Source organism: Cupressus sempervirens, chromosome 5, assembly GCF_028749045.1.
Source record: "Cupressus sempervirens isolate cs-2001-9-10 chromosome 5, ASM2874904v1, whole genome shotgun sequence".
In the NCBI taxonomy this organism is placed as follows: Eukaryota; Viridiplantae; Streptophyta; class Pinopsida; order Cupressales; family Cupressaceae; genus Cupressus; species Cupressus sempervirens.
Genome location: NC_143122.1, coordinates 302,267,687 through 302,411,865, shown reverse-complemented (window position 1 = coordinate 302,411,865; position 144,179 = coordinate 302,267,687). Strand labels below are relative to the sequence as shown.

Here is a 144,179-nt window from a genome sequence, read left to right as displayed (position 1 = left end):
TACCTTGCTAATCATAGTCTCATCACTAATTTTTTCATCCTCTAATACCATTCACAACTTCTTTGATTCTTCCAACATATTGAGCAATTTTCTCACCTTCTACCATCTTTATTGTTGACCCTATGGCAAGACATATTATCAATTAGTGCCAAAACACTTAGTCATCATGAGAAGTCAATATAGCCCAAGCTACCAAATAGAAGAATGTTAACTGACCTCATGTATGAACCTAGCTAATACTAGCAATCGAGATCTAGTGTAAATTGAGTTAGTCAAGAATTCATGTTTTAGAATAGGAACAGAGTAGGTAGAGTAGTTTGAACCAAGCCAACTAAGTTTTTTGAGTGATCAATGTAAATCAAGCATCTAGATTCAACCGAGTCCCAAAGTTATCTGAGTTGATAGTGTTTCTCGAGTTTCTCAATACCTTGTTGATCACAGTCTCATCACTGATCTTTCCATCAACTCCTCTAATACCATTCATAACTTTTTGTATTCCTCCAACATACAGAGCAATGTTCTCACCTTATACCATATTTATTGTTGACCCTATGGCAAGACATATTATCAATTAGTGCCAAAACACTTAGTCATCATGAGAAGTCAATATAGTCCAAGCTAACAAATAGAAGAATGTTAACTGAGCTCATGTATGAATTGAGCTAATAGTGGCAATTAAGCTCTAGTGTAACTTGAGTTAGTCAATAATTTCACTTTCAAAATGAGAACTGAGTAGGTAGAGTGGTGTGAGCCAAGCTAGCTGAGTTTTTTGAGTGATCAGTGTAAATAGAACATCTAGATTCAACTGAGTCCAAAAGTTAGTTGAGTTGACAATGTTGCCTAATTATCTACATATCACTCGAGTAAGCCATTGGACCCGAGTATTAGCATTGAGCCAACTTGGTAATTTTTTTTAAAACTATTGAATTACTATTGTAGCCAACCTAATGTAGAGTAACTATTTTGATTGATACCTATGGAAGTTATCTTATCTCATCCAAATCATATCATGGAGTTACATTATTCATTATCATAAGCAAATGAGGACAATGGAAGAGTGGATTGATCAGGAGGCTACCAAGAAATACCAAGGCAAAGTAAAGACTCATCCATCATAGTCAAGTGATCAATATATTATTCAAAGGATCTTAATGAACAAAAAAAGTTGCAAAACAGAGATCAACTTCCTGATTTATTTTAACATGTGTATCAATCTCAAATCCTCTAACTAGGTGGACCTAAAAGTCCTTGCAAAATCTCTTAACTAAGTGCATACTTCATTGTATTGTATAAATCCATTCACAAGGTGGATCTAGTAGTCCTACTTATTCTTAACCAAGTACATCACCAGAAGTGATCAATTTGTTGCCCAAGTTTCAGTTCATATCTTTTTTCTCTAAGGGTTTTGAGTCAAGTCGAGTGTCAATGTCTTGAGCCTATGTCTAGATTACCCTTAAGCAACTTATCCCCTCATCTATCTCTTTGTGTGTACTTAGGTGAGCATTCAAAGAATATAATGCATTTGTTCATATGAGGTGATTAGGAAAGGAAGGGTACGTGTGTGCATTATTTAGATGAGAGGGAAGTTGTTCAAAAACCTCAACTCTATGATTAAGTGTTTCATTGAAGGCATAATACAGGTAGAATGGAGAGACTATAGGAATATTCAGAGAAAATGGTAGTAAATAATATAAGAACTGAGGCTAAAAGATGATATGCAGATCATAGGAACATCATGAAAAATTGGAGAAATTGGATTGAATGCAGGAGAAGTAGATAAATCCTTAGAAATAGTGAAAGAACCCGGTCAAAGGTGGTATGACTTTTTTTGAAATTAAATTGAAAGCTCATATTTGATTTGAATGTCTACATTGCAAGGTTGATAGGTCAAATGGCTCGAAGATTAAGTCTAGATTGTTAGATGGAGATTAGATCAATGGATAGTATTTTAAGATGGAATTATAACTAACCTTAGAGATGTATCTTCCTAATCATCAAATCAAAAGAAGATCTACACTTTTTATTATGTTACTTTCCAAAGTTGCATGAAGAATAATCGTGGAGACATAGTGATGAGTCAACACCTATCTGTAGGACCCAATTGAGCATAAGATCTTGAAGAAATCATCACCGTAGATCAAGCATGAAATTAGTAGTTGTTGCAATGTCTCTGTGGAGAGTTTCATGAATAATAACCAAAGTGACATAACAATAGCATCACACATGGAGATAGTGATACCTAACTTAGCTACAGGTCATACAAAGAATGTGCTAGATTAAGTTGTCTAGGTGGCACACTCAGGTTGGTTAGAATATTTGACTATCAAAAAAGGTTACCTCTTTATGAACTGTAAGATCAAAAGAAGATCCATGACTATCGTTATGTCACTTTTGAAGTTGCTTGATTGTTAATTATGGAAATATAGTGATAGAACGACATGTTTCCTTGTGGGCCATTCCCTTTTGTGGCTAATACCATTGTTAGACAATCGCCAAGTGTTTGCATTTGATTGGTTTGATACAAAATGGAGCCAAATTCTTAGGAAAGTCTTTTCACCATTGACCTTCAAACTAATCGATGGTTGTCACTCTGTCACTATAAAAAGTTGTATGATTGATAATCATGGAAGCATAGTGATAAAGCAACATGTGTCCTACTAGGCCCATGACATTCCATGAGACATAGTTAAAACCTAGTAACGAAGTGCTACAAAGAAAAGCAATTCATGTCAAATTCTCCAAAAAAAATGGAATAGTGCCACCTATTTGCCACGATGTGCATAGCTAGAAAGTGGACCCGCATCGCAAAGTAAACAAAGGGTTAAGATTTTTTATTGCCATCATCAAATCAAAAATAGATCAATGCTCATCATTATGTCGCTATGGAAAATTTCCCAAAAATTAATCATAGTGACATAATGACATGTGTACACGAAGGGACCTACAAAGGAAGTCATAAAGGAAAGTTTCTATGTTTTAACCATGATCATTGGTTTAAGATCAATGGCCATAATCCAAACCTACTGTGACCATTATAATATGAATCATATGGACTTGGTGCTCAACAATAAAATTAGAAGAATTGAAGATTTCTATAGGATTTTCTAAAATTGCGGGAATATAAATAGTCATCGTGTGTTTTTAGAAGTACCATGGATTCATAATCATCAACAGAAAACATGCCACATGTTCATATCATTGGATAATTTCATATTTTATTCTTTTTCTTTTTTGTGACTATTGCTCTAATGAACTAAGGGATGATAGAAAATTATAAATGTAACCTTATTTGACAATACTATGATTAGCAAACTTGATGGTAAATTGGTATGTAATTCCATTTACCCTATTTGCTTGTCATGTTTTATTGCCCATGCATAAATAGGTTTTGCATTAATATTTGAAAGACAATCATGTATGATTTTTTGAATAATCAGATGAATTCCATTTCACTTTGATGTTTGCAATATAGTGATTCCATTTACTTTCTTCATATATGGCTATGTTTCTTCTCTTGTTGGTTTCATAACATGTTAGATAGTTTCATTGGGAAATGAAAGATAAATTTGTATGAATCTATTAGTTATTGGTTGGATTCCATTTCATTCAAGACTAATAGTGAAAGCAATTCCATTTTCCCTCATATGCATATCTCCTTCATTCCTCTTATGCATTTAGATGGTTAACTTGCATTTAGAGTAGAAATAAGGGTTATAAATATCAAGATAATCTACTACAGCCATTCCATTGAGTGTGATAGGTTATTCAATTCATCTTGCATGAATTTTTTGTGCCTACAAACAATTTGGTTATCCTTTATTGCTCTTAGGTTAAGAGCTTATAATATCAAAACTTTTGATCTCATAAAAACAAATTCATTGCATATCATTGAAAATCATAGGGAGTTGTACCTAATAATTCAGAGGGTAGTAATAGAATACATACACTAACCCATTTTTTGGTAAAAATCCTTTTGTCTCTCCAAAATATTGGGTATCAAAGAGTCAGGTTATAAAATCTAATAGGAGGACAAACTGTTAACCAAAAGTTTTTGGTGACTCCACTAGGGAGATTTAAATGAAATCTCTAAAGAATTTTCCTTCATATTAATTTGTAATCTAATTCCATATATTTGAGTTCTAAGGAAGGACTTGTGGTAGTCAGGTGTTTTCCATAAGAACTTGATACCAATTTTACAACCTCAACCTACTGAAGAAAAGAAGCAAATTGAAAATTGAAAATAGGTAAGGTAAATTCAAAACACCATTTTTTTGAATGTTGATACACCCTGGATAAACTCATAAAAATAATACCTGCTACAAGTGCACCTAAAAATGATAATAAGAAGACTTTCTACATTAGCTTTATGCCTCTTGATTTGGAATATCATATTAGAAGAGCAAATGTAACAACCTTGCAAGTTGCTCAGACACTAGTTGTGGAAATGGAGAATGGCATAATAGCCTCTGGTAAATGGAAAAAGAGAATTCCAATCTAGAACTATGGATAATATAACTATTACTTCTAATAATATAGAGGCTATGCTTCAAAAATTGTCTAATGAGCTCATTTCATTGAAGAAACAAATCGATAGGCCTGCTCATTCTTTTCATCAACCTCATCAAGAAAGTTATAGAAACCCAAATGGAGGTAAAGAATTGCAAATACCACCTATTCAACAGAGATTAGCAATTGAAGGTGCCCCAAGAAGATAAAATATGTGTGCTTTTCATTTAAGGGAAGATCATGATGGAGATACTTGTGTTGAGATGATCAGATATAGGTAGATGGTGGATAAAAGTGAGGATGATCATGCTCCTTGTGGTGACTCTAAAAATTATTTCTTAGAGTATGAATCAGATTTAGAAGCAAGAGGTGACTATTTTACAACTATAGAGGGACCTTAGTTAACAATAATGACCAGAGTTTAGAATAATAGAAATCAAATTGAAAATTCAGTTCCTATCAAGAATAATGCACCATCAAACAAAACTAATAAAGACAATAGCATGACAACTTTAACTTCACAAAAAGGAACATAAAGGTAAATCAGCTAATTCCTTTGACATCATACAATACTATGAAGAGGTAAGAATCTAGATATCTCCATTGGATTACTTGAAGAATAGTCCTGATCAATTGAAAAGATTAGTTGAGCTTTGTAATAATAAGTATGGGGGTCATGTTAATATTAATGCTAATGTTGATCATCATAATGAATCTAGCACTAGTGGAACTTCTTTGACTGATGAATATTTTGCACTCTCTAAGTTGTTTAAAAGAAGAAGAACCTATTATCTTAGCCACATGCCCAAATGAGAAACCAGATTGCTTCTACATTTCTTTGTTCATCAATGGAAATAGATTAAGTAATTGTATCATAGATTCAAGAGCCTATGATAATGTAATACCTACTTTTATAGAAAAAAATTTAGGACTTCCACTAACTAAAACTTTTGGTAGATGTTATTCAATGGATGCAAAACAAGTACCCTTGCTTTGACAGATTAAAGATGCTCAAGTTGCCCTTGCTACCTATCCTTCCAAAAGGATAAAACTTACTATTCTAGTGGCAAACATCCCTACAAGATATGGCATGCTCCTAAGTAGAAATTTCTATAAAGACATGGGGGGAGAGATAAAACTAGACTAGTCTTGTGCCACTATCCAAGTTGGAGATAAAAAGGTGAAGCTAGAACTAGAAGAGAAGGCAAAATTTACTGTCCTAAAATCAGATGAACCTAGATCTCAGATCTTGTATCATGAAATGCAGTTTGGTAATTACATGCTTTTCTCTGACACCCCTAATATTTCAAAAGAATCAGAGCAAAATAAAGGTGATCAGTTATGGACTCTGGAATTTGATAGCAGTTGTGCTAATGTTGGTTCAAGTGTAGGAGTAGTGTTGACATCACCTAATGGGGAAATTACTTGCTTGGCTTATAAGTTAGATTTCAAAAATACTAATAATACTACAGAGTATTAAGTCCTTCTCCTTGGTATAATGACAAAAAAAAAAGGAGTCAAAGTACATAAAGTTCAAGGAGATGAAGAGTTGGTGGTGAGACAAGTCAAAATTCAATATGTAAAAGAACTCAAGATTGAGAAGCTACCATAATAAGGTGTGGGATGAAATTGAGAGTTTGGATGCTTTTTCAATTATATCAGTACCAATGGAATTCAATTCGAGAGCTGATTCTTTGGCAGTCTCTGCATCTTTGCTCCTACCACACCCTGATTTCAAAGATCAAGATTATCAAGCAGAAGTTCTATTCAGGCCCAATGTCCTTGATAATGAAGATTCATGGAAGCTATTTGAAGATAATGAATACATAATAAAATTCATTAATGGGAAGATCCTTTCAAATGCTTTTACTTTGAAGGAAGCACTAATGCAAATGGTAATGATTCAGTGATAGGTGATAAAAAGAAAACAAAGCTTGGTATGATTCAATTGAAAGGTAATAAGATTCCACCCCATCTAATCTCTTCAGAATTATTTTTGATAGGCATGATGCATACATAAAGAGGGAAAGAGATAAGAAAGGAAAAACTTATTCTGAATATGATGGAATCAATATAGGGACAAAAGTCAGTCCAAAGATGATAAACATAGGAAAGTGTTGAACACTAGAGGAGAGGGTAGAGATCAGGAAATTACTTATTGAATCTTGAGATGTATTTGCTTGGAGTTTTGAAGCCTAAAGAATTTCATGGGTGGAAAGTTCAAACTCAAAATCCATATTAAACTAGAAGCAACACCATTCAGGTAGAAATAAAGAAACTCTAACCCTATAGTTGAAGGAGAAATATTCAAGAAGATTGGTAAAATGTTGTAGGATGTGATTATATATCCTATTCATCATTCTACTTGGGTTGCTAATATTGTGCCAGTGAGGAAGAAGAATGGAGAGATAAGGATTTGTGTAGATTTTAGAAATCTAAATCAAGCCTCACTCAAAGATAATTTTTCTCTCCCTAATATGGATCATCTTTTACAAACTATTACATGATCAGAAATGGTGTCCATATTAGATGGATTTTCAGGATATAATCAAATTCAAGTAAATGAAACAAATCAATTCAAAACTGCATTTACCACACCATTGGGTACTTTGCCTACAATAGAATGCCTTTTAGCCTAATTAATGCAGGTGCAACCTTTTAGCATGGCATGAATTTGGCCTTTGAAGATTTGAAAGATAGAATTATTGCCATATACCTTGATGATTTGACAGTCTTTTCCAAGAAGACAAAAGATCATATCAGAGATCTAGAAAGAGTATTGCAAAGATGTAAAGATCATGGTGTCTCACTGAATCCAAAGAAGTCAATATTTTGTGTGATAGAATGCAAGCTACTTGGTCATATTGTATCCCAAGAAGGAGTGAAGATTAATCTAGACAGAGTTAAAACTATCCAACAATAAAGTCTTCCATTGAGTAAAACTGGAGTGAAGTCCTTCTTTGGCCAAGTAAATTTCTTGAGGAGATTTATTCCCAACTTCTCTAAAATAGTTAAATGTATAGTTGATATGATGAAAGGCAATAAAACTTTCAAATGGAATGATGTTGGGAAAAGGGCTTTTGAAGATATCAAGGGTGCCATTTCCAAAGTCCCTATGCTTTTCCATCCTAACTACACTAAAGAATTCATCATTTATTATTATGCCTTAAAACATACAATTTCAGTTATATTGATGCAAGAAAACAAAGAAATGGTAGAAGCTCCACTTGCTTTCACGAGTATACTATTGAAGAATTGAGAACTAAGATACTCACAGATGGAAAAACATGCATATGCAATGGTGAGAGCCCTTAAAATTTTTAGGTTTTATGTGCTACATTCTCATTTAGTGATATATGTGCTAGATCCTATAGTAAAAAGTATTTTGATACAACAAGAGGTTGGTTGTAATAATAGAGGAGTTTGGATAGAAAAAATCCAAGAATGTGATATAGAAATTAAGCCAACCAAACTTGTAAGAGATAATGTACTCTTAAAACCTTAGTAGAAGATCAATAATTCAAAGAAGAAGATACTCCAAAATTTCTTATGGTAAGTCTTCAAGATCCTTGGTTCTTAAACATTGTTTATTTTCCGACATATGGTGAATGCTCTAATGGATTGACTACTAAGAAAATAAGAGATCTTAAAGCAAAATCCTTGAAGTATGTGATTCATGATGATGTCTTGTACAAGAGAGAAATTAATGGAACATTTTAAAGATGTGTCGATAAGGAGCAACAGGTAAAGTTGTTGATATCTTTTCATAATGAGGCATGTGGGGGAAACTTCTCTTCTACTGTCACTACATTTAAAATTTTGAGGCAATGCTATTATTGGTTTGACATGTTTTAAAATGCATATAAGTGGGTGGCTAATTGTGATAAATGCAATATGTTTACTAGTAAACCTCATCTTGTTGCCTTAGCTCTTAGGTCAGTGATAATTGAAGCTCCTTTCCATCAATGGGGTTTAGATTTTATAGGCCCAATTAATCCTCATTCTAGTCAAGGACACTCTTACATACTAACTACCACAAACTATTTCAATAAATGGGTTGAAGCAAAGCCAATAAAGAAGACTTCATCAAAAGTAGTATGTGAATTTCTCAAAGAGCATATATTGATTAGGTTTGGAGTTCCTATGAAGTTGATAATGGATATGCATCTTATTTTTCTTCTTCATAAATTATTGATTTTTTCTATGATAATGTTATTCAAGTTGGGAATTCCTCTAACTATTTCCCTCATGGAAATTGGTAGGCTAAGTCTAGTAATAAGAATATGATTGATATTTTTAAGAAATTGGTCTCAGATAAATAGAAAAGTTGGCATAAAAAGATTCGTGATGCTTTATGGGTTGATAGAACCACACTTAAAAGGGTCATTGGTATCTCACTTTTTGAATTAGTCTATGGAGTAGAAGCTTTAGAATTTGTTGCTTGTAAATTAAAGACTATGATTGAAGAGGATGTTTTCAAAGATGGAATAGAGAAGAGGATCTTGTATCTTACCAAACTACTAGAAGAAAGAGAAGATATGGTTGATAAAATTAATGAACATCAAGGAAGAGTAAAGAAGTTGTTTGATAGAAGAGAAAGGCTAAGAAAATGTATGGAAGGTGATTTGGTGTTGCTATGGGATAAGAGACATGAGCCAAGAGGCATGCATTCTAAATTTCTATCTTTGTGGAAAGGGCCATTTCATATCATACAAGTCAACCAGAATAATTCTTTCAAGTTGGCGTATCCTACTAGAAAAACCCTGCCATGTTCTTATAATGGGCAGGATTTGAAGTTGTATCAAATGCAAAATTGAAAGCAGGTAACCCCTACATAGTAGCTAGATAGGTAGGTTTTCCTTTCATGTAGTTCGCTTTAGCTTAGTTGCTCACTTTCTTAGGTAGTTTGTTGTTGTTTTCCTATTTTAGTCTATTCTTTTTATTTCCAAGTTGTCACCTTTTGCGTGGAACGAGACATTGCTAGAGTTATTTCAAGCATTATCATGCTTGAATCCCTAGATAGAGCTAATTGTTACCCATGTTTCAGTTCATATCTTTTTGCTCTAAGGGTTTTGAGTCACATCAAGTGTTAATGTCTTAAGCTTGTGTCTAGATTATCCTTAAGGAACTTCTCATCTCATCTATCTCTTTGTGTGTACTTAGGTGTACATTCAAAGAAATATAATGTTTTTGTTCATATGAGGTGATTAGGAAAGGGAGGGTAAGTTTATGCATTATTCAGATGAGAGGGAAGTTGTTCAGAAACCCTAATCCTATGATCAAGTGTTTCACTGAAGGCATAATATAGGTAAAATGGAGAGATTACAAGAATATTCAAATCAAATGGCAACAAATAATATAAGAACTGAGGTTAAAAGATGATGCAGATCATAGAAACATCATGGAGAACCAGAGAAATTGGATCGAATGTACGAGAAGTAGATAAATCGTCAAAAATAGTGAAAGAACTAGATCAAAGGTGGTATGACTCTCTTTGAAATTAAATCAACAAATCATATTTGATCTGACTATCTACATTGCAAGGTTGACAAGTCAAATGGCTCAGAGATTAAGTCCAGATTGTCAGATGAAGACTAGATCAACAGATAGTATTTTAAGATGGAATTATAACTGGCCTTAGAGATGTTATGAATAAAGTGTCTCAACCTTGGATAATTCCTATTATTATTATTTGTTTTGTAAATGTATTTTTCACAAATAATGTAATTAAGTGTAAGTGTACATGTCTAGTTGGCATGTTGAAGTGTCATCCACTTGTATGTGTTGGCATCTTGAATTGTGTGTAAGCAAATCATGGATGAAATTGTTATGGTAGATTCTTATGATGTGTAAGAGCTATCTCTAGAAGATTCGATGATGGGTGAAGATGTGAAGACATATGGAAATTAATCATTGAGTATTATATACTCAAGTCCTCATCTTACATGTGGGGTTTGGGGCATCATCCCGAAAAAAAATCGATTCCTATTTTTCTAGAGAATGGTAAAACCCTTATACAATTATTCCTTGGAAGTTGCCCTAAAAGGGAGAGCACATGATATAAGAATTTTTAGGGTTGCAGATTGGAGAGTGAGAAAGTGTATTGTTGGTATGGTATGCTGCTACTAAATTGGTCTTCTATGTAATTGTCCCCCTGAAAGAACTTGCATTGCAAGTGTGTCGTAACCTTCTATGTTGAAGATAATACATTGTGCAAGTTTTGGAGGGGTGGGATTGTTATATTGAAAGGTTTTTCTCCACTGGCATATCTTTGTGTTTATGTATTTTCTTTCTCTATCTATTTTTTGTATATGTAGTTAACTACGATATTATTGTTTACATAATATCAAATCTAAAATTGTAAGGATTTAATAGGAATTTTCATAATACTTTCCTTAAGGGATTAGTGTAGGAAGTTGTTTCTGAACCTAAGTTTCCTTACAAGATATGTATCTTCCTAACCATTAGATCAAAAGTAGGTCTACACTTGTCATTATGTCACTTTCTAATGTTGCATGAAGAATAATCCTAGTGACATAACGACGAGTTGATACCTATCCGTGGGACCCAACTAAGGGTAAGATCTTGAAGAAATCATCACCATAGATCAAACATGAAATCAATTGTTGTCATGATATCTCTATTGAGAGTTGCATGAAGAATAACCAAAGCAACATAATGATAGTGTGACACATGGAGATAGTGGGACCTAACTCAGCTATAGGCCACAAAATGGAATATGTTAGATTAAGTTGTCCAGATGGCATGATCAGGTTGGTTAGAATGTTTGATTGTTAGAAAAGGTTACCTCTTTATGAATCATCAAATCAAAAGAAGATCCATGATTATGTCACTTTTGAAAGTTTCTTGATTGTTAATTATGGAAATATAGCGACAGAATGACATGTGTCCCTGCACGCCATTTTCTTCTATGGCTAATATAGTTCTTAGATGAAGTGCCAAGTGTCTGCATTTGATTGGTTTGATACAAAATAGAGCCAGGTTCTTAGGAAAGTCTTTTTACCATTAATCTCTAGACTAATCGATGGTTATTGCTCTATCGTTATAAAAAGTTGTATGATTGATAATCATGGCGACATAGTGACAAAGAAACACGTGTCCTATTGGGCTCATCACATTACATGACACACAGTTAGAACCTAGTCACAAAGTGCCATGAAGAAAAGTAGTCCATGTTATATTCTCCAAGAAATTGAATAGTGCCACCTATTTGCCACAGTATGCATAGATGGAAACTAGACCTACATTGCAAAGTAAACAAAGGGTTAAGATATTTTATTGCCAGAATCACAACAAAAATAGATTGATGCTCATTGTTATCTCACTATGGAAAATTGCCTAAACATTAATCATAGTGACATAACGACATAACGCCATGTATATATAGAGGGATCTATGAAGGAATTTATAAAGGAAATTTTATATGATTTAATTGTGATCATTGGTTTAAGATTGATGGACATAATTCAAACCTTTTGTGACCATTATAATATGAATTATACAGACTTGGCGCCAAACAATAAAATACAAAGAATTGAAGATTTCTACAGGATTTTCTAAAGTTGTATGAATATAAATAGTCATCATGTGTTTTCAAGAAGTACCATGGATTCATAATCATTGATAAAGAAGATGCTTGCCACGTGTTTTTTAGTGACTATTGCTTAGTTGAGCTGAGGGATGACAAAAAATTATAAATGTAACCTTATTTGACAATACTAGGGTCAGAAAAATTGATGGTAAATTGGTCTATAATTCCATTTACCCTATTTTCTTGTCATATTTTATTGCCCATCCATAGAGTAGTTTTACATTAAGAGTTGAAAGACAATCATGTATGATTCTGTGAATAATTAGATGAATTCCATTTCACTTCGATGTTTACAATATAGTGATTCCATTTACTTTCTCCATATATGGTTTTGTTTCATCTCTTGTTGGTTTCATAACATGTTAAATAGTTTCATTGGGAAATGAAAGATAAATTTGTATGAATCTATTAGTTATTGGTTGGATTCCATTTCATTCAAGACTGATAGTGAAAGAAATTCCATTTGCCCTCATTTGCATATCTTCTTCATTCTTCTTCTACATTTAGATGGTTAGTCTACATTTAGAATAGAAGTAAGGGTTAGAAATATCAAGATAATCTCCTACAGTCATTCCATTGAATGTGATAGGTTATTCAAATCCATCTTGCCTGAATTGTTTGTGCCTATAAACAATTTGGTTATCCTTTACTGCTCTTAGGTTAAGAGCTTATAATATCAAAAATTTTGATCTCATAAAAACATATTCATTGCATATCATTGCAAATCATAGGGAGTAGTACCTAATAATTCAAAGGGTGGTGATATAATACATACACTAACCTATTTGTTGGTAAACATCCTTTTGTCTCTCCAAAACATTGGGTATCAAAGAGTGGAATCATAAAATCTAATAGGAGGACAAATTGTTAACTAACACAATTGTATTCCCTAATAGGCTAACTTTATTATTGCAGTAGTGGAGTGTTGTGAGTGTTATCCCCACCCTAGTTTTACGTTCTCCTTGGAGGGTTTCTGGGTTACCAAATATTGTGTCAAAGTGTTATGGTGTTGCTACTTTTATTGCTTTATGTTCCATGCATGTAATTAGATTAGTTAATCAAATGAAGTGGGATTAAGAAGAATTTTTTAAGTAGTTCTTGATTCACCCACACCCCCCCCCACCCAGTCACTTGATCATCATTACATTTCAAAAAATTGGTATTAGAGCAAGGTTCTCTTGTCAGAAGTTTAGTAGCTTGAGAGAAGATCTAAGGTAATGGAAGTGTACAAACAAGAGAAAGACATTGAAAATGAAAAGTTGGATCTACATGTGTCCATAGAACAAATCAAGAAATAAAAGGATCAACTCTCTTAATCCCTAAAAAGAAGAAAAGAATTAGTAGTAGAGATGAATGAAAATCTATACACTAAAGAAATAATAGAAGAGATTTGTAGAGAAAGAAGTTTAGAAGAAGCAGATGCAACTATAGAATATCTACTTAGAAGCAACCTCATTTTGCAAGAAGAAGTTAGGAAATTGAAGAGAGAATAGGAGAATCATTGAGTCATGATATGTGAAGTTGTGGAACAAAAGAACAAAGCTGAAAATGATAAAGAGATGGCAGATGAAGACAAAAGATTACTCAACAAAAGACTAGAAGAAAAAGAAAATAAGATCCACCAACTATCACTACATCAGGCAGATATGATAAATCAGCTTAATGGTACAAATCAAGAAATCATCAATTTGAGGACATAAAATGATAGACTTAAGAATGATCTTAGATTAGAAAAATAAACCAATGAAATAATGATGAGATCATAAGAAAGCATGAATCATTTGACTAAACTATCTCAGAAAATACACAAAGGTGAAATAGGATTGGGTTACATTGAATAGGGAGAATCATCACAATAAGGAGCTCAAAAGAAAAAAAAAGATCTACATGCAGCCATTGTGGAAAGATAAGACACTCATCAATCAAATTTTGGAGTAATGAAAATCAAATTTCAATGGAAATTGCTATAGTTGCAATAAGCCTGGACATAGAGCAAGTGAATGTAAAGATAAACCAAAGTTTGAAGGAAAATGCTTTACATACAACAAGAAAGATCATAAATCCTTTGAATACAGGACAAAGCAATGGAACATTGGACCAAGACCAAGAGCATTTATCAGTTGGGATTACAACACATGGTATAGATGTTATCTATGTGGAGAATATTGACACATTGGAGAAAACTGTGTGAGGACTCACTTCAGAAAAAGGAATCCTACCAAAAGATGCTATGTATGCAAAGAACTCGATCATTTGGCAAGAAATTGCATGAACTGAGCTAATATAAATACTAATGAAGAAAATATAGGCAAGACTAAGATTGATGAGATCAAGGCTCAAAGGAATCATTAATGGATAAGGAAATCTCCAAAAAGCTCAAGTCAAAACTCTGAAGTTGTTGACACCCAAGTTAATGAGATGGGTGATACAACTACCTCTGAATAATCTTACAAGGAGACCACTAGAGCTAAGAATAAAATATAAGATTCTACATCAGTTCTAGACAAGTAAGAAAGAAAGTCCAAATCAACATATTAGATGTATGAGGACAAATGGAAGAATCATGTTTTAATCAGGTCAAATCTTAGTTATAACTGAGCAAGGTTAGGTTGTATGACTTAACCAAGTCATATGACTTAACCGAGTGAAGTAAGGTTGGCAACTAGTTTTAACCAAGCTTCATGATGTATAGTTCAAGCCACATTTGAGCTTGAAGACTGAACTAAGTTATTTCACCTACCATAGTACAAAGCATTTATGAGGCTCTAAAGTTGGAATTTTAATAAAAGCTAAAATTGAGGGTTTATTTTTTCACTACGAATTCAGAGAACAAACTATGCAGAGCGTTCTTCAAGCCCCCAAGCTATCTAAGAATGAATTTGTTGATGAGATAAGTTGCAAACAAGTCCATTATTAAGAGTTCCTCATTAACCAAGCATCATGGCAACTTCATCAAGCATGAATGTTAGGAAGGATTCTAAAATGTTGGTTAAGAATGCAATTTGTGGAGCACCTAAATTCAAATTGTACCCTATAATTTCTAAAGAGAAGGACCCAAAACAAGCACACTCAGCCATCCCTCAGAAGGTACTTCTAATTCATGATGCAAGGAATTTTTACCACTATTAAATTCAAGAATTAAGTAATTTTGAGCTGGATCAGGCATACAATGCATTGTGTGATAATGGAGCTTTGGAACCCAAACATTAGCATTTGGAAGTTAAGGGTTTGAACCACATCCATCATATGCTAAGGAACTTTCAAATAAAATGGACTAGGTTTATATTGAGAAGAGTCCATGACATGACCCTCTAGCTTGAGTGACCAGTCATAATCACCAAGAAGATGATCCATCAAGTTACTGGTTATGAAATGTTGGAAAAGTCTAAAACAACCAAAACCCTATCTTGAGGAGAATTGACTAAGCATACCCTAGTTGAATGGGACAATAGAGGCATGAAGCTAAATAATATTATTGATATGGAAATCAAATTTTGAATTCATGTAATATTCCACAAGATCTATAGTTCAACTCATCCTAACAATGTTCCTTGTGAAGTGGTTGACCTTGTGTACCAAGTGGTGAAGAACAATTGTCATTTGATCTTGTTGAGTTGCAACATATTCAATTGAGTATGAACATGGAGAGCATCTACCATGTAAGTTTTGCTCTCTTATGATGAGTTTATTTTTCTATGTACAAAAATTCTTTCCATCCAAAGGAAATGTTGTATGGAGCAAGGACAGACCTGTATTATATCAAATCAATGATTTTCTTAATGAAATGGGTGAAAATTTTGATGGCATCATGGATGCATATTTTGGGAACATCAAAGAGAAGATGCAAAATAGGTTTAGGATCCCTAAGAAATTAGTTGATGATTATGAGTAAAATATTTTTTTCCTAGTTGATTGTGACAAAGTTCATATTCAAGCAGTCAGACCTAGGAATGCATGGGTAAAACCATTAGAATATCAAGTTAACATTGATGACACAAGGGATATAATTAAAGAACCTATCAATGAACTAGTGGATCCTAAGGTTACTTATTTTGGAACCTATGAAGAAGCCAAGACCAGAATCTCTCTTGAGATCTAGATTCCTCAAATTTTGAAGAGAGGAAATAAAATGACATAAAACCTTGAGAAGAACTGCCAAATTTGATGCACCTCTCATTCTTACTGAGGGTAAAGGTGATGATGTAGAAGAGGAAGAAGAAGATGAAGGTGATCATGAAGAAGAAAAGGAAGAGGAACCTCCAAAGAAGAAAGAAAAGACACCATCAAGAAAATCCACAAGGTCTTCTACTCCTATGATTACTATCACAAAACATAGGAAGCTAAGAAAGAAACTGAAGCTTGATGATGAGGATGATGATGAAGATGTAGATAAAAAACTGATCATCTTACTAAAGAAGCTTCCACTATCTTTTGAGCAATGACTAAAATCAATAAGGAAAGGAAGTGGAATGGTAGGATCAAATTCTTCAAATATGATTCCAAAAATAAGGAGGAAAAGAAATAGATTAAAGATGCATTAGTAGATAAAATGGCTAAAAGGAAGTATGACCTCGTTGAACTAAAAGGGCAAGCTCCTAAAACCTTACTGAATGTTGTTTCTTACCATTGGACTAATGCAGTCAAATTAGAGAAGGACATTAGAGAACAAACTCTAAGGAAGCTAATGCCAAATTTCTCTAAGAAGGAAATTAAGGAGGCAATGTCAAAGTATGAAAACAAATAGACTCCTAGATTCAAATCATTTCAAATTCTATCAAATAAAATTGAGGATGTTGTAAAGTCCACATCCAATATGTAAAAAGACATTTTTTATCTTAATGATAAGAAGGAAGAGGAAGATCTGCTAGAGATTCAGACCATTGAAGAATTTGATCCAAAAATGGTAGTAACAACAGTGATGGAATCTCTTCCAACATCTCCAAGCCAATCCCATGTTTCATCAAGCTCTAAGTTGTATTCTACCAAGTTGAAAATTGTTCAACTAAGTGGTGAAGAGAACGAAGAAAAAGGAAAATAAATTACACCTTCAAACAGTGCAGGTAAGGTAGAAACAAAAGAAAAGGAGGAACAAAATCCTTCATCCACCTCAGTAGTAATCAAGCAACAGGATCTAACTTCTCCCAGGGAAAGCCTAACCAACAAACTACTTATCAAGGATGAAGGCACAGTTGATAAAGAAGACATGCTTCAACCAAGGAATGAGGAAAGAGTGACAGAGGCAAAGGGAAAGAAATAATACCTTCATCACTTGTCAAGGCCAAAGGAAAAGAAAAGAGAGTTGATGATATTGACCTAGATGAAGAGATTATGTTTCTAAATTGGGATCGATCTAATCTTTCTTCTAAACAATGGATATGATGGGTGAACTTTGGAAGAATAGAGCTAAGTAGCATAAGTTGACAACAGAAAGGAATAGAGGAAATGTTGGGTGATGCGATGTGCTCCCCTACCCACAGGTGGTTAATTATGTGGTGTTCCATGTTCACTAACAGTCATGGCTTTTGGTGCAACAGCAAATGGGCCCCACAATTGGTATCAGAGCCTGGTTTTGGCTTGGTCATGGGTTCAAATCTCCCCGGTGCCTTCCCGACCCGCGTAAGCACCTGGTATGCGCGTCGAGGGGGAGATTGTTGGGTGATGCGACGTGCTCCCCTACCCACAGGTGGTTAATTATGTGGTGTTCCATGTTCACTAACAGTCATGGCTTTTGGTGCAACGGCAAATGGGCCCCATAGGAAAAGTCCTTGAGGACATCAAAGACATATTTTTGAATGCACTATCTATAGAGGTAAATGCTAAAGTTCCCTTCATTGAAAAACTAGTTGAAATTGTACATAAGTTCAATGAAGACATAGATGGTCAGGAAAAACTTCTTGTTAAGGTAGAAAGGAAGTTAAAAAGTAAAGTTCTAGAAAATGTAGCACAAAAAATTGTCATTGACCGAGTAGAGTTATCCATTCTTATTGCTACATTGGAGAATGTTGTAAATAATAATGTATCCTTATTTGTAAAATTGAGTGAGGTAACAAATTTTACTAAGGAAATCAAGGATAAACTGGCTAATATTGGCATGGACTTGAAGGTTAATACTAGTCAGTTGGCACTTAACCCGAGTTCTAGTTCAACTCGTTTTTAAAAAATCTAATTTTTTATAGATCTACAAGCAAAACTATTAAGGGAAGAGGCTAGAATAAGGGTAACTTTGATATAAATTCAAAGCATGATGCTTCCCCATATGGATATTATGCAGAAGAGAAACAAACATGCAAAGACACTAGTCAAAGATACAAACCTTTTAGTAGCAAAGCTATGATGGAGTTCTCAATCGAACTTTAGATAAAACTGCACATATTAAAGATATTGCAAGATAATTGGGGTAAGACTATGTCTTTAAGTTTGAAGGTGCATAATGATTTTCTCTCTCATTTTGGCATAACCTTGTAAATTTTGGCATTTGTAACAAAACCAAGGGGGAATATGTGTGTGTGTGTGTGTGTGTGTGTGTGTGTGTGTGTGTGTGTGTGTGTGTGTGAGTGTTTGTGTGTGTGTGTGTGTGAAAATAAAAGGGAGATATATTATTGAAAGGAGGAAATATGTACAACATAAAAATTGTATAGAAGATATGTAAAAAGAAGATAAACAAATTTTTTTTTTGAAAAATCAAAATAGACAGTTGTAACTAAGTTGCAGAGTTTTAAATTCAAATTGAGTTGCAAAACTGAGCACATATAGAGGGGGAGTTTGACTAAAAGACTTTGATTGAAGATATTGGGAGTGAAAACTGTTTTTGTCACTAATGCCAAAGGGGGAGATTGTTGACCTTATGGAAATACATTTTTTCAATTAGTGCCAAAACACTTAGTCATCATGAGAAATCAGTATAACCTAAGCTACCAAACAAAAGAATGTTAACCAAGCTCATGTACGAATTGAGCTAATGGTGGCAACTAAGCTCTAGTGTAAACTAAGTTAGTTGAGCATTATAGTTTTAGAATGAGAACATAGCATGCATAACATTATGAAATGAGCTAGCTGAGTTTCTTGAGTGATCAATGTGAACCGAGCATCTAGAATCAACTAAGTGCCAGAATTAGCCGAGTTGATAGTGTTGCTCAAGTATTTGCATATCACCTAAGTAAGTCATTGGACTCAAGTATCAACATTAAGTCGACTTGGTAATTATTTTGGTAACTATTGAATTACTATTGTAGCCAACCTAATGTAGAGTTACTATTTGGATCGATATATATATGGAAGTTATCTTGTTTCATCCAAATAATATTATGGAGTTACATTATTCATTATCATGAGAGAATGAGGACAATGGAAGAGCAAATTGATTAGGAGGAGTAGTACAAAGGCAAAGTAGAGACTTGTCTATCACAGGAAGGTGATCAATATATTATTCAAAGGATCTTCATCAACAAATAAAGTTACAAATCAGAGATCAACCTGTTGATTCATCCTAACAAGTGTATCAGTCTCAAATCCTCTAACCAAGTGGACCTAATAGTCCTTGCAGGACTAAGTGCATACTTCCTTATATTGTATAAATCCTTTCACAAGGTGGACCTAGCAGTCCTACTTACTCTTAACTGAGTATATGACTAGAAGTGATCAATTGTATGCCCTAACATGCCAACTTTATTACTGCAGTAGTGAAGCATTGTGGGTGTCATCCCCACCTCATTTTTACCTTCTCCTTGGAGGGCTTTTGGGTTTCCAAATATTGTGTCAAAGTGTTATGGTATTTTTACTTTTATTTCTTTATGTTCCATGCATGCAAGTAGATTATTTAATCTAATAAAGCAAGATTAAGAGAAAGAAGTTTTAAGTAGTTTTTGATTCACCCCCCCCAGTCACTCAGTCATCATTAAATTTTCAATAGATGATGCTGGAAGGTCAAATTATGATCCACAAAGCAGATGTAGTTTCATGCCAATACTTTACTATTCACAAAGATATGCTTGGCCAAAGAAAAATGGAAAATTTGAACCAGTTCATTAAGAGGCTAAGAATTGAGGACATATCCACTAATATCAATAGAGTACACCATGACTAAACACTTCTAGGATAGAAATATTAAAAAGGATATGTTTCTCATTTTTTTTTCTCCTTGATGTTGTTTTGTATTAACTACTTACGCAGTTTGTAGGTTACTTTAGATTACAAACGTATATGTATAAGTTTGATAGGGAGATACTCTTATACTACCTAATCATCTCTAAGACTTTTTGTTTTGATATTGATATTGATATTGTAACTCAAAAGATCTATATTTTATTGATGTAACCCATATATTTTCACTATGTTAATACAAAAAAATATTTACAAGATTTGAAAGGTGTACTTTCCTTAATGCAATTTTAGTAGAAACTTTTTCTATAACTTTCTTCTCAAATTTTCTTGCATTCAATTGCATCAACTTCTCATTTGCATTAATGTGTGTTTCATTGACCTTTTCCACAATCTGAACTAACTAAGCTATAATAGGAGATTTTTCATTAAGGTTTTCCACATTAAAAGCTTCAAGGAAAATATCCTTAATCTCATGCAATACTTTCTTTTGTTGCTTCTCTCTTCTTAGCTCTTTTTGTCTTGTCTTCCTTGCTAATAAATCTTGCAAGGTTATCATTTTATCATATGTTAAGTTAATAGTGTCCCAATTAGGAATCACGATAACTTCATATAATGTCATTGGCTTCCCAAGTGATTGAGCCTTTTCCTTCTTAATACTCTTTCCTTTAGAATCTGGAGGACTAGAGCTCGACAATGATAATTGCACACTTTGAGTTTATAGCTCTAGAATCGATAATTGCTTGTGTGCCCTTGACATCTATTGGCTCCTCTACAGGTCTCTATTCCTCAGTTCATGCAAGTTCACCAGTGGAACTCAACTGCACCATCTCCTTTTCTCCCTCATTCTTAGATCTTGATATGTTTGGCCTCTCACTGTTAGTAGTATATTGCTCTACTACCTACCTTATCTCTCTCTTCATGTACTAACCCATTCTATTTCTCAACAATAACAACATTCTTTGCCTCTTCTGGAACTTGCACATTCTTGTCAACAATAATTGTAGATTTATCAATAAGAGCAATTGTTACCTATTGAGATTGTTGTTACTCACCAATATTTGGATATTTCTTAATTTTCACAATCACTAGATTGGTGTCCATCAATGTATCTTTAATAGATTTTGGAGCTTGCTCCTTCTTTTCTAGTTTAGTAGACATAGTCTCATTTGTCTCTTGATTGACTATAGCTACATCAAGAAATGTATTATCTAGAGCCTCATCCTCAATAGTGACTACCTCAGACTGATTTTTACCCTCTTGTTCCATCTTATGAATTTTCTCAATGAGTTTCTCAACATCATCATTAATATCTTCTTTATTATCCAACTCAACTCGTCCTACATGTTTTTCTTCCTTTTTTTCTTTCTCTTCATCTGCAGGCATCAATCCAAATACTTTCTTCCATACTATTTTTCTTTCTTGGACAACCTCCTCAATTTTATTTTTCAAATTTTTATATGCCCTTCTCTTTGGCACAAACATCTTTGCATAGTCGTTCACGGCTATTGACATATGATTTTTGCTTAAATCAGGTATAACTTGGGCTAATGTAGTCTCTCTCATTTGTCTTTCAATAGTCAAAGCCCATTTCAATTTTGCATCTATCTTGTTATACACCTCTTTTGGTAATTCCTTACCAATATAACTCTTCTAGTAAGTCCTTACCTAACTCGATTGGTGTATATTTAAAATTCAGCATCATTTCAATAACTGCATGTTCTACTTTTTCCTTATCGATCTTTTCTAAAGTATCATACTTAATATATTTAAAACCAACTAATCATGTTGAAATCCTCAAATTTTCACATACCTTATCAATATTTTGAGGCTCATTTCTTGGTACAGTTTGAAATTGAATCAAGTCATCTGAATTGGTCCTCTTAGCCTCATCTTCCCCATCATCATCTGGTTTGACAAACAACTTTCTCCTCAGCTTCTTCTATTGTTGTCCTTGCTCGACCCTTTTTGTATCTAACATCCTCTTTATAGGACTTTTTCCCTTAATTTGCCTTGCGATCTTAACAATCACTTTCTTCAGTAGCTCAATAGTTACAGGATTTGTTACCTTAGATCTTTGGTTGGTAACTCTCTGTGCTGTGGTAGTGGGCTTGGCTACTACTTTCTTAAAACTTTTCTTCAATTTTGGCTCAACCACAATTATTTCCTTGCCTTTCTTTGCCTTAGGCTCAACAAAAACTAGCTCTTTAATTTTGTCTTCATGTTCTTTGTCATCATCACTGCAGAGATCTTCTCCTTTACCTTTAGTAATTTGCAATGGTGTTTCTCCAAGCTTACCTTCCAAGTATTGGATCATCTTCTTTCTTTTTTTGTCCATCTTAGGGACCTTGGTTTGCATCATCAATTTGTTTTTTGTTCTCTCGTATGTGCCAGAGGGCTTGACATTCTTATCAATCATAATGCATAGGTCTTAGCCATGCCACCCTAGGTATAACATCCTATACATACATATAATTAGTATCAACAAGAAAGCATATGTGATCATAGTATTGGATAATGACTAATTTAGGTATTTTGAAAATATTCTTCACCTTTCTCTTGAAGTCCTCAAAGTATCCATCCATTATGGTTTAAAAGTTTTCACCTATCTGATTGACATACTCATTTATTTTCTTGGTCACTAATCTAGACTTATCCCAAACTACATCTCCAACTATAGGAAATTAATTATGTACATAGAAAAATACATATGTAATAAGAGAACCAAACTTACAAGATGTATTCTTTTCTTTTCTTATCACTCCATGGTTCTATACAAGTTAGATGAGCTACAACTTGACTAAATCATAGTTGTGGTCCTTCTTGACCAATTTATAGCCCATGTCAACTACTACACATGACACACTATTCAGTTGGCTTAAGTGATAAAACTTGTGAGGAATCACTTGAACTACAAACTCGATGACAAGATCTTCAATAGTGTTGATTGATATACCTCAACCATTCCACTTTTCCTTCATGTTCCTTTCAATCAAACCCCTTTCTTAGCATCAAAAAATCTTCATTCAATCCAAAATAGGGTAACCAGTCACGTGGTAAATAATGGACTTTGTTTGACTGGTCCATACTCCAACCACAATTTCCTGTCATGCATCTAGCTCAAAAAAATATTTTTCCATTCAAATTTAAGTACTTTTGGAAATGCTATGGCACGAGATAACCCTTTCTCGGCCACAACCTTGTTCTCATCCTTTAATATTGTCACACAACTTGTCATAGGCATTTCACATCTCAAAATTGTCTATCTCTCCAATCTTGCACATAAAACACGATCTTACATCGTGTACCATAATAACTTTGGGTGGAATTGTAGATAATGCCCCTGAATAATCTCCTGTCAACATAATGTCAGGGTACTCTTTGAACTTAGTTGGAGGGCATGCATCATTTCAAACAATTTCTGCATTGTTATCTCTCAATGCTTGCTTCTTCTCACTCATAAATGCAGATGATGTCATTCTTGCTATCTAGGGTTTCAAACTTAAACAACTTCACAACTTTACAACTGACTCAACAACTTTGCACAACTTACTCATTAAGCTGATGACACACACTTGAATCTCTTTGCCACTTTGCATAAATCACCTAAATTCTTCGCTCTGTAAACTTGAAAGCCTACTGATTGATATGAACTTTAAAACAAACTATATAGGTTCAAATGATCAAATTGTGTTTCCATTAAACACTCCATATTATTATTAGCTATACACTAGGTGCATAACAAATGTCTCAACTTACTTAATGAAACTCAATGTATACACATCCTTCGCTCAATCACTATCGAGACTCGATTCATACTGACATCCAAAGCTGGTAATCAGTCTCTAACAAGTTTTCAATTTAGGACCACAATTTGTTTTCAACTCAAACATTAACATTTGTCCTTATGCATCTTCAATCATGTCGATTTTGACTTACATGCATAGGGTATTAGGAACTAATGCATGATATAGCAATTTGAAACATAGATCCATATAGAACTTATTATTTAAGGTGGGGAAAACACCTAATCCATTGGATTCGGTGATCATAACTTCTCCATGTGTACTATTTCCTTCATCTGACTTATTTCTCCATGTTTGATTCATTTCACTCCTTACTTCTTCAACATTGACCTTTGCATTTCCATTGTTTTACCTCAATACTTGGTGTTGATGCTCAGTTCATATGGTCCTTGCTTAGATGACCAACCTTCTGACAATTAAAGCATACTGGTTGAAAAATCCTCCAATTATCAAATCTTCCTCTAAGATGTATCTTAGCACAATTTGCTGCAATGTGTCCATACTTTTCATAATATTGACAATTTACCCAAGTATTATAATCCCAATTTATGGTATTACCTTTCTTAGGTTCTCTGACTTGACCTTTAGGTGTCCAATTGTTCTTTTCCTTGGATATGCAATCTTGTGACTTCAGACCATACTTCTAACATGTATAATAGTAACCTTCAAATCTAAAAGTAGTTGGTGCCTTATTTACCTTTGATCTATATTCATGTGCTTGATGACCTTGTTTGTTTCAAGTGAAACAATAACCATTGAATTTAGGTTTTGGGTTTGACTTACCAATCTTGATCCTATGAATGTTTGTTGCATGACCTGATTTTCCATAGTGATAGCATGTACGCTTCTTGTTCTTTGAATTTGTATTTGTATTCCTTTGTTCTCCTTTCTTTGATATTTCTCCTTGCTCGACACCTGATAGGAACTCGACATAGCCTAGTCTAGAGGTATCATGAGCTCTCATAGGTGCATTCACCTGTTCATTTAGAAATCTCATAATCTCTTTAGGTTTATTCAACCTCTCAAAAAATTCCTTTTTCTCTTTCAACTCATTTGTCAATTTGCCATTTTGACATTTGCACTAAGCAATTGACTGAGCATATCAAATTGGTTATGTGCTAGCTTTTTTACTTTTTTGCTTCTTTCATCAAGTCTTGTAACCAACTATCTCTTGTCTTCATCAACTATTGCCTTGTCATCTTCAGCCTTTGCTTTATCTTCCTCAACCTTTTTTCTTTTGTTCAGTCACTTCACATAACCTTACCACTTGAATTTCATGTTCTCTTTTCAATGCTCTGACTTCCTCATTCATTCTATTGTTCCTCTCCAATAGATCTCCTATTGGTGCATTAGATTTACTGAAACTTCCTTCATCAAATAGTTCTTCAATAGTTTCTTCTTTGTATTGGGTGTCATTTTGTTGAATTTCCATCTCCTTCCTTCTCTTTAAGGATTTCCTAAATGTTTCCTTTGCGGCCTTCACTTGTTCATATGCAGGCTAAACATCTATCTTCTAGTTCTCAATGATCTTTCCCAGTTTGTAGGCTTCCATCTTCAAGATCTTTAACTCCTAAGTGGTTAGACTTCTGTCAAGAGTACACCACTTTGATACCAATTGTTGGAAATCTAATAGGGAAAGTGTGATACTGAGGGGGGTGGGGGTGTGAATTAGGATGTATAAAAATTTCTTTCACTTCAATATGAAACATATTTGATATCACCACATAAAACCCTCATTAAACATTCATCTCATATCAATGAAATCATTCACATCAATATAATATCAGATCTACCTTCTAATTGCATAAATATAAACTCATAAACACATTAACACACAAATTTGGTAACACAAAAACCCTCCAAAGTGAAGGTAAAATTGTGGTGGGGATGACACCTGCAAAATATTCACTACTGCAACAATAGTTGTGCATGTTAATGCTACAATGATTTGATCACTTCTGATGATCTACCCTATGAAAGGTCTACCCTGTTAAAGGCTAAAAGAATTGCTAGGTTCTACCTTGGTTAAAGGATTTTACAACACAATGAAGTGAGTACTTTGTTAGGAGATTTACATAAGGCTATTAAAGCTAGTCTGTTGAGAGATTTAAACCATGAAACACCTATTATAATGTTCAGTACCTAATCCTTCAGTTAGCACTTTAATGTTTGATAATAAATTTCCTCTATGCAATATAATATCACTTTACCATGATATATCTCCTTTGTCATTGCTCAAAAATATTCACTATACTACTCAATCTCTACACTTTGATTCACCTCCAAAACTTCACTCTTCACCTATTCACATGCATACATCTCATTCATAAAAAAAAGGTCATAGACCCTCCTTAAATAGATGATTGTGTGAACCTTCTAGATCCAAGTCAAAGATCTAGAATCAATCCTTTTACCATTTGGTCTTTGCATTTTTCTAATTGGTTGATTCCCCTTCCTAGGGATTAATGATATTCCTTTGAATGTGTAATCACCTCCTTGATTACCTCCTTAATCTTCAAAACATGCTTCCATCTTGACAAAAATGGTTAACATAAGATTTTGTGTCATTCTAAACAAATATGTGAAATTGTGTTACTCGACACTTACATCACACTGACACTTGACATAAATAATTTCTCCATGTTGTCCCTCAACCTTAACTATGCTCGACATGAACTAAATAACTCGGCCTTTGTATCACTCAATGTCCACTGATATCTCTAACTAACTCAATATTAACAAGAGTAGTTGGCAACCATTAGCTCACTCAACAATAACTACTGCTTGACACATGACTTGGAATATGTACAAGTCTTCATTCCTTAGCTCAGACTATATATATATATATATATATATATATATATAGAGAGAGAGAGAGAGAGAGAGAGAGAGAGAGAGGGGGGGGGGGGGGGGGGAGGGGGGGCTATGAGATTTATGATTATATTTAGATTTTAAAATCAACCTCAATTGGGCACCATAGATTAGAGATGGATAAGTATCCTTGGTGTAGTCCTAACATAGATATCTAGGAGTGATTTATCCAATTCTAGTGCCTTTTTTATTTACGAATTTATAACATTTCTCTTGATACTTCATTGTGAATATAACCTAAAAGTTAAACTTGGCTACGATCAAGTTGTCAGAACAAAAAAAAAGTATGCTTCATAATAATTTTTTTTTTTAATCTCCTATTAACTTTAATTTTAAAATCAAATGGTATATAAAGAAAAGTTTTGAATAACCAAAAATATGTCTTTTATTAACATTAAACTTTCATAATATGAGCTAAATTTAACATGTTTATTTTGATAATAAAAGTTCTAAACCAATTTCACTTCAAGAACAAGTGTCTAACTTATACTTATTATATTAGTTTGTCTTATTAGAATCTCTTCTCTAAGATACTCCTTTGTTAGTGAGATTATCTTCTTCTCAATTATTTGTCCTATAAATATGTTTTATGATTGTTTCTTCGAATTGATCAATAATGGCTAGGGCATAGTCAAGTTTAGAATTAAGGATTCAGTTTGGAGTCTATCTTTTTCTTAATGCATTTAGGATAATTTGTGATTAATCCTTCGATAACTAATTTGTTAATATCTATCTCTCTACTTAAATTTAAGCCTTCTATTTGGGCCTCTAACTCAGCTAAGTTATTAAACATTACTCGTAAAGGTTTGATACTTTTAGTTAGGCGTTATATGTTATCTAAACAAATAATACATCTTAAGCTTGCTGGACCTGGATTACCTCTAAATGCCCCATCAAAAGTTAACTTTGACCATCTTATAGGAGGAGGTTCTCATTTACATTCTTTCCTAGCTATTTTGTTGGATTTTGTGTATATCATTGGTGGGTTAATAAGTTTAAACCAAAGTTTGTGCATATTTGCATCCCAGACCAAAAAGGAACTTTCGTCCTTATATGATTTTTTGAGATCATTGTTAGCTACCTCAATAATACAAACCTCCAATTTATTAAAAAAGGATTTAGATCCATCTTTTCATTACAAAAAATTCTTCTATTCCTTTCTTTTCATATTTCCTATAGGAACATGGAAGGGGATATTTTCATAAATTACTATAAACCTTAGAACAACCATATTTTAGCCAACTTTTAAAAAAAATTAATAGGTTATGAGGAAATGCTATTTGCCAATTTAATTTCTTACATAACCAATACCAACAATTATTAGTGAATGGATAGTCATAAAGCAAGTGTTCAAATGTTTTTAATTCTTTTTTCACAAAGTGGACATCTAGATGGTCCTTCATATAATATAATTAATATTTTAAGTTAAAATAAAATTTATAATAATTTTTACATAAATTAAATATAATAAATTACTTAAACTAAATTAAAATCTTATAATACTTAAATTTAAATCTTACATTTCTTTAAATATATAATTATATATTAAATATAATTTTAACAATAAAAGATGATAGATTTATTAAATTAAAATTATATTCAATTAGTTACTAATTTTACATATACTATTAGTTCTACTTTAGTTTTTACTATAAATGCAAGTACCTAGTCACTCTATGACACATATTGCTATTTGTATTACAATTACTATAAGAACAAGTATATTTCATAATTTAAAACCATTTTATTCCTTTTAATCACATAGTCAAAAAGGTAAAGCTAATAATTATTTTTCAATATTAATATCTATGCCATATTATAATTATGTTTATTTAATTTATTTGAATTAATTTTTTTAATTTCTCTTTATCAATAATCAATTCTTTTTTAAGTTTATTTAATATTCAAAATATAAATTTATCTTACTCAACATTCAAAATTTAAAAAATATTTATTATTATATTATGTAATTTAAATACAAATATATTTAAATATATATTTTTAACATTTAAACTAGAATTAAAAATATGGAAGAATATAAATAATTTAGTTTTAACTTTTTACTTTCTTATACAAATTATAAAGTTATTTTCAGATATAATAAAATACAGATATTTATACTATTTAATATATTATACAATCTTTTAAAATATTTTAAATTATATTAAAATAATATATTCAAATCTAAGAACAATTTTACTTTTAAATTTAAGAATTTAATTAATTATAATATGTACAAAGATATAAGATATAATTCTAAATTTTGATATATTCATGTATTATTATTATTAAGAATATATTATAACTATAAATATACAAGTAAATAATTATGCTTTGTAAAATATAAAATTTTAATTAGAATTAAATAATTATTAAAATAAAAATAATCAATTTATAATAATGTGTAAATTTGTTCTTATATTTTTACTAATTATTTCACATTTAATTAAATTACATTAAAAATGCATTTTCAATCCATTAGGCTCCATATAAAACTTCAAACTCAAGCACCATAGGGAAATAGTTCGTTATCCTCGCCAATTTATTAGTATTAAAAGACTACATACTGATCGAGTACATGTTGTGCAACAACTATTTCCAGGAAAATAGAGTATTTAAAGAGCCATATTACATATCCATCCAAATATTTGTATCTAAAGAGCCATATTACATATCCATCCAAATATTTGTATCCCAACTACCCGTCCAAGAATAAGACAAGTGCCTTCCGCGTGACACACATAAATATACAATATAAAACAAAAAGTCTTTTGTGATTCGTTCCACATAGATAGGGACCCACACCTTGAAATCTCTACTCTCAAGCAACTTCAAATAACATACATTTCGTGATTTGACAAATTATAACGTTTTTTCTTTATTTATTTAATTTGTTTTCTTACCTTTTCTCATGGAGTTGGTTAGTTTTCTAACTTCCATGTAAATGAGTTTACATAATGTTTGTATTTTTTTTAATCATCATTGCTTTTTTTTTGTTTCTATAGTATTTCTCTAAGTTCGTTCAGGAATAGATGTCAAAATCCAAGTAAGTTGGCAAAGCTATATGTTATTGTAGCAAAGGTCTAATTTCAAATAATATAGTTTATGTTGGTGGTTTTAGTTAGTATAACTTTCGCATTATAATGAAGAATATATTGGTATTTATATTATTAAAAAATATAATAGGTTTGTTTATAAAGAATATAGAAGTATTTTGTTGTACTAAAAAGAATGTTTTTAAATATAAAATAGAATAGGAAAATGAGTGAAATGTTGTATGAAATAATTTTTTGACTAATTTATTTTGAGCGACATCAACAACTCTAAGTTTTTCACAAGTTCTAAATTATCTCCATATGATCCTTGAACCTACAGATTTTTAACCAATTAGAAAATTCAATTAACTTTTAAATTATTTTAGTCTCACCTAAAAATTTTCAAATATTTATTTGAATTAACAAATCTAAATTTTCCTATGTATGAAGTACCTATTTAGAAAATAAATAATTGGATCAGTGCATATTACAAGAAATTAAAGCTATCAATAGATAGTTAAAGAAATAAAACATTGCCTAACCATGAGTACAGAACAAGCACTAGATGAACACATTAAAAATATATAATTGAATTAACATTAATTAAAAGTAAATATATAAATATAGATAAATATAATATTTAAATATTTACATTTTATTCAATGACCAATTAGTGTTAAATTTACATTCACATTGTTACAATTTTTTTGTTTTCTCTATTTTAGTCAAGTGATATTTGACATAATTTATGTAACTTATTTTTGTGTATTCCATTTGAGAAGATTTTTTAAAATTGTAGAACATATCTTTTTCCTTAATATTCAACTCAAGGTCAAAGGGACTTCATAAAAGAAAAATGATCAAATAAGCAAACATATTCATCCATAGCCACTCAATCATTTTGCTAGCTAGGAGCCACGTCCATTATGACATTGTCCCCACTCATATACTGATCATATTATAGTAGACTATGCCAAACAAGCAGACATATTCATCCACAATGAGGGACTAGAGGAATTACTTAGTTGTAAAATCAATTCCAAAGCATATTTTTTAGCTTATTCAACTCGAGATTAAAAACTAATCAAAAGAGATTTTTTTAGAGTTTATAATTATAAAAGAAGAAAGGGGAGATTGAACAAGGAAACAAATTCATTTGCAATCAATCAACCATTATGTTAATATTAAGATCCAATAATTGTATAATCATACACATTCATGTGTAATCAATTAACCATTAAATTAACACGAGGGTTGATTCAATTGTAACATCATACACATTCATTTGCAATCAATCAACCATTATGTTAATAATATGGTTCATTCAATTGTAACATCATATACATACATTTGCAATCAATCAACCATTATGTTAATATAAGGATTTGGTTAACTTCCAACCAATGTGCAATGTAAATATGTATTTTTTGTCATAAAATTAATTCTGTGACAATTAGTTATACATACACAATTCTTTACCATTACATTACAATATCTATTTGTACAACTACACTAATTACAAAGAATAATCTCAAATAAATGATTAGCAAAAATCCCTCAACTTTTACAATTATATAACCAAAAATATATATAGCTATAATTCTAAAGAAATTTCACCAATATAGACTATAAAAATATTATTTCTAATCATTTAGCTGTTAAACATTTATTTTATATATATATATTTCCAATATTAATTAATCTCTAAATTCTATATACAACTATAGGCATATCCACCTTCATGAAAATCCTCTAAACTCTTCAGACAGCTTTTGTAACATTGGAATCTGCTCCACTAAGTTAAGAAAACAAGAGAGGAAGGAGGAGAGAGATAATAAAAATAACCGAGGAGGACGAAGGGTTTACTCGACCCAAATGGACGTCGTACGCACGCACAAATAGATCTGCACGCAAAAAATTCCACGTAGTTTACATAAATTTTTTTAGTGCATATAAATATACAGAGACTTTCTGAAGAATATGGAAGGCATATACATAAGTACGGAAATGCAGACAATTTTTTGTGGAGAGAGGAATACGTAGGCAGCTCAATTTTGGCACACGCCCCCTGCAATTTGCAAAATTTGCAAAATTTGCAAGGCCTTCTAGAGACGAACCCCGCCTTATCATACAATTCGATCTGCCCGTGCCTATCGAATTTATTTCCTTGTTTGATTTTTCAATACATCATTGGATCGAATCCGTCACAGGCAGTCAGTTACAATCGAAGAAACCCCAATTAATACAAGGGATAGAGGTACGCAGAATCGATTTTTGTCAATTAGCTTTAGATTGGTTTTAACGTGTTATTGCCACGCATGGAAGAATCTGAAATACACGACTATTATAGGGCTAGAATTGATTCGGTTCTGGAAATTTTGAAATGAAGAATGCCCGGAGTCCTCCTAAGCATAGGCATGATGGAACATCGCCATTGCCTTTTGGAATGGATTGGAGTCTTCCGCCTAGAAAATGGGTAAACTTTTTCCTCTTTTTAATTTGATTTCAAATTTGTTTGGCTTGCTTGCAGATATTGGATGGAAATTATCCAGGTCCAAGGGTTTTCTTACTGCAAATTTGATTAGGATTTAGTTTCTTCGTGGCAAGAGATAAACGGACTCTGATAAGCAAATAAATAATGCTTTGAATTTCAGAGAATTTTGTCCTCGTTTGCATAAATTTAATTTCCGAGTTTTAGGGGCTTGTTGCTGCGAAATTGAGCTGTGTGTTAAATCGATCGTCTATTAGAAGTGGAGAACCGAAACCAAGAAATCTTAATATTGTGAATCTGCAGATAATTTATGGTGCTGGAATCTTCTCGGAAAAATCCATAAATCACTATAATTAAGTAAATGTTCCAGAAGTGTAACAAATTTTGTGGTGGAAAATTTCACTGTTTTAGGGTTTTTCTACCGCAATTTGATTTATTTATGCCATCATTGTTTCATTGTAAGAAATATCTAATAAACAACTGTATACGAGAAAAGTAAGACGTGGATTTTAGAAATATTTTATAATTACAGTCGAGTTTCCTTTTGCATTGCTCCATCTTTTGAACATTTATCGTGTTCTGATTATATAACCCAAATACTTGTCCAGGAAGTTAATCATTTTTTGTTCTTTTTATGGGCCTTCACATATCCTTTCTGCTAATTTTGTTTTCAGTTAGACACTATGTTCCACCACTGATTTTCCTGGATAAGGATGGAAGGGTACAGAGGGATGCATTTCGTGGACTTTTTTATGAGGCCATTTTAGGGGATGGCAGGGTATGGCTATATAAAAAGTAGGAAAATCTCAAATACTTATATGATAAAACTGAAAGAATTTGTCAAATACAGTACATGTCCTTAATGCGCAGCATTAGAATTGAGGGTTCACATGAGAGTTGAACATATTAATGAATGCTTAAATTGAATTTCTTATATATTTCATTGTCATTCTGCCACTAAACGCCAAAGATAATTCAACTGATAACATTGTAATATAACCAATTTTCTGTTCAGATCATCGGCCTCGAGATATCCTTTCTGAATATTTTACTGTCAACTAGACACAGCGGACAGGAAAACATCTAACATTGCTTTCCTTGAACCTATGCAAGATAGAGGCCATTAGTTTCCCAGTTGTTTTCTCTCAGCATTAGATTATGTGTAATCTATGATTTGAAAGTCCAGCATATGGAGGATATAATCTAATCAATAAGAAAAACCACAATTTTTAAAGTTTGAGAGAAAAATTTCATCAGATCTAGAAAACGTTCTAGACTGCCTTTGTTTACAACATTAAATCTGATAAATGAAAGTTGCTTGGATTCCAATCTGTTGCTTAGGGTTTTAAGTACGATTTCTCTGGATTATTGGTTCTCCATTATAATTTCTATGAATGAGATGGAGGGCTAGCGCCCTATGAGATAATTTACAAAGAGCAGAGAGAGGAGCACCTCCTGATTAGTTTGCAGGGGAGAATTTTTACTTCTATATCACATATATCTTGTGTATCAAGATTCAATCTTAATTTGATTTTGTCATCTTAATGATATGATATGTGGGGAAGATTGCAGTTTTTTTGCCTCAAATATTTATATAGTAAAGAGGGTATAATATATGCATAAGACTTTGGTTCTTTATTTGTAAGTGGACATGGTGGGATAAGTTCAAGGGCATATGGGTAGCTGTCATGATCTGAGAGCAATTGTATATAATAAGATGTCAATGACATGTTAGGATATGTATGGAATTTAATATTTAGCATTTTGAATGCCTGATACAATAGTTTTCTCAAAATGGACTTACAAATTTTGATTTATTAAACACACTGCAATGGGGCAATTATTTACCTTTTAGTGTTGCCAATCATTAACTGGCGAGGTTTCATTAATATAGAAACTTGTGTATTTTCATTTCGACAAATGAGAAATTTATAAAAATATTCTTATTTTTTCTTTGAGTTAGTCACATAAATTATAGTGTATCTTTTCCTTTAGTTGTAATTTTTTCCTAGAAAAATTCCATCTTGGACTCACACCAGGTGACTGGCTGTGCAATCTTTGCTTGGAATAAAGCCTTTATTTAGAGGAGTCAATTTTTTCATAATAAACTATAATGGCTGATTTTTTATTTTCCACTTTGGTAGACTGGACGGAATACCATTTGGCCTCATGATCCACGATCTGGATGGAGTTTTTGCGTGACAATTCCTTCATGGATCATCATTCCTGAAGCAAGGACTGTGGACGGAGCAGACATCAATCCCACAGCGGTGAGTATTTTTTTCTTAATTGCCTTTACTGTTATTGCTGAAGCCTGATAAGATGCATTCTGCAAATAACTGCGAAGGAAAAATGCCCTTTTTGGTTTCAGATCAAGTAATTGGAAAAATTCTGTACTTAATTGAAAGACAAAATGGGATGGGAGAATGGATTTATCAACTGATGATATTGACATGCATTGCCAGTACGCCTCAATTAAAGGATAATAAAGAGATAAGAGACAATGAAGCCTTTAGATGGTGCCACTCACAGAGCGGTGAACACAATATTAAATGTGAATTGATACTAAATTGATAAATTGACATATTGTGTGAGCAATGCCACATTGAAAGGATAATAATGGGATGTGAAACCTCAAAGTCTCTGGATGATACTTGATCACATAGTGGTGATCAAAATTTGTAAATGTGAATTGATACTATGTTCTATAACAGCTGTCATGGCTCTAGTATCTAGACACCTTTAAAGATATTTGTTGAGTCTACATTTTTGGTTTGCACTTCGCAAATCATGTATATCAGTGCATCAATCATGTTGGAATACTAAAGGCTAAAATACCACAAAAGCAGGACAGTAGGATAAAGCTTAGTTATTATGCTACTGCTTCGGGAATATATAACTACAAGACATCATATGGACATCCACAGACAGAAATTCATAAATCTAGAATATCTGCTCTATATTGGAAGAGTACTTGCAAAAAAGATTTAGAATATATAAATTGGACCCACTAACTGAGATTGAGAAATATGGACGGTACATATGTGCACAACAGACTCACTTTCATCAAATTTGAATAATTTTTTAAGGATTCTACTTGTCTCACTTTCTCTTTCAATAAATTGTGAACTGGTCATCACAAGGACATCCACAGGTGGAAATTCATAAATCTCAATTATCTGCTCTATATTGGAAGAAAATATGCCCAATGGTATATATAAACTGGACACACTACCCGAGACATATTTACACATCAGACTAATTTGAATAATTTTTTAGGATTCTATTTGAAAGTTTCTCTTTCGATAAATTATAAAGATGAACTAAAGTTACTTTGGTTGTAATTTTTGTATGATCTTGAATCAGCTCTCAGTTTATGGAAAATGCGAGTGAGATATGTACCAAGTATGAATGTATAACATGATTTTGGGCTGTCAACAAGCAAACAGTATCTGCATTAACGTGTAACACACTAAGCTATACAATTGATATGCATACTGTTTTGACACTCAGATAGCCTGTATCTGTTGTTTTTCTAGGATCGTTTCTGCAGATGTAGTAACATTGCTAGTGTGATTGATGTGTTTCAAATGCAGATTTGAAGACTCCTAAATATGAGAGGAGGAGACATGTCTCTATAGTTAATCATCGTTAGTTGATAAATAACCATATGTATAACTCATCTTTAAGCATACATACATACATACATACATCTATCTATCTATCTATCTATCTATATACATACATATAAAATTCTTATCAATAATATAAGACATAAAACAATGTCCATATAAATCATGAATACAAATACTCAATGTAATGAGTATATCACTTCGACTGATGCTATACATCAACACTCCCTCTTAGCAAGGGAGAAGTGAAAAACACTCTATGAGATATCAGAATTTAAGATATTTATACACAACACATTATTTGACTTTAACACTCTGAACTAGTGACTTGTCAAATAATTATAATCACCATGTTATGAACACTATCATAACAAAACAATATCTAGAGTAATCATAATGCATTCGATAAGTCGGAGATAATTTCCACAGCTAGTCAAATTATGAAATTGCTATCAGGATTGAATTGTGTGATTTTTGAGTCAAACTCATTGACCCATGTTTCATGAGTAGTGATTCAACATGAATCCATCTCTCATGAGAATAAATGGAATACTTAGCACTCATTGGATCTAGGTGATGCTCACAGGGGTGAAGCACTAGGACTTCCCGGGAGGTCACCCATCCCAGTACTACTCCAGCCTGAGCGCGCTGAACTACGAAGTTTCCTCCATGGTTAAACCCAAAGCTTGCAACCCCATTTGCAAAACCTTCACCAAGTGTTGTGCCTTATGAACCATTCATTAGAAAGCCCCTTAAGCTCAATGACTTCCAGCGTATCCAGAGCAAAACTATCATAATGACAAGCCTATCATTTGCAAGATTGTCAACTTACAAAGTGTACCTTCTCTCTGTTTGTTATCATGGTGTCCCACAAAGTCCGGCCCAAAGAACCATGATAACAGGTCTACCATTTATAAGATCGTCATCTTATAATGGTTACCTTCTGTTTATATATGTCAATGAAAGATCGTCACCTTTCATTACATAAATATGTGAAATAGTGCCCACCATGAACCCAATCAGAGGGTTGTACAAAGGTTTTCACCTCAATTCTATCTCATAGAGAAGAACACATTACAATAAATTTTAGTTATACGAATTGTAGGGGCCTACCTCTGCATGCACCAATAGTTTTTTTTTTTAGCCATTTCAGATTTGGGAAGTCTAGTTAGTCACTTAGAGACTCTCTTCACCCACAGATTCTTGTCAGACTCACTCTGAATGTGATATCAATTTTTTGATCTTCTGGTGATAAGTCATCACTTCCTCATGATATGCATAGAATTAGGCCCATCAACATTATGTAGTCACACACATGCATTTTTAGACTCCCTCTGAGTATTAATCTTTTAAGCTCTTGAGTTGTCTTTGAGGAAGTGTCATACTCCCTCTTAATGTAGAAGGATACTCATAATCTCAATCATTAAAGATATTCACTTCAATATCCTCACTTTATCCTGATCATCAAATGACTAATGAATTCTTATCTATACAATATTTGATAGCATGTGTAAAGTACCAACCTTCTTTTCCCACAAGAACATCCTTAGATGAGTACTTATTTGCCCATGAGGGTCATGGAACATCTCCTTGCTAAAGAGATTCAAGTGGGAATGAAACATTGGTTATTATTCCCACTACAATGTAAAATTTCGATTCTTATATCTTTGAACACTTTTGCATCACATCAAATTTGGCGACTTCTTTCTAAGTTACAACTTGCTCTTTTCATCCATAGAAGCTCCAGACATTCATTAAGCTTAATAGTAGAAGCAAACATATCCTTCCATTTTCTTAAACTCTTCCATGATTCTTAATCTCCCTTCTTTTCCTGCAAGAACATTCTCGGAAGAAAGATCGAGGCAAAATAGCTCCTACAACATAATTATATTTCTCATTAATATTATCATGATTCACATTGTAACTCATATTAATCATTATATAATTTCCAATATAGTATAGAGCAAATAAATGTAAAATTTAAATGCATATTTAAATATATACATATATATTAATATATATATTTTAATCTACACTTTCAATATATTATTTCCATAAAGAGAAAGTACAAATAATAATTTGCATACCTTATCGGCCCCATTGTCCATTATCTTAGTATTAATTATTACCATTTATATTCTATTTGCAAGAACAAAATATCTAACATTCTAATAAATATTGTATTTGCAACAATAAATATACATACTATTACCTATTTACAATCTTTGATTAAATCAATTATTCCGCTAGTCGATCCGCTGCCAATGTCATAGTCATAGGCAAGCACAACAATGTCTGTGCATGAAACAGTTAGAGGACAACCTCCTCTTTTATGAAATCGATGTAATTGTATCCCCTCACAAAATTCACATTTGCACTTTCAGTCGACTCCTTCTCAGATAAGAATTTCCTCTCTACCGAATCCAGTAAAATCGAGGCATCACAATCATCGATTAAATCAAATTCACATTATTTTGGTCAACAATATAGTTTGCCGCCTCTCTTCATATTTTGTCCATGGTGTTTAGAATGGGCACTTGCAAGGAATAATCTGGTTTTGCAGTTGAGTAGTTGATAAAAGAAATTATGCTTCCTAAGAATGCAATCATCCTCCTTTGAAACACTCATGTGGCTTCCTAGTATGTGCCATGAATTACAGAAGAATCTCATGCACAACCCATGATTTTCAGCAGAGAATAATGCCCAGCAGTGGTGACCAGAATAGCAAAAAATTGCACCAATATTGATGTCCTCAATCCAATGTACAGATCGCCCTTCAATGGCATCTTAAACATATGTCATTTGGCAATTAAAGCGCCTAGGAATTTACACCAAACACCAACCTTCCAGCTGCCTGACTTGTGGTGTCTAATTTGCAGATAATGAAGATGGTTAAATTTTAGAGTACTGGTCACCCAGTTCGCAGAGATTTATAGACGCTAATTGTAGAACAATAATCACGAAACAAGTTCTCCATTACAATGTCTTCCATCAACAATGATCATAGTATAAGAAGCCACAGACTTAAGAATACAAAAATCTTTGTATATGTTGTGATTCAAAATCTTTGAATATTTACTGCAGTTGAACTTATTTCAGACAATTATCACATACAATTTTTTAGATTGGCTTTGATACCATGTTGTTTTTCTAGGATCGTTTCTGCAAATGTAGTAACATTGCCAATGTGATTGATGTGTTCCAAATGCAGATTGAAGACTCCTAAATATGAGAGGAGGAGACATGTCTCATGAAGAGACATGTCTCTAGAGTTAATCATCATTAGTTAATAAATAACCATATGTATAACTCATCTTTAAGCATATATGTAATATTAACATATTAATAGCAATATATATATAATTCTTATCAATAATATAAGATATAAAACAATGTTCATATAAATTATGAATACAAATACTCAATGTAGTGAGTATCTCACTTCGACTGACGCTATACATCAACAGTATCAGTGTTTCTTCAAGTTTTCTGGACGGGGATTCCTGAACACAGTTTTGGGGACAGTGGGAGATGGCCACTAATATAACTTGATCAGACTAAAAGCACCTGAAATTCAAAAAAACATAAATGAAATCTGTTGAATTTGCAACTGGAATCCTTCCCTCTAGTCTTTTTGGCTTCCTGAATTTTTTTTCCTTTTATAAAAATCTCTATGCACCCCTAGGAGCATGCTGTACTGTCTTGAGAAATGTATTTCTCTTCCAAGTCTCCATGACTTTGGGAATGTCATTTGGAATCCCAGGGATGCATCCTGTGGAATGCTGGTTAGTATATGTATCATAAATATAATTGCTTTATGACATCGCTTACTTCACATCAATCAAGTGTACATTATAAAGTTAATGTAAATTCTGTTAATAAATCAGACGTAGTTATTACTTAGTTTCTGGATTAGATTGTGTAATAACTACTATGGATTGTGGAAATCTGATTGCATTAAATCAGACGTAGATAGTACCTTTTGTCTTTGTTGCTTGCTGTAGATGATCTTCTAGAAGTTCTGAATGTAGGAGGAGTTATCAGAATATTGAATGCTGTTCTGAATTTAATTGTCTTTGCAATAAATTCATAGAGGGCAGTGTTGTTTTAAGTAGTAGACATCAATGTATTGTGTGTCCTTAAACTACAATAACATCCACCTATTACACCATGACCAAAGGGCATGTCCCTCAAAGGGACATGACCCTCTCTAGGTCGGCCCATACTACACTTAACAGAAATCGGTGTCCACAATGGAGATAATAAAAATATTAACTAACTGTTTAGTTATAGTTAGTGTTAAACATGAATATTTCCCAAGGATCGCCGCCCATCCTTATACCAAGTGTAAAGTATATAATGCTTTAAATGGTATGCAAGGGGAGAATATTAAGGTGCGTTTTGCACGCTCAGACCAGTATGATATCACTGTTATAAATTCAATAGAGACAATTAAATTCAAAACAACATTCAATATTCTGATAACTCCTCCTACATTCAGAAGTTCTAGAAGATCATCTATAGCAAGCAACAAAGACAAAAGGTATTATCTACGTCTTATTTATTAATAGAATTTGCAGAAACTTTATATGGTATCAGAGCTTTGGTAGTCAAACCTAGGCTCTGCAAATTAAATAATCAGACTTATATATATCTAGCATCATTCTCCTATCTTCAATGGCATACACAGTTAGACCCGAGGATAGGTTTGATGGGAAAGAACACTTTGATGCCTAGAAATATAGAATCATGATGATTTTTGAAGAAAATGATGTAAAACAACTTGTTGATTCAGCATCCAAACAACCTACTGTTGAACCTCATAAATCTATCTAGAGTAAAGGAAATAGGAAAGCCATTTAAATCATATTAGATGGAGTGAAAAATGATATAGTACCTATGCTAACGAAACATCAAACAACATTTGCTATGATGAATGTAGTACTAAATGCATATGAGGTTGACAATGCAACTAGAGTTCTCGCACTAAAAAGGCAACTAAATCACATACAAATAAAGAAGGGAGAATCCATGAATTCTTACTTCCTAAGGGTTGCCAACCTAAGAGATGATTTTGCAAGAATAGGAACCATTATTTATGACACAGAACTAACACTGATGGCTATAGATGGATTACCAGACCCATGGGAAACATTCGCTCAAGGAGTAAGTGCCAGAGATAATCTTTTTGACTTCAATAGACTCAAGGGAGATTGTCTTTAGGAAGAATCTAGAAAACTAAAGAAAGGAGGAAAATTGAAAAAGCAAGATGAAGAACTTCATGTTCTTAATACAAATTCCTATAAAGGCAAGAAGAAGCATTCCAAGAGGAAAAGAGGTAATCAAAAGAATGACAAACCTAAGAAAGATCTATCCAAAATAAAATGCTTCAGATGTGAAAAGTTTGGACACTACAGATCTAATTGGCTTAAGAATTCTAAACAACAAGTGAACTGTATAAACATCACTAGGGAAGAAGATAACTATGAAACTAAGAATTATGTATTGTATTTGGCACTATCTAATGAAGTCTCAAGTAAAGCATGGGTGATTGATAGTGGATCTTCTCGACATATTATAGGATACAAAGAAGCACTAGACTCTATATCAGAAAAGGTTAATGGCGAAGTCACCATTGGTGATAATTCAACACATTTCGTCAAAAGAATTGGAAATTGCACCTTGAAACTAAAGTCAGGTAATTCTCTACTTCTCAAAGGAGTACTTTATGTACTAGGAATAAAAATGAATCTAATCTCGGTTACGACACTTGAAGATGATGGACATAATGTTGCATTCATGGTGAGTAAAGTTATAACCTAGGCTAAAAACTCCTCAATTAAGAAAGCAAAATTGATTGGTTAGAGAAAAGGGTATTTGTATGAATTAAATTCAGAACCTAGTCGACCTATTCAAACCCTAATTCATGAAGTTGCGGACATAAATGAAATGTGGCATAGAAGGATAGGGCATCTAAATTTCAAAACTTTATCAACCATGGAGAAGATGGTTATTGGTTTACCTAAACTGAATAAAGATCACTCAAGCATATGCAAAGGATGTGCTCTGGGTAAGAACACCAAAAGTCCATTTCATGATAGCACTAGATGGGTTTTTGTGGACATATGTCCATTCCTTCTCTTGGAGGATTTTGGTACTATATTCTGTTCATAGATGACTTCTCTAGGAAAACTTGGATTTACTTTTTAAAATGCAAAGAATCAGAAGAAGTCCTAAAGAGATTTAAAGAATTTAAAACCTTAACTGAAAATTTATAAGGACATAAAATTAAAACTCTTAGAATTGATAATGTTGGGGAATACACCTCAGAGTTGTTTAAAAGGTTTTGTAAAGAAACAGAAATTAAGAGGGAGTATACCATTTCTTATAACCCACAACAAAACGGGGTAGCAGAAAGAAAGAATAGAACAATTATAGAAGCTGCTAGAGCTATGATATTTGATCAAAATCTAGAGTATTATCTTTGGGTAGAAGCTTCTTGCATTGCTGTCTATATTCAAAATAGAAACCCTCACTCCTACCTTAGAGATAAAACTCATGAAGAAGTCTTTACTAAGGTTAAACTCAATATAAGTCATCTTAGGATTTTTGGGTGCCCTGTATATATCCATGTTCCAAAATAAAAGAGAACTAAGTTAGAACTCTCTGGGAGGAAAGGTATTTTTGTAGGGTATAGTGAAACATCTAAAGCATATAGTATTTTCATACCTGGACAAAAAAATATTGAGCTTAGTGGGGATGCAATTTTTGAAGAAGACTTAGCATTAAAAAATGGCGTAAGTTCTGAAGAACCCTCTCCTTTACCTAGTTTTGAAAGAAATACTGAAACTGAGTCTCAAAGGGAGAACATTGAAGAAATTGAAGATGAAATTCAAAATCTTAATCTTGAAGAAACTCAAAATTCTAAGAAAAGACCACTTTGGGCCATTAAGATAGTAGAGGAAGTAGAAGACTTTGTTGCACCATCCGGAACAATTAGAGAAAACAAAAAACCCAAAAGATTATCTAGTTATACAACAAACATGAATGATTTGTCTAAATCAGAACCAATTAGTGTTTCAGATGCTATTAAACATACAACTTGGAAAGATGCTATGACAGAAGAATACCAATCTATTATGAAAAATGATGTTTGGGAAATTGTTCCAAAACCTGAAAGAAAATTTGTCGTTTCTTCCAAGTGGATTTTTAAAATAAAGCATGCTGCAAACGGTAGCATTGAAAAATATAAAGCAAGATTTGTAGCCAGGGGATTCTCTCAGAAAGAGGGGATTGATTATGAAGAAACTTTTGCTCCTGTTGCCAGATACATCTTTGTAAGAGTAGTCCTAGCCATTGCAACATTGAAGGGATGGAAAGTACATTAGATGGATGTAAAAACAACATTCCTGAATGGAAAGATTACACAAGAAGTATATTTGGAGCAACCTGAAGGATTTGAAACTCATGATCCTAATGTTTTTGTATGTGGGCTTAAACAGGCTCCAAGGGTTTGGTATGAAAGAATTAATAAGTATCTCACCGGCTTAGGATTTTCCAAAAATGAAGCCAATCCAAATCTATATTATGAGATACTTAGAGGGCACTCTTAATCTTGGACTCAAATATGAGAAAGTTGACTTAGATTTACATGGATTCACTGACTTAGATTGGGGTGGAAGTGTTAAAGCCAGAAAAAGTACTTCAAGATGCTGTTTCAGTTTAGGATCAGCAATGATATCTTGGATATGCAGAAAACAGTCTTTAGTAGCACAAAGTTCTACAGAAGCCGAATGCATTGCAATAGCGATGGCCTCTTGGGAAGCAATTTGGCTTAGAAAGTTACTCGTGGGATTATTTGGGCAAGCCACGAACCCTACGATTATTCATTGTGATAATCAGAGTTCCATCAAGCTTTCGGTGAATCCAGTTTTTCATGACAGGTCCAAGCATATCGAAATTCCTTACCATTATATAAGAGATATGGTAGATAGGAATACTGTAAAATTAGAATACATTTGAATTGTAGATTAGACAACAAATATTCTCACTAAACCTCTCTCTAGAGTGAAGATAGATCACTTCAGGAAAAAACTTGGTATGGTTGAATTGTAATTCATTTGTATTCTTTAAATTATTAATAAAATAATTTTATTGTCAGGCTATTGATTGTTATGAGCTCCACCATTTGTATTCATTATTTTAGAGGCGATGGTCTCCGAGGTAATGAATACTTGTATAATAGACATTATGAGAGATGAAGATCTCTCAAATAATGTATTGAACAGTATAGAACTACTGTTAGATCTAGATGAGTTCAAGATCATTTGTGACTTAAGCATTTCTATGCCTATGAATCACAACTTGGATAAGGAAGAATTTATTTTTCAGACTTTATCCTGTTTTCTGGTAGATCTTAACTCAAGATCAAGTTGTGATATAGGATTTCCAGCTCCTACGAGTCACAAACTGGATAAATGAAGAACTTAATCATTCTTTAGATTTTATCCCGTGTGTATTGCATTACATGCAATACTGACATCACTAGTATAAGTGATAAGTCATATCACAAGATGGTTATATGACTCAGAACAATGTGTTCGATGATGCCATTTGCTCAGAAGATTCATATAGATATAGATTATCAATCTATGCTTATTCATTGTAATTGATGATGTTAGATATGTTATCTCTTAGTATGATTATCAAGTTAAGAGGGAGTGTGAAATTTATAACAGTGATATCATACTGGTCTGAGAGTGCAGATCACACCTTAATCTTCTCCCCTTGCATATCATTTAAAGCATTATATACTTGGCAAAAGGATGGGCAGCAATCCTTGGGAAATATTCATGTCTAGCACTAACTATAACTAAATAGTTATGTTAGTTAATATTTGTATTATCTCCATTGTGGATGCCAATTTCTTTAAGTGTAGTATGGGTCGACCTAGAGAGGGTCATGTCCCTTTGAGGGGCATGCCCTTTGGTTATGATATAATAGGTGGGTGTTATTGTAGTTTAAGGACACACAATACAATGATGTCTGGTACTTAAAACAATACTGCCCTATATGAATTTATTGCAGAGACAATTAAATTCAGAACAGAATTCAATATTCTGATAAGTCCTTCTACATTCAGAAGTTCTAGAAGATCATCTACAGCAAGCAACAAAGACAAAAGGTATTATCTTCGTCTGATTTATTAACAGAGTTTGCAGAAACATTACATACACTTTTCTAATCAATATGCTACAAATTTCAACCGAAATGACAATGAATAAATTAGGACATTCTTTGCTTAAAATTGTTAAAAATTAAACCTGGCAGTTTCAGTATTATGAAAAATGAATTTGATGGAAATTCAAAGGTACTTTCTCTTGTAATCTTTATTGTGTATTGTGGAGTCTAGATACATTTTTCCTTTGAATCACATTCTTTATTAGGATATGCCTTATACACCTCTTTAATTGCCTACCATTTTCATTCTACCCTTGAGTCCATTGACTTATTTGGCTTTCTTTTCAGTAATGTAAAAAAGTTTATTTCTTTCATTCTTTCTTTCTTATACCTTTATTTGACTGAATTCTCTTCATTGCCACTGCAAACATCTTACCATACTCAAAATAAATATTTCTTTTATTTGTTCTCAGAGTAGAGATTATAAGTCATTTAGCTAAAAATACAAACTATGAGATAATGAGTTAGATGCCTGATCTGTATTGCAAATATTGTTCCTTCTGACATATTCTCTGCTTATTTCTCCATTTGAGCCTATTTTTTGATATAAAAATGTTGACATACTTACGGTTTTCTTTAGTTGCATTGAAGAAAACCTATTTATATGCATTGTTTTAAAAGGTATTAGGTGTTTACATCTAAAATTATGAAGTTTGCCTTTGATCATCACTTGTTTATGAAATTCATGGTTTTGTTAATATCGAATGTCAGCTTATGGATTGGCAATGTGAATTTTAAATTGCGACAGTTTTACAATGTACAAATTGGCATTCAATCTCCAAATGGCATCAGTGCTGCTCGGAGTATTCTTCGAAGATTTAGCGACTTTTTAAAGCTATATGCCACTGTAAGTGTGTAACTCTTGTTTTCTATCTCTTGTTTTCAGCACTAAAATTGCTGTTAATGGTGACTGTTTCATGTTATTGCAAATTATGTCTCTGATTTATTTTATTTACATTATCTTAATCAAAGAATTAGTGTAACTCATGGCAGTTCTTAAATATGTATACTTCAAATGCCTGCAGCCTGAGCATGGCAGTTTGCTATGCTTGCCATAAATTGTAGGAGAATTCATTCACACGGGCATTATATTTTCCCCTAAATTTTATAGAAACAGAAATAACGGGTCAGGGGGCTCACGCAGATTATCAATCCAAGAGCTAGTAGGACCTCACACTGTGTTGCTAATTGTTTTGGATCTATGCATAGCATGCAAAGAATGTACATCAATTATATTGTGTTTTTGTTTTTCCTAGAGGATTGGTAGTTGGAGGAAGATGATGCACTTAAGTTTTCCATCTAGAAGTTAAACGTAATGGAGGACTTTTTTCTTATTTACATAGTCTGAGCGCTGGCATAAGCTAACCTGCAGATGATTATTCTGTTGATTCACATTTATTGTGCATTATAAGCAATCTATTTGTAAGCCTGAAATGCCATCTTAATGTAGTACATCTCCTACAAGGTTAGAAATTTGAATATGCGTCATCTTGATAATGTATGGTACTTGCTGCATTTTGGATATAGAAATTGTTTTACAAAGGGTTGGGCAGTGGTCATCTTTTAGAGAATCAAAGTCGTAATGACTAGAACATTCATTTTAAAGTTTCAATAAAGAATAGTGCAATGGTTAAGCGATGCATAAAATTATATGTTACAACTTTCTTATTTGTAGAGAGTGAAAGTAGTAGTGATGATAACAGATAAGTACAAAGTCTCGAGTGACTTACAGTGACCTAAAGGAACATAAGCTATAATTCTTTTGTATTTTTTAGAGATTCAAAGCTCTGATAGCTAGTCTATCTATTTTGTAATCATGGAAATTATTCAATAAAAAATTAATGTAAAGTCTGGAATGATATATACAATGACTGCTAGCCTTTGTGCGGTTTTGATCTTTTCTCTACATATTGAGGACTAACAGTTTTGGTTGTCAGAGGATCTACTGAGAGGAGCATTTTACCTCCTCCCAGGATTTGTCAGTTTGCCCCTCTGCTTCTTACATTTTTTGCAGGTTATTTTTTATTATTTGGTTAGTGTATAGCATATACAGATATCTAGGTTTAACCATTTGTTTTAATATCCTTGGTTTCTGGTATATACTTCATTTCTTCTGTGGATTTTGTTTCAGGTGTGTCGATTAGCAGTCTATACTTCCTTACTTTTCAGACTAACCTGCCTACTTATGTCATCCTTGTATCTGTACAATTGTATAATTTCTTTCTTTTTATTTCCCTTTTTCTGTGTGCAGTTAGCCTTTGTGTTTTCTTCCCAAACTTAATTCCTCCACAAAAATATTTGAACAAAGGCATAGTTTTTATAATGTCTGTTTCCTAGGTCATGTCCGACCCATAGGTGAGATTTCAAATTTTTATGTTCAGTGTTTTGTTAATTCAAGGGAGAAAATCTCTAATCTATTCTACTTCAATTTTGCTTGGGATCATTCACGTCACAATATAATCTCCATTGATGAAAAGATGCATGAGATAAGATTATATTACATGAGATATCCTTCTCCTTTTTGGTTATCCAAATAAAAAAATGATTCTAGCTAATATGCTTGTTTTACTTATCAAGCCAAAACAAGAAACTTGTTTTATTTTATGACACAATTTTTTTCTTGTGTTCTGTGTTCAGGACATTAATAATTGATAGAAATGTTAATCTATTCAATTTTCAATTGCTTGTAATAGTAACAAGATTATATTGATGTGCTTATGGAGTTAAATTTACTAAAATTTTAAAACAGAGAGAATTTTCAAATTGATATTGATTATTTGAACAGTAAACTTTTTGATTTATTTCAAAAAGTGTCTCTCTTTAAAAATTCAATTTTGTCTTTCCACTGATAACTGCAGGTCAAGCGCTTATTTCCAAAGAAAAAAATCCCTCAAGTTCCCCCAAAGCATTCTCTTCTGAGAAATAATTCAAGGCCATTCCTTCAAGAGGTAATGCAGATAAGTTTTAGTGATATGAATTCCCTCTTGTAAGGCTGTTAATTCTTTGCAGGTGATGCATACATTTGTAGGATACCATCTTAATTACTTGTAGCACGACTAATAAATCTGAATGTTCTGGTGCACGATTTTCTTCTGTTTCATTTTAGTTAGTTTTATTACTTTTTGGTTCTCTTCTTAAATAGAACAAAAACTACATATTCAACTTTTACGAAGTTGTAAACCTAGGCAGTTGAAAAACTTTCAAGTTAGTTGTTGCCGAAGTGAAATTTTAGGCATGTAAGTCATTTTTCAACAAAACACCCCTTGAAAATCATTCAAATGGCTAGGTGGTAAAAACATTTTGTTAGGAGGACAAAATTGATTTTTGAATGTGCCTGGGTTATAAAATTTTTGAGTAGGGAAAAGAAAAGAAATCTATTCTCTGTTCTCTCAAGAACTCTTCCCTATCTCTATTATGAGCCAAAAAAAGTTTATAATTGCATCTCTCTAAAACGCATATAGACTCTATCTCCTAATTTCAAACACATTTCCCTTCTCCTGCAATGGTAAACCTAACCAAAATAAATTTTTTATATCCATAATCTTATAGGTTGAAAGAAGTCATTCCCCAGTCAAATTGTTTGTGTTTTGATAATTTGTTGACTTCCATTTGAACTTAAAAAATTGGAATGATTGTATTAATAAATCACATGAATAAATAAAGTTTATAAACACTATAAAAAATGTTAACTAAAAAGAAAAGGTGTCTAAACAGAGACATCTAAAAAATAGAACAGATTAAGATAACTAAAATAAGGCCTAAATGACCATTAACTATGGTCCTAGAATAACGAGCTAAATGTTGCAAGAACCTAGAATACTAAATTCATCTAATACCTTCCCTTCACGGTCATTCTATCAACTACCCTACAAAAGACTATACATGTCTTTTGGTCATAAATTCTTCAAAACATTTTGTTGCTGCTAAGCCCCTCCTTGGATCTGCAAAATGCCAATGACCACCAAGAGTAGCCAAAATCCGTCTGGAAAAGAACAATGAAGAGTGCCCCCTTCTCTAGAATGCTTTTCATCAAGAGAGAAGCTTGCCATTGAGATGAGTCGGCCTCTAACCCTCCCAAAATCTGCAAAACCTCTGACCCAAAATTATCACAATGTGTCCAACTTGATGGTGGATAACAGAGTTAGGCTTCCTTGTAGATATAAACACACATTGAGAACAATTGCCACGATGTGGAGGAAAAATCGACAAATCCTCCAAACCATCGTAGAGGAGTAGGACACCCTAAATTAGATGGCAAGATACCATGAGTTGAAGTTAACAAAGCATTGTTTTGTTTGAAAAAGGTTAAAAACCCTAAAAGAAAATCCCACGTGAACTTTGTGAATTACAAAAACTTGAAATGATTTTTAAGGTGACAAATTAAAAAAAACCAAATAGATAGCTGACACGAAATCTGAGACATGGATCAACCTACAAAACATCGTTTTTAAGGGAAAAAGGTAAAATTGTTTTGTTTGAAAAAGGTTAAAAACCCTAAAAGAAAATCCCACGTGAACTTTGTGAATTACAAAAACTTGAAATGATTTTTAAGGTGACAAATTAAAAAAAACCAAATAGATAGCTGACACGAAATCTGAGACATGGATCAACCTACAAAACATCGTTTTTAAGGGAAAAAGGTAAAATTGTTTTGTTTGAAAAAGGTTAAAAACCCTAAAAGAAAATCCCACGTGAACTTTGTGAATTACAAAAACTTGAAATGATTTTTAAGGTGACAAATTAAAAAAAACCAAATAGATAGCTGACACGAAATCTGAGACATGGATCAACCTACAAAACATCGTTTTTAAGGGAAAAAGGTAAAACCTTTCTAGAAACTGGAAAGTCCTCCCTGACAGGAGCAGACCCTTAATTTTGGAAAAAAGAATAATAAAACCAAATTTCTTTTTTCGAAGGACAGGATTGTTAAAATGCACTAGAATTATTTTGAAGGGAAAAAATGTTGAAAACCTATCATTTTTTTAGTTGAAACATTATAAAACCCCTTAAAAATTTTGTAAGTGAAAAAATAAAAAAAACTCATTAGAAAATTTTTAAGGGAAAAAACTATGCAAAACCCATCAATTTTTTAGGTAACAAATAATTAAAACTCGTCAAAGATATTTTAAGGGAGAAAATTATAGAAACCAATCATAATTTTTTTTTAAGGGAAACAGGTTATGAAAACCCATTAGAGAAACCTTCATGCAACAAAACATGAGAGTTTGCATGGTAAACAACATATGGAAGCAACATGCAACTCACAAAAAACACATGCAAGAACATGCAAACGTAAAAAATCAGGGACTTTTGTGGACACCAGGAAATCACGCAATCAAAACCCTTGACTAGGGTTGTGTGTGATTTACAGCAAAAATGTTCAAAGATGAACCACAAAATTTCCATAAAATACCTGCAATGATTCTTATTTCAAAAATTGAAAAACAAAATTGTGGGAAAAAACACTAGATCAAAAGAATCTCAGTTTTTTCTTAAAACAATTACCAAATTTTATGAAATCCCACTGACCCTCTAATAAATAGAGTTTAAAGATGCTATAAAAAATGTTAAATAAAAAGAAAAGTTGGCTAAATTAAATTAACACCAAAAAGTAGAACAGATGAAGGTAATTAAAAATAAAGCCTAAATGACCATTAACTTAGGTTCTAGAATAACAAGTTAAATATAGCAAGCACTTAGGGTACTAAAAACATTCTAATACCAGTCTTATGTGAACTCTCAATTTAAATTATTTAACACAAACATATATATTAAGGTTCTACAATTTATGTAAGCATGCTTTATCGATGTTTTCATATGATTATTTAAAATTTCTCTATTATTTGTATAGCCATCCCCACTGCCATCCCCAACTGTCTCCTACTTTGAGAGAAAAAAAATTGTGATGGCATAAGTGATGCAGATGTCTTGAAGCACATATTTGATGGTGATTGGATTAGTTATTGTCTTGTCATTGATGTCAACTTGATAGTTGGTGATAGATTAGTAATTTGGTTTACTGGAAAACCAAATTACTTATTGTGCAGGTGACAAAAGTGTGTGGTTGATTTGTATGATGAGTTAGAGTGTGCGATTGGTATTGGAGACTGAGAGATGTTTCTAGTTGTTGTATGTGTAATTTCATGTATTGCACATCAATAGTGAGTGTGTTATGATTGATTGAAGTGAAACCGTTTAATCGGGTTGATCAGTTTATGATAGATAGTGAATGATTTGATTGGTTCATCAAATCTGTATTGTTTCAAGTGATGAAATCTAGGATTTATGATGATTACTAAGTTGTTGGATCAGGGTCAAATTTTTGTTTGATTTGGTTTACAAGAAGGCATATTTTGGATCAATTAAAGAGAGTTCAGGAATGAAAATGAAGAACATGTTGAAATTTCGTGTTTGATCTAGAATTAGTAACATGGAGGCTGTTTTTGGTAGATCTTTCACAATGGTGAGTTGGTTCATGATGTGGAAATGACGTGGAATCAATAAGTTTTGATGGATTGGTTATACAATGGGAATTGTGATGGAATTTCTCGGAAGTATGTATTAATGGGAAAAAGTGAAAAGGCTAGAAGTTCTATGTTAAATTGATGTGCAATTCAAGTGGTTGATTGTGTGGTACCAGGTAATGATGAATTAGGGTTTGGTAATGCGTTTTGGTCAAACGTAGATGCATCTCATTGTGTAACACATTTAGGGTTTGGATACCTAATGAGAAGTAAATGTATATGGCATAATTTTAGTTTGAAGAGGAGAGAGAAGTGAGAGTTTGTGATTGACAAGGGTTTTGCGATCATGATGTTAGCTAAATGTTTGTTAGAAGATGCAGGTGATGAATTGAAAAGGATATATTCAAGCAATATCGGAGTACTATTTATCAGATCATTCTACTTGGTTGATCCTAACAGGTTGTCAAGTTAAAAGCCTCTAACAAGATCACTTCTAACAAGCTGAACAAGATCTTTAGTAGAATCTGAAGTTAATTCTACTTGGTAAATTCTAATAGGTTGTTAAGTTAAAAGCCTCTAACAATGTCACTTCTAACAGGTTGAGCAGGATCTTTAGTAGGATTTGAACTTAATTCCTCTAGTCGGGTGGCTGATTAATTTGAGTTAGAAAACCCTTTAAAAAGGCTACTCCTGACAAAGTAAAGATCGTAATAGGTCTAAGGCAAATCCCTTAACTTGGTGGCTCCTACTAGGGTTTGGTCTTGACTGGGCATTATTGTAAGCACCTAACTGGGCCAAGCCTTTAACAAGGCACATTTTAAAGAGAACAAAGTATTTGTGGGTATCAAATTATCAAATTTTACCATGGTTTTTATCTTTGACTAAGGGTGTCCATGATAAAATTCTTGGTGTTATTGTGTTATTTTTGTGGATGCTTTTATGAGTTGTTTTGTTGTTAGTTTCACAAGTTAACATGGAATGAATGAATGAATGATTAGATGCTAGATCTGATATTAGTTAATCATGTTTGTGAAGTTGTGATAAAAGTTTGAAGTTAGAAGATTACTGATTCATTTCCCTACTCTTAGGAATCTTGGACCTTAAATATATTAACAATTGGTCCTTGAAACTTCATTTCCCTATCCCCCTCTTTGAAAACCCAGTATAAAGGGAGGAGAGTTTATTTGAAAGGGGGAGGGAGGAAGGAAAAAGGAAAGTTGGAAATCAAGAAAGAAATAACGGAAGAGAAAACAAAACAAGAAGAAAATAAGGATCGACTCCCTCAAAAAGGAAAAGGTTATGAAGGTTTTTGATACTTCCAAAGGGGAGTAAGTATGGAAGGTTGTGACATTTGTAAAGGCCAGAAATAATGAAAGGTTGTCATTCTTCTAAAGGGTGGTAATTATGAGAGTCATTATTATGAAAGGTTGTGACTCTTTCAAAGGTTAGTAACAATGAAAGGTGTTAAGGTTGTAGCTTCTGTCGGATTGATTTTAACATGAGATACCTTGTTGATGGTAAATCATCTTTAAGGTAAATATCTTATATATATAATGTAATATAATATATATTATACATTATATATTATTATATAATAATATGATAATATATTACATATATGGTTAACATATTAATATTACATATATGCTTAAGATGAGTTACATATATGGTTAATTATATTACTATTATATTAATATGTTACCTAGTGATGTTTAACCATAGAGACATGTCTCCTCTCATATTTATGAGTCCTCAAATCTGCATTTACAAAATCATCCATAACAATGTCTATGATTCTACATTTGCAAAAACGATCCTAGAAATTAACATGATATCAGAGCAAGGCTGCAAAATGTAAAGAGTAAAATTGGTATAATATCTTGAAATGGTATTTACATTCCTTGGACAATCATATTTATATTTTCGCTTCTGAAGGCATTAAGTGCTTAGAGGATTGCGGACAGGAGGGTCTTACAAAATGCATTGTCATCATACCTTTTGCATGTCATGAAGCTATCGGGGGGTCACATTTCACTCACCTAATAAACAGTGTTATGGATCTTCCTTGAATACTTTCGTGCTCCGCTAATCTTGTGTTGCCAATTCACATTGAAAGGTATATTTTCCGTACTTCGGGCTATTATGCGCAAATCATGCAACAAGGAATGTGTTGGAGTTTTGCATCACACCTAGCAGGGTGTTGTTAGAAATGCTTGTTGCCATTAGAATCCTTGTAGATAAAAGATAATGCTTGGCGTGGATCCAAAAATAAATAATGACGACAATTTTTAAAAAATAAAAATAAAAATAATGAATGCATGAGTATGTGAACCTTATTTCTCGAATAATTGTTGAATTCAGTTCTTCTGCCGTGAGATTATCGTGAATATATTTTGAGGACAATCAAATGATACTTTGCTGAAGAAACCGCTAATTTTTCTATCGAACTTAAAAAGCACAAGATTATTGAAGTGTCATGAATATGGTCTAAATTTCTGTCATATATGATAAATACCAAGTATTGCTGTGAATTTGAGTTTGAGGTTGTGTATTGTACCTAAATTATTTGAATTGCTATTATTATTGCCAGAAGATTATTTGTTTTTTCATGGGAGTTTATTACGGATGGTACCATCTACACGCTAATAACGATTGAGCATCTTGAACCATTAAAATCAATTATTTGGGGATAGCCATCGATTCCTTAAATAGATAACAAGGGCATCACTGATAAAATTGAGGGTACCACACAATAACTAATGGAATCTAGAAGATAATGACGTGATGAGAAATGGATACTTAAAATTCAGGAAATAATCCATTTATGAGAGGGCATGTTATGGAAATAAGTGAAAAGGAAATATTAGGTCTTCAACAAAAACACATTATACGGTATTGTAGATTGATTAAAAATTGGCAAGAATCCAATAGCTAGATTAGAAAACAAGGTATCGGGTATTAGTGAAGTCGAAAGATCATAGTAAAGTTGGTGAATTGACAAACACAAAAGAGATCGAGTGACACTAAATTATATCTAGTTGTGGAAGGGCATTGACATCATTTGAATTTTACCAAACTAATGAAAAACAAATATAATTAATCAGCGGTGTGAAAGGCAACACAACCAGATAATATCATCATGCATACAAGAGGCAAATGTCTTCACAGAGAAGAGGATTTAGGATTGAGAAGCTGTAAAGGAAAGTTATCTTATAAAGAGACTAACACCGATAATAAGGAAAGGTTCAAATCTGGACATGTTTTCTATGTTCGTAACGGTTGAAGATAGGGAGATGGGATTGAGCACTTGTAGCATGGATTGGGTCCTCTAGGCATGCTGATAAAAGCATTGTGGTGATTCATTAATAGTTGAAATTTCTAATATTGAACGGGTCAATGTTGAATGACTTAGGGAAGAGTGTGAAATGATCGGGCAAATCTATGTGGAAATATTGGATAGATGGTGCAAGAAAAAGAATATGGAATTATAAAAGTATATTTGATATACGGATCGGAAAGTCTTTGACTTGGAAGATGATAGAATAATTTTTATAAAGTAGAGGAAGTATTGATATTAGTATCAAGAGGATGAATCAAGAAGTATAAAAGATTACATCAAAGATATGTATGTACAAGTAAGTATTATATTAAAATACATTGTGTTAAGTTCCTAGCATAATTATTATGTTAGTATATTTGATAAATTATTTAAAGATGAAATATAGGTATATGAAAGCCTATTAGAATAAGGCTTTAGATTCAATCATAATACATTTTAAATGTAAAGATTAATTATAGTTAAAATAGGGTATGAGTATAATTTTAATTACTATATATCTAATTAGGGATATAATGCAATAGAATGAATGAATCAATTTTATAACTTAGGGAAGGAAGTAATTTTATTCATTTAATAAATTGATATAAATATGAAAGGTTCAGATTGAGTTATCTTATTATTACTATTGGAAATATAAAATAAACAGTTATTTATGTGATTGTTAGTTATAAGTATGACATAAATTACTAATATTCTTATCAGTATTAAAAGAACTATTTGCCTTGATCTTTTCCTTTGAAAATGTTATTGTAGGAAGAGGGAGATTGAGATTCAAAGGGAGCCTGACATGTTATTAGAGGCACCCTGGAAAGAGAGGGAGAAGATTGCGGATGTTATTTAGTTAATCTTCAAATATCTCGATCTTATTGATTAAGAGGGAATAAGCAATGTTATAACTTCAATGATCTCGGTGTTATTGATTAAGAAGGAATAAACAATGTTGAGATGAATTTCTCTAGTGATTAATAAATTGCCATTGTCAAGAGGACCGTGATTCATACATCATGACCATGTGATTTTAATGGGCCTACCCCCTATGTACATCATGAGGAAGTGATGACTTCTAAATGATGTCACTTGTATTTGTAGAAGTTATTGTAAGGAAATTTGAGTTGTGAGATGTTAATGAAGTTTTTAAAGAATTCATTTGAACCATCTACGAGTCTCTTCGTGATGAATGAAACTTGACGTATGGGTTGTAGAGTCATTCATGTGGCACAATCATACTTAATCAAGATATTGACGTATTGTGGACAAGTTTGATAAAATGGAAGGACATGTTCGCTTCTACTGTTAAACTAAATAAATGTTTGGATTTTCAATGGACGAAAAGAGTAAGTTGGAAATTAGAAAAGAGTTGTCATATTTGATACAAAATTGTTCAACAATATAAGAATGTGTGGAAATTTTACATTGTGGGGAAACAATAGTCAATGTTCCATTCCCATTCTCAAATAATCTAAAAAGACAATATTTGAATCTTCATGTGCAGATAAGTATTCTTTAAGTATTCTTATCTTTTACATTTATCTACTCTTTGTAGTCTCTCTTCTATATGTAATTCTATGCATACTATAAGGGTTTTTTGCTTTGATCTTTTCCTTTATGTTTTAGGATATTCTTACAGGAAAAGGTTGGTACTTTACATATGCTACCAAATATTGTGCAGACCCAATCTAATGATAGTATCTCCAAAGACTCTAATGATCAAGATGGATAAAGTGAGGCTCTTAAAGCAAACATCTTTGATGATTGAGATTATGAGATTCTTCTACATTAAGAGGGAGTATGACAATTCTTCTAAGGCAACGCAGGAGCTTAGAAGATTGATACTCAGAGGGAGTCTAAAAATACATGTGTGTAACTGCATGATTTTGATGGGTCCACTCCTATGTATATCATGAGGAAGTGATGATTTATCACCAGAAAATTAGATATCAGATTCAAAGTGACTTTGACAAGAATCCTTGTGGAAGAGAGTCTCTAAGGGAGTAACCATTGGACCTGACTTCCCAGGATCATTGTTTAGAGGGAGGGTTTTTTGAGGTGTGATCCTTTGTGAATGATATCTTCTTTATGAGGAGAAGTTCTAAGTGAAACTCCTTGTAATGCATTCTTCTCTGTGAGAGAAAATTAAGGTGAAAGCCTTTGTACCATCCTTTGACTGGGTTCATGGTGGTTACTATTTCACATATGATATGTAATGAAAGGTAGCGATCTTTCATTGACATATATAAACAGAAGGTAACCATTATTAGATGACGATCTTATAAATGGTAGAACTGTTATCATGATAGACTTCATTAAATTGTTGTCCTAGAGTGCTGAAAATTATGATAACAAACAAGACAGAAGGTAACCATTGTAAGGTGGTGATTTTATAAATGGTAGACCTGTTATCATGGTTCTTTGGGCCAGATTTTGCCGAACACCATGATAACCAACTTGTTATGGTTCTTTGGGTCGAATCTTGTTGACATCATAGTTATACTACTATAGACCACACTTAATGTGGTGTTTTGAAGTTATGGAAATTGCTTCAATTGTGTGTTATGAAAGGTGAGAAATTTAGCCTCGTAGTGAATTGAATATCATACTGAGATGATATCTTTTCATATTCTTGAGAGCCTAACATGTTCTATAAGTCCTCCCTAGCTAGGAGAGAGTGTTAAGGTTGTAGCTTCTGTCGGATTGATTTTAACATGACATACCTTGTTGATGGTAAATCATCTTTAAGATAAATATCTTATATATAGTATACATTATATATGTAATATAATATATATAATATATATTATACATTATATATTATTATATAATAATATAATATATATTATATATTATTACATAATAATATAATAATATATTACATATATGGTTAACATATTAATATTAGATATATGCTTAAGATGAGTTACATATATGGTTAGTTATATTACTATTATATTAATATGTTAACTAATGATGTTTAACTATAGAGACATGTCTCTTCATGAGACATGTCTCCTTTCATATTTATGAGTCCTCAAATCTGCATTTGGAAAATCATCAATTACAATGACTATGATTCTACATTTGCAGAAATGATCCTAGAAATTAACAAAAGGTTGCGACTCTTCCAAAGAGTGGTAATGGTGAAAATTTGTGATTGTTGCAAAGGGCAGCCATGAAGAGGTGTGACTCTTACCCACATTGGAAGATATTAGGGAGAGAAGGTTTCATTTGAGGGGGATGTCTAAGGGAGAGCAATTTGGGGACTAGTATATTTTTCTTAAAGGAAACAAAATTGGTGATTCAATTCCAAATGGAAGGTAGTAACCCTTTCCCCAATAAAGGAGATTTCATTCCAAGTGTTGAAGGGGGACTTATCAATCATTAGTCATGAATCCGTCCAAACATCCATCAGTCATTAATCCCAAGCAAATAATCAATCAACAATCATGCAAACAATCATCAAATCCACGTCAATCATCACATCATCTTGTGGTCAAGACAACATACAATTCAACAATCAAGCATCACTCCATCAAGTTTGCATTCATTCAATCATCATCCACTAATTTCAAACTAGCATTCATTATATTGTCCCTTTTCAATCATCTAATCAACAATTAATTGATTATAACTTGCCAATACCTTGAATTATCAAATCAAAGGAATACATTCAGTCAATCAATCTTTCACATCAAACATAAGGAAGATAGAAATAAGAACCATTTGTACAACCATCTAAGGTATATCCTGCCTGCCCTTCACTATTTGGCATACAATGATATCCATTTGTCATAAGAACAGAAATAAATTGCAGGAACATTCAAATCAGGCAAAGCAGATCTTTGTATTTCAAAATTGTTATTGTAGCATCTGTTAATTACTCTAGAGGTATTATCATTACCTATGCATTCAATTAGTTATCTTTATCTATATTTATTTCTGATTTGATTTAGAATGCATGTATCAATGATCTGTTTGTAAACCTCCATCATTATTGAAGGAAAGAGGTGCAAGTAAAAGAGGAATCCCAAGGATTGCCATCTAGGAAGGAACCTTGGGTGGATGTTCATTTTACTTGTCACTAGGGCCAAGAGGGTCAAAGCTCTGCTCTTGGCCTTGGATAGGACACTCAAGGAGGCTCCATTATGATCTCCTCACCAACTCTATATTCATTGTTATTAAATCTTATGAGATGAAGCATGTATAGGGAAAGCAATTACAAACACCCCACTAGGTAGGGACCTTGCGTGGATGCCCATGATGTCAGTCACTGGGCCAAGAGGGCCAAAGTTTGGTTTGGGATGGCTTTGGGCAGAACTATTGTGCTTCTTTAATGCGTTGAAATGATAAACATAGCATTTGAATATCGTGTGGTATGGGCTAAACTTTAACAATGGATATACATGCATGCATACACACATATACATAACCTTTAATAACGGATATAAATGCACACATATATACATATACATGTGTGAATGTATGTTATGATTATAGAATTCAAATTTAGGATGATCATTTTAAGAGATGTTTTACTTGGTAAAATATAATCATTAGTCTAATTTTTTACAACTATGATTCTAGGGTAAATACAAGGGAAAATTAGGAAGAAAATTACAATTTTAATTTGATTCATATCATCCAAATTATAACTCTTAACTAACTTTGTATGATTTTGAGTTCTGCTTATATATTGAGTCTTATGCTAACCACAATTTGGCATAGGACTTGATGCAAGATGAAGTGATTATCTTGGTATTGTGTAGCTTGGAACCTTCAAGTATGGAAGTGGTAAAAAATATGTAATAGATAGTGATGCAGTTCATACCACAAACTTTCTTGGGACCATTGAGCTTAGGTATTGTGTAGCTTGGAACCTTCAAGTATGGAAGTGGTAAAAAATATGTAATAGATAGTGATGCAGTTCATACCACAAACTTTCTTGGGACCATTGAGCTTAGAGAGTACCTAGGTGTCTTTGCAAAGCTTGTAAAGTGGCTAAATGCCTAAGATAGTGATCTTTGATGCTTGTGACTAAGTCAGAAACTTTAATACGTCTGTATTAGGAACCATTAGTTGTAGTCATTAGTGATCATAATTGTAAAGCTCTAAACAAGCTAACAAATGGGAAGGAAAATGTTTTTGGGTGATGCAAGATTGCTCTTACACCCTAGATGCTCCTGCTTTAAACCTTCATATGAATCTCCAAATGAGTTTTGTTTTTTCCAAAACACATTTGTTCTTAATATAATTCATTGATTTTGGATTGCTATTGATTTATCACCTTTATATGAATAACAAATTTATACAATATATTAACTATTTAAAAAAAATACACATCGGTTCTTTGGAACTAATACAAAATATCATACATCTTGTATTTTTTAAACTCGAGCTCAATCGCCATTCTATGTAAGTTCTTCTATAAATTTGTTGGGAGCTGAGCTGTTAGGTTGACAATGGTGGATGAGCTACTAGTCCAACAGCATCACTCATTCTTCCTTTCGTTGTGGCACATGTAGACACCTCTCATATGTTGGTGCATTTCTTTTTACCATATTGAATATGTTGATAGGAGATGATTGGTTTCAACTTTTTTTATAACTATTAGATGGAAGGGCATTTATTTTATATTAAGTTAGGTGGATTATGAGAACTTTAAGTACAACATGGTGTGAGATTTTGATATCTTGTCCATTTTGATTAGTTAATCAAGTTGGATTCTTTTGATAACTTGCCTACCATATTGAAAAACAGAAAGATGATCCTCTAAAGAAACAATCTATGCTACATCTTTTCAAAGTTAACTCATGATTACTACTACACTTGATAGTATTTTGTATGGAATTTATCAACCCAACTTTAATGTAAGATTGTGTGCATGTAATAATACTTACAACTGCATACACAGTCAGTGAGGGCTTATTTCACTAGCTTGAAATGATTGCAGAGGCGACGTGCATTAGAAGAATGGATGGAGAGACTACTTTCTGATATTGACATATCACGAAGTGTTGCAGTTGCATCCTTCATTGAGCTTGAGGCTGCTGCAAGGTCAGGTATGTGTTTTTTGTCTTCTGAACTTATTATCCAACTTAATCAGGGATTTAGCCTTTGGTATGAGGGTGCCTTTCAATAATATTGTTTGTCAAAAGAAATTCTTAACTCCAACTTGACTTTTGATTCTGAACTGAATCATAGTAGCTAAAAGTGCATGATGTTGGGAATTATATTTTAAGAAGTCATCAACTCAACCCCTTTATGTTTTCTCTAGATGATTAGAATGAACTGCTTGATGTATATAATAATAAAATGGTTGTGGAAATTGGCAAACTTTGGGAGAACTCATCTCAAACTTTTTTGGGGATCTCAAAATCCATTTTAAATATTGTTTCTATTATGTAGGATTAAAAAAGATATTTAGCTAGAAGGAATCTTTTGGAAGTGTTTGATCTCATTCTTTATGGACCTCCTTCTACAATGTTCTATGTACAGTTTCTTAGTAATTGGTATACTAAGTGTTGAATTTTCGAACCAGAATAACATTAACAGATAACAGATAAATATAAAACATCATAACATCAGACGTACCTTAGGAAAACCCTCCTACTTGAAGGAAAAACCCAACCACACCAAAAATGACTCCTGTATTGAAAAATAATCAGAGTCTTGGTACAGAGCACACAAATTTTGAATTTTCACACTAGAGATTGTTATTTTCAATCTAACTCTTAAATGCCCAAAACTTGTGAACAATAACTGATTACAACAGTTGGGAAACCGCACTAAGCAACTGATTTCCCTCTGAATTTGAAGGTACAGCTCCCTTGAATTTATGATTTGCGATGAATTTGTTTATTCCTAATTCTTAAATGGCGTTTGTTCTTGATAAGAGAATAGGAGAGAAAAACCAAGTTAGGCCTAGACAGGAACTAACTTAGGCCAGAATTTGGGTCTTTATACTAATCAAATTTGTGAACTCATACATCCTATGAACACTCAGAATTTGATGATGCAGAAATGAATCAAATTGGAAAGATAAGATACTTGTCAAAGACTTTTAACTTGTAAATGGAAAAAAGCTAATTTAAGAAAAGACTGAAAGAGCCTCTTTTTACTTCGGACAATACTATGATTAGCTTAAGCTTATTGCATTAAAATAGGGGAACAGAGCTCTGTTCGTTCACCAGTTTAATTCAAATTCAAGAGGTGTTTAAACTAAACATGCAATGGAACAGTAAATAATTGACACACAACAGATTCAACTTGTCTCTGCAACCTGAAGTATTTCACCCCAAAAACTAGCCGAACTTTCATTAATCTTTCAATTGGGTACATATAGGATCTTGAGATGACTGTTACAAAAAGGAACTAAGCCGGTTCATCTCCTCAAAAATGACAAATGGCAAGGAGGCAATATCAGTTACAATTTCACATCAAAAGACAAAAGGGCGGGAAAAAGGTCACTTCGCTTTCTTTCCCTTTTCTGACTTTGCCTTATAGGCCTTGGCAGCGACAATAATCGGAATAAGCTCTTCATGTCTGTGAACATGAACATTGGTGTATCTCAAGAGCCACCTGGAGTGTTCTCTGGCCAGATCTTTAATTGCATTCAAGTGTTCTTGTGTTTCCTCCATCGCCACGTGTATACATCCGCTAAGCCGTTGGAGATCCGACACTCTGTTCTGATGATTAGTAGATTTCTTTGTTAGATTATCCAAATAACTAGAGAAATTCTTTTGCATGACAACAACTCCTACTACTCCTTTCCCTTGTCCACTAGTTTGGAAGTCAGTGTGTAGGCCTTTTAGCAACTCATAGTTCTTGTCCTGTTCCTCTTTAACTTTGCTCTTTGTTTCTTGCTCTCCCACCGAAATCATTTCAGCTTTGAATTGTAGGCTCTGTTGTCATTCAAATAAGGGCTCATCTCCTTCGAGTAGAATCTTTACTTCCACTGCTTATTTAGTCTTCATTTGGATGACCATTTTCAAGAGGGAGATGCAATCCTTACTTTTGCCTTCTCTGTTGACAGAGTAGCCCGGTTGGCCAAGATGTTATCCTTTTCTGTTCCAAACCTCAACACTGCATTACCGAGTTGCTCTATGAGTACTGGACCTTCAGACTTGAGTTTTTCACTCCAGTCCCTACCAATTTGCCCAAAGTACTTGTCTTCTTGCAGCTGAGAGATGATAGCCTAAATGTCTGTGGCTGTAGGGTTGCTGGTAGGCGGTAGTCCCGAAATACTTGCTAGTGGGCCAATTAGTTGTCTGATGAAGCACTTAAGTTCATAGATCTCCGCCTTCATTCTAACCTTGGCAAGCTTGAGACCTTCAAGCTGTCCTTTTATCACTTCATTTGTTGATTTCCATAAACCCACCTTGGTGTCGTGCCTACCTTCTCCAAGATCTGGAGACTGTAAGTAAAGTCATCTGTGGTTAGGTCTTCAATTCTACCTTCTTTGTTAGGCTTGGCTATCTCCATAGTTAGGTGCCCGATATCTGGGTCCTGACCGAGGATGGATAAAGTCTCTTGCTTTTTCACTTTGCTCAATGCCGATCTAGATCAAATGGCTAGAGACAGTCTCTTTGTTTGGAGCTCCCTCTTCTTTCCTTTTCCTCTTTCTGTCTAAGGTGTTCTCAAGCCATGACTCAGTGCTGATTATGTTAGATGTAGTCCTTAGTGTATCTACATTAAACATCTTCCTCTTAACAGGAGTCAATGCCTTTGAAGCTGAAGAGAAAGGATTCTTTGGAGCTAGGGAAATGAGCTTTGGAGCTTCAGATACTTTCTTCGCTTCAGATGTTTTCTCCACTTTAGATGTTTTCTTTGCTGCTTCATTTGACTCTGTAGATTCACTGTCACTACTCCCACCATCTCCAAGATCAACCACGTGTATTTGGGGACTACTTGGTAAGAGTAATGTGGCACTTATAGATGGGATTGGATAGCTGTGGGGTGAGAGAGCTAACGTGACTGTACTGTCCTTTAATTCTTTTGCCTTCTTTTTCTCAAGCTCTATCTCTGTTCCGATCACTGGCACCGAACCATCCTGACAAGTCTTGTCAAGTGGAATGTTCTTGTCAGGAGGTTGATCACCTCCTCCAGCTGGTTGAGCGGGTCCTTGAGTCAAGAGGTAGGATTGTACCTAAAGCACCACTTTGAGAAGATGAAGGTGCTACTACATTTGGGGAGGACTGGGCGGACTGGGTGGGCACACCTTTGCTCTTGCTTTGTTTTGCGGTCGTCCACTCGACCCACTTTTCGGTCCTCTTGTAGATTCTAGCCATAATTATGTCTAGATCTTCTATAGCATCTTTGAAAAGTTTAGAGCTCATGGGAGTATTCCTCAACTTGGCAAATAAGTATTGCTATATATATTTTGACTATCATCCACAATTCCATCAACATCTATGTTTACCTTATACATCTTCACTTGATCAACTGTCAATCTTGTGAAGGCTTGGTCACGGCTCTCGAATTCATCTTTGCAATCAGCCCAATAATCTTCAATTGTGGTGATATGCTTTATCACACCCACAATTTATAGGACATCTCTAGCATACCCTTTGGGGTCGAACATAGGCCTCGAGACTTCATACATATTTAGCTTGTACTTCTTTTCAAAGACCTTCATCATGTTCTTGGCATTTGAATGGGTGTCACAACTGAAAGCTCCAACCCTCATAGGGAATTCATATCCCTTCTTCAAGCTTCCGCTTAGGACGTTCACCTCCAAAGCTTGTTCAATAATCTCGATTAACACTATAATATCACTTGGATACCTTGGCAGCTTCAGGGGAAAACCATCAAAAGCTGCAAGACGCAGACAATGAAAGGATGATAATTGAATAAAATAGTGTTAGTCTCAGAATGGTTTTGACATTTGAGTGCCAACACACTTAACCACTTTCTACATTGAAGTCGAGTACACTATGTATGTCGAGTCAGAATTCCAACAAGTGCTGAATGATCTTCAGGTGCCGAGCAATCTTTAAGTGCCGAGTGACTACAAGTGTCGAGCATGATACAAGTGCCGAGTAATATTTGGGTGCCGAGTCATAGATGATGTCAAGCAGGATAGAATCACTATAGCAGCCGAGTGAGCTAGTTTCTTATATGTGCCGAGCATCAGGAATTAGTAAGTGCCGAGTAACACAGAATGTGTATATGAGTTTGGAAAAGCACAAATTCAAATGTAAACCATTTTTATGGCCGACATATGATGAATCTCGAAGGATCTATGTGATAAGATTGAATCTTTTGTATTTCCTATGCAATCTACATGCAGGCAATAAGAAAAATGGAGAGGGCATGCAACCAATAATAAAAGTGCAAGGAATGAGCGGGAAATAAAGATTCAATATGGATCGTAGATCCATACCTAACCCTAAGTCTTCAAAAGTCTTTATAAGGAAGACAAAATCTCATTGTAAGAAATGAAAAAAGAAACATATGGAAAGATATAGTGAAATTCAGAGCGAAGAGTGAAAAGACTTAGAGGAAAAGAGCAGCAATTAGATATTCAGTTGATCAGAACAAAGCAAGGAATACGAACAGATATCAGATTTCAGAGAATCAAGATCAGAGAAAGCAGATCAAGTGCCTGAATTCAACAATCAAGGATTGTAAGCTATCAGGTTTATTATACCTAATATTCTCTAGTAATTGTATTAGGAAGGAAATCCTATATTGATAGGTTAGCTTAACAGCTAGGTTGTAGATCCTTTGAAGAGGTGATTAAATCCTTTAACAGGGTGACACTTAATGAAAAGTGTTTGTAAATCCTTTAACCAGGTCACTATTGATACAGTGTAAAGCCTTTAATAGGGCAGGTTTTTCACAGGGCAGACCATCAGAAGTGGTCAAAACAATTATTGCTGCAGTGATTTTGTGGGTACTATCCCCACCCCAGTTTTACCTTCTTATTCCTGGAGGGTTTCTGGGTTACCAAAATCTAGTGTTATGTGTTGTTGATGCATGTGTTTACTTCATGTTTATTTCATATATTTACATGCATGTAATATACTTTCAGTTAAAAGTTGGAGAAGATGAAGTGTAATACTTCTGATTCAACCCCCCCCCTCTCAGAAGCATTCTTCCCATTTGAATATTCCAACAATTGGTATCGGAGCTAACGTTCTCACAAGGAAAAGCCTAACAGCTTGGAGAAAAAGGTCAGAAGATGGAGGTCTTCAAACTTGGGAAGATAATAGAAAATCAAGTGATTGATCTTCAATTCACTCTACACAAATTGGAGGAAGCCAAAAGAATTACAAAAATCTTTGAAAAGAAGGAAGGATATAGCCATAGCTGAAAATGATATAAACTACAAGGAGATTGATACCACAAAAGTATTTGCCAATGGTGATACTAAAGAGTTCGATGCGGCAATAGTAGAACTGATGGAAATGAATAAATCTCAAGTAGAAGAAATCAGAATCTTGAAGATTGAACAAGAATCATAAGCCGTAATGCTTTGTGAAGTGACTGAACAAAAGAAAAGGGCTATTGAACAAAAAGCCATGATAGAAGATGACAAGAGAAATCTTACAAATAGATTGGAGGAGAAGAAAGTTGAGTTTGAAAGAATCTCAAACATGCAGCTAGAAACTTTAGGCCAGATGATGAATGCACATCATGAGCTGAATGTGAAGGACATTGAGATCTCTACACTGAAGATGCAAAATGAACAATTGCAGAATAATGTGAGAAAAGAAAAGGAAATTTCAGAGAGCTTCAACAAACCTAATGAAGTCATCAAGTACTTTGAGCAGTTACTAAAATCCCCAAGGTCCAGCAGTGACACTCAAGGATTAGGATAAACTAGCACTGAAGAAGGAGAGTCATCCAAGACTGTAGAAGAAAGGAACAACAAAGGTAAGAACACCAAACCTACCTGTCATTTCTGTGGTAAGAAAGGACACACTTCTAATGTGTGTAGGAGCAATAATGCCCATCAGCTTGATAACCCTAAGAGTGCAAGCTATTGTCATAAGTGCAAGAAGCAAGGACATCAAGCACATAAATGCAGAATTAGGATTATCAAGACATCAAGATTTGAAGGTCACTGCTACAATTGCAAGAAGTATGGACATAGAGCCTTTGAATGCAGATCAAAGCCCATGTGGACATTAAATCAGCCAGAAAATACAAAAGGCAATGGAAATCACTACTGTTGGGATTACAACACCAGGTATAGCTGTCATTACTGTCAGGAAGATGGACATATTCCTGAAAATTGCATAAGGACACATTTCAGAGGAAACTATAGTAGATGGTTGAGTCAAACCACATGTTTCAGTTGCTTGAAGACTGGTCATATTATTAGGAATTGCCCAACAAAGTCCAAGGCACCAAGTTTTGAGTTCAACAAAGGGAAGGCAAAGGTAGGCGTTGAACACATAAGAGAATAGATGAATAAGACATGGAAGAAGAAAAATGAGTGCAGCACATCAAGTGAAGGGATCACTTCACCCAATGGGTCAATTGATCACACTTCATCAAACTAAGCATGAGAAAGGTGTATGGGACTGATATACAAAGTTATATCATACATCAGTCCCAAGACAAAAAAGTATTGCAAAGAAGAAATCAGCATAAACAAAGATGCCAAGTCAAAATTTGAAGTTCTTGCAAATACTGTTAAGTCGTCCTCAGATGCCGAGTAAAACCCCAATGCATGCTGAGTTGCTAATAGCGACTGAGTTGATGGTTGATGCTGATTTGAGAAATGTCAATTGATGCCGAGTCATGTTGGAACCTTCAAGTGCCGAGTTTACAATTGTACAAGCACTAAGCATTTAATGCTATGTTTTGAAGGGTATAAGGTTGATTTTTGATCATTTCTTGCCATTCAAATGCAGAGAAAAGACGAGAAGAGTGCAGGAGAGATCAAAGAACTGCATCGAAGCCATTTGCACGGATTTCAATAGCAATTCAGCATAAAATTCGTCGATCAAAGGTATTTATCGAGTGCCGAGCTACGCAGTGTTAAAAAGTTTTTTAATCTTTAAAACCCTAGATCAGAATAATGGCTTCTAGTTTTAAGAACCCCAAGGGAAAAGAAGGTCATGAGGTTTAGCTGGTCAGTAATGAGGTTAAACAACTCGAATTTAGGCCAATTCCAGAAGTCGCCTACATAAACGACCCTGCTGGTGCATTATCCATTGTTCCATCCAAAGTAGTCATGGTGCAGGATGTACGAAAGTGTTATAAATGCAAAATTGGCGCCATAGGTGATCTTGAAATATTCCAAGCCTATGACAGACTATGCGAGAACAAGATTGTGAAGGATGAATTCTAGATAGTCGAGAGAAAGGGTTTGACCAATGCCCTAGTTTACCCTATAGGATTCAAAATTGAATGGATACGAATTGTTTTAAGAAGAATTCATGATGGATGCTTTTGGCTGGAAAAAGGTCTAGTAAAGATTACAAAAAGGATAGTATATAGGGTTACGGGTTTTCCAACCCTAGATCGGACTAAGAACCTGCGCAGTGATTCCAAAGAAATCATTGAAAAGAATACAGGAGCAAAATGGAATAAGAGGGGTATGACTATTGATACTATCAATGACCCTCTTCTAGATTTTGCTGTGAGAATAATATCCCACAAATTCTATCAATCCAGTAGATTGAACAGCGTGCCATGCATAGCTGTTGATGTGGCCTACAAACTGGTAAAGAGAGATCACACATAATCTATCAGAACTTTTGCTACAGCAGATAAATGAAAACCTAGGAGCAATAAGGAGAACAAAAGGTGCTCAATGCAAATTCGGTTTAGTTCTTATGTGTATATTCTTCTATATAATGGAAGAGTTTCCTTTTATAGGAAAGGTAAATTGGAATCCTAACAAAACTATAATTACACAAATTAATGAGTTTATTGATCAGATGGGTGACAACTTTGAAGCACATATGACAAGCTATTTTGAGGATTTCAAGAAATCCATGAAGCAAAGGGTAAGAATACCAGTTTCCTTAGTGGAAAGACATATTAATGATATATGCTTCTTAGTTGATATTGATTTCACCTATATCCAAGCAGCAGTTCCAAGGGTGAGATGGCTAAGGCCATTTGTTTATGAACTAGATGTGGATGAAGCATCAGCAACAATCACTGCATTGCTTGCAGAAGAAATAGACAAGTTTGCCAAGCCTTTTGGCACATATGATGTTGTTAAATCCAAAGTTGTAACAGAGTTAAAGACTGCATCCATGATGAAGAAGAAAGATAAATTGGTGAAGAAAATAAAGAAGAAATTTGGTGAAGGAATTGAGGCTGAAGCAGAAGAAGAAGATGATGATGACGATGATGATGATGAGGATGAACAAGGGCAAGGCCAAATGGAATTGACTCAAGGCCTAGGTGAAGATAAGGAGGAAGGTGGTGAGGAAGAAGAAGCCGAGGAAGCACCAACCCAAGCCGAGCCAAAGAAAAGAAGGCAATAGTATAGCCTCCAGCCCAGCCCAAAACAAAGAAGGGTGCCAAGCCAACTCAAGCCAGGCTACAGATACCAGTCACAAGGGCTGCCACAAGGGCATCTTCACAAAAGGCCAAGGAACAAATCAAAGAGAAGAAGAAGGCTATTGAACAGATTGGTGAAGTGCCGAAATAAAGAAGAAAATATGTAGCACAACCAGATTTTGATGAGGAGGAGAGAACAAAGTCAGAAGATATCAGCCAAATCAGCCATAGATAAAATTTGTGAAAATATTAAGAATGTAGATTTTACTGATTTGAAAAGCATTGATTTCAACAAGCTCAATAAAGAAGAGCAAAACAAAATAGAAGAATCAGTATATGCCATGATGGCTGAATTCAAGTATACACCTCTAGAGCTAGACAATACCATGCCTAGAGAATTATATGAGATAATTGAAAACAAATGGCATTATTGTCTGAAAATTGAAAAGGAGATAAGAGAATCTACCTTAGCTTAGGTGATGCCTGACCTAACAAGAGGTCAAATGACAAAGGCTAATAAGAAATATAGTGGCAATTTCACACCAAAGTATAGAGCCTTTGATATCTTTTAAAACAATATTGAAGATGTTGTCAGTAAGTCAACAAAAAATATGGAAGTTGATAAATGGTTTGACTATTGTCAAGGATGGAGAAGAAGATCCCCTTGAGGGACAAAACACAAAACATGAAGAGCCTAGTGAGAAAGAGGAGGAAGAAGTAAAGAATACAAAAAAAGGAGAAGAAGAGAAGAAGGAAGAAGAAAAGAAAGATGGAGAGGAGAAAGAAAAAGGTGAGGAGGAGGAGACACACGAACAAGATGAAAAGACAATAGCTGAGCAGGAGCAGCAACAAGACTAGAGTGTGCAAGACACACAATTGCCACCTTCTAGCCCTCCTCATGTACCCATCACACTTACAGACACTATAACTATAAAGGACATTCCTGACAATTTTGCTCAGAACATCAATCCTTTAACTGCAGAGGATCTCAAAAGAATCCTTGACCAATCCACACAAGAAGCAAAATTATGTACAGATCCAGTATTGGTCAGTGTGGATGAATTACAAAAGTTAGTAGAAGATACAGTTAGAGATAAGGTGAATCCACAAGAACCACCTTCCATCATCTCTACAGCTACTAGTGGTCAACTTCAAATACAAATAGTTGTTTCATCAGGAATAGTTGACACCATAGTACAGAAGCTGAGTGCAGCAGGAGACAAAGAAATAGAACAAATAGGACAGACTATTACATCTGATCCTACAGCACAAACACAAGGTGCACTTCCTCACATTTCTATAATTGATCAAGGTAGTAGACAGAAGGAGAAGGAAGCAGAGAAAACCCCTAAAGAGCAGGAGGCAATACAAACATTGATAAATTTGCCTACCTCGGGAACTCCTTCAAAACAACCAAGCAATGATGCAATGCCATTGCAAATGTCAGCACCAGGATCAAGTACTACAAAAGTTGCAAGGGTGCTTCACTATGGAGACCCTGAATTAGATAAGGAGATAGTCATACCTAGTTATGACTCAAAAACAATAAGCATTGATCAAATCACTGAGGTGCAGGAAGCATTGAATAGAAGAAAGAGGCAGGAGATACTTAGGAAGGAGTATAAACAAAAGCAAACATTACATGAGATTAAGGACATCTTTATGGATGCCTTCAGTTTGCAGTCACCAAATGAGACAAAGCATATAATGGAACAATTATCAGATATTGTTGACCAGGTGACAAATGAAGACCAAGAAACTAATGTAAAACTTATGGAATGGTCGGAAAGGAAATTCCAAGGGAAAGTGAATGAGAAAATATCTAGTGAAATTGCACTTTCCCAGGTTGAATTAGCAAAGATGCTTGACAAAGTGAAAAAGGTACTTGAGAATATATTCTCATGTACAAAAAGCTATGTGACTTTTCATACTTCACACAGGAGACAAGCCAAAGAAAAATGAGCCTGGAGAGGAATCTGAAGATTTTAAGCATGCAACTACCAAAGATCCAGCTCAAAGTGAGAAGCACTTTAATCAAACGCTTCACACCCAGAGAGAAGTAGCTGTGTTGACAGCAGAAGAGGCCACCATCAAGGCCAAACTGATACAGCTTCAATCCTCCATTACCCAACATTTGGAAGTACTCCATAAAGAATAGGCCTATGCTGAAATTGTTCTCAAGAAAAATCCTAATCTTTCTACTCTAGATGGATTTGTTCACCTTGTTGCAGAGATTGCCATCCAGCACAAGTCATTGGAAATTGCTTTGCATAATTGGGATGCAGCTCTCAAGATGATTATGGAGGTAAATAGTGCATTTTTGGCAAAATATGGGCTTGACCCTTAGTACCCTTTGACATTTGTGTCAAAAAAGGGGGAGATAAACAAAAAGAGGGAGATATAACAAAGGGTGAGATATACTGTATAACAAAGGTACAGAGTACAGAAACAACTAAAGAGTATTAGATTTATCAGAATTTTGGTTATAGGAATTTTGGCACAATCAGCTCAGGAGGAGTTATAAGAATTTTAAGGTATACTGTTCCTTGCAAAACTTTTGAACAAGTTTTTTTGAGATTTTATGCATACGCTGAACAGAATGAATTATGTACCTATAAGGTCAGACAAATAATGTTTAGTTAAGTGTTTTTGACACTCATGTCAAAGGGGGAGATTGTTAGTCTCAGAATGGTTTTGACATTTGAGTGCCAACACACTTAACCACTTTCTACATTGAAGCCGAGTACACTATGTATGCCGAGTCAGAATTCCAACAGGTGCCGAATGATCTTCAGGTGCCGAGCAATCTTTAAGTGCCGAGTGACTACAAGTGCCGAGCATGATACAAGTGCTGAGTAATATTTAGGTGCCAAGTCATAGATGATGCCGAGCAGGATAGAATCACTACAGCAGTCAAGTGAGCTAGTTTCTTATATGTGCCGAGCATCAGGAATTAGTAAGTGCCGAGTAACACAGAATGTGTATATGAGTTTGAAAAAGCACAAACTCAAATGTAAATCATTTTTATGGCCGACATATGATGAATCACGAAGGATCTAAGTGATAAGATCGAATCTTTTGTATTTCCTATGCAATCTACATGCAGCCAATAAGAAAAATGGAGAAGGCATGCAACCAATAATAAAAGTGCAAGGAATGAGCTGGAAATAAAGATTCAATATGGATTGTAGATCCATACCTAACCCTAAGTCTTCGAAAGTCTTTATAAGGAAGACAAAATCTCATTGTAAGAAATGAAAAAAGAAACATATGGAAAGATATAGTGAAATTCAGAGCGAAGAGTGAAAAGACTTAGAGGAAAAGAGCAGCAATTAGATATTCAGTTGATCAGAACAAAGCAAGGAATACGAACAGATATTAGATTTCAGAGAATCAAGATCAGAGAAAGCAGATCAAGTGCCTGAATTCAGCAATCAAGGATTGTAAGCTATCAGGTTTATTATACCTAATATTCTCTAGCAATTGTATTAGGAAGGAAATCCTATATTGATAGGTTAGCTTAACAGCTAGGTTGTAGATCCTTTGAAGAGGTGATTAAATCCTTTAACAGGGTGACACTTAATGAAAAGTGTTTGTAAATCCTTTAACTAGGTCACTATTGATACAGTGTAAAGCCTTTAATAGGGCAGGTCTTTCACAGGGCAGACCATCAGAAGTGGTCAAAACAATTATTCCTGTAGTGATTTTGTGGGTATCATCCCCACCCCAATTTTACCTTCTTATTCTTGGAGGGTTTCTGGGTTACCAAAATCTAGTGTTATGTGTTGTTGATGCATGTGTTTACTTCATGTTTATTTCATATATTTACATGCATGTAATATACTTTTAGTTAAAAGTTTGAGAAGATGAAGTGTAATACTTCTAATTCACCCCCCCCTCTTAGAAGCATTCTTCCCATTTGAATATTCCAAGAAATAGCAGTCGAATTGGCTGATGACAACCATGGGTTTGGGAGAGAATCTCCTTTCTGGGCATCCTTGTAGTGCCTTGCAAATTCTCATGGTAAACACGTCATTCACCTTTACATAATTTGCATAACTATTTTGCAACTGGAGACATGGGTAGAACTCATAGGTCTTAACATCATCAGGAAAATTTTCTAATCTTGGAAGGTTGGGCCATAACTACAAAGAAGCCACCATGTAAATTAAGAATGAAGACATGTAGAATGAATTGTAAAACTTGGCTGCCTGGAATGCATTGGAAAGAATCTCACTTACCTCTTGCGCCCAATCAATAAACTGTGTCTTCGAGCATATAACTTGAACCAAAAAGAAATATTACTCAATGAAATTTAGGGCTTTTACTTCACCTCTCAATTTGTGCAGAAGAACCAGAATATCAATTATCTTTGGTTTGAGATTGGTCCAGAACAAAGTGTTGGGAACTTTGCTCTTGTCAGTTTGTGGTGTTTGGAACCATGTTCACATGATCTCCTTCCTCCAAATCATCATCTTTGTTGAGAATTCTGAGATGACCCCACCAATAGTCAAGTTAGAGAACTCCTCTCTCTCTGGCACACGGAGACAATTTACCAGCTTTTGCCTGTCAATTGAAATCAACACAATGTCATCCGGCAGAACTATTTGCTTGGTTTCCAGATTGTAATGATGAATACATTCGTAAATGAGTTCCAGGGCTTGGATTGTAACGGAAAGCCAATGGCTTCGACTAAACCACATCCTTGAAGTTTCTCAGTGATAGGATGAATTTGTTTAGATTTCACCTTCCTTTGGAAATCCGCCATATCATAGAAACAAAGGGATGTGTCTATGAAATTCTGCAATTGAGACTTGATTCCAGTCAAACCATCAAAACCCGCAAACTTGGTTGCCATAATGTATGAATGAGATTTTGAATCGAAAGACTGAATAAGACAACAAATACAACAATCACTAGCTTTCAAACAGTTATGCGTATTGATAGAATGAAAAATCAAAGAAACAAGGTAACTCCTTTAATTGCCTGTGTATTTTTATATAAGGATTTCGATTCATTTGTTATACTTAAGAATTTGCGCCACATGAGTGAAATTTAAGGAAATACTCGATAGAGAGTAAATGCAAATACACAATGAATATTTAAAAGTCTTTTCACTCTTCCGTTGGGCATAATGGTAACTTTCTGTAAATTCATTATTTACTTTTCCATTTTCCTTTAAGTGTCGGAAAGTTGCCATTGGGGTACTCCATTGATGAAAGTCCACTGAGTGAGATCCTGACCATATCTTCCTCTTGCAATGGCCCAGTTCAATCTAAAATCATTCGGACATGCACTAGATCCAGTACGGGGGCCAAATCTACTTGCTGACTTGATTTTTCTTGTATAATTGGAAAATTGCCTACATGGGTTGGAAAGCCATCGAGGAGAAGGCAATTTCTGTTTTCGCCAATGCTCCTTTTTTGGTTGAATCTTTGACAACTACATTTTTGGCTGTTAAGGATGTTTAGTTAAGGTGTACGGATCCTCTTGGGTGTCACTTAACTTCTTGTTTTTCACTTTTATCTCTTCTGCAAAAAATCGTCTTCATGGGATTGAAACCCGCTAGGGAGAAGACAGTTTCAGGTTTTCCGTCAAGGCTTAGTATTTGAGCGATAACGAATCCAAATCGTGTTTACGAGTCTCACCTTAAACTCAAACATCAATTTACTTTAAAAATGTACATTATTTAAATCTTTTTAAGCAAAACACGCCTCCAAGTGAGCCTTCGCGGAAACTTGCCTTCATGGGTTGGAAACCTGCTGAGAAGGCGTGATGAGATTTTCCGCCGATGCTTATTTTTTCAACCATTAATATGCCGTGAACGAATAGAGAACATGCTTCACCTGTAATGAGTGAAATTTAATCTCTATCGAATTGGATCCTAACTTAACAAAATACAAGATAAAAACAACCACCCGCCCGGCTATTGAGAAAGAGAAGACACATTGGGAAAATATGATAGAGATTGCCTAGCCTTTAAGAATTTAGACCTAGACTCAAACATTTCGGGAAAGAGACTGACCTCATCTAAAAACACAGAACTCACTTTTGCCAATAGACTAGAAAACAAAAGTGGGGCAACATACACTAAACTCTCTTTACAATAATAATTCATATGCTACTCGAAGAATCAACAGACATGAAGAACACTATATGCAGTATCAATAGTCATCTACAGAAAACAATGGTTGTTCAAACTGCACACTCAATAATGTTCATAAGAAAATTACTACAATAATAATACCCCACAGATAATAATCCAAATATCTGAGGCTTGAAAATGAATAATTGTGATGTCTGGATAATGGCCCATGCGACTAACTAGAATGCCAACGGGAAACCTCTCTTGCCATCAGAACGAGAAGAAATCAGATGCACTGAGGTCTTGAGTGTCAAGTCCTGTAAGCATACTCTACATTCCTGATCACCAGCCACTGCCTATATGAATCACAGAATTCACATTGCAGTATATGCCAAATGACGCTTCTGCAAGTCATATCTTGCATAGTGATGACTCATCATCCACTCGACTGACTCAACCACATGAACATGTCTCTTCAATGAAAAGCCATTACAACATATGAGACACTTCAATTCCAAAATGCCATGCCAAAGGTAAGACTTGTGAAGGCATAAAATGATAGATAAAAAAAGTGTCATTTTATATTCTCTTTGTCATGGCGCATGAATTGAAGAAGGATATCATAAAGAAGTCATTTCATGAGTGAGGAGAATACAACAAGCCAGATAAATATGCTGAGATGTAGCACAATAAAGGCATGCTGCGATGAACCGAAACAGCACAATGGAGAAATCATAAAGTCAGACAGTGAAGATGAGTCGCCATAAGAAACTGATGCCAAAGTCTGCATCCATCCGACTTATCTTTTGGCAGATACACGAACATAGAAAGTTGAATAGTGGCAAATCAAGACAGGAAACCTTAAGACACATGAAGAAAACTAAACTGCACGAGAGCTGATAAACGGAGTATGATGAAACTCTTTCATGAGAACAACATGCAAGCATCACAGGAGCTACAGCGAGAGAAAAAATCTCATAACAGCAACAAGAGGAACATACTGGAAGGATATAGAGAACATCAATTTGAGTAGGAGATCTATCTCGAAGCTACATTAGCTTAATACTAAGCAGTAAGCATTTTCTCCAATTGCTTATTTTGTTCCCTTTATGCACTTTCTCTCTAACATAATTTCAAGAATCTTTTGAGTAGGGCTGCAGTTTCTTGTGCCAAAACGATTTCTCTTCTTCCCTATGCCAATTAATTAGCTAGTTTGACCCCTTTTATGTCTGAAAAGTGCTCCTTTTGTCTGAAAATATTTTGTACCATCTGCTTTGATTGGTTGAAGCATAATTGAGTTTCTTATGTTTAATTAAGAAAATTGAAAATTCATTATAGCCTGGTTGTCAAAAGCTTAAAACTATGTATCTTAAATCTACGAATGGATATATTGTTGACAACTCACTATAGTAGAATGTGACATTCTTTTCGGTCACTCACACATGCTTTTGCTTTACTATTGTAGTCCGACAGGCCATATTTTGCAACACACTGCAGAAGAATATGATTTTCTTTTTGGTTCCACTTGCTCTTGCTGCACTATTATTCTCTAGCAGGCTATATTAGTGCGCTCGGGGGAATGGCTTTTTGTAACTTGTCCACTTTGTTGTGTTAGTTTTCTCTAGTTTTAGAAGGTTTGGTCGTCTTATAGTTACTGTTTAAAAACCCTGCCAACTTTTGCTGTTTCCTATCCTAAAACTTGGCCTTGTATTATGTGATTGAAAGCTTTTATTTTAAATTTGCATTTCATTGTACAGCTTCTGGTTCAATTAATTTGCAAAATGTTGAAAGTTATATTTTACCATCAGTATTAAATACGGATATTGCTTCTTGGTACAATACATTTTTTTCATTTATTTATTTAGTGTAACTTATTTCTAGAAGAGTAGCATGTATTGACGTCTTATTCATGTAGAACTTACAGAAGATCATGTTTCTTGCTGCACTGTCCAGTCTTGGTTTCAGAAAGCAGATGGTTGCCTTTGAGCTTGTATTACTTATCTACAAGCCAATATGCTTTCTTTCTTTCTTAAAGCATTTTTGTACCTTCTCACTAAAGATGGTCATTTTATGCATGCTGAAAGAACAGATTTTAAACTTTACTTATGCTGAGTACTGAAGAGATTATGGTTGCCTGAGGAGAATTTATTGAACATATCAGAGTTAGGGGGAGATAATTGGAAATCTTTTGAATTAATTTTTTTCATCCTAGTGATCACGCTGAGAGTTTGCAAGAATTTCTATAGAATATTTTAGTTTGTTGCAAAAATCTGTGGACATGTAACTGTTTTGTGGCTTTATTTCTGCAGCCATTACAGAAATCAATGAAGCTCAAGAGTCTTCTAGTTCAAATTTTACCATCAACAGTTTTAGTTCTTCATTGGATCTCAACATTGGCTCCGGTGTTTCTTTAGTTGGCAATCATGCATTGGTTACATCTGGAGTATCACCAGCTACTGCAGATGATGGAAGTGATATTAATTATGAAGCTTCTGACATAGGAACTCCACGACAAGCCAGAGATCAGGAATCAGAAATTGGTATTGAAGATAGTACAACAGAGAAAGACATGATATTTAATGGAGAATTGGTGATGAAAAATGGGATCTCTGAAGATGATCAGGGCTCTCTGAATTTAAGAGGGAGAAAACTATTCTTTAACAACAAAGAAATTGCTTATGTGGATGGAGGGAGAGAATTTCAATCTTGGCATGAGCGTAAAGTCTCTATTGATAGCAATGGTAGTGAGGCCAGTTCTATTAGAGGAAGTGAAATATCAAATGTTGGCACTTTTACTTCTGTTACCGATGGTCTTGTCTCATTTCATGGAGGCATGGAACATGGTACAGATGACTTAAGTAGCATTGATTTGAATTTTCCGAACAATGTGCAGCCAGTATTGCCTTCACATGAACGTGGAAAAATGAAGAGGGTGCTTAATGTTTTGCAGCGACGGTTGGTCACAGCTAAAACAGATATGGAAGATCTAATTGCAAGAATGAATCAAGAAATAGCTGCAAAAGAATTTCTCACTGCTAAGGTGTGTATCTTCACCTGTTTGGTTCTCAGAACGTTGCACTTTTGTCATTAGTTACCAATTCGTGAAACAAAATCCGTTTCGGGCACATGAATCGGATCTATGGGTTCGGGATTTTTTTTTTCCCAATTATGATTCATGTATATATATATATATATATATATATATACACACACACACACACACACATGCACACACACATACATACATATGGATCTGTGGGCTGTGGACCCTGATGAATCCATAGGCAGAATCAAGGATCCTGTCCGGATCCTCACAGATCCAAGCCCGGATCCGGATTTGTATCCTGATCCGAATCTGTCAACTAAGCTTTTGTCTTTATTGTTTAACATAGCACTGAGAATTTTTTGTCATTGCATCTGAAGATTAGTGTTGTCTGGCTGAGAAGAATGATCACCACTAATTGGAGTGACATATGAAAGGATAATTTTGGAATAAAAGGGATACCTTGGATGTCCAGTGATATTACTGATTGTGTAGCAGTATTAGATTAGACAGTGGTATGATTATACTGTTAAGTTTGCTTCTCACTAATATGTACATTGTAAAAATCTATATATGTACTGACTTTCATTTATTTCTATGTACTCTTTTCAACTTGACCAACTGTCCATCTGCTTTTTATTAATTGCTATTTATGTTTTATTACCTTTTAACTCATTACTATCTACCTTTGTACTATTCCATCTGTCAACTACTCTACATCTAGCTACTGAATACAGCTGTCTTATTATTCCTTTCTATAGTGAGGATATTTTACCAAATTCTCACATGAGATTTTGGAACTTATTTTGTAAAGTTGACTTGGAGAGCAAATTGGCCTGAGTTAGTAAAGTTCCTTTTAAGTTAATAAGGTAGGTTAGCAGTTTTCTGCCCGTGACTGGTGTAGGTTCAAACATCAAACAAAATGATGGAGCTGAATATTTACAGACATTCTAAAATGGTAAGCATTAAGACAAGGGATATCTTTCATCCGATTGAGATGGCTTATAGCTGTAATGCCCCCATTTTGATCTGTAGCACTGAGTGTCTCCTATCAGCAGAAGCATAAGAGTGGATAATAGGATAAGCTGACTGCAGCTCTTTATCACTCATTGGGTTGATGTAGTTGAGCTATTAGTGGATAAATGACTGTATCTTTAGTTAGAGAGGTTGCTTAAGTTCTAGCCAATTGATTCTTCCAACCGAGGGAGTTAATTGCCAGCAGTTTGTGATCAGTTTGTACCACTGTTTGTGGGACTGATTTCCTATGATTGGGGATCGCTGGAAGCCAAACTTTGAAACAACACCTAAGGCAAAGAGAAGTTAACCTTAATTGAAATAATAAACTCAAAAAACTCCACTTCAGTTACAGGAAGCTAAGCTGATGCAGCAGCTTGATTGACACTTGAGGACGAAACTCTTCAGGTGTAAACTTGGTCCTCTTGGAGTTGAACCCCTGAGGAGAATACATTTTGTAGAATATTTCAGAATTACAAATGCACTCAAGGGCCAGCAGGATGAGTTGTTGCATAATTGCATGAGTGTTAAGGATGCTTTCGATTCTCAGAGTTTCGATTTTGTAGGCTGGGTGTTTTCTCAGTGAGCTGCCATCAATTTGCATGTCTGCATTTCATGACAACAATATAAAAAAATCGTTGTAGATAGAGGCTTTCAGGGTATGATTAATTTCTATGTATTTACTTTAGGACACTACATTGTCACCAGAGTTAATGTCCTGGCACCCTGTAATGTATGGAAAGAATTTTTCCAAGATACCTTGACGACGATTCAGCGGAACCAAAAAGAATGGTAGAGATTATTGGAGCTCAATAACAAGAAGCCCACTGCAATTCTTTTGCTGAATCTATTCAAGCTAGAATGCCAGAAATATGAGATTTTTCAATTGCAAATAACTGATCAGTGATCAGTTCCATTCCAAAACCTACTGGTGGAACATGCTAACAATACTTGTAAGAAAAGTAAACATAATCTAAACATTTTGTATTCTGGAATATGAACAAAAATGAGCATTTTTTTTTTGAAAGTGTTGAAAAATGCTACTTTAATTACCACAGATTTTTTATTTAAAAAAAAAATGGAATAATTGTATTAACAAAACACACTCTTAAATATAGTTTACAGATGCTATAGAAAACATTGAGTAAAAAGCAAAGTTGTCTAAATAAAGATGTATAATAAAACCCAAATAACCATTAACTAAGATTTGAGAATAATGAGCTAAATATAGAAAGAACCTTGGATACTAAAAATATTCTAATGGCCACCCATAATGTTCATTCTATCAATTATCCTATAGAAGACTGTATATGTCTTGTGGTCACAAATTCTTCAGAACATTCTACTATTGTTGAGACCCTTCCTACATTTGCTGAATGTCAATAACCAAGAGTAGCTTAGAAATAAACAAAGAAAGTTGTTCCTTTCTTCAGAATGGTCTGCAACAATAGAGCAGAGCCTGCTACTGACTTTGCCACTGAGATGAGTATGCCATGAACCTCCGAGAATTTGCAAAACCTCTGACCATAAATCAAAACAAAACATCCAACCCGGTGTTGGATAATAGAGCTACCCTTGCTTGTACACAAACACACACACACACACACTTATAACAATTGTCACGATTTTGAGGAAAAATCATCCAACCCTAACGAGAATCGGAGTTGGATCAAAATCGACGAGGCCGAATTGAATTGTGAATTGGCTTTGAATTTGAATCAAATCAGCCACGAATCGGAAAACTAAAAAAACCCTTGAAATTTAGTTAGTAACTTATTTCATAAACCCTTTATTGCTGATCTGATTCACCGATTCACAAAAAATCGTTTGGCTTGAATCGAATTGCCGAATCGCATGAATCGCCGTGATTCTCGGAACTATGCTCCAGACTATTGTAGGTACCAAAATAGAGTGTAAGATACCGTGATTTGAAGATAACAAAGCATCATCTTTTCGGAAAAAACGATAAAAACCCTAAAAAGGTTCACCTGACATAAAATCCCACCTGAAATTTACGAATTAAGAAACTAGAAATGATTTTTGAGGAGAAAATCAATCAAAACCAAACACAATTTTTGAGGTGAACAAATTGATCAAATCCAAACAATTTTTGAGATGAAAAATTGATCAAAACCAAACATAGAATTAGAGACACAAATTGGAGAATATGAAACAATATATTCATGAGGAAAAAATTATGAAAACTCAACAGATAATTTTTGAGGAAAAGTTATTAAAAAACAAATAGATAAGTTTTTAATGGGAAAAATAAAAAATCCCTCTAGATTTTTTTTCCCAGGATAAAAGACTAAAAAAACTCTAGTATTTTTTCTAGGGAAAAATATTAAAACCCTAGATTAGTTTTTTTTAAGGAAAAACAAATTTTAAAAAATCTCAAATCAAGGATCTTCTCCCACTCCCATTCTAGTCAAGACCTCAATTGAGTACTTAGGCATGGGCAGGGAATATATCTTATTAATTCATTTTAGACACCCCCTCACATAATGCATAATGTTACCACTTTATTAAGTTACCTACAATAAGTGATCTTGGCAACCACTTGTAGGCCCCAATGCTTATTGCAAGACACTCCCATCTATACACCGAGATAACCTACTCTAAGCTCATAGATCATTAAGAATCTCATAAAACAAATCAATAATGATAATTAGATACAAATCCATAAAAGATGACTAAAATTCACATTAGTGTATTACGATAATAGATAGTTTCTATTATCTTTGTTTAATATGTAATGATTATCTATTGTTATCTTCTGTAAGTATTAGAATGTTTTTTATATTTAGTTTTCTGTTTCTAGAATAGAATGTTTCTACTCTTTAGTTAGCTATAGATAACTATTAGTTTTCTCTTAACTAGACTAGAAAGTCTCTATTCTTTACGATCGTTTCCTAAGGAAACATCATTCCATTCTTTTGTATATATAGACCTCTCGGTCTTTGTTAATAATAAGCAAATATTTTCCAATTACTTTCTAATATGGTATCAGAGCCAATACTCTTAATTTTTTAGAAAATAAATATAATTTCTTGATTGAAATTATTTGCATTTTATTTTCGAAATTACTTGCATATTTGTTTCCAACTCTCTATAATCCGACTAGGGTTTCCGTCCTGAGAAATTTGAATCCGCCTGCTTCTTGTTTGGTTCTGCAATCCATTTCTGTCTAGATCTGTCTTTTTATTGCACATTTCCACCATTTTTTGTGGTTTTTTTTAGCAAGGCTGTTTTTGTTCAAAGCCCTTATTTTTTGTACAGGATCAAATTTATTTTTACAGATTCTTGGTGGGTCTTTTGAGATCTCAGTTGGGTGGCATTATGTTTTTCTGGGTGCCTTGATTTTTGTACCTCAATTTTTGAGCCAGCGGATCCAAAAATCGACAACATATTCTTTATGGGTTTTTCGAGCTCTTTTGTGAGTCATCCTTCAAATTTTCTAGGTCTTCCACTTTTTTTGCCTTGAAGAATGTGCCTTCATAGATTTTCACGCTTTTTTCACTGAAAAATGTGCTATGGCATCTTTGACTAATATTTTCCTCAATGGAAATCAGAAGTTCAATGGTCGCCATTATGGCACATGGAAACAGCAGATGCTAACCATCTTCAAATATTGCGACAACGATAAGGTGGTTTTGGTTCTTAGTAGTCTTCTTAGCAGAAGTCCTCTGCTCTAGCTTCAGAAGGCTCCAGGATAAAGAACATTCAATGCAACTATTGCCACAAGTATGGGCACTTGAAGGTTGAATGTCGGAAGCACTTAGCTGCCCTATCCAAGCAATTTGCTTTGTAGCTGTTAACCTCATAATGGTTTTTGACACTTGAGTGCCAATACACTTAACTACTTTCTATATTGGAACCGAGTACACCATGTATGCCGAGCCACAACAAAAGTCGAGTTAGGAAAGACTTCAGGTGCCGAGTGATCTTCATGTGCCGAGTAGTCTTCAGGTGCCGAGTGAAGATCAGGTGCCGAGTGAAGTTCAAGTGCCGAATGACTTTAAGTGCCGAGCAGATACAAGTGCCGAGTCATAGATGATGCTGAGCAATATAGAAATGAAACAAGTGCCGAGTAAGTCAGTTTGTTAGTAGTGCCGAGCATCTGGAATCAACAAGTGTCGAGCAACATAGAATGTACATATGAGTTTGTAACTTCATTGATTCATATGTAAATCGTTTTCATGGCCAACATGTGACGAATCTTGAAGGATTAAATGATAAGATCGAATCTTTTATTTTTTCTATGCAATCTACATGCAGCCAATAAGAAAAATGATGAAGGCATGCAACCAATGGAAGAAGTGCAAACAATGAGCGGGAAATAGAGATTGAATATGGATCGTAGATCCATACCTAATCCTAAATCCTCGAATGTCTTTATAACGAAGACGAAATTTCATTGTAAAGAGTATGAGTGGATATACAAGGGTGTGTAAGGAAAACTACTTTCAGAGTAAGGACTATCAGATCACAAAGGATCAAGATCAGAGAAAGCAGATCAAGTGCCTGTATTCAGCAATCGAAGGATTGTAATCTATCAGGTTTATTGTACCTAATACTTTCTAGCAATTGTATTAGAATGAAAATCCTATGGTGATAGGTTAGCTTAACAGCTATTTCGTAGATCCTTTAAATAGGTGATTAAATCCTTTGACAGGGTGACACTTCATGTAAAGTGTTTGTAAATCCTCTAACCAAGTCACTATTGATACAGTGTAAAGCCTTTAATAGGGCAGGCCTTTAACAGGGCAGACCATCAGAAGTGGTTAAAACCTTACTGCTACAACAAATTTTGTGGGTATCATCACCACCCCAGTTTTACCTTCTTATTCGTGGAGGGTTTCTAGGTTACCAAAATCTCAAATGTTATGTGGTGATTCTTATGTGTTTCTCATAATTGTTTGATATGTTTGTATGTATGCAATCTACTTTCAGTTAAAAGATTTTAATACAATACTTCTGATTCACCCCCCCCTCTCAGAAGCATTCTTCCTATTTGAATATTCCAACAATTGGTGTCAGAGCTTTTGGTTCTCACAAAAAGAAGTCTTAACAACTTGAAGAAAAAGATCTAAAGATGTAAGTCTTCAAACTTGGGAAGATTATTGAAAATCAAGTGATTGATGTGCAACTGGCTCTACACAGAGTAGAGGAAGCAAGGGAAGAATTGAGAAAATCCTTGAAGAGAAGGAAGGATATAGCCATAGCCGAAAATGATATAAACTATAAGGAGATTGATACCACAAAACTATGTGCCAATGGAGACACTAAAGAGTTTGATGCAACAATAGCAGAACTGATGGAGAAAAACAAAGTTCAAACAGAGGAGATAAGATCTCACAAGATGGAACATGAATCACAGGCCATAATGATATGTGAAATCACTGAACAAAAGAAAAGAGCAGTTGAGGATAGAGTCATGATAGAAAATGACAAAAGAAATCTTGTAAACAGGCTTGAAGAAAAATGTACTGAATTAACAAGGATCTCAAATATGCAGATGGATACACTTGCCCAAATGATGAACCTTCATCATGAACTCAATATGAAAGATATTGAGATCTCTACTTTGAAGATACACAATGAACAACTACAGAATGAATTGAACAGAGAAAAAGAGGTAGCTGAGAATCTCAACAAGTCAAGTGAAGCCATCAAGTATTTTGAACAGTTGCTGAAATCCCCAAAATCTGCCCATGATACATCAGGACTAGTATACAACAGCACTGAGGTTGGAGAATCATCAAAGAGTGTCGAGCAAAAAGATGACATAGGTAAGAATTCAAAACCCACTTGTCATTACTGTAATAAGAAGGGGCATACTGCTAATATTTGCAGGAATAGGAAATTCAATCAACCAAATACACTCAAGAGCAAGAGTTACTATCACAAGTGCAACATGCAAGGACATATGACACAAGATTGCAGATCCAGAGTTACAAGGACACAAAAATTCGATGGACACTGTCATAATTGCAAGAAGTATGGGCATAGAGCATTTGAATGCAAATCAAAGCCTATATGGACATCAAATCAACTAGCAAAATCAAAAGGGAATGAAAGTCACTATCATTGGGATTATAACACCAGGTATAGCTGTCATTATTGTCAGGAATATGGACATATACCACAGAACTGCATAAGAACACATTTCAAAGGGAACTACAAAAGATGATTGAATCAAACCACATTTTTCAGTTGTTTGAAAATTGGTCATATTAGTAGAAACTGTCCTACAAGATCAAAGGCACCCAAGACTGAAGAAAATAAGGGCAAAGAAAAGATTGATGTTGAAAAGATAAGGGGGCAAATGAATAAGAATTGGAAAAAGAAAGATGAATGCAACACATCAAGTGGAGGGATCACTTCACCCAATGGGTCAAGTGATCACACTTCATCAAACTAAGCATGAGAAGTATACAAGACTGATATACAAAGCTATATCACACATCAGTCCTAAGACAAAGAAGCAATGCAAAGTATAAATCTGCATGAGACAAGATGTCAAGACAAAATCTAAATGATGTTGCCAAGCTATCTTTGGATGCCGAGTTAAACTCCAACACATGCCGAGCTCCTAACAACGACTGAGTTGATAACTGATGCTGAGTTAGGTTAAAATTTTTCAGAAGCCGAGTTGGCAGTTGAGCATTTAATGCAATGAAAATAGGGTATATTATTGCGATTCCAATCAGTTTTCCTCATTGCGATCAAGAAGCAAAGAAGAGAAAGAGAGCAGAGCAACTTCACAGCAAAGACTCCAACATTTCAAGCAGACTGCAACATCTCTCAACGTGTTTTCATCGATCTTGAGGTATTTTTCATTTGTGCCGAGCTACGCAGTTTCATATTTCGTAAAAAGGAAACCCTAGTTTGCATGAATGGCGTCAAGTTCCAAGAAAACCGAGGACAAAGAGTCATTTGAAGTTCAGTTAGTGTCCAATGAGGTCAAGCAACCTGATTTTCGTCCCATACTTGAAGTTGCATACAAAAATGACCCAGCCGGAGCTCTCTCCCAAATACCCCCAAAAGTTGTAATGGTTCAAGACGTGAGGAGATGCTACAATTGTAAGATAGGAGCCTTAGGAGATATGGAAATAAGGCAAGCCTATGAGAAATTGTGCGTAGATGGAGTCTTAAAAGATGAATTCAAAATTGTTGAAAGAAAGGGTTTGACCCGAGTTTTGAGCTTTCCCACTGTATTCAAGATAGAATGAGTTAAACTTGTGTTAAGCAGAATTCATGGTGGAAGTTTATGGTTAGAAGATATTCCCATCAAATTAACCAAAGAAATCATACATAGAGTAACTGGGTACCCTACCCTAGATCGGTTCAAAACCTTGAGAAGTGAATCGAAGGAGGTTATTGAAAAGAACACTGGTGCTCAGTGGAATAAGAGAGGAATGACAATTCACACCATTTAGGATCCTCTAGTTGAGTTTGCTGTTAGAGTCATTGCCCATAAGTTCTATCAATCCAGTAGACTCAACAGTGTGCCATGTATTGCAGTAGATGTAGGTTACAAATTGGTGAAAAAGGATCATACTTATGATCTTGCAGAACTACAACTACAATAGATTACTGAAAACCTAGCTGCCATAAGAAGGACAAAGGGTGCTCAATGCAAATTTGGAGCAATTCTAATTTGTATATTCTTCTATGTTCAAAATGAGTTTCCCTCTTTCGGCAAAATTACATGGAGGAATGATAGAACTATCATTTGCCCAAATCAATGAATATATAGAACAGATGGGAGAAAATTTTGATACCCTGATGACAAGTTATTTTGAAGATTTCAAGAAATCCATGAAACAAAGGGTGAGAATACCAGTTTCTTTAGTAGAAGAACATGTTAATGATATATGCTTCTTGGTTGATATTGACTTCACATACATTCAAGCTGCAGTTCCAAGAGTGAGATGGCTAAGGCCATTTGGATATGAAATCAATGTTGATGAGGCATCTGCAGCAATAACTGCATTATTGGCAGAAGAAACAGATAAAAGTGCTCCACATTTTGGCACTTATGATGTAGTAAGGTCAAAAATAAACATGGAATTAAAGACTGCTTCCACATTAAAGAAGAAAGACAAATTGTCAAAGAAGATTAAGAAGAAATTTGGTGAAGAAATTGAGGCTGAAGTAGAAGAAGAAGAAGATGACAATGATGATGAAGATGAACAAGAACAAGGCCCAATGGAATTAACTCAAGGCCTGGGTGAAGACAAGGAAGAAGGTGCAGAAGACAAAGTAGCCAAGGAAGCATCAATTGAAGCTGAGTCAAAGAAAAGAAAGGCAACAGAACAACCTCCAGCTCAACAAAAACCAAAGAAATCTGCCATGCCATCACCTTAAAAGCCTACAACACGAGTTGCAACAAGGGCCTCCACTCAAAAGGCTAAAGAGGAAGTTACAAAGAAGAAACCAATCAAGGAAACACAGGAAGAGCCGAGGAAAAGAAGATATGTGGCTCAACCTGATACTGATGAAGAAGATCAATCTGAAAAGGTAAGCCATTCTTTAGTTGATACTTTATGTAAAAAAATTGGAAATGGTGATTTAAGCAACTTAAATAAAGTTGATTTCAATAAGTTTACTAAAGAAGAACAAAATAGGATAGAAGAAACAGTTTATGGAATGATGGCACAGTTCAAGTACACTCCACTTGAACTAGATGGACAATTGCCAAATGAACTGTCTAAAATTGTAGAAGACAGATGACATTTTTGTTTGAAAATGGAGAAGGAGATGAGAGAATCAACCCTAGCAAGCGTATTGCCAGATTTGACTAGGGAACAAATAAAGAAAGCAGTCAAAAGGCATAATAATAGGTTTACACCTAAGTACAGGGCATTCTTCATACTCCAAAACAAGAGGGAAGAAATTGTTCAAAGAACAATGAAATCATGGAAAAACTTGTACAAAAAGATTGAAGATTTTCTTGAAGAAGAATACAAGGAAGAAGCTACTGCTCCACTAGAAGAGAGGAGAAAAACGAGAGAAGAAAAGAAGGGAGAAGAAGAAAAGAAAGAAGAAGAAGAAAAGAAGGTAGAAGAAGAGAAGAAGGAAGAAGAAAAGAAAGATGGAGAGGAGGAAGATACACAAAAACAAGATGTAACGGCAACAGCTGAGCAAGAGCAACAACCAGATTAGAGTGTGCAAAACACACAATTGCCACCCTCTAGCCCTCCTCATGTACCCATCACACTTGCAGAAATTGTAACTATTATTGATGTTCCTGATACTTGTGGTCAGAACATCAATCCATTAACTGCAGAAGATCTCAAAAGAATCCTTGACCAATTTACACAACAAGCAATATTATGTGCAGATCTAGTATTGGTTAGTATGGATGAATTGCAAAAACTAGTAGAAAACACAGTTAGAGATAAGGTGAATCCACAAGAACCACCTTCCATCATCTCTACAGCTATTAGTGGTCAACTTCAAATGCCAATAGTTATTTCAACAGGCATAGTTGACATTACAATACAGAAGCTGAGTGCAGCTGTAGGAAAAGGAACAGAACAAACAGAACAGACTATTACATCTGATCCTACAGCACAAACACAAGGTGCACTTCCTAAGATTATCATAATTGATCAAGATAGTAGACAACAAGAGGAGAAAACAGTGGAAACCCCTAAAGAGTAGGAGGCAATACAAACATTGATAAATTTGCCTACCTCGGGAACTCCTTCACAACAGCCATTGCAAATATTTGTACCAACATCTAGTACTACAAAAGTTGCAAGGGTACTTCACTATGGAGACCCTGAATTAGATGAGGAGATAGTCATACCAGGCTATGACTCAAAAACAATAACCATTGATCAAATAAATGAGGTGCAGGAAGCACTAAATAGGAGAAAGAGACAAGAGATACTCAGGAAGGAGTATAAACAAAAGCAAACACTACATGAAATTAAGGACATCTTTATGGATGCCTTCAGTTTGCAATCACCAGATGAGTCAAAGCATATCACAGAGCAATTATCAGATATTGTTGACTAGGTGACAAATGAAGACCAAGAAACAAATGCAAAACTTATGGAATGGTCTGAAAGAAAATTTTAAGGGAAAGTGAATGAGAAAGTATTTAGTGAAATAGCACTTTCACATGTTGAATTGGCAAAGTTAATAGACAAAGTGAAAAAGGTACTTGAGAATATATTCTCATTGTACAAAAAGTTGTGTGACTTTTCATACTTCACACAAGAGACAAGCCAAAAGATATTGAGCTTGGAAAGAAATTTAAACGTTTCAAGCATACAGCTACCAAATGATCCAGCTCAAAGTGAGAAGCATTTTGCTCAATCGCTTCACACTCAAAAAGAAATAGCTGTATTAACAACAGATGAGGCCAATATCAAAGCAAAACTGATACAGCTACAGTCCTCCATTACCCCACATTTGGAATTACTCCATAAGGAACAAGTCTATGCAGAAATTGTTCTCAAGAAAGATCCTAATCTTTCTACATCAGATGGACTTATTCATCTTCCTGCAGAGATTGCCATCCAGCATAAGTCACTGGAAATTGCTTTGAACAATTGGGATGCAGCTCTCAGGATGATTATGGAGGTAAACAACACATTTTTGGCAAAATACGGTCTTAACCCTTAAAATCCTTTGACATAAGTGTCAAAAAGGGGGAGATAAGAATAAAATGGGGAGATATTAACTAAAGAGGAGATATTATAAGATGCATGAGGCACAACCAACTCAGGGGGAGTTACAATAATTTTGAGGTATATATTGTAAGTTACAAATTTTGATCAAATTTTTTTAAAAAACTCTGTATATACCGAACAGATTAGTTAATGTACTCACAAGGTCAGTTAAGTGTTTTTGTCACTCATGTCAAAGGGGGAGATTGTTAACCTCATAATGGTTTTTGACACTTGAGTGCCAATACACTTAACTACTTTCTATATTGGAACCGAGTACACCATGTATGCCGAGACACAACAAAAGCCAAGTTAGGAAAGACTTTAGGTGCAGAGTGAAGATTAGGTGCCGAGTGAAGTTCAAGTGCCGAATGACTTTAAGTGCCGAATGACTTTAAGTGCCGAGCAGAATAAAGTGCCGAGCAGATACAAGTGCCGAGTCATAGATGATGCCGAGCAATACAGAAATGAAACAAGTGCCGAGTAAGCCAGTTGGTTATTAGTGCCGAGCATTTGGAATCAGCAAGTGCCGAGCAACACAAAATGTACATATGAGTTTGTAACTTTATTGATTCATATGTAAATCATTTTCATGGCCGACATGTGACGAATCTCGAAGGATTAAATGATAAGATCGAATTTTTTATTTTTCCTATGCAATCTACATGTAGCCAATAAGAAAAATGATAGAGGCATACAACCAATGGAAGAAGTGCAAACAATGAGCGGGAAATAGAGATTGAATATGGATCATAGATCCATACCTAACCCTAAATCCTCGAATGTCTTTATAAGGAAGACGAAATTTCATTGTAAAGAGTATGAGTGGATATACAAGGGTGTGTAAGGAAAACTACTTTCAGAGTAAAGACTATCAGATCACAAAGGATCATGATCAGAGAAAGCAGATCAAGTGCTTGTATTCAGCAATCGAAGGATTGTAATCTATCAGGTTTATTGTACCTAATACTTTCTAGCAATTGTATTAGAATGAAAATCCTATGGTGATAGGTTAGCTTAACAGCTATTTCGTAGATCCTTTAAATAGGTGATTAAATCCTTTAACAGGGTGACACTTCATGTAAAGTGTTTGTAAATCCTCTAACCAGGTCACTATTGATACAGTGTAAAGCCTTTAACAGGGCAGACCATCAGAAGTAGTTAAAACCTTACTGCTGCAGCAAATTTTGTGGGTATCATCCCCACCCCAGTTTTACCTTCTTATTCGTGGAGGGTTTCTGAGTTACCAAAATCTCAAGTGTTATGTGGTGATTCTAATGTGTTTCTCATAATTGTTTGATATGTTTGTATGTATGCAATCTACTTTCAGTTAAAAGATTTTAATACAGTACTTCTGATTCACCCCCCCTTCTCAGAAGCATTCTTCCTATTTGAATATTCCAACAGTAGCCCATAGCGAACAGTGCGGAGCACTTTGAGCAGATAGAATCTGCCTTTTATGTTTTTTGACAGCTTCATGCTCTGGATAGATTAACCATTAAGGGAGGGTATTACGATAATATATAGTTTCTATTATCTTTGTTTAGTATCTAATGGTTATCTATTGTAATCTTTTGTAAATATTAGAATGTTTCTAATATTTAGTTTTCTATTTCTAGAATATAATGTTTCTATTCTTTAGTTAGCTATAGATAACTATTAGTTTTCCCTTAGCTAGAATAGAAAGTCTCTATTCTTTATGATCGCTTCCTAAGGAAACATCGTTCCATTCGTAGCAGAGGTCCTCTGCTCCAACTTTAGAAGGCTACAGGATAAAGAACTCAATGCAACTATTGCCACAAGTATAGGCACTTGAAGGTTGAATGTCGGAAGCACTTAGCTGCCCTATCCAAGCAATCTGCTTCGTAGCCCATAGCGAATAGTGCTTAGCACTTTGAGCAGACAAAATTTGCCTTTAATGCTTTTTGACAGCTTCATGCTTTGGATAGATTAACCATTAAGGGAGGGTATTACGATAATATATAGTTTCTATTATCTTTGTTCAATATCTAATGGTTACCTATTGTAATCTTTTGTAATCTTTTGTAAATATTAGAATGTTTCTAATATTTAGTTTTCTGTTTCTAGAATATAATGTTTCTATTCTTTAGTTAGCTATAGATAACTATTAGTTTTCCCTTAGCTAGAATATAAAGTCTCTATTCTTTATGATCATTTCCTAAGGAAACATCGTTCTATTCTTTTGTATATATAGACTTTTCGGTCTCTGTTAATAATGAGCAAATATTTTCCAATTACTTTGTAATATAGTCCTCAAACTAGTGATTCTTATAAATTCATATTGGGACCTCCAAACCAATGATTCTTATAAATTCATATTGGGACCCTCAAACCATGACATTACAAGTCCTAGCTAGTCCTTAAACCATCACATAAGGCACAGTCAAGAGTACAAAAATAATGAGTTTAGAAAACTGGTTGGGCAAGAGTAATTGCGATTGAACATCTTCATAAAACACTTAATATAAACACATCACATATACTAGACACTCACCAAACCTTTGTGTAGCGACCCTATAGCCAGCGTAAATCTCATAATTACCAACATCCAAGAAGACAATAAACACATATACAATCACATAAATAGTCTCCAAAAATAAAAGTTCAATTTGTTTTCTAAGGTTTAGTGTGGCTATAAAACTTTCATGTAAAATCTCGTGCATGTATATACTTTTAAATAAATAGGTATTTAAATAAAATTTTCATACATGTCAGAATACCATGTGTTTAATATTAAATTAATGATATTAATTTTCCAAATATAAATATAAACTTGCATGCATAAAAAAATCAATTTCTGAAATAAATAAATAATAAATTTTAATTTTTAATTATTTTTTATAATTCCGAAAATATATATCTCAGTTTACCAGTTCTTCTCCCTCTATAATGTCTTTGAATGTGCTGATCCCAAGAGAATCACACTTCATTGTTGAACAACCTTGAGTTAAGGCGAGGGGTTTTTCCGCATGTTTTAGATTCCACCAAATGAATTTTTGACCACAGATTTTATTATCTGTGCTAATTGGCCCACTAGCAGAAATATGTGGTCTCATCAATTCACAACATTTCCATATTGATCTAAACACATTAGATCCTTCGACTTTCACTGAGAAATTCCTTGATGGGAGGTCACTTAGGTTCATTTTTTTCCAGTATGATGCTATATAGGGATGGTTACTACAAATGTTGTTTCTTATCAGGATTTTCCATGGTTCATTGCCTTAAGTGGTCTTAGTAATCCATTTAAGTATAAGGTGTTAATGTTCTAGGATCATTTCTGCAAATGTAGTAACATTGCCAATGTGATTGATGATTTCCAAATGCAGATTTGGATCTCATATAAATATGAGAAGAGGAGACATGTCTCTTCAAGAGACATGTTCCTATAGTTAATCATCTTTAGTTAACTATATGTATAACTCACCTTTAAGCATATATGAAATATTAATATATTAAACATATATGTAATATATTATTATATAATGTATAATATATATAATATATATTATTCTTGTCAATAATATAAGACATAAAACAATGTTCATATAAATCATGAATACAAATACTCAATGTAATGAATATATCACTTTGACTGATGCTATACTTCAACACTCCCTCTTAGCAAAGGAGAAGTGACAAAAACATTTTATGAGATATCAGTATCAAGGATATCTATAGACATCATTTTATTTAACACTTTGAAATAGTGATTTGTCAAATAACTACAATCACAATGTTATGAACACTACCATAACATATATTATGATCTCTAATTGTCCGAAACAATATCCAGAGTAATCATAATGCTTTCGTTATCAATGACTTCCGGCATATCCAGAATAAAAACTTTCATAATAATAGGCCTTTCATTTGCAAGATCGTCATCTTACAAAAATTACCTTGTGTTTGTTTGTTATCATGGTGTTTGACAAAATTTGGCTCAAAAAACCATGATAATAGGTCTACCATGTATAAGATCGTCATCTTATAATGATTACCTTTTGTTTTTATATGTCAATGCAAGATCGTCACCTTTCATTACATATCATATGTGAAATAGTAACCATCATGAAGCCAGTCAGAGGGTGGTACAGAGGGTTTCAACCTCATACTTCTCTCTCATAGAGAAGAGCGCATTATAAAGAATTTCTCTTAGAACTTCTCTTCAAAGAGAAGATATCATCCATAAAGGATTGTATCTCAAAATTTCTCCCTCTGAACATTGATCCTGGGAAGTCAAGTCCTCTAGTTACTTCCTTAGAAACTCTCTTTACCCAAGGATGCTTGTCGAACTAATCACTTCCCAATGATATACGTAGGAGTAGGCCCATAAACATTATGCAGTCATCCACATGTATTTCTAGACTCCCTCTTAGAATGAATCTTCTAAGCTCCTGCATTGCCTTCGAAGAAGTGTCATACTCCCTCTTAACATAGAGGAATCTCACAATCTTAATCATCAAAGATGTTTTCTTCAAGAGCCTCACTTTATCCATCTTAATCATTAGGGTCTGTGGAACTACTATCATTAGATTTAGTCTCAATATTTGGTAGCATATGGGAATGAAGCATTGCCTATTATTCCCCCCCACAATGTAAAATTCCCACTCTTACATCATTGAACACTTCTATATCACATCAAATTTGACGACTTCTTTCTAAGTTCGAACTTGCTCTTTTTATCCATTGAAGCTCCAAACATTCATTAAGCTTAATAATAGAAGCTAACACAAGCTCGTCCACAATATGCCAATATCTTGATTGAGTATGATTGTGCCACTTGAATGACTCTACAACTCATATGCCAAGTTTCATTTATCAAAGAGAGACTTGTAGATAGTTTAATTTAAAGTCACAACTTTCTTATGATGTACACAAGGGGTAGCCCCATTCACATAGTTGCAAGAATTACAGTCCTCTTGACTGTTACAATTTATCGATCACTGAAGATACTATTACAACATTGGTTTACTCCCTCTAAATCAATATGATCGATATCATTGACAGTTGACAAAACCATATCCCCTATTTGCTTCCTCTCTTTCAAGGTTGCCTCTAATGAAATGTCAAGCTCCGTATGAATCTCAATGTTCCTCTTCTTGCAATAAAATTCTCTAAGGAAGATGAAAGAAAATAATTCTTTATAGTATGTATAATTAAAAGAGAGAATAATATAATACTCAATATAAGATCTTTCTAATAAATACTAGCCTCGTTCCTTCTTATCTTATTTTGAGAATGATCCCATCATTCTATAATTATGATCTATATTTTCAACACATCTTATTAATGCCACATATAATCTATAGTGACCACTATTACTTATATTATTTACAAAATATATTTGACTTCATGTATAATCACAATATATATATATATATATATATATATATATATATATATATATATATATATATATAGATTGATTTAATAATATAGAGAAAGCTTTAATATATATTCACCTTGTTCTATATTACTCAAAATATGAAATGAGATCATAAGAACGAAATAATATATACATATGTATACTTACCTTAGCCCACAAGAACTATGTATTTGGTCTACTTCCCTTCTCATCGGTCAAATCCATCTTGTCATTCTCGACCCCCTTAATATTATGGTCTGGACTATATTCTATAACCCCCTTTGGTCCACCAAGCAATATGACAGTCAAATCATTATACTTCTAGCATCGATCTTTATATCCCTTTCCCGACAACATAGCAGCCTTAGATACTTTTTATTGGAATCGGATAAGCCTTCCATACATCTACCCTCATTGTATTGCGTTGGTGTTATAGCGTGGTTAAATCATTGCGTATTCACCCTTGATAAATTTTAATTGACGATCTTTCCTTTATGTGCATTTTTACCTTTCCATGCTAGTTAACATGGGATGGTGATTATAATAGGAGTGATTTAATAAGTTTAATTTTCTCTCTTATTATTCAATGATGGATCAATGGATTCGCCCCTTTTCAATTTACTTCCTTATTATTGTTCTTTCTTCCGTGATATCCACATCAACATTTGTCTTTGGATTAGTGCGGCGACATGCTTGATTGAATGGTAGTAATCTTTATGTTGTCTTCACTAGAAATCTACAGTGGTGCCAAATATATGGTATTCCCTCTTTCTATATAGTAAAGTTTATGGACAATCGGTGGAAGCTTCCTTATTCCAATCGTTGGCGGACCAAGGCTTTCTCTTTCATACCGTTGATCTGTTTCGTTGTCTTCTGCCTTCAATTCCACCTTGTATCTCTATCTTTGATGTAACTAAAGTATTATGACTGCTTCCAATAGTTCCCGATGCTACTTGTTGGGTATGGTGTAACTTATTCTTCTGTGGATGTGTTGGTCATTCAAACACTCTGTATTCCTTCGCTGACTTGGTTTCTCCATCAAATGTCTCTTCCCATATTCCACGTCCTCTCACTTCCGTAGTCTGCCTTACTTGTTTGGACTTCTAGGAGATTCATTTGCTGATATATGTCTCTTTAACCATTGTCAGTAGTCACAAAACATTTCCAATAGGCTCGATAAATATCAAATTTGTTTTTGTTTCTTGCGGAAATGTCTTAGTAGGGTTTGCGTGACAGTATTTATGTACGACAACTCTATATGCAAGTTTTAGACTTATTATTTTCCCTTACATATGTATTGTTATATTTCAAATAATCAAAAATTTCAAATACTTGCCCTTGCAGTTTTTGTAAACCTTTGACTTGATGCCTCCTGATTATTTTAGAGCTTTTCTTTACATGCAACAACAATATGTTTCACCATTATATCATCTAAATGCATTGTTTCATTGTTTTTGTACACTTGCAGTTTGGCTCTCATACCATGTTGATGTTCTAGGATTGTTTCTGCAAATTTAGTAACATTGCCAATGTGATTGATGATTTCCAAATGCAGATTTGGATCTCATATAAATATGAGAAGAGGAGACATGTCTCTTCAAGAGACATGTTCATATAGTTAATCATCTTTAGTTAACGATACGCATAACTCAACTTTAAGCATATATGAAATATTAATATGTTAACTATATATGTAATATATTATTATATAATGTATAATATATATAATATATATTATTCTTGTCAATAATATAAGACATAAAACAATGTTCATATAAATCATGTATACAAATACTCAATGTAATGTTTATATCACTTCAACACAAGGGATATTCCTTGTAATTTGAGATCTTTGAGCCCCATGCCCCCTAAAGTTTTATTCATTGTGCACCATTGCCATCTAATTGCATGTGCCTTTCTATTTCCTTTTCCATTTGACTGAAGGAAGTCTCTAATGATATTTTGGAAGTAATTAATCTGATTTTGATTGAATATCCATGCTGATGCATAATAAATAGTGTAGGAGGAGAGATTTTTTTGACAAACTTGGATTCTCCTTGGTAAGGAGAGAAATATGACATTCCATTTATTGAACTTCTTATCCAATTTGTTTTTCACCCATAAGAGGATTCCAAGATACTTGACAATGTGTTTTGGACCTCCCTAAGAAAATCCATATTGGTTATACCATCTTGGAGGTTCCTCTTGCCAACCAAGCATAATAGACTTGGGGAGTGATATTTTACTACTAGAGGCAGTACAAAAGAGGTCCAGTTTATTTAGTTAATTCTGAATGTTTGTTTCCTCCTTAATAATGTTTATAGCAGTATCATCTGCAAACTAGATATTGGAGATTTATTCTCCTTTAGGAAGGGCAATACCTTTTACACATGGTGATAGATTATTATCTTTGAGAATATAATCCAATGCATCTGCAACAATTACAAAAAGGGCAAGTGCCAGAGGGAAACCCTAACTAATGGATCCGGTTAATGTGAAGGCCTTGGATCTTCTGCCATTTATTTCTACACAAGCATTAGCATCGTTAAATAGGGTTTGGACCATAATACAATAGAACTCTAGGAATCCCAATTGACTCATCATCATCTTAATAAATCCCCATTCAATTCTGTCTTAGGCCTTTTCATAGTCCAGTAATAGCATATTGGCCTGTTGGTTAGTTTCTTTTGCCTAGTTTAAAGCTTCCCAACTGGTGACAAGATTTTCCAGAATGTATCTCCTCTTGACAAACCCAGTTTGGGTTGTGCTAATAATCTTAGGTAAGATATGTTGCAGCTTGGATGCTAGAATTTTGGCAAGAATTTTATAAGACACTTTTAGAAGGGTGATGGTCCTGCAATTTTTGATTTGTCTTCTATCTCCTTTGGGGATTAACTTAATGACTACTGCATTGATGCTTTCTCCTAGAGATCCTTTAGAGAATGCTTCATTAAATATCTAAGTTGCTGGTTCGGAAGCGGGTTTGACATTTGGGTTTGAAATTTGATCAAAATTTTTTGGGGCTGGGTTTGGGTTTGTCTGTACAAGAATTTTTAATTTTTATTTATAATATATATATGTAAAATTATGCTGCAACAAATAAGTTCATACACCACTATATGAAGTGCAGGCGTGTTTTAGGGTTGGGTCGGTTGGATAATAAATCAGATTATATTTAAACCAAAAAATGCCTTTTCAAAACAATAAAAACATTAAAAAGTCAAACTTTTTTGATTGCATGCCCAAATTCGCTCCAAATTCTTCATGGGTTCTTCAGTCAACTACAAAAATCACTGAACATTTGCCCAAATTTGTCCAGGGTTTGAAAAAGAGAATCTGCAGGGAATTTATCAGACAAATGATGAATTTGACAAGAACTGGAACCAACTTCGAATTAGCGACGAATCGAATGTCAAATTCGCATCCTGAGGGGCGAATATGGTAACTTAGTTAAATATTGGTAGCAACTCCTTTCCTATCCATTCTCTGTTCTGCCTATAAAATTCAGTTTGTTCATTAGGGCCAGGGACCTTAACATAGTTTATGCTTTGAATAGCCCTCAAAATTTCTATTTCTGATAGTGCTTTATCCAATTCCAGAATATCTGTTACATCTAGCTTCTTGGGGATGAGTTTAGCCACTTTCTTCCTGGCATCTTCCATATTATTGCCTATATCTTCTGATGTAAAAAGATTTTTATAAAAATTATCCAAGGCTTGCAAGATATCCTCTGGGTCATGAATGTCTATTGTTCCTTCTTTGGTACAATCAATTCTAACTCCGCCTTCCTTTGCTTTAAACATATTGAAGAAGTATTTGGACCCTCTATCTCCCATACTAACCCAGTTAAGCCTAGCTCTGGTTCTAGCTCCTTGGATTTTGTTATGCTGCACATTTCTCAATGCATCCCTAACAATAATGATTGTTTCCTAAAGGTTACCACACTCCAGTTTCAATTGACTGTCCATTTCTTCTTGTAATAGTTTATTTTGTAAGTCTAACTCCTTTCTCCTTCCATCTATTGCTCTCTTTTTACCAACTGTTTGGAACAGAGGTTTCCAAGATTTGGCCTTTTGATTCCATGAGTCTATTGCAGAGCATCTGATTCCAACATTATTATTGAACCACCTAATAATTCTTACTGCAGTTTCTACATCCTCATCTTCCAGAAGGGATATGTTGAGGCAAAAACTATCCCCTTTGCCTTGAATTTTCTCTGTCCTGCTTACAACCAAAACTCCAACGAGGACCAGGTGATGGTCTGACATAGAAGGGAATCACTGTTATTGGGGCACCATGGGGTCCCAACTCAAATCTAAAGAAGTCTTTGTTGGCATTGAATCTGGCTAGTCTACAGAAGATTCTTTTTTCACCACTTTGTAGATTGGACCAAATGAACTAGATTTTTTGTGATTAATTAAAAATATGCAACTCAATTTTAATTGAATGTGCAAAACTTTAATGGATATTAATATTTAAATAACAATTAATATTTTTAGGGTACACTGTTATGTAAAATTATAATTTAATTATAATTAATAAATTTAACACAATATAATATTCAAAAGTATAATTTAACTATAAGTAATAAATTTAGCACAACATGATATACAACTTGAGTTTTAAAATTAACTCATGTTATTTATGCAACACTGATTTGGGTTTTGATTTAATAATTAATTAAATCTTTTAACACTACAACTAGACTTTTAGTGAAGTCTTAGTTAAATAAAATTATTTAATTAATTCATCACACTTAATCATTCTAATATTTAACACTCCAATATTCATAAGTTTAATTATTCCTAAGTTGTAATTAATCTTAGTAAATTCATTTCACCAAGTAAACACATGACAAAACTCACATAACTGACCCACATGCAAACAACTGAAAAGACTATAGTGCTTAAGGTTTGGTTCACGAATTTATGTCACCTTCACAAATTCAGATAGATAGTCAGTCAGATACTTTTCCATATTTCAGGACAATGATGACTTAGGATGGAATTGTGTCTGTATATTATCTCCCCTTACCATTGAGATGCTGTGATAGTAGGGCACACTCATCATGGAAGTTGATGCTTTGCACCTATAATTTGCATAAAAGACAATGCACGTGCGCACATGCGCTCGCACACACACACACGCATATAGCAATGACAGGGATCAATACGTTGTGTATATGTTGCAAGCAAGTGACTACGACTCTGTCCCTCAATCATATCAAACACATCTATCAAAAGGTAAAACATACATGCCAACCATACACATATAATAATGGGGTAACTGAAAGCATAAACATAAATAATATCATAAAATACACATAGTCATCATGAAAATAACCAACGCACACATGAAAAGTGGTCCAAAAGAGTTAGATATCAATACTGAATAGTGAAAAATGGGAGGGATATTACAAGCCATGTAGGACAACCTTTTCAGTTAGAGTCTACCAGCCATGTAGGACATCATTAGTGATCAAAGCATTCGGCTGCAACTAGTAAATAGTTTTAAACCAAACCAATCTTGTGTATTGATATAATTAATAGTTGATAATAAAGGGAAATGGATAGGAATTATGAAGTTCATTCTACTGTTGGAAGGGGAGGGGAAGTGTTTTAAATAAAAAGAGTTGCATATTGTTTTCCTGCAGTAATAGCGAATACTATTTCTCTGTGGTAATACACGTCTATAGATATCTGCATCTTCCTTATCAATGAAGCAAGTGGTAAGAGGCCCAGCCTAGCCACTGTGTGTGTATATATATTCAAGATGTATAATTAAATAATTTTAATTGAACTCCAATATTATTATTATTTGGTATATATATATATATATATATATATATATACTCAAGATGTATAATTAAATAATTATAATTGAACTCCAATATTATTATTATTTGGTTTATGGAGGAAGAGTGTGATGTTATGAAGGAGGGGCTTTGTATAAATCCAAGCACTTGGATCTTTGTTTCAAGATAAGGTAGGGGTCAGTGTTATGTAAGCCTTCTTGATACGGACTTGGACTTGTAAATGTAGAGGGAATCCATTGCAAATTCGGTATCTAGGCAACTTGGATAACATCTACATCTTCCATTCCTCAAATTAAAATAGTAATAAGATTCGATATGCAAGGGATATTGTTATACCCGACTATGAATATTTGGATTTTAGAGCACATAATGTTAAAAATTAATTAAATATGAAATAATTATCTAGATCTTCCAAAATCAAGAAGTAGATATCGCCCTACCAACTTAGCACGTCTAACAATTGGTTTTCATTCTCTGTTTATAGATTTTTTCGAGTTCTCTTTAATACCAGGCATCAAAGATTCAATTTTTTTCCAAATGCTGCACATTTCAATTTCCTTTCACCACGTTCGATGGGTTGAGTAAATTGATAAGGTGGTGGCTTGCAAATATATGTTTATAAATAATACATCACTTCCAAGTTTGCTGCATTAGCTTCATTAGCAGATATCTAAATTTTAATACAATTGATTTATTACAAATTACATATATAATTGAATGCATGTGTAAATATGCATTTATATGAACTACTTGTGTGTGGGGGCGCGCACGCGCATATTTTTGTCATTATATATACATTTATACATTTTCTTCTATTACTATAGTGTGCATGTATAAATATGTAAGTAGTTGATCCTAGTTTGGGTTCAGATTTGGATTTTGGGATTAGGCAAATTTTTTTTGGGCAGGTTCCAGTACCATGGTATGTATATGGACATTTAAACAAAAAAGAAATATATATGTATCTATGTTTGTTTATTCATAGATTCATGCATGTAACATATCAGTGTTCGTTCATCATTGGTTCACAGATTTAAATATAGAATAATGATAAGAAGTTAGAAGCATAACTCTCATAAAATGATATATACATAATTGCCAATAAAATTATAAATAAAATACTACAGCTGTAGAACAAAGAAAAAATGGTGAAAAGTGGTTGAGAGATGAGTGAATGATCATGAAATGACCAAATGCATGCTTTATTGGTCAAGATTAGGGTTTAGATGCTTGAAAGATTTGGTTTTTGAAAAATGGGCATGTTGGGCCTATTCTTGAGCACCCACAACCTTGGATTTCTGTGGATTCCTCTGGATTCTGGATGGGAATTTGGAATGCTTTGCCGATTCTGTAGTGTAGAATCCACCAAGAATATGGATTACCTGCCAAAATCCGAGCAAAATTAGAACATGGATCACACCGGGATTGGGATCTGGGCCTAAACAGAGAGATCTGGTAACATAGATAAATTTGTATATACATGCATATATACATTTATTATTCACATACGTACATATTTATAGATGCATTGTATCATTAATTAAAGTTTAAACATAATATCATCATAAAATGGTTTTCCACAAGTATTATCTTGAACATAGTTTAATTGAATGAAATTTTTTTTCAGCAGCATATTCCTTTGTTTTTCAAGATTTTTATGATTTGCAATCAATGAAAATGAAAAAAAGAGAGAAGAATCCTTTACCTAAATTTCTTAAACTGTTTTGATTTTGTTTCCTCACCTTCTTCATACTCTATACACCTGTTTTGAGCAATGACAAATAACAAATGTGAGGAAAACCGCAAAAAAACATGATTCAACACTGGATTTGCATTTGAAGATAGTGCCGAGAGTCAGTTTTGCAGACTTGGGAGTCCTGATATCAGTCTCAGGTCGAGTCTTGTGCAAAAACTTGAGAGTCCAAGGTTATGACTTGCTTGGACTTGGCTAGTGAGGCTGTGGGGAGTAGGCTCGGCTCACTCACGGACTTGCAAGTCCTTCCAAGTCTAAGGCAAGTCCAAAGAGTTTTTCAACTATGGTATAAATATTTGGGAAAAAAGTCTAAGTCTCTTCAAACAGCTCCAAAAAGAGTCCAAAGATATTTGGATGCTATTAGAATTAATTTTACTTCGACATTTGGCAGAGAAACTTTCATAAGAAGGATTGCTATGTGACCAAGAGCTTACAAAGTCCTTCACCAAAACCTAACTTATCTTTTCTTTCACATTTCTTTTGTTATTTATATAAACTTAAAGTCATTCACCAAAGCATAACTCATCTTTTCTTTCACACACTTTTGTTATTTACTACTTAAACTTCTTTCATTCAATTGTTGCTTTATCTCAGGTTCTATGTTCTAAGAATTCTATATGATTACGAGTTAGGTAATACCCAGGTTCCATGATAACCCTTCTGATTCCAAATGAGTCTTTCTTATATTATGACATAAATGTTTATAAATACTATAGTTGATAAAAATGTAAAAGGTGAAATCCTATTTCACGAAAGCTAGAAATAGTACTGGTTGCTTTGTCTCTTTTGCCAAAAGGATTTTGGAGGGTTGATTTTCATATTAGTCCTTTGAGTACTTCATTCAGAGTTGGGCTCTAGGAAAAATAATGTTATCAATTTTTTCCTTTCCAAGGTTAAAGACCTGGATGGTGAGCTTGAAAATTACAGGCATAAAAGCACAGAGACCCTGAACCAAGCAGTCTTGCTGGAGCGGGAAAGAGTTACCCAACTGCAATGGGACTTGGAGGAGCTTCGTGCAAAAGTCTTGGAGACAGAAGAAAAGTACAAACTGGAGCAGGTATAGGACTTATTTGGAACTTTCTTTTTTCAACTTTAATATCTAGTTTGAGTTTTAGTTGGTCCCATCAAACAACTGTTACTGGTTGTATTTTTTGAGTTCCAATGACCTATTTTGTATACTAGTGGATATTGGTAATAATTGATCTCTTTAAGTAAATGATAAAATTGGGACAAGGGTTGAAATCAAAAGAATCTTTCCTTGTGTTTATCATGTGCTTGAATTTTCAAATGTCACATAGGCATTATGTATTGTTCATGCTTATAATGTTTGATTGGAATAATTCACATTAAGGACGCCAGGTTCTTTTGTCATAAATGCTGATTGCCATGGCTTGTTAATCTTATTCAAAAGTTATAATATTTCAGGTTGCCAGGATTCAAGCTGAGGCAAGAATGCAAGAAGCAGAATCAGATAGAGAGAGATTACAACTTGATGTCGGTGAAATGAGTGAAAGGTTTCAGAATCTTCAGAAAGATCGTGACAACACAGAAGCCAAAACAAAAGCAGATATTAAATTTTTAGTAAAAGAATTAAAGTTGTTACGGAAGTCTCAGCCAGAACTGAAACGTGAATTACAGAATGCAATAAATGCAAAATCAGAATTAGAGGTATTTTTGCAAGCCATTTATGTTTCTTAATTCAAGTGAAATTATCTGTTTTCTCTCACAAAGCAGTAGGCTTGTAATTTGTACCTGATGGTTTGACAAAGTACTTTGTACGTGTAGAGTAAGCAAAATGGGGATTGGGTGAAATGAGAAAAGAACCAAGAGTCAGGCCCTGATGAATGACAAGCTAGGTGTTTGTAGCAATTCTTTCCACCTATTTTTTGGTTTAAATTAGGAGATGTCCCTCCTATTAGGTGTCACAAACATATAGGCTGTGTATCCTTAATTTAGATATCATGAACATCCAGGATGCACGTTTGCAATTAGAACTCATGAATAAGGTCATTAGTCAGCAGGCTACACGAAGTTGAATGACAGGAGAGAAAAAACCTCTGCTTCCAGTGCTCGTTAACCATTTTCATTAATTAGGAATTTTTATTTCTCTTGTCTTTTAGACTACATAAAGTTGGTTTCATTGCTTCGTTTCATTGTTGTTTGAAAATCGCAACACATCTGAAATGACATTTTCCTTGCTGCAAAAATTATTTATGTTGAAACTGTAAAATAATAGGCCTTTCTACGTCATTTTCCTGGGACCTACATTTAGATAGACAGGGCAAAGAAGATTCTTATGGGTATATTGTTCTTGAATCTTATAATATTGGCACGTAATCTAAATTTATAATTTGAGAACTATGCATCACAACCTGCTTTCCAAATTTCTTTAACATCTTTCAAATTTAAATAACATTTAGGCATTTATGTTGATGAAGGTGTACCCAAGTGACAAATTCTATCTGTACATGGACAAATGAACTATGGAAAAGGTAGCAACAAAGTTGAAGCTTAAGTCAATCATTTCTTAAACAAATTTGAAGGGAATGAAAACTATTAAAATGAAAGGTGCATTTGATTAAGGAGTACTGCTTAAAGCATAGGTTAAAAAAGAAATGCATAGAATTCACTGGACGGCTAGGTACGCATGTAAGAAGATATTAGTGAAAGCTGATATTAATAGGATAAGAATTGCCTTTCATGAAATATTCTCGTTTTGTTATGCTTGTTATGGTGCCGGATTGGTTTTTGGACTTAGTTTTTGGCTGGATAGAGAATAAAATCCCTCATCTGGGTTGCTGGTTTCAATGGTGAAATATCCACCCAAGCTGGTTGGTACTTTTGGTTGAAGATATTCAGTGATTTTGAGCTTGTTGGTAAATATTCGCTTCAGATAGATGTAGATTTTACTGGTTGTCTCATATTTAAGGTTCCTTCATTTTGGTATGGTATGTGTTTATTTGGAATGTGTTTTGAGTTTGGAGAAGATTTGAAACCTTTTCTAAGTGGTAGTGCAAAATTTCTGAGTTTTAATAAAGTATGTAATGTTATATCAATGATCATTTAGGCATATTTAGCTCTATTTGTTGATGTTGTAGCTTTAGTCGGATTGATTTAACCATGAGATGCATTGTTATGTTTTTTAGCTAATTGTTAGACTATATATATAGAGAGAGAGAGAGAGAGAGAGTTAACCATGAGATGCATTGTTATGATTCTTAGTTAATCATTAGAGTATATATATAATCATAGAATCATTAGAATATAACAATGCATCTCATGGTTAAATCTCTCTCTCTCTCTCTCTATATATATATATATATAACCATGAGATGCATTGTTATGTTTCTTAGTTAATCATTAGACTATATATATAATCTAATGATTAACTAAGAATCATAACAATGCATCTCATGGTTAAATCAATCCGACTGAAGCTACAACATCAACAAATAAACCTATATATGCCTATATATATATATATAGTTCCTAGACGCGGACTCGACTTTGACTAGGCAAGGGTATCTGGATTCGTGAACTGGATCGGACTTGGCCGTGACTCAGCAAAGTGACAAAACCCTCAAAATTTAGAGTTTTTAAAGGATTTAAAGAACATTCCATGCACCCATTATTGAATAAAGGTTAAAGACACAATAACATCATGAAATAGGAGGTAATTTGATCAGATACATAAACATACATCGATTACATAAGCACAAAGGTAAATTTTAGATGTATTGAGAAAATTTTAAAAGCTAAAATTAAGAATTAGGCGAGCAAGGTGAGTCAACCGAGTCAGCTAGGTGAGTAAAGTATTGTGACTCGGCAGGTCAGAGGCATGGGCCAGTTTGACCCGGTATGGCTGAAATGACTCGTGTGACTCGCGGCGAGTTTGGATTCTATGATATATATATATATATCTAGAAAATTAACAATTGTCTAATATTTACTAATCATATGAAACAATGTGTTAATGAATAGACATGTCTCATGAAGGGACATGTCTCTTGTTGTCTCATCCACAATATAAATACAAGAGAGATCGCTGCCTTTAGAACACACAGAAATTATAGGGAGTGCTATTACATTTGCAGTGGTCCTACTTTAACATGGTATAAGAGCAAGTTTGCTACTAGCTTGTGAGGTTTCACAAATGTATGTCGCAAAGAATAATTTTCTTGTGTGGTCTTATGTTCTGTAGGGCTTTATGCTGCCATGTGGGCACTATGTTCTCCAAATACTATAGTGAGGAACCTGTCCTTAGAAGAAATCTTTTCAAGACCAGATGTAAGATGGCTGGAAAATGCTGGAAGGTGATCATTGATAGTGGAAGTTCTAAGAATTTGACATCAAAAGAGTTGGTTACAAAGTTGCAGTTTCAGAGGCTGAAACATCCTAAACCCTATCATGTTTCATGGATCAAATATGAGCATAAGATATTGGTAAATGAGCAATGCATTGTGAAGTTCAAGATTGGACATTACTTTGATGAAGTGTTGTGTGATATTATGCCTATGGATTGTTGTCATATTTTGTTGGGTAGACTTTGGCAATATGATAGATATATTGTACATGATGGAAGATTGAATCAGTATACACTTTGGGTGAATGGTAAGAAGCAAATATTGTTGCCTTTGATTGGAAGTCTAGATGAGGTTAATTGTACTGCAATAAAAGTTTGCATGTTTACTGGAAAGCAATTTGAAAAAGAAGTGAAGAAGAATCAAGTCTGTTTTGCCATAATTCCTAGAGGACCGAGTTTGGATAGTAATGGCCAAGTGACAATAGAAACTGGCAATGACCAAATGACAACAGATAGTGATAGCCGAATACGAGAAGAAATTATAGAACTGCTGAATGAGTATAAAGAGATAGCTGCTGAGGATATTCCTGATGGTTTACCATCAATAAGAACTATAAGTCATTGTATGTATTTGATTCCTGGAGCTAGTTTTCCGAACAAAGCACCATATAAAGAACTTAACAAAATGCTGCAGAAGGGATTAATTAGAGAAAATTTGAGTCCATGTGCTGTACCTACTGTATTAGCACCTAAGAAGAATGGAGAATGGAGAATGTGCATTTATTCCAGAGCTATTAACAAGATTACAGTGAAATATAGGTTTCCTATGCTGAGGATGGATGACATAATGGATTGTTTGAGTGGAGCAAAGTATTTACCAAAATTGACTTGAAGAGTGGCTATTATTAGATCAAAACTAGAGAAGGTGATGAATGGAAGACTGCTTTCAAGACAAAAGATGGTTTGTATGAATGGTTGGTTATGCCTTTTGGCTTGACGAATGCACCTAGTACTTTTATGAGGTTGATGAATGAAGTTTTGAAAAGATTTTTGGGTAAGTTTGTGATTGTTTATTTGGATGATATTCAGATATTCAGTAAAACTGAGGAAGAACATCTTGAACATGTTAGACAAGTACTGCAGAGATTGAAGGAGGAGAAGTTGATGGTTACTCTTTAAAAGTGTTCTTTTATGCAAGAGGAGATTGTGTATTTGGGATTTGTTATTTTAGTGGATGGTTTGAGAATGGATCCTGAGAAGGTTAAAGCAATTTTGGAATGGCTTACACTTGAAAATGTGGGTGAGGTAAGATCATTTCATGGTTTGGCTAGTTTTTACAAGAAGTTTATAAAGAATTTAAGTGCTGTTTGTAATGCTGTGACTGAGACAATGAGAGAAGATAAACAGGAATTCAAGTGGACAGATGGAGCTAATAAGACTTTTGAGACTTCGAAACAAAATGTTGCTAAGTTACGTGTATTGGCCTTGCTTGATTTCAATAAGATATTTCAAGTTGAATCTGATGCAAGTGGTAGTGCAATAGGAGCTATATTGAGTCAAGAAGATAAGCTTGTTGCTTTTTTTAGTGAGAAGTTGAATGATGCTAAAACAAAGTATTCTATATATGATCAAGAGTTTTATGCTATTGTTTAAGCATTGAAGTGGAGACATTATTTGATTCCTAAGGAGTTTGTGTTGTATACTGATCATAAAGCTTTACAGTACTTCGGAAGTCAACTAAATTGAATCAAAGACATATAAAGTGGGTTGAGTATTTGCAAAGTTTTACATTTATGATTAAGCAGAAGAGTGGAGTTACTAACATAGTTGCTGATGCATTCAGTAGAAGACATTCTTTGTTGACTGAAATGAAAGTTGAAGTTCTTGGTTTTGATGAAATGTAAGAGTTGTATGATACTGATCCTGATTTTTCTAAGCCGTGGAGAGAGTGTAGAGCACCAAATCTGACATATTACATCAGTAAGTATGATGAATATTTCATTCAAGAAGGTATGTTGTTCAAAGGTATTCAGTTGTGTATCCCTATAAGTTCTATGAGGTTGAATTTGATTACAGAAAAGCATAGGAATGGATTGGTTGGACATTTTGGAATTGATATGACATTGAGTTTGCTGAAAGAGAAGTATTATTGGCCACAGATGTATAAGGATGTTTAGAAATTTGTGAAGAGTTGTGGAGTTTGTCAAGTTGCAAAAGGAATAAATCAGAGTACTGGATTGTATACACCTATTTTTATTCCTGAGAAACTTTGGATTGACATTAGTATGGATTTTGTTCTTGGATTGCCTAAAATAGCAAAAGGGTATGATTCTATATTTGTTGTTGTGGATAGATTTTCTAAAATGGCTCATTTTAAACCATGTAAGAAGACGTCAATTGCTGAGCATGTTGCTGAAATTTACTTCAAAGAGATCGTGAGATTGCGTGGATTACCAAGAAGTATTATTGCTGACAGAGACAGTAAGTTTGTTAGTTATTTTTGGAGAACTTTGTGGAAGAAGATGGGTACTAAGTTGAAGTTTAGTTCTACCTTCCATCCACAGACAGATGGACAAACAAAGGTTGTAAATAGAAGCTTGGGTAATTTGCTGAGATTCTTAGTTGGAGATGAAACACATAATTGGGAGATGGTATTGGCACAAGCTGAGTTTGCATATAATAATTTTGTGAATAGAAGTACAGGGAAGACACCTTTTGAGATAGTTATTGGAATGAAGCCTAGAGGAGTATCAGATTTAAGGGATGTTGTTGGTGAAGAGAAGAGAAGTGCTGTAGGAGAAGAATTTGCTGATTCTATGGAGTCTTTGCATAAGGAAGTGAAGCTGAAGTTGGAACAAAGTAATTAGAAGTACAAAGAGTGGTGGTAAGTCTAGAAGACATTATGTTTTTGAAGTTGGTGATGAGGTGATGACTCATTTGAAAAAAGAAAGATTTCCGGTTGGAACATACAGTAAGTTGAAGATGAAGAAGCTTGAACCTTGTAAGATCTTGAAGAAGTTTGACAGTGGAAATGCTTATGAAGTTGAGTTACCTGATGACATGGATATATCTCCTATATTCAATGTTGCTGATTTGTATAATTATCATGAGTCAGATGATGAAGTTGCTGTACCTGATGATTATCCTAAGAAGCAGATTGAAGAAGTTGAACAGATATTGGATCAAAGAGTTGGTAAAAGCACAAGAGGAAAAGAATACTATGAATATTTCATGAAATGGAAGAATAGACTAGTTGAAGATGCTACATGGATTTCTCAATCTGAGTTGGATTCAGCTCAGGTTGTGACACTTGCATGTTTTAGGAGAATCATTTCTTTCTACCCTAGTTGTCTGATGTAGGAGCATCATAGGTTGACATGTTATTTTACTCATTTGTGTTCATTGTGCCAGTTGTTGCCAAGTTCCAATCATTGCCGAGTTGCAGCAATTGTCGAGTGCCAGTAATTTTGCAATTTAAGCCGAGTTGAGGTTATCCCACGTCATGTTAACACTCGGGTTAGCGTGTTATCCCATCTTGCTTTGCAGTGTGTGCCGAGTTCCATAGTGTGTGCCTAGCTATCCTTCATGTACCAAGTTACTTAGTGTATGCCGAGTGACTCTTCATGTGTCGAGTTTTCCTGTTTATGCCGAGTGTTAGTGTTTTGGACTTGTTTTCTGCGTTTTTGGGTGTGAGCCGACTTGCGGTATTTATTTCGCTTGCGACATTTATGATAAGATCTTTTCTTGGGATGTGTCCATACCATTGTTGGGTCGACCTTTCTATTATGTAATGTTCTAGAATGATCTGTAAGCCATTTTGGCAAGTATAAATAGTGTGTTTAGGCTTAGAGTTAAGCAAGCGATTAGGGATTTTGGAAAGTTAGTGGCATATGTGTTTGGAAGTGCGAATTTGAAGCTGGATCTTAGATCTTGAATGTATTTTGAATATGGCCGTAATCCAGAAGGCCTTACAACTAAGCATGTATGTTGATCATTTGATGAATCAATAAAGAATATTGTTCTCTTTCTGTGGTGTTGTTTTCCTTGTGTGTTTGCTTCCGTTGTGTTTACTTTGCAAGGTTGGTTTGGATTGCTGGGTGTGCCTTTGGCCCTAGTTATTCTTTGCCCTCCATGCGTCAGAATCATATTTCTAATGTTATCGAAATATAGCATCTAATTTGGTTAGTATATGTTGATATCCTTAAATATGCCTTTTCTGAGAATATCATATTGAGATGATATCTCTCTGTATTGCTTGAGGATAAGGTGTGTTAATTCTATAACAATCCTCCATAGCTAAGAGGGAGTGTAAATGTCGTAGCTTCAGTCGGATTGATTTAACCACAAGAAACATTGTAATGATTATCATTTTGATTAATAATCATTAAACAATTAATGTGTGTGTGTGTATATATATATATATATATATATATATAACAATTGTCAAATTATTACTAATCATAAATAATGAAACAATATGTGTTAATTAATGGACATGGGATATGCGTCTCCATGTCATATCCACAATATAAATTCAAGAGAGATCGCTGCCTTTGGAACACACAGAAATTACAGAGTGCATTTGCAGTGATCCTACTTTAACATTATTATTGTTATGTTTTAATGAAGTATGTACTGATGCGTTAATGGTCATTTAGGCATATTTAGTTTAATTATTTCATTTCCTTTTTAATATTTAGTTAACAGTTGTTTTGTTTAGAAACATCGTTTTATATTTTTCTATTTAAGGAGACAAATCTCCATTGCTTGATGTTGAAATATCAAACTGTCAAGTTTTATAGCATGGTATCAGGTTTGGTGATGGGGTATTTTAAAGATTTGATAGATTTTTTGAAAGAAAAGTTTGTAGCCCTTTTCCTTCTGGAATTTATTCCACAAAATTTTCCCCTTTTCAATGATAGAACAACTTTGAAATTTGAGGGATTTTGAAGGTTTTTGATCTGCAAGCTTTGTGGTTTATTTGGTAAATTGTGGGGAATTGTCATCTGCATTTTCTGTGGGATTTTTAATTCATTTTTGTTAAAGAATGTTGATTTTCATTCTGCACTACATTTTAAGGATTTGAGAAGGGTCTCAAGGTGTTGTTACTTTTTTCTGTAGATGCAGTGAAAGTCCAGGTCGTTTTACATTTTGGAACCTGTGTTATGCCTGCATGTCACTGAAGATGAGTCAAAAGTTTTTTTCTTTTGCTTGCGTTTGTTGTGGCATCTTTGTACCCTTCCGGACCTTTTTTCACTCTCGATGAAAATAGTACAACTTGCAATGATGTTTTTTTGGGGTCATTTTTTGCAATCAAAACACATCCATTTTCTGTGAATCTTCTGGTGTCCACCTTCTTGGCCCACGGTCTCTTGCAGAGCCTGCACGTCTTCTCTTCTCTACATGCACACATCTGATGAGAGTTTTTGGTGTCATTTTATAGCCCATGCGACCCCTGTGTTTCAGTCCGTGGGTTTTCTCAGATTTTATTTTTTTCCTACAATTTTGGAGGGTGTTGGGATTTTTTATGGTGGTTTGATTTGCATGATTTTGGAGACAAATCGTGAGTTTTTGTGTTTTACAGAGCTGACTATGATTTTCGGTGGCTCTGTGTTACTTGCAGTTCATTGTACTAATACCTACGGTTTTTTTGGCTCTTGAATGAGGTTTGTGTAGGTTTTTTATGTAATTTTATGCCCTAGAATTTTTTAGGGGTTTTAATTTTTTCCCTTAAAAAAATCATTGGATGGTTTTTAATTGTTATATTAAAAAATTTATTTGGTGGGTTTATGATTTTTCAACTTTAAAATTTTTCAGTGGATTTTACATAATTTTTCCCTAGAAAATTATTTTGGTATATTTTATCATGCAAAGTTTGATGTTTTGTGGCGTGAAGGATTCTCTTATGGGTTTTAATAAGTTTTCCCTCAAAAATTCTTGTAGTGTTTATAATTTTTCCACAAAAATTATTGTGGGTTTTGTGTTTTTTTTGCCGTAAGAATTATTTTGTAAAGAGTTTTACTGCTTTTCCTCAAAAATGAGGTTTTGGATAATGATCCATGTCTCAAATTATGTGTCTTGGGTTTTGATTGATTTTTTTTCTTAAAAATCGTGTTTGGTTTTCTTTGGCTTTGTCCTCGAAAGTTGTTTTTGGGTTTGCATGGTTTGTGTCCTCAAAAACCATGGGGTTATCTTTTTTTCATCAAAAAATATGTGAGGGCTTTTATTGCTATTTCCAGGAAAAATGATGTTTTATGTAGTTAAGTTTCAAGGTCTGGCTATTTTTCCCACAAAACTATTGGTTTCTTACAGTCTATTTTGGGTTGCATGTGGAGTTGCTAGGGCGATCATTTGCAAATGGTTTTTTGCAATTGTTTGACAGAATTGTGTTTGGAGGGTTTGCCAATCTTTTCACCGAATCGTAGTTTCAGGTTTCAGCAGTTGATCTCAGAGGGATAACTTTGTTACCCAAAATCAGGTTGGATGGATTCTTGGTCATTAACATTTTGGAGATCCAGGGAGGTTCTCAGTAGCATAATAATGTTCTGTTGAGAATGGGTAGCCTTCTTTGTATTTGTGACCAAAGGATATTGTGTCTTTTGTAGGGTAGTTATTGAAATGACCATTAAGGGACGGTAATAAAGTATGTAATTGTTAATTCTAGGATCGTTTCTGCAAATGTACTAATAATGCCATTGATTGATTATCTTCCAAATGCAGATTTGAGGACTCATAAATATGAGAGGAGGAGACATGTCTCTACGGTTAAACATCACTAGCTAACATATTAATAGTAATATAAATAACCATAAATATTACTCATCTTAAGCATGTGTAATATTAATATGCTAACTATGTATGTAATATATTATTCTATAATAATATATGATATGTATTATTATATTATTATATGATAATATATAATGTATAATATATATATAATATATATTATGAATATAAGATATTTACCATCAACAATGTATCTCAAGATAAAATCAATCTGACAGAAGCTATAACCTCAACAGTAATGTTATATTGTTGGCCATTTAGGCAGACTTAGTTTTATTAGTATTCAGTTAATGATTGCTTTGTTTAGAAAGATCGTCTTGTATTTCTCTATATAAGGAGATGAAATCTCCATTGTTTAATATCGCAATATCAAACTACGAAGTTTTATTACTAGTTTGTACTTTGTAGTGCTTTTTTAAGTAGTTGGGAATTGAAGTATTGTTCATTTTAGTATTATTTCTGACTCTCTGAGTGTTTCATAGCTGGGTGCCTGAAACTGTGTATTCATTTGGTAGATTTTGTGAAAAAATGAATTATCTGGTTAAATCACCCTTCTCTAGGAGGGTAGTACAATTTGCCTTGGTAGATGGGGTTTATAACAGGTCTGAAATTTGCAACTTAGTTGCTTATTGACATCAATCTTGGGTGCCTAATAATATCGATTGCTCTTGTCATTTGACTGCTTATAATGGCATTGAAACATTTAGGAGAAACCCTTTCATGTATTTGAAACTTTGAAGACTATCCCAGGTCTGATTATGTTTTAAATCTGATGCGTAATGCTATGTAAGAGTTTGAGGAAGTTTGTATGAAGACTTGTTATAATCAGCATTTTATCTTCTATGTCAGGTTGTAAAATATCATATTTTATGCTTGTTTCTTATCTTGAATGCAATCTGAAAGTAAACATCAGAAAACTCTCTTCGCTCGAAAAAAACTTGCAGACAAACATAGTTAAAGAAGATCAAGGGTGGTTATTGCAGATCATTGCTTTACTTTTTGGCCTCATTCTATGTCTGACTGCCTCCATGCATTCCACAAGGTGTCAATGACCATAGAACTCAGTCTTTTCACACCTTCGCAAGTTGTCTTAAGACAATGTGTGGGATGCAAATTGTGTGTAAAATTAAAAAAACAATTTTAAATTACCTTCAACAACTTCAAGTTGGATGGTGTCCTAAATATGGCTTGTGACATAATGATTAGTCACAAACATTTGAATCTTCTCTCTCTTTGTTTCAATTTCTGAGCAAATCTTTTGCAATATTTAGTTGAGTGGAGTCCACATGTTGTTCAAAACATGTGACTATTGCATGTACCTGGTTTTTCCTTGCGAACCCCAGGTCTCGGTCTAGCTCTTCTGAAATATGGGTTTGGATGTGGCTTGTTGTGGGTTTGGACAAGATCTGGCTTGCCACACTTGGTCGTAAATTTGGCAAATTTGCCAACCCCCATAGGACCTGAGTCAAATTCTCCATTTTTTTAACATTTTTAAAATTGTGATACTTCTATCAGGATTTAACTGTGTAGTTTTTTGAGTCAAACTAATTGACCCATATTTCATGAGTAGTGATTCTACACGAACCAATATCTCATGAGAATAAATGGAACACTTAGCACTCATTGGATCTCGGTGATACTCATAGAGGAGAAGCACAGAGACTTCTCGGGAGGTCACCCATCCCAGTACTACTCCAACTTGAGTGTGCTTAACTACTGAGTTTCCTTCATGGTTAAACCCACTCTGCTTGCAACCCCATTTGCAAAACCTTCACCAAGTGTTGTGCCTTATGAACCATTTATTAGAAAGCCCGTTAAGGTCATCAATTGATAAGTAGGAGACAATTTCCATAGCTAGTCAAATTGTGATATTGTTGTTAGGATTTAACTGTGTAGCTTTTTGAGTCAAACTCATTGACCCATATTTCATGAGTAGCAATTCAACACGAACTCATTGACCCATTAAATTTTTTTTTTTACTTTGTTTTGGTTTGTTTTTATCAACTTGACCTTTTGACCCTCAAATAGACCATTAGAAAGACTAGAAAGGGGAAATCTCTTTCATTTGTGTGTTTGTGAATAGAAAACAAAACTTCTAGCTTCCATTGCCGAACTTTCTTGTTTGCTTCCTAGTGCTCAAGTATTGTTGAAGGGTGATTGTTGCACACCCTAAGTTGGTTTATGAGCTATTCCTACATGGTTGCAAGTGTTTAGGATTCCTCAAAGACATTGCAGAGCAAGATTTCAACCAGAGAGGTAGGTTTTTGTTTGTTTGCTTAATTTATCTTTGGTTTTTTTAACAAAATTGAAGAAACTCTCTAGTTTTAATTTTATTTTTTCATTTTGGTTTGTGGCTTTGTATGTTGTTTATAGTTTAATAGAATGGCAAATGCTTCTTCTAGCTTTAGAAACTCCTGGTTCAAAACAGACCCAAGCTTTCACTATGGAAATATTTGGAAATGGGTTAGCAACTACTAGGTGGAAGAGGCCACGTTTGGAGTTATAGCGATTGCAACGAGCAATATAACATCTCTTATAGTCGAGTGGACACATTTTTGCGCTTTATTCCTTAGAAAAGGCATCGAGTTTTACTGTTAACCCAAGAGTTCTTCTGGAGCCTCAAAGTAAAACCTTCTTGCAAACTTTTTTTGTAATGAAATGTAGTCTATTGTAGTAAAATATATTGAAGAGAAAAAATAAGCAGATGAAACAATTGGGGATGCAATTTAACATCCTTTGGACAAGTCTAAAAGTAAAAAAGGATTGAGGGTCTCTATGACACCATTTTCCAATCAAGAACCCGTAGATGGCCATCCATTCTTGCATAAATCCACAAGATCCTGTGTCAAATAAGAGAGCAATAGGGCCCTTGGAAATGACATTTCACAATGAGGTGAGAGACATTATTGAGCAAGACATAGCAGAGATGCCTCTATGCAAATTGATTGACATTTAATGTTGTTTGCTCACCGAATTTTCTTGGTATATTTGTGTTTATGAGATGAGTTGCAATGATCAAATAAAAGAATTTAAGGCAATGATCAAATAAAAGAATTTAAGGGAAAAATATGCATCGGGGGGCATTTTTAAGTATGAATTTGTTCTGGTAATAAAGGTCTTTTTCGGGTGCCTGTGTTGGTGGGTATGCATGGGTGGTATCTTAGACAAACTCAAGGCTTCACCCAGACCAGACCCAGACCTGGACTTGACACTCATCCAGACCCACACCAGAACATTCTGCAAGGACCCGGTAACTTAGTTCTAATTTAATGGTTGAGTTAAATGTGGGATTCTATAAGAAGGATTGGGTATTAATTAATGCTCGATAATGGTTTACTTGATGGATGACTGTTACTGCATGACTGTTTCTTTGTTTATCTCTTTAATCTTGCTGCATGACCTATAGGCTGCATGAGACCAATTGTAGTAATTATGATGTTGGAATATAAATCTATTGTTATCAAAGGGGTGCTGCTATAGAATTACTTTGACATGTGAGACATCAATCCATAATGGTTGCTGCACAAAGCAAGCTTGGGGTGGGGGTTGGGGGGGCGCGGGGAAGAGCAGCTGATAGACATTGCCATAGGGATTCTGCTATTGAAGGCATGCTGACAGTTTTAGACGAGGACAATCTCTACAAAATGGTTAATAGTTATAAAGAATGTTTGTGACAGCAAGGTAGAGATAATCCTGCTGAGTGTTGTGAGTGAAAGCTTGTTAAGGCAGGCTAGGCTTTAATAATGGTGGTTATTATTGCCTTGATAGTTCTGTATTTTCTCTGGAGTTAAGAGTATTGGTGAACTATAATGAAGGTGTTAATCCACAGCTTGATGTGTTGGGAACCTAGTAAAGAGGAGGATTTCCTGCTATACTTGAATCAGTGTATATGTTGCATTTCTTGCAAAATCAGTTCTTACAATCTAAAAAAACTGCCATAGCACCTTTATGCTTGACTCATACGTACATGTACTAATTTTCCTTTTAATATTTAAGCTGTTGATTCATATAAGTAATGTCAGTTTGTGTTCAAGTTGCAGAATGGTTAGGAGAAATTGTTGTAAAATTTTCTAATTGTGATATAGATCTAATCAATACTCTCATTAATGAATTCCAATGTCTTTTTTTGTAGAAAACTCTTCAGAAGGAGAGACACAGGCAAGAACAAGCTGCTGCTGCAAGAGCTAAACTGCTGCGTGAAGCTGAAATTCTTCGTCAGCGTCTTCAAGAGTGTGGTGTAGATATTATTTCAAAAGGGGGAGATAAATACACTGTAAATGCTGCTTCAACATCAGAGGCTGTAGATCTCCTGGCTACATCTGATAATCGGATTGGCCTACTGCTTGCTGAGGTAAGGAAGATTGAAAGCTATACCATTTTCTCTCAGACTTTTGTGGTTTAATCATCTTTTTTCATACTAATATGAAAATGTAGATTTTGATCTAATGCTTATAATAATTCTTATAAAGTTATAAACTGAACATATATTTTCCTTTTGCAGGCAATTCGTTTTAACTCAAAAATTAATATTTGAGGCTATTTATCATTCACTTCCAGAACCATACTCCAAAAGAGTTACCCTTATTTAATATTTATTATAATTATGTATCACATGTGCTAAACATTGAGATCATCATGCCTGAACTAACCTCTAGTATTGTTGAATTCTTTTTGTCTTGAATGTAGCTGAAGTTTTCTTGATAGTCCTCTGCTTTGATTTTATCATCACATGGTTCAATTTGTGCCTCATATTTGTCTTAATGCTGTTCGTGGACATTTAGCTATGCTCTGGAGTCTGTGCAGATGCATCCCTGCCAAATATGACTTTCTTCTCGATAATAGATGTTTTGGGGATGTGGGGACAGGCAGCAAACATTCCCACCCCATCCCTTATTTTGCAAAACAATTGGAGATGTCCCAGTTGCATGCAATTTTTTAGGGGATGTCTGGATACATTAGCAGATATCCAGGCACATCTTAGTTAACTTAAACAAAAAATTTACAACCTTTCAAATAATATTGGGTTTATGACATGTGCATCTAAGATCTACCGGAAAGAAAACTAATAAAAGAGGAAAAAAATGAAGCAGCATTTATATTTATTAATCCTTAATCAGTCAAGATTAAGTGCAAAGGTCATGCCCCACACTAGTAGATATCATGGCCCATAAAACTATGAACACTGACCAGCATTAGCAAAATCCAAAACCTTATTGCCTAACAGAGTTTTGCAACCCTCAGATTTATCTTAAGACTTCCTGTCATAGCCTAGACCTTTTTGACATGAAGTAGAATCACAGCACATTCATCTTCTATGCTGTACCTATCCCATCAAACCTGAAGCTTTGTTGTTGCAGAGTTACACGACTCCACAACAATTGTAACAATTAGTCTGACCAAGAAATAGGGCAATAATTAATCATGATCACAACATCTACAAAATACATCCTCTGCAATCTTCATAATTAAAGTCACAATCAAGTACTATCTTGTTTCATGCATTGGACAACCTGTTCAGTATACAAGGATGACTACTAACAAAGTTGGCATGTACAATCTTGCTACTGTTGAATATGAGGTAAGTCATAGTTGGCAGAAATTGTAAGTTTTGTAATGCAAAATTGTATTGATTATGCCCTTCATGGACAAATCATTGAACAATCCCATATATTATGCCCTTCATGGACAATTCATTGAACAATCTCATATATATATATATATATATATATATATATTAGTATTTCTGATTAAGAGACATTGTCTTGTAATTTCTTATATATGGTGCCTCTTGTCTCCATTGTTAGTACATCGAATTACCATTTCATGTGTCTGAGCCCATTATAGTTTTTGGCAAATTTTTTCCCAAATAACTTTATAAAAGTTTTTCAGATGTTTTTTGTTCGATTTTTAAGCAAGAAAAATCATTGGATCTGCTGCAAACTCGAGGGTTCCTTCTGCAAAGGTCATGTGCTGATTTTTGCAATAATTGCATATTATTTTTTAGGGTTTTATGAGCTTTTTGATTTTTTTTTCAAACTCATGTTTGATTGCTTCTTCTGAAAATCACGGTGTTTGCAGCTTGCGTTTCTTTTTGCATTTTTTCGCACATCATTCTTTTCTTAGGCTCAACTGAAATATTTTCTTTGTGTTGTTTCTTAAACTTTTTTATTTCATGGTCAACATTTTTAGCTTGCGGTGGTTCTGCAACTCACTGTGACTAGTATTTGTACTGCATTAGTTTTTGGCATCATTACTTAGACGAGGGTCCTTTATTCCCACGAAAGCTTCTGCATATTGTGTCTCCTTTTCACAACATAATTCTTTGGATTTTCAAAATTTGGTGGCTAAGGTTTTTTGGCACAAAACTGTGTCACCTCTGTAGTATTTCGCTCTCAAGCACCTTGGAAGTTGTGCCAAAAGAGTTTGACTAATCTTGATTTGGAAAATCAGCTTTTTCATAGTTGGTTACTACAACTCTATTGGCCACATTTTTTGTGCATTAGAAAACAAGAGGGATGGTGTCATTGAGTTGTTATATGTCTGAAAGCTACCAACTCTTCAATGACCAGAATTACAACACATGGAAATAGTGCATGGTTGTGATTTGTGACTACTGGTGCTTGGATTAGATTTTACTTGGTAAGGATGCTTGTTCCCTAATGACAAGCAAAGACTAGGGAAAGTTTGATTAGTGCAATTGGGAAGCGGTTATGCTCATCAAGTTATCAATCACCAATTACATGCTTTGAGAAGTGCCATCTGGCTGGGTAGTTGCAGAGGTTTTGATGCATCTGAAGAATCTCCATCAATAGTCAGTCAAGGGCAGAGCATTCTATTTGAGGAATAAGCTGTTTTAGATCATGATGGTGATAAGATGTCCATTCAGGAGCATCTACGAAGATCAAGGATATTTGTGATCTGCTGGAGGCCTTTGGTTGCAAGATGGAAAAAGAGATATGGTGGTCATAATTGCAAAAAGCTTACCAGGATCTTACGAGCACTTCATTGAAACTCTCAAAATTATGTCCACCAATGTTGATCTAAAAGTTTGATGCAAACCATGCAACAAGCTTTGGGAGAAGCAACTAGACAACTATTGTGGGACATGCGTTTACTGCCAAAGACAAAGGCAAATTCTTTCAGCAAAAAGGACAAGGAAAACTTGAGGAGAGTTCCAAGAAAGTTATCACACATCATTACTGTGGTAAGCTTGGTCATAGGAAGCAACAGTGCAGCAAATGGTTGGCTCATGAAAAATCCGACTAGGGATGGCCTCAACAAAAGGACCATGTTGCAGAGTATACTGAGCATGTGTCTGCCTTCTATGGGTTTAAAGCTTGGTCGTAGGAAGCAAAAATTCAGCAAAGGGTTGGCTGATGAGGAGTTTACAGTTGTCGACAATGACAATGTTCATATTGCATCTAGATGGAGAAATCTCATATTTCTCAACATATACTATGTTTCAGTCATAAGGCTTAATTTTCTCTCTGAGTCAGATTATGCGAAACAGCCCAAAGTTGTATATCTTCTTTAGTGGGCACAACTGTCTTATTGTTGATAAAGAGTCTGAGAAAAAAAATGCTACAACGAAAATCATCAAGCCTATTAACTGACTGATGTGGATGCCGATTGTCTCACATTCAATGTAGATGTGGTTTTTGATGAAGGTGGTTCACCCTTCATGCTTTTTTCTCCTATCCAACATCTTGAAGGTCATCCTTGGTAAAGAAAAGATTTGGGTGCTAGGCTTCCATTAGCTTCTCTTGAAGGGAGGGATTCTAATGATTCCAAACTTGAATTGGTGAAATCACCTTGACATGGCATTGTGCCACCAGTTTTTGCTTGGTATAACCTGGAGTGGCATCTAGATGCATTTATTCCACGCAGCCGAAGTTATGATGATTGTCTTGATTTGGAGTAATATGATTATACTCTCTGGCCGAAGGGGTGGGAAAAGCTAATTGGTGATCTTTGAGATGATGGGCTAGTTGAGTGTAGATCATCCAGAGGCAAGAGCAAGAAAAGCACAACCAGTTTTTCTCTTATGGCTAGCATTTAGAGTGTTTGTGATCTGCATAATAATTCAAAGGAAAAAGGGATACTTAATTGGAAAAGGCTATGAAAGTTGAGTATCATAGTCTTTTGAAGAATAATACTTGGATTTTATTAGATCTTCTACCAAGGGAAAACCCATTGGTTGCAAATAGCTCTATATAGTGAAGTACAAAGACGATGGAACTCTTGACAAATACAAAGCTTGGTTGATGGCTAGGGCTTCTAGTAGAAAGAAGGTGTCAATTATGAAGAAAACCTTTTTTCCTATAGTGAAGATGAGCTTTATCCAATTGGTTCCAGCCATTGCGTCACATTCTGGTTGGAAAGTTCTTTAAAGTGATGAAGAGTGCCTTACTTATTCCTCAATTGTAATTTGGAGGAAGAGATCTTTATGTCGCAGCCTCAAGGTTTCAAGGTTGTAGGTAAAGAGCACTAGCTTGCAGACTAGTATAGGCTCTTTATGGCCTAAAGCTGACCCCTAGGGCATGGTACAACAAAATTTGTACCTACTTGGTGTTAGAGTGGGGTTGCCTTTGCACTAAAAGACCGATCTGTCAATGCCCAATACAACCACTCAACTTATAATACATAGGAGGTGGTTAAGCCCTTGTCACAAATCCCGAGGGGAGCGCTGAACAAATTTCCAACAATCTCCCCTCAACGTTACTCGAGGGTCTAAGGATTTGAATCTTTGACCAAGCTCTGATACCACTTGTTGGAGTGGGGTTGCCGCTGCACCAAAAGACTGATCTGTCAATGCCCATTACAACGACTCAACAAATTTCCATAGGAGGCAGTTAAGCCCTTGTCACGAATCCTGAGGGGAGCACTGAACAAATTTCCAACACTTGGTTGCACAGGGTTTTAACAAATGTCCTTTAGATTCCAACTTATATGTCAAAAATGCTGGTGATGACATCATTCTTCTTGTCATCTATGTGGATGATATCATTACTAGTAATGGGGCATAATTGCTTGAGCAAATAAAATTGAATTTGTTTCAGGCTGTTGATATGACTAAGTTGGGGCTTTGGGCTTATTGTCTTTGTGTAGAGCTTTGGTAGATAGGTGGTAGCATTTTCATTTCTTAGTTGAAGTGTGCCAAGAGTTTGCTAGATAAGTTTAGAATGACAAATTGCAACTCTGCATCCACACCTATGGAGAAAGGGTTGACCATATTAGCTAAATCAAATTCATTTGCGGTGAATGAGTCATCTTTTTGGCAACTAGTGGGCAGCCTCATCTAAATTACAACCACTAGACCTGATCTTAGTTATGCTGTGAGCTACGTATCTCGTTTCATGGCAACCCCTAATGTAGAGCATTGGGTTGCAACAAACTGTATATTGACATGTGAAAGAGACCTGACTAACATTCTATACAAAATTAGAAAAGATCCTTGGCTGATTGGTTTTACAGACTCAAACTTGGCTGGTTTTGCAGATGACATGAAGTCTACTTTTGGGTATGTCTTCAATCTTGGTATAGGTGCAGTCACATCAACCAATAAGAAGTAGCAGGTGACAACTCTTTTCTTGACAAAAACTGAGTATCAGGGAACTCTTAAAGCAACATTCGAGGCAGTAAGGCTACAGAGGATGCTTTCTGACAATGTCTCAAGCCGGGCCTTCACCCTTGTTTTGTGACAATCAAGGGGTGTGAAAATTTAGAGCATCATTGTAATTTCATTAGACAACTTGTTGAAGATGGAATTATGATGTTGTCGTATGTTCTAACTGTGTATTAGACTACAAATATCTTACCAACACTCTATTTCTCTATATATGATGTGTGTTTCAATCTCAGAGCTAAGATCATACAAGGGTGGACCCATCATGACTCCATGATTCTCAGTCCTTTCCTTCCTTGGGCTAACCTTTGATTGAACAAGCCCAGAAAATTTTGTATAATTTAGGGGGCAACCTGGTGTAGTTAGTAGAATGACCATTAAGGGAGGCTATTAAAGTTATATTTTTACGTTACCGATTTGGGTTCAGGGACAGATTCGGATACAAGAACCCGGTTTGTGATTTTTTGCCATTATGGTTTGTATGGGTTTGTGTGTATATATACATTGACAAAAAAATAAGACAAATATACATTATTGTAAAACCAAATCATTTTGTAGTATGAATTCATGATGCTTGATCATTTATCAATGCCAAATGTCGAGTCAAAGATATCTGATAAACATAAAAAATTTAAATACTTCTTGTTCCATGCTCACGATTCTAAAGAAATCCATCACATTGGAATACTGAATTACGAAATGAAAATGCAAACTATAGTTCATTAAAGCTCGACGTTGAAACACATGAATTATGAAAGTGTTCATCGTTGATCAATGATCAAATAGAGCTGGATAAAAAATAAAATAAAAAACCATTTTAATTTAGCGCGGGCCCACTTTATTTCACTTTGGGCCGTGGGCCCTGGGGGTATGCCTGGATCCGCACTGGATCCCCCTGAGACCATGCTGGATTTGCCCAGGGTCTGTGATCGGACCAGTGAGTCTGTCTGGATCTGCAGTGGAGCGAATTGGGACAGATCCACAGGTCCAAACATGGACCCTGGATGAATCCAGCATGGACCGCTATGTGAATCCAAACTCAGTTTACACTTGAACCCAGTTTTAGTGTCTAGGGTGAAAATCTGGTAATGTAGTTATATTTTTTATATTTATTAGTTAATAACTTAATAGTCATTTATGTATTTTAAGTTAGTTTAATATCTTTCTATTTTTGCTGTGTTTATGATTGTTTCTGATTTAGAAACATCTTGTAATTTCTTATTTATGGAGCCTCTCATCTCCTTTTTTAATGCATCGAACTACTATTATATTTTTTAGATTCTATATTATGATTCTTAGTAAATCCTGGGCATCCTTATTATCATGATTTTCTCCAAGTTTGAAACAATTAGTTCTGGGATCCATATGCTAATCTACATCTATATCCAGACCATGGGCATTATTTTCTTCATGATTGGGCAGAGTGCAGATGGGTTATATTATCTTCAAATGCCTAGCTTTTCCTCTTGGCTTTCAAACCCTCACAAAAAGAAGACAAACTTTAAATGGACTCATTACAGCTCTTCATAATCCCACAAGTTATGTGATTTAGTCAATGCAAAGTATTGTAGGTGGCCCAAAAGTTTTTGAGTTGTTGAACTGTGGAATGTTATCTGTTTGTTTGCCTGGAATCTTCCCATTATCTGACTTATCTTTGCATACTTGATTCAAACTAACTTGGTAGTATTTCTTCTTTTCCTCATCCTTCCCTAACAGAAAGTTCCTTTCAAGATTTGAAATATAATTGTCAGTTATACTTGGAATATTGAAAACTAACATTACATTATTGAACTTCTGAGAGTTTAGATTTGCTTGAAGTCATCTTGTTGGCCAGCGAAAGCCATTTCCCCTTCCATGGTGCTAACTTCTATTGTATGTTCTTCGCTAAGGCTTTCCATAACTCTGGCTAGGCTTTTTCATCTATTATAGGCATCCAGAATTGGCACTAAGCAATCTGCCCATTTCAAATGCTAAAACTTGCTGATCCTGGGCTAAATTTCAATCATTTTTTAAGAAAGATACTATAGACTAGTGATTATTCAGCTTCTGACCTGAATTTCTTTCATACCAATTCAAGACACGTATGGAAGCTTGAGGTTCCTGTATGAAAGCTTCACCAAACATTTTGTTATGCACAAAATACAGATACATAATTTGATCTACAATCGAGGTAATTTTCAACTGTTAGATACTTAGCCTTTTCCACTTCTTTTCTAAAAGTTCTAAGGCATCAGCTAGAATAATTAAAAAAGTCCGTGATAATGCATTGCCCTTCCTCGATATTTTATTTTGCTTGTAAAAATTTCAAGTATCTCATTAACTAAAGCAATGTAGGCTGTAGAAATGCAATTCTTTGTCCTCCAATCTTGATTATGTCCAAATTTCTCAAGGGTTTTCATTGAAAATCCTCACCTATTATAAGTCTTGTACATATCGCCTTGTAACAACGTGCCATTCGTAGTTATTTTTTCTGCTGATTCAATATTATAATGTAACAGTCATGCCATTTGAGATTTCCCTTGTTGCCGCAAAGTCCTGTTTTGAAATAATTTCCAAGCACTTTATTGACTTGCATGCCATAGCTTTGGTTAACATCTTAAAAGTGGCATTACATAAAGCCATTGGTAAGCATCAACATGCTCTCCATTATGTTATTTGCAGAATGAAGGTGAGGCATGTGGAATGACAACATTTGAGTACTGTCTTTCAAGTTCTCCACTGTTCGACTGCCATCTATACATCTTGAATGATATGCTGGTTTTTTTGGGAAAATGCTGCTTGAAATACATCTTGAAAGTGATATGTTTCATTAGAGCACTCTCTTTGTTCATCATTAAAATGTAGGAAGATAGATAGATAGATAGATAAAATTTTAACGTCCACGAGGCCAAAAATAGCCTATGGGACAGCAAGACAACTCAAGCAGACTGAAGTAGCGCTGTTCGCCTCTTGTGTAGACTAATGATGAGCCCCCCCAATTTCTCAATGTACTCTTCGTTGAACAGGTTATGCCAAGAACTGTCACATATAGTATCCGCAAACTTATCCCTGCTATCCTTGTAGGCCTCACATTCTAGAATAAAGTGCTGTTCAGTTTCCACTTTACCAGAATTGCAAAATCTGCAAATTCTCTCTTCCCAAGCCTCCTTTGGCCTCTTCCAACGCCCGGTCTCACAACGAAGTTGGTGAGAGTTGGTTCTCAGCTGAGCAATAAGAATTTTAGCTCTCCAAGAAATGTTGGCTCCTATGTACACTTTTTCGAGTTGATCACAAGTGGGGTTGAACTCATTTATATAATATAGTTTCTTCCTCCCAATCTCGCTTCCCCAATTTCTCTTGTAGAATTTCTCCATAACAAAGACCTTTATTTCTTTATTACTTGTGGGGCACATATTGAAATGAATATTCCATTTACTCATCCACTTGATGTTTTGTTGCATCCATGTCCTTTTTCGCTTACATAGTGTGTCACTAAAGACAACTTTCGGCCATCTATCCTCTTCCATTTTTTCGATTCTTTTTAGATAGCTTAAAAGGCGAACCATAGCAAGTGCTTCAATAGGCGCAGCCCCCATTTCACTTAGCATGATGTCATATGGAACAGTGCTTTAAATTTTAAACTTGCTTGTAATCAAGCACTTTTGGATTCCTTCGATTTGTTTCCATTGTGCTATAGTAGTGCTGCTGGCCCATAATTCACACCCATAAAGAACAACTGGCAGCACAAGAAGACCGAACAAGGTTTGAATAGTTTTCCAATCCCACAACTCCGCTTCACGGCACCTATTCTGAAGAGCGTAGAAAGCCTTCCATCCACGTAATGTCCTTTTATACCTGCAGCTAGACCAGCTTAGTTTTTTGTTGAAATCGATGCCAAGGTATTTATATTCCGCAACTTCTTCGAGAACACTTCCATTGTAATAAAATTCATGTTGATGCTGTTTTTTATTATTAGAGAAAATCATAACCTTGGTTTCGCTGATATTGACCTGCATCCCCACCATTCTACAAAAGCGCTCAAGAGAAGATAGATGGTCTTGCAAACCACAAGCAGATTTGGCAATTAAAATGAGGTCGTCCGCATATAGGAGTAGCTTTATAACAAATTCCCCTAGCTGAATGCCTTCACGCTCTTGCGTGTTTAACCACTCTTCCAGTTTGTCAATATATAAACCAAAAAAAGTAGGGGATAAAGGGCAGCCCTGTTTGAGCTCGATATCGCTCCTAAAACATTCTGAAATGCCATCTGAAGTTCTGATTTTGACTTTCACCTCTTCGTACATCCTATGAGCAGCAGCTCTGAGATGCCTAGGAATCCCCAATTCTTTCATCCTCAACCAAAGCTTGTCTCTCGGAACGGTATCAAAAGCCTTTTTGAAGTCAACAAAGCAACAAAAAACCTCTTCCTTTTTCTCCCACTCTTTTTCAATAATGTGTCTCAGAGTGACACAGTGATCCACTGTCGAGTGCTTTGGCCTAAAACCAGCTTGCCCTTTAGCATGTTTATGATTTTCTTCTGCCCATTTGCTGATCCTAGTTTCTATCATACTGCCAAAAAGTTTAGCAAAGAGGGGATTGATCATTATAGTCCTGTAGTTGGAGGGATTGTTAACATCACCACTCTTAAAAAGTGGTATTGCAAGGCTGATTGTCCAATCTTTCGGAAACCCTTCTTGGCAGATTTTGTTGAAGATTTCAGTGATGTGCGGTGCAAGAGTTTTCATACCCCACTTCAAATATTCAGCTTGAAGCGCAACAAGGTCTTTTGCTTTGCCTCCACCCAACTTCTTAATCCCTGTCTCTATCTCTTGCACAGTAAAAATATTTGTGGTATCATTGACCAAAGGTGGCTGTCCCACTCCACCCTCTTGTTCATAAAGTTTCTTAGCATAATCAAACCATTGGGTGGTAGTAATATTATTTTCAGTTTGCTTCCTCCTTGGTTGGAGTTCTTTCCAAAAACGTTTGGGGTTATTTCTGCCCAAGAAAATTAGCTCCCCTCTCCTTGTGGACATAAAATCGATTTTTTTCTTCTTTAGGATCTGTTTGTAGGTCTTAATGTCAAGGTTAGTTTTATTTGACTCCCTTAGATTTCTCCTAGCCCTCTTGCATTCCTTATCAAACCATGCATTGGCTGGAAAACAATTAGTTTCAGATTTTCTATTTTTTGCTCTCTTGCATTTTGAAAGAGCCTTGTGAATCAGATTTGATAAATCATGACTATTAACACCATGCTTATACATAGGGTGTCCCATACAAAGTTCCTCAAGAGTAGCCCTGAAAGTGTTACTATTTTCTGAAGTTAACAAAATTCTGCCCTGAGAAGGTGGGTGTTGAGGGCCTTGGATTTTTGCCCCAATCCGTCTATCCTTTGCCCAATACAAATTTACGTATAGTGGTCTATGATCTGATTTGAGATCCCAAATGTGCTCTCCAATTTCAACTTCTTCAATATTGTTATACAAATGCTGCGAACAAATTACATAATCTACCACACTTGCCCCGTTGTATGTGTTGCAAGTGAAATTGCCCGACTTAGCCCATCTAGCCAAACTATTACAGATTATTAGATCAAATGTGCCACACAAAGTGATCAATTCTTCCCCAAAATGATTGCAGCCTTTAGCATCTTCGGATATTCTATCCCATGGATGATTTCTCTCTTCTGTGAGCCAAATAGGGTTATCATTTACTTCGGAGCTGAAAATACTTGCTTGCCAATTTGCTGTCCTAGCATTGAAATCTCCAACGAGAAGGACATCCTCACGTTGTGAAAAAACAGCAACATCTTTCTTTAACGTAGCATAAGGGTCATTGTGATCTAAACCACACTTTTTATAAATTTTAGATACTTGTGGAGCAAAGTAACAAGCTGCAATCCTGAGAAGAGTGTTATTTTTCACGATTTTGAGCCATATAAATTGTTTATTAGAATCAGTCTTTTCCAGCTGAATGACACGACCTTCTTTTTCTTTTACTAGAACCATTATACCTCCATAACCTTTACCATTTCCCGCTGCCTCATTCCACACTGCCATCTTCCAGTAGCCTTCAAACAATGGGGTCTTACATCCCTCATGCTCATGTGTCTCTATGAGACAAATAATGTCTTTGCCTTCCGCAATAGGCCCTAACCCAGGCCCACGTCTCCACGGATAACCTCTGCAATTCCAACAAACTAAACTTAAGGACGCCTGGGTTAAGCTTGATTGCTATTTATTTTGATGCGAAAGACTCAAAGTTGAGTTATTATCGCTAGGTGTGATTATGGATCTTGTTGTATCACTGCCTGTTAAGGTGTTTGTTGTTGCACCTTTGTTGCCTTCTTGCTGCCCTTCATTGTAGCGGTGGCCAAAATGAGCAATAACTGCTTTTCCCTTGAACATCCAAGCTCTTTTGCCTTCATTTCTAGCTGTTCTGATTTTTTCCATTTCCATCCTTCTTTCTACTTGCTGTCTCATAGTTAAATCCTCCTCTAAAATGAAGCGAGAACCCCACAAGAGCTGTTTTTTGTTAAGTAGATTTTGTTTGTCGCTAATGCTGAGCATGACTACCTTGATTGGCCTATTTCTCTCAGCGTGTGGTTTGCCAACCCTCCAAGCTTGGACCTAGCTGGTTATCCAATATCCTGTTTTGAGACTTCTCTATATGGGACCTTTATTGATTGCCAACAAATTTTAATGAGTGACATAGCTTCATTTCTTGTAACTAAGATGTTAGTGATTTTAGGACCATAGGGAAGTGCAGTCATCTCAATTGTTTCAGCTCATTTCCATCACATTCTTTCAACCAACTAGCTCTATATTTTTGAGCCCAAAATATTTCCACTATTCTGAGTACATTTTTTGATTCTGTCAATAAGGTCTGTTCTGTAGAGTGCACCTACTCTGTGAGGCAAGAAGTTACTATTTGTTATTTTTCGAATTCTAATCCTGACTTTTTCTTAAAAGTGTTAACTACCATTCCTTTATTGCAAGTCTTGACTTCCCTCTTAACGAAGTTGCAATTCTATTAAAGATGATATACCTTTTTCAGCCTTTAATTTCCTTGTTCAAATCTGATTATCTTCAAAATTTGGCTGCTCAAATCACATTAGTTCCATTTTAAGAAAAAAATTCTTCAGGCTTACCATTGTGGTCAATCTCCAGTCAAATTGCCCAGTGATAATAACCCACAAGGAGGTTGCAAGCAGAGTGGGTTTAACAATGGAGGACACTCTGTAGTTAAGTGTGCTCAAGCTGGAGTAGTATTGGGATGGGTGACCTCCCGGGAAGTCCTAGTGCTTCACCTTTGTGAGCATCACCTAGATCCAATGAGTGCTAAGTGTTTCATTTATTCTCATGAGAGATGGATTCATGTGTGAATCACCAATCATGAAACATGGGTCAATGAGTTTGACTCAAAAACTACATAGTTAAGTCCTGATAGCAATATCACAATTTGACTTGCTGTGGAAATATCTCCTACTTTTCACTTGATGAGCTTAAGGGGCTTTCTAATGATTGGTGGATAAGGCACAACACTTGGTGAAGGTTATGTAAATGGGGTTGCAAGTAGAGTGGGTTCAACCATGGAGGAAACTCCGTAGTAAAGCGCACTCGAGATGGAGTAGTATTGGGATGGGTGACCTCTTGGGAAATCCCGATGCTTCACCTCTGTGAACATCACCTAGATCCAATGGGTGCTAAGTGTTCCATTTATTCTCATGAGAGATGGATTCATGTGTGACTCATGAAATATGGGTCAATTAGTTTGACTCGAAAACTACACAGTTATATCCTGATAGCAATTTCACAATATATATATATATATATAGTTTTAACTGCTCTGCATGCTCTGCATGCTGTGTATATGTCTCTATGAATCTCCATTATGGCAGTAACCTGCAGGACAATGGAAAGGAAAGTGAACTCATTATAAAAGCCCATAAGGTGCTTTCTTTTGACCTGAATTTGTTCATTATTCCTAGCTCTCAAATGTGTCAAATTTCAGTAAAGGGTAAGCCAAAATTTATTTAACTCTTAGTTGAAAGTCATAATGAAATAAAATTGAATCTCATGCCTTGAGTAACATACTTATTGTCCCAACCCGTAACATCCCCAAAAAGCAGACTAGACATTTCTTGTAAATTTACATTAAAAAAAGAGTTGTTCAATGGACTGAACAGTATTACAGATGAGGAACAAAACCATCGTCACTTATCAGAGACCCAACATTAATTTTTTTAACAAAATTAACAACCATTAAAAGTGATTTTTTGTGTTCTATGTAGACCTAATATGGTTCGAAACTGGCTTTCAATGTCTATTGGAGAAATTTCTTTTTCACAGAGATTGTAGGGTGTCAACAACATTTGAGTGTCAGATAGCTAAGGTAGATCTTTTTACTTGTAACCTTAGTGAAGGGAGATCCATCAGATGTCTGATATTATCCAATATCTCTGTATTGGACCATAGACTAACAAGGAATTCTGCACTATAAGCAAGTTTGTCGAAAAGTGAATAGGTTTTTGTTTTTGAGGTTTAGAGGTAGAAAAGTTTTCTTATTTTATACCCTGATACCAACTTGCAATAATCAAACATGTAACCAAAGTTTGTTAGTTCTTTTGGAGTCCACAACTTAGCCGAATATCTCTTTACCTAAAGCAGAATGTTTCACTAGATGGATGTAGAGCTAGTAAAATCACTTTATTTCCTCCAGAATGTACAATGCCCTGAGAAAAATTCTCGAGCCTACGAATTTCTACGGACACTGAAGATCTGGTAGGTTATTGTGAGAATTTAGGGTGTTTCAATTTTTTTTTGTCTTTGTTTTTTTCTGGCATAGCCAGGCTGATATTATTTCTTATAAAAAATTGTCATGGTTCAGATCCATTTACCTGCAAGAGTTATGCCCTGAATCTTGAGGCCCTTTAAGCCAAAACCACCATTAATCAGTAATAAACAACACTTTCAAGCCAATGTGTGTCTTTTTTATTACCTTTACCATTCAACTAGAAGAAGTTTCTAACCATCAGTGAAATATTTCCGAACTACAACCAATTGGAGGAATAATAAATGCTTAAGGAGAATAGAACTTCCTAACTTACTTGGACTTTACCTGCCAGGGAAAGAAGGTAATCTTACGGCTACCATTTACAATACTTATTTTAAGTTTTCTGATATACTCATTCCGACATCTTTAAAAGACACAAAATAAAATTTATAATTTGTTCATTACTACCTATTCCCAACCCCATATAAGAATCAAGTGCTGAATCCTTCCCGTCATAGTTTAAAAGCTTAAGACTCGGCAAAAACTCAGCAAAACTTCCAAACGTTAATGGATTTTTGCATCAATTAACTGCTTGACAAAGTGGTAGTTGTTAGAGGCAAACTGTTTTTGTAATTAGTAGTGTGTACAAACTAAATGAAGTCATGTAGGAAGTGACTTTAAATGACACAATGTACATAATGGGGTGGAATACAAATGATGTGGATGACTACTGAGAATATAAGCTGAATGATATTTGTTTTATGTTTGATACTTGCAGGCTCAGCTTCTTGCCCAGCAAGATGATGATGGCACCGATATAACTGAGCAAGCAGTTGTGAGTCAAGCAAACACTGGAGTCCATGGAAATGGTAATAAGTTGAATCTGGAAGGGAAAAATGATTCAATTGGCATGGAAGCAGTTGCCAGTGAGGCCATGGTTCGCAAGATGTTGACTGATGTTTTTATTGATAATGCCCAATTACGCAAGGTTGTAAATTCTGTTACACGATCAGCTCTTCTGGAAGATCAGAAAGCTGAAAAAGATGAAGAGGATGAAGCTCCTGCAAGGAAAAGTGTTTTAAATATGTTTTTAGAGAAATGATCTTTGATGTATACAGGGAACCTAGGTTGCCTTGGAGAAACGGGCCTGGATAGTTTTGCAGCTCACGTTTATACTAAACATGGTGGGATTTCACAAATCAAGCATTTCAAGAATCTTAAGCAGTGCACCTCTCGGAAGATGTAATTGTTGGAGCCACTGAAATTTTGGGTCAGTGGTGTTGCCGATTGTATGCTACACGTTCTTCAAAATCATTGAATTTGTACATGTTCTATGTTCTCTGAGATTTGAATATCTGCACTGTTTGTGAAACATTCCAGCTAATCCCCCTCTTATGAAATTGTCACTATTTTATTTAAATGGTGGCAGACAAATACTATTATATCTTTATGAAGAGAATGCTATAAATATGTACGCAATCATGGGTATATGGATTATAATTCATTGAAAATAAGTGGCATTATATCCTAGGAGATTGAAAATGCCAACCTCAAAAGTTGTGTATAGTTATTTGGCTTGAAACCAAAGGAATATAAATTCTGAGTCTCTAGGTTCTAGTTTTGGGCAGCAATTGATGAAAGTGAGATTCTGGAGGATTACTTTGGAGATAACATGTGTATATGGTAACATATTTCTAGGATCAATTGTTTTTGTACAATATTTTTTTCTAGAAAGCAGGTTGACAGGCAGCAAAACTGTTCAACTTGGTTTTCTGTGTGCTAATTTGATCTGATGAACCGGACAATGAAGTCAGCTGTTTCCACAATTCATGGTCATGCAGGTATGCCTTTCTATTGTCATCTCAAAGTGATGGTAAATAATTATAAATTTCTGTGAATGCTCTGTGCTATTAAGTGTTAACATCGGATATCCTAGTCTGAAGCTATCCACAAAGATAGCACGTTAGCAATTATGTATGAGTTTCTGAGAAGATGTTTATTTTTAGATGTTTTCTTGTAAATTTCATTCAGGTATCACAACTGCTAAGCTGACCCATTGGTTAGGTCCAGGCCATCTATATCAATCCTCAGATTCCACTGAGTTGATGCAGACTATCTGGTCCTGCATGATGGTCTCTGTGAAAAGGCTTATTCTTGACCTTTCTGGTTTTACTATAACAGTTTTCTGGATTTGACTGTGTTTATTTTTAGCATCAACGTTTTGGATCACACTCTGTGATCCATCATCGGGATGAAAAATGAGCAAGAGATGTAACAGTGGCATTTGTAATCCTGATGATGGATCATGGAGTGTGATCAGAAACGTTGATGCTAAAAATAAACACACAATCGAATCCAGAAAACTGTTATGGTAATGCAAATGGATTGTGGAAATCTAATAGCTCTTTCTGGTTTTGCTTGTGTTTTCTGCCTTTCTATATGCCGCTGTTTCAAAACTCCAGCTTTGTCTCATACTTTTCCATGGTGCACACCTTTCTAAATCTTTTTGTTAAAACTTTCATGTGGGTAGGCCTTCTAACATGTTTTGGCTCTGGCAATTTGTCCTCAAACCTTTTCTCTTGATAGGGTGTTGTTTAATGTTCAGAGTCCTGACTGCAGAATTACATAGAACTTTTCAGTTCTTATCTATCTGTTACATGTTCTAACTGGTGGGTCGCATTTAGTTTTTCTACCTTATCATAGTTGGGAATTCTCGAGATCTTATATTTCAAACTTCTTGGTTGCAGGCACTAAACTACGAATGCTACATTTAAGGTAACAACTTTTGATGTTGCTTTATGTTCTGAGCCTGACTCCAGACACAAACATTTTAATTTTAGCTTTCTAAGCGTAACATTTTCTTATTGTGGTTGGGTGTATCATCTTGTCCACTTTAGCATTTCTTCTGAACTTATATTCGGTACTATTTTTCTGCAGGCATTGAGGTCTTACTGCTGCATATGCTTTAACTTCACATCCTCTTAAAAATTTATGCTTCTGATCTACACAATTCAGGCTCATACTGACTCTGTTAAGGGTAACTCAGGTTATCGTTCCAGCTGATTCACACTGATTTTTGACAGGACAGGCATATGAATGTAAAAGGGCAAGATGCTAACGTGGGAGTTGTGGTCCTTTGTTTGCGCATGCAGGCCTATTTTTGTTAATTGAAGCTCCATCAGCATATTGTAGTTGTATCTCTTTCAAAAATATATGTTGTATGACAATTTTTGGCTCCAAATTCTTCTCTAATGTTTGAGTGGCTCTCAGGGATTTGTTTTTATATTCATACAGTTACACCTCCATTGTGCTGAACCAATACTATAGGTCTTATCATCTGGCTGGTTCTAGTTTACAAATAACTTGGTCCTAAGTTTGAATCTTATGTTGCATTTAGGATACAACTATTGCACAAGCTGTAGATTTGAAGCTTGACCCTCCCCTTAACTCCGCCATCAATTGAAAATATGCCACACTTGATCGTGAAAGGCTCAATGATGCTTATAAACATATAACAAAATTAAACGATGTCTTATCTATGATTAAAAAACACAAAAAAGAGTGCACATGTAACATAAAAAAGTAATGCTATAGTGATGCCCTAGGAGCCAAAATGCACCTAATCAGTCAATTTGTTTACATATATTAATTAAGGTAAAAATCACATCACAGCATTACAATTTAAAGAACATATTGATAAGTTATGATTCTTGTAAACCTATAATTTGAAGAATAGAATTCAAAACAAATTTTTTTCTTCATTATCCAAGGAATGGTGAAAACAGGCTAGTTGAATGCCATTAAATGGAGATGAGTTGTGTAGTTTCAAATCTCGTGAAAATACTAGGGTAAAAGACCTAGTAGCCATCTAGGCTAACTTCACACTCTTAGAACTCTTAAAACTATAAGTTGGATATTGTCATTTTTTTGTGAAGCTCGGTAGGATAGTGAAGAGCTTATAAGTTGAAGATTTTGACTGTTGGGAATTCACGGATCTCTTTATGGGGATCGTGGAGCATAAAGTGGTAAAAAAGTGCCATTTTAAAATGATCACCCTATGCTAGCTATGTTCATGCACCGATAGTTGCTCACTCCGAAAAACACAAGTAGCTTTGATTAAATGTCCCACTAGTCTTTACAAAATGTCTCAATGGTGATGCAGAAATTGGTCAATCACTAACCAAAAAAGTTCAAAAAATGTTAGAAAATGATAGACTATGATTACATGTTTGAATAATTAGAGGTAGCTATGACAATTATCATGGTTATTGGAAACTCTTTTATTAGTAGCAAATGATGCAATATGGTGTAATTATTGCCAAACTATACAAAATACTATGCATAGTTTGAAAGAGGGCATAGAAAGCTAAATATGCTTGATTGCACTGTGCTTGATGGAAAAGCTATCTAGAAAATAGAGCTCATGTGAAATGTTGAATGATTGAGCATGCGGCTCCCAATAAAATGACCAATCATGTAATGTTGTAGAGTTCAAAATTGTGTAATTATTACAATCTTTATGCTTTTCATGATTATTTGGTGCTCATTTAATTAAATAATTATGTCAAGAGGCATATACAATGAGAGCAACAATTTTCAGCATGAGAATATTCCAAGGAATACTCCGTATAAAGGAAAAAAGATTTGATGAGAGTTACAAATGAAATTCACTTTTAAAATTTAATTTAAAATAGCAAATGCCATTTGATATTTGCAAAAATGTTGAAAACCAAATAAAAATATGTAATGCCATTTGACAATCGTAATTATTAACAAATAGAAATAGAAAATAAATTTGATGGGAGTTACAAACGAAATAGAAAATGTCATTTGACATTCACAAAAAATATTAAAAACCAAATAAAAATGTGTAATGCAATATGGCAATCATAATTATTAACAAATGGAAATAAAAAATAAATTTGATGGGAGTTACAAATGGAATTTATATTTACAAATCAATTTAAAATAGATTTTTTGTCAATGAGAAATAAAATCCAGCAGTTACAAAAATTTAATTAAATAATAAATTATTAAATAAAAAAATAATAAAGCATTCTCGAAATAATAGTTGGCTGAAATAATAAGAAGCCAAATGGAGGTTAGTTAGGTCCAAAAAAAAATGACCCAAAATAATAGGAGTCAAAAAGATAGGACCCGAAAAAATAGGGGTCAAAAAATAAGACTTAAATAATATTATTAAAAAATTGAATATGAATTCTTTTTAAGAATATTTTTTTGTATGCACATTCATGGTTATTATTTTTGGGCAGTGGTGGAATTTGAAACAAATTTATGAAATGTTAAGATACATCCACTGGGGGATATGAGGAGCCTTTCACAAGTTATAAAAAAAGGTTCATCATTTCATTTTCATTTTGTGTTTGGAGGGAGGAAGAGGTGGAGATTATTGGAGTAGATTGAAGTTTTTGAAGAGGAGTTGATTGAAGTTTTGGAGTAATTTTTTTGCAGGTGAGATTTCTACTTTTATTTATTTATTTATTTTTAGTTTAGTTTTGCATTTAGATTTAGATTCAGTTATGTATTAGATTTAGATATAAATTTAATTTTAAAAGTAGTTATAGTATTCTACTTTGATTTAGATTTTAATTTCAATTAGTTTCATGTAGATTTAGAATTGCATTCCAAGTTATTTAGATTTGCATATAATAGTTTAGTCTTGCATGTTTGATTTATATTTAGAATTGCTTTCAAAATCTATTTGATTTATATATTTGATAATACTTTTCATTTGCATATTTTTAATGTACATGTTTCAAATCAATTTTAGATTTGCATGTTTCATACAAGTTTTAGATTTGCATATCTTGAAATAGTTCTGGTTTGCATGTTTTAGATTTGTATCTTTCATAGTAGTTTTACATTTGCATGTTTCAGAACAATATTATATTTTCATGTTTCATTATCAAATGTTATCATTAATGTGGATGACAATGTCGCCATACCAATGAAATTTATATTTTATTAAAGTTAGCAATTCACTTAAAATAGAAAAATCATATATTTAGTTTATATTTTTTCATTATTTAATTGGATTACATATGTGTCTTATTTAAGTATTTTTCATATTAAAAATATGTATATAATGTTTATGTTTGTAATGCTTGAAAAATAGAAGGCAATGCCACCATATTTCAAACATTACAATCTAAATGTTTCATTAAAAATAGCTTTTATTTTTATTTATCTATATATGGTTAATATTTGAGTTATGGGTGCTTTGAATGGAGAATCAAACATTATTTATACTAGCCTAACTATTTCGGTGGATTCAAATGATTTCTTTGATACAAAGTTTGACAAATACCGACAAATAATTAAAGAGTTACACTCAAATATAATTAAAGTCATGGAGAATGCAATATTGTCAATTAAGTATGTTGAGGAAATGGAAATAATGCAGATGAAAGATGCAAAAAAAATTCATGTGTGACACATCTGTAAAAGTGGATGGATTTCCCTCAATGATGAAAGCAGTCTTTCACAATCATTCTTCAAATAAAGTTTGCAATACAGTCTTAATCATTGAAGAATGTGACATGTATTTACACCATTATAGATAAATGTATGTATATAGTTCATTTTGGTCTCTAGTTTCAGACTTTTACTTCTTCTAATTACTTGTATTGGGAGTTGTGTTTTGCCATTGTTCTATGTAATTTTCATGAAGAAGAGAACAATAATTTAAATAATAATAATAATAATAATTATATATATATAAAAGATGTCTTCAACGGATGTGGTTACTAAATATGTTAAGAAAGAAAGTCATACGTCTACATAGATGTCCTTCATGATAGGCATGTTTATTGATTATAGTTATTAATCATTGCAATAAAACTTGCATTAGCATTATTACAAATTCAACAATACATAATGTTCTTACATCATCATGGAGTTTTTTTTCTTCATAAATTGATTTTTATCTATTTTTGCACACTTTTTACATCATCTAAAAAGTTGTGTTGGGACTTATGATTCCCCCTTCATGAACAAGATACAATTTAAAATATTCCACTTTAGAGTCATTTTAAAAACCTATATCCCAATTTTGACCACAGTTCTACTCCAAATACTCCAACACTACACCTAAATCTCATACTTCTCTTAACCACATCCCTTGTTTTAGTGTAGCATTTAACCACTTGTCAACCCTAACCATAACACTAAGTGTCATATAAATGAAATTGTAAACCTTGGATCTATATGTGATTGTACTAAGCATTTAGTAAATTATATACCTAACCTTAACCCTATATCTACTATTAAATAGAAATAATATTATATTTTTAATAGGGGGGAATACTCAATCAGAGAGCGAGAGAGAGAGAGAGAGAGAGAGAGAGAGAGAGAGAGAGAGTAGGGGGCATATCTAGAGACAATAGGGGGCTCATATTATGTTCCTTCATAGAGAGAGAGAGAGAGAGAGAGAGAGAGAGAGAGAGAGAGAGAGGGTATAGGTAGGAATATGATGGTGTATCTAGAGAGAGGGGGAGAGAGATTAGTTGGTGTGTGTGTGTGTGTGTGTGTGTGTGTGTGTGTGTGTGTGTATACATATATATATGTATATATATACATATATATACATATGTATGTATATATATACATATGTATGTATATGTATGTATATATATACATATGTATGTATATATATACATATGTATGTATATATATACATATGTATGTATATATATACATATGTATGTATATATATACATATGTATGTATATATATACATATGTATGTATATATATACATATGTATGTATATATATATATATATATATATATTAGGGGGCATATCTAGAGACAAGAGGGGGCTCATATTATGTTTTTTTATAGAGAGATGTTTTGAGTAGAGAGAGAGAGAGAGAGAGAGAGAGAGAGAGAGAGAGAGAGAGGGCAGTTACCATAACACCAACTTAAATTGTAATAATATCACTAACGCCAATTGTGATAGGAGTAGTAAACCAAAAAATAACCTTAACCACAATAATAATACAAACCCTAACTCTAATTCTAATCCTAACCCTTACTCTAATTATAGCCCTAACCCTAACGTTGACCCCAACCCCAACCCTAACCCTAACCCTAACTCTAACTGTAACTCTAACTTTAACCCTAACTCTAATTCTATATCTAACCCTAACCCTAACCCTATATATAACCCCCACTCTAATCCTAATTTTGACCCAAACCCTAATTCTAAGCCTAACCCTAGCTCTAGCTCTAGCTCTAACTCTACCTCTAACTCTAACTCAAACTCAAATTCTAGCTCTAACTCTAACTCTAACTCTAACTCTGACTCTAACCTTAATTATATCCCCAACTCTAACTCTAACTCTAATCCTAACCCTAACCCTAACCCTAATCCTAACTCTATCTCTAACTATAACCCTAATCCTAACCCTAACTCTAACTTTAATCCTAACCCTAACCCTAACCCTAAATCTAACTCTAAATCTAATCCTAACCTTAACCTTATTTCTAAATTTTAACTTTAACCCTAACCCTAATTCCAACCTTAAGTCTCACCCTAACTCTAACTCTAACTCTAAATCTAACTCTAAATCTAACCTTAGCTCTAATTCTAACCCTAATGCTAGCTCTGATTCTAACCCTAACTCTAACTATTTGACTCAAACCTAACTCTAATTCTAACCCTAACCCTAACCCTAATTCTAACTATAACCTTAATTGTAACTGTAATTCTATCCCTAATCCAAACCCTAATTCTAACCCTAACCCTAACTTGAACCCTGACTCTATCTCTAATTCTGACTCTAACCCTAACCCTAACCCTAATTTCAACTCTAACTCTAACCCTAACCCTAACCCTAATTTTAACTCTAACTCTAACCCTAACCCTAACCCTAACCTTAATCCTAACTCTAATTCTAACTCTAAGTCTAATTGTAACCCTAACCCTAACCCTATCCTGAATCCTAATTTTATTCATAATGCTAACCATATCTCTAACACTAACTCTACTTATAATTGTAACATTTTACGTAACAATATCCTTAAAATAAAAACAAATTAAAGTTATGCAAATAAAACACCATATGTAGAATTAAAATATAAAATGATGAAGAATAATTTTATAGTAACTTTATACAATTATATTTAGTAATAAAGAAATAACTTGCTCCTAACCATAACCATCCAAATTTCTTAAAAAATATTTTCCATGGTGTGCGACAGTTGCTACTAGCTTATATATATATATATATATATATGTCTAGAGTCATCCTTCTCGAGGTACCTATTTTATTTAAATCCTAACCTACAAAAGAAAATCGTAGGATTTGAATTAAAATAGGAGCCTCAAGAAGGATGACTACATGTGAGTGTTTTAAAAATCAAGTTATTAGTTGTCAAATGATGCCCATTAAGTGGTGTATAATGAAATTCTTATTTTCAAGGATATTATGATAGATTTATACAATGGTACAAGTTAAAGGAATCAATTTAAATGTGTAAATTAGTTATTGAGACATGTAAGTCAATATTTACATTTGTTATTAATAGTCTATGGTACATGTAAGCGTATATGTTATATTAGGGGGATTGCTCTAACGGCTTATAAAATACTGTTATGTCATGTAAGAGGCTATGTTTTTGCATGTAGGGGTTGTATGGATTTTTACAATGGTTGAGGTTGTATGGATTTTTTCAACGATTTTTATAGAAGATTATTTTGGCCCATGGCGATGTTTTATGGTAGCATTTTGAGCCTCCAAGGCTTCATTCATTGAGGGGTTGAGTTGGAGATATGTATGAGTTTGTTTGAGTCATATATATATATATATATATATATATATATATATATATATATTAGAGTCTAGTTAGCTAAATGTTTTGAGTGGTAGAAGGGAGGTTTATTGAGCTTTTGTGAATTTTATAGATTTGTGTTGATATCGTGGTTGCAAATTCATCTCATTTCGACATAAAGAAGTTCAATGTAATGTGTAATGTGTTTGAGGAAGTTGAATACGAAAGATCTCATTGAAGAAAGTTATTAGTGGGTTGATGTATTAAATAAAGAGAAGTCTAATATAGTTTTTTTTATCAGAATTAGGTGGATAGAAAGGTGCTAGATAATATCAGGTCACCTTTCAAATTTTGTTCTTTTAAGTGTCAAAAGAAAAGACGATACACCCTTTATAAAATTGATCCAATGAGATTTACCAAGTGACAAATATGGCAAATAAAATTTACTTGAAACAAAAAGTGTTTTATCTTAAGAAGGGAGATGATGCATAGTCAGACATTAAGTACCTTCAATTTAATTTTGAGTCAAATAGCCTATATAAAAACATCTGTTGAAGAGGATAAATTTTGAGTTGAATAGCCTGTATAAAAACATCTGTTGAAGAGGATAAATGCCATTGCGCTTCTTATCCTTAACCATTTCATGAGAAAATTTCATTCTTGTTCTAATTTGTAACTTCAAATATTTTAAAATGGATCCACCTTGTTGGAGCTTTGTTGACACATGAGATGAGGACAAAAGGCCATTGATAGTTTAGCCAATGCTTTTAATGTCAAAAGAAGAAGGTCCATTGAAAGAGGGTCTAAAGGAGATAATAATTGGCATAAAGATAAAGGCAGATCCAAAACACCTTGTAAAAAGAAGGAAGTGAAGAGTCATAACTACATGTCAAAAAAGAATTGAACCCAAAGAAGTAATTTGATTCTTCTAAAGAGAGATTCTAAGAAGAAGTTGCCAATGTTTTGATTTTTTCTCTTCATGTTTTGGGTAAAGAACATTAGCTAATTGGTTTGGGATACCTATAACGTCTGACTCTTTACAAGGAATGATTTTGCACATATGAGAAGTACGATGTAGAAGAAATTTACCTTGGTAATAATTCTTTTCACCCTATTGGTTGGAAGGGGTAATACTCAATTTTGTTTTAGTGATGGGAGAATACAATCTCTTTCAAGTGTTTTGCATGTTGTAGGCTAGTTTTTGTGTTGAATGCTATTATGGGATTGCATGTAACTTTTGTCAAGTATAGTTATCCATTAATACGAGGAAAATTGGCAACAACAAGTGGGAAAAGGAACTGGTCTCTTTTTAAGCTTGAAGCTACTACAATATTCAAATCTTCTAATGTATCTAAATCTGAAAATATTTGTACATTGTGGTACTGTACATTGGGTCACATTAGTAAGAATGGATTAGAAATGATTACAAAAACTTTATTAGATGATTATATTATTCTAATAAAAGTTTTGAATTTTGAGAATATTTTGTGGTTTGAAATAAAGACAAAAAATCATTTCTTATAGATAAGAATAAATCTAAAAGTAAATTGGAAAGTATTCATTTAAATGT

The 144,179-nt window shown here is 34.2% G+C and overlaps 1 protein-coding gene across 1 annotated transcript; it reads left to right on the top strand.

Annotated features, from left to right (window-relative positions):
* Positions 1–31,752: 31,752 nt before the first annotated feature.
* Positions 31,753–134,446, top strand: LOC149555781 (PX domain-containing protein EREL1-like). The gene is made up of 11 exons (XM_089829940.1): positions 31,753–32,184; positions 32,278–32,403; positions 34,563–34,688; positions 46,039–46,137; positions 48,149–48,238; positions 61,039–61,147; positions 77,952–78,682; positions 104,237–104,401; positions 104,770–105,012; positions 118,569–118,787; positions 133,594–134,446. Exons 2-11 carry the CDS (start codon positions 32,311–32,313, stop codon positions 133,915–133,917), a joined length of 2,199 nt encoding a protein of 732 aa, XP_089686066.1. The 5' UTR covers positions 31,753–32,184; positions 32,278–32,310; the 3' UTR covers positions 133,918–134,446.
* Positions 134,447–144,179: the final 9,733 nt, after the last annotated feature.

Excerpts from the sequence above, each read along its gene's own strand:
- LOC149555781 (XM_089829940.1), top strand. The coding sequence starts at position 32,311 with ATGAAGAATGCCCGGAGTCCTCCTAAGCATAGGCATGATGGAACATCG. Across the intron at positions 104,402-104,769 it reads AAAAGTACAAACTGGAGCAG|GTTGCCAGGATTCAAGCTGA; the intron begins GTATAGGACTTA and ends ATAATATTTCAG. Across the intron at positions 105,013-118,568 it reads ATGCAAAATCAGAATTAGAG|AAAACTCTTCAGAAGGAGAG; the intron begins GTATTTTTGCAA and ends CTTTTTTTGTAG.